Genomic DNA, 144,179 nt, shown 5'->3' on the forward strand with positions numbered 1-144,179 from the left:
TATTGTAACCGAGTTACTGACTCCAGCTACCTTACAAGTGTAGTCTTTTGACAGGCTAGTTCTGAAGTTTTAAATTTCTGACTAAAATTTTCACATTTATTTCTAGTAATAGCACTCTATTCGGGCGTAACTGTATCAATTTATAGATTACTTACAAATATTCTTATTTTATTGTACCACGAGGAAGCACGTAGCTCTACACAATAATCCCGTATCGGTACTGTAATCTGCAGCTTATAATACAAACATCGAGAACATTACATAGTCACTACGTTATAACCTCATGGACTAGGTTTTCTAACATTTTATCTTTCTCGAATCCACTAATATCCTAAACCGATTATGATTACAATATCCCTTGACAATTACTAACAGTAACATCTTTGCCCTCATCTAGAACAATTCTATTACTGTAACTTACTTTTAAGTCCTCTTGCCTCACATTAAGTAGGCTCGCCAATTAGCTTTATAATTTATGGTGTGTTAGAAAATACTTTTAGCTAATAATTCTTCCAAAATTAATGTTAATCATACTTGTTATTATAGTTTTTATCCTAAAGGACTAGTCACTAATACTTCAAAATTCATTCCCATGTAAAGGAATAGCAACAGAACATGTAGTTCTAACACTAGCACACAACTAAGTAATGCTGGGATAAAATAATAACTATTGTTTCTTTCAAAAATGAAGAACTTACCAATAGCTACATCCGAAGTTTCTGTTCTTTCCCCTTGGTGCATAGTGGACGCTCTGACTGGTGCGCTACTATATTCGTGTTGATTCATTGTGTTATGGTGGTGAGGAGTACCAACTCTATTTCTATCTCAACTCTGATTGACTGTCTGTGAACTCTGGAGAGTAGATCGAGGTGCTCTAATATAATCTCTAACAAAGTGTCCAAGCTTTCCACAATTGTAGCAGGCTCCAGAGGCCTTACGACAAATACCTAGATGATGCTTACCACAAACATGGCAGAAACGGACAGAATAGGAACTTCTGGTTGTTCGACGACTAGATTTTGGTGTTCTCTGCCCTGATGATCCGCCTCTGTCATATCCCTGAGCTCGGGGTTCCTCAAATTCTTTTCTCTTCCCTAAATTACTACTCGAGCTCTGACCCATATGTTTCTCCCTCTTCTCCATTTCACACTGCCTTTGTGGGGGTTAAGTTTATGCTTGAGCTTGAGCTGATAGAGTATCAGATATTTGTTGAAAGAAAGTGGCCATTTGCTTGGCCATTTGTGTAGTAATTTGTACTGGTAAAATTGGTACAGTCGAGCCTTTGACACTTTGTGGGGCTGGGGCCTCAACTTGTACTTCTACCATCACAGACTGTTCTATTGTCTCATTCTTCTATTCCATATCTTTTCACAGGATTTTCTATTCCTGTACAACCAACACAAGGAGATTCCTCTCCATTAGTTCATATTTGTTGTGTAAATGTACTATATGTATCAAACATTTGAGCAGTTGTAGTTACCGACAAAAGGATTTCAAATTCATAGTTCGAAATTTACTTTAAAACCATTGCTCTGATACCACAAAATATGTCACATCCTACTCCCACGTAAGATATAACATGATCCTGTAGTACACCTAATGAATTACCGTACTTCGCCTACCGATAACCCATTAGATATACTACAAGGGATTTTAAAATAATTTTCGTGAAATTTAAATCATCGATTAAAATCTGGTGTTATAAAATTCTTTTCAAAATTTCGACAAAGTGCCGGCTGTGTTTTGAGAAAACAGTTCTTCAACCTGAAAAGGAAAAACACTCCCAATATGTTTTCTCAAATACAACTCCAAGAAATTTCATTTCATCTCACAATTCAATCTCAATAATCAATCATTTCATTTTCAAACCAACCTCATCATAAAAGAAACATTTCATTGATTACAAGACTCAAAAATTAATATTACAAAACTATTCAGGTAAATGAAACCTCAAATTTACATTTACAATAATTTACATTTAATTACATACCAAAATATTTTACAAGAATTTTTATACAACTGCTCAAATAATTTACATACATATTATTACATGCATACATCAAAACCTTTGTACATGGGTATACCTGGAGCTGATCTGAATGTCTCTTCAAAGAAACTTACTCAATTGCTCTATGCTCTTTTCACCTGCGACAGCATACAAAGCTATCGTTGAGTGGTGGACTCAGTGGTGCACAACTATAATTTAAAACATAGTACAATATACCTTAACAAAAATTACAGCAATTAATTTGGAAATCTGGATACTCATCAAATTCAAAAACTCAAAATATTCATTGCCAATAATATAAATCATTTGTATAAAATGACTTTGATCACGAAATTCAATTTATCAAATCATAACTAACCATTTAAGGTAATTCCAACAAAATTAATTATACATAAATCATAATTGAAATCATAATCTTTACTATTCAAAAACCATTCTTTATCTCAAAAACCATTCTTTATCTCAAAAGCCATTCTTTATCTCAAAAACCATTCTTTATCTTACTAACTATGCAAGACTAATCCGAAAGGGCCATTGGACACTCGGTGCCTGCTAATGGTATCTAGGCATGAAGCCATGAACAATACTATAAATCTCGCCACTTCTTGGCATGCCCATCCATCTAGTCCTTACACTACTGTCTAGGTATACTCGGCTAATTTATTATCCTTAGTAACTCAATATCCTCCATTTTTCATCATTTCACATCATTCTTTCATAATTTTTATCATAATCTCATTCATCATGGGAATATTGGTCCTACACACAATTTCTCATGTCATTCATGCTCAACATGCTATTGACATTAATCACAATTCACATTATAAACAATTATGTTCACATTTCACAATTTTCAAGTACCTCAATTTTATTAGTAAATTTGGCTAAGGTATAGCAGGAATTTAGTCATACCTCCTTAATAAGATTTGTAGATCTATGTCTTAGGTTTATTTTGGCTTTGGAATCATTTAATTTGCATTTGTGTAGCTTGAGTTATAGTCATTTTGCCAAAACTGTTTAGGTGACCAATTCTTAGGTTTCATGTCTGTTCTATAATCAGGACAGATTTCTGGACGCATTTTATCAAGCAAATTTGGATGGGTTGCAGTCATAATTTAGCATCATGGTCTTCATATGAATTGTTTCCCTGTGTCTCAGAATCACACAGGTTTAAGAATCACACAATTTGGAGTTTTTTAGAGTGAGTTATGCTTAATTGAATATATACTATTCATTTGGTCAGTTTGCAGGGTTTCAATTTTGCATTGCCGGATTACAGCCCTAATTCAGGTATCATCCGGCCATTTTCAGGGCAAATGTTCTTCATGAAAGTTTTAGTATATTGTCTTAGCTTTAATTTCCCGTTAGTTTCACATCAATTGGAATTATGTATCTCAAATTATAAACATTTGAACTCACTAGACTCAAACTGTCCAAATTCAGCAATAATTGCACAATATCAATCTCCTCAATTTTTTCACCAAATCACTAATGTTTCTCAATAAATATTCATCAAATGCTCATAATATAAGCATAATAACATTAAATAGCCTTCATAAAATGAAAACCCCAATATAGAAAACCCTAGCTAAAGTAGAAGAGTTTTCAAAATTAATGAAATTTCTTAGCACTAACCTTGATTTCAAGTCCTACTCAACTCCAATCACCCTTCAATCACTACAACAAAAATAGTCTTTAATGACATTCAACAAATGTCATTGCAAGCCAAAAAAATGTTACAATAGCCCTATACCGACATTTATTGCTTATGTTGCTCAAATGTCTCTTAAGTGAGTGTGGCTATGTGTTAATTCTACGTTTACTACAAATGTTTGTATAAATAAACAGTAACATTTTTTTATCAATTTATTGTGATATTTTTCAATCGTCATTCTAAATCGTTTAAACTCATGTTTTAAAAAATGTCACGATAAGCTTCTAATAAATTGTTAACAACAATATTATTGTGACATATATATATATATATATATATATATATATATATATATATATTATATATATATATATATATATATATATATATATATATATATATATATATATATATATATATGTCACAATAATATTGTTGTATATATATATATATATATATTATTGTTTTATAGTAATATTATAATATTTATTAAATGATACTTAAGAATTTAAATAATTATTGTTGGAGGTTTTGTTATAACGCTTGATATATATTAATTAAATTCTCTAAAATTTCATAATAACATAGTTATTTTCCATTTTAAAAATACGTTATTGCTACATTTATATAATATCATTTAAAAATTGTTTTAATGGCACTACGAGGCACTAGCACAATATTTTATAAATATCATTAAATATTTGCTAAAATGATATATCCTAAATGTGGCAACAAGAACTTATCATATTATTTAAAAATCATCACTACAAAAATTTTTGACATTAATAAATGTCATCTAAAATACATTAAAGCCATATATATTAAATATTGTTAAAAGGTTTTATTGCAACAACTATAACATCTCTAGAAAATATATATTTTGATAGTTTTAAACTTATAGTTGTAAAGCATTGCATATAGAGGAAAAAAAATTTGATATATCATGACATTTAGCAAAAATCACTATTAATATTATTTTTAATAATTTATTATTATAAATTTCACTTTTTATATTATGATTAACATTAATATATTTATATATTTTTCAAATATAAGATCATAAAAAAAATATTATTAATGAATTCAAATATCCAAAAATAAATAGCCTTCTAAATATCCAAAGAAATAATAAAATAATATCATCAAAGCATGTAGCTTGAACATTTATTAAAATTATCTAATTTAGAATTAAAATCCTAGCCCTAAACATCATAAAAAGAGGCCAACTTCACTTGAAATGCATCCGCCAATATTTATGCCCTGCATAAAAATATCAACAAAAATATCAATTATTTACTTAAAAATTATATAAATATTATTTTACAAATAATTAATAATAAGTACATATTTTTTGTTAAAATAAATATAATATTACTTTTTAGATCTTGTGATGCGACGTAAGTTAGCATTACTAGAATAAGGTGAAGCAGTGGATGGAACCTATGAAATAAATAATGAACATAATTCTATACTAACATATGAAAGGAAATGAAAAACGAATGAAATTAAATAAATTAGTTATAATCTCTTTATATATATATATATATATATATCAATTATTTTTTATATTCAATTAACTGAATTTAAAAAAAAAATTGTATAATAAAAATAACTACAATACTGCATGCTTTGTTGGGTATTAGGAACTTGAGTAAGTTGAGCAATTATCTCTTTTAATTCTGAAACTTCATTCTTTAAGCTAACATACTGTTCTTTAAGTTGATTATTCTCCTCACGTAATATAGCAAAATTTTCTTTTGGTTGCATGTTCTCATTATTGACTTCTTGCAGTTGTTGTATCACATTGATGTTGTCCTTTTTTAACATTCTTGATGATACTCCAAAACCCATTCCATGAACTCGTCCATTTTTTTCTGATCCAAGCACTTGTGATAAAATATCTCCTTTAATAGGAGCATTGTCTTCAAATTCTACATTATTTGCTTCATTTTCAGCTTGAATCTCATTAATATTTTGCTGTATAATTAAAGTTAACGTATAATAGCAAAAATGGACATCAACATTATATAATTATTAATTTAAACAATATATATATATATATACTCATGCAACAAGATAGGAGGAAAAGTTACAATGATTGTCGCTGCCTCCGATGATACTGGTGTTCCATCCTTATGCTTGTGATACTTTATGAAAAGTTGTGTTCTTGATGGTAGTTTTCCATTCATTTTGTGTTAGAATATAATTTACAATTAGTAACCTATGCACATATTTTTTAAAAAAATTAAATTATTTCAATAGCTAGAAAACTCTTAAATTTCAAACAATGGATGTATATACCTCTATCTCAGCTCGTCGAGCTAGAGATATAGTACCAGAAGTATGTGGCAACTTCATTTGTGCTCGACTTTTCTTTCCATTTTCAGATTTTGTCTTTAAACAAAAAAAAATTAAAATAATTGTAATATAAATTATTAAATAAAATCATGTCAGAAAAAAAAATGCGGCATACACATAATAAATTAAAATGAAAACTTGCTCAAAGTTAATTATTTTAAATGGCAAGACATGTAGCATAATCAACTAAAAATGGTATTGTTATATAAATTAAATACAAAAATTTCTTAAATATAATTCTTTAAAAAGTCCATTTATTTTTTAATCAATTGAAATGATAAATTTACCCAAAGAGATTTTTAATGTTAAAAAATAAATTATAAACAACCCACTAAATCAATGCAAAATGAGGTGCTCTTATCTAAACATACTCCCACTTTGACAACAATTAATTAAAAAGGCTCATTAAATAGATGAATGATATTACCTGCCACTCTTCTGAATATTATTGACCAACAAGTTTTTCCCATTGTTTTGGGTCAGTTCTAGGAGGCGGATTGTCCTTCAACTCAGCAAGTGATTTGTATTTATGAAAATTTTTCTCATACAGTGTGTGCTTATAAGTCCTTAAGCACTTGCCAACTTGTTGGATTACCATTTTTCTCTAGATAGCCCTAACTTAAATTTGGTCTAAAATTAAAAAAAAAATTAAATTAGTAAAAGCCTAATGTAAATTAAATTAAATTTACATGAATATAAAAACTTTTCTAAATTTAAATAATCTTTTAAAAATAAATCATACCTGAACAACTTTCCATATCATTTCTTTTTTATCTTTAGGAACTTTTCTCCAGTTTGCATATTCAAGTGGTGTCAAATCTGAATTTCTTGCTATTGTGCCACAGAAATACTCAAGCTCACCATCATCAATACATTGATTTTTTTCATTGAACTTTTTTGGCAACTCCTCTCCTTTGCCCACATTGATTTTTTTCATTGAACTTTTTTGGCAACTCCTCTCCTTTGCCCAGATTCCATATATCTGCAAGTAAAGTAGGACCTCGAACTTTTCGTGGTTCAATAGAACTACCTATAAAACAATGAAATGAAAAATCAAAATGCAATTTTACCGTAAAAATGAGTGTTAACAAGAAAATAAATAAATATTCTAAAATATTTAGTAAAACTCACCCTCAATATCAGAACTGTCATTCAATTCTGGATCTTCTTGAGCATTATTAGAAAATGGTGATTGCAAATTATTGTGGAACTCTAAATTCTCTTGAATAGTCTCAACCTCATTTATAAGCCCATTTGGACATTGTTGAGTATTCCAGGAATTTGTTATACTTGACTTCCTCTTTTGAGGTTGCACATGAGTTGTCTTTGCATTTGTTTTCGAATCCTTTTTAGCATTGTGTTGCCTACAATAAATTCAAAAATTAATTATAATAATCAGTAAGAGATTTAACATAAATGTAAAATGCCATAAACATATATAAATACAGGGGTGAGTTATAAGATTTTCTATTAGCAAGTTTATAGATAGATGTGGTTATGCATGACAAAAATAAATCAATACGTCAATTTTAATTTGAAGGATAGAAAGAGTAAAATTTAAATATTTCATACAATCTGTAAATGCATGGGAAGTCTAGCATATAGTTAAAAAACAAAAAAAAAAAAAAAGATTTGAAACAATGTAAAAGAACAAACATAAAACAACTCATAAAACCACAAAGGCAGACAAAGAATCCTACAACACTATTAAATTAATCATGCTTATATAACCAAAATTATAATAACATTAAACAATATAATAGTTTAAGGCTGAATTCATATGCAGCAAAACGCCAAACAATAGAATAAGAAAAACCAAAATTTATTGGTATTCAATAACATCTTTTTTCTATATGCACGAGTTGAATATAAATGACTCACTAAACATACTATCGTAGCAATCAAAATTACTAGAGAGTTATATATTAAGTTGAGATTAGAAAAAAAAAAAAGGTTAAAAAAAGTGGTTTATGTACTCAACTTAAATGAAAAATTGAATCTCATTATAAAGAAAATATTGGTATAAGATCAACAAACTAATAAAAAAAGAAGACAGCTCTCAAGAAAATATTTACAAGTCAAAATATAAAAAAATAAGCATACCTGAAATTTATAATCAAGACTTGAAGTACTAATTAATCGGAGAACCTACACTGCAAAATTAAAGTTATATCAATTTGGAAGGAAAGAAAAATTGTATTACGGGAGGTTTAGGTTTAGTATATACCAATTATGAAAGAGAGGGGAAAGAAAGAAAGCTAAAGAGAGATTATAAAGGTAGAACAATTAATAAAGTAGAGAAAAAATCAATAGATTAATGGAAAAAAAAACAAGCAAAAGCAATACGATGGAGATAATGAATTTGGCGCTATTATCCTTTTATATAAAAATGGAGCGAAAATTGAGTTTTAGATAGAGTTAACAACTTTGATGTTATCTCTTATCATGCAACGTATTAATCTTATTTCAGCAGGTTTATTAAGAAGTGATGCATACATTTTGCATAGTCATTTAGGTCTAATTTCATAGCTATTTTATTCTATTATTAGTTATTTTTAGCTAATTTCATTAGTTAATTAGTTAGTTTTCCATAATTGTCGATTTTGGATTAATTTGTATCTTTTACTTTGTTTTGTAGGAAAAATGGTGTTTTTGAAGGACTGAAGAGAAATTTTGCCATTGAGGAGTGACTTCTACAGCCAAAGATGTCAAAAACAAGTTTTCAAGCTGAAATATGCATTGATCAAATTGTGCATAACTTGCCGCATAAGCTATGCAGATCTGCATAAGGAGAAAAATCACTGTTCCAGAACCAACCGAAATGTGCATAAGGAGACTGCATAGCTTATGCACATTCTCGCCTCCCTTATGCACCTTCACGGAATTGTGCATAGCCTATGCACCAAGTCATGCAGTTTCGCATAAGTGAACCAGAATCGCTGAAATCGCATAAGGGATCGCATAACTTATGCAGTCCACTTATGCAGTCCCATAAAGAGTTCATTAATGAGCTGGCAGAAGATTCCCTCAGATAATTCCTCCTAGAACACACCATTTTAGGGCTCCATGTCAGAAAAATGCTATAAATAGTCTCATTTTCCCATTTTAAAGAAGAGGAAGAAAGAAAGGAAGGAGAGGAGCAGGAGCAAGGGCAGCTGAAGAGTCACATTTAGTTTTCCACACCATTTCCAACCAGATTTGGGATTTCTTTCTCTTCTTACCTTTTCCTACATTTCTAGTGTTGAGTTTTTTTATTTCTTAGCTTAGATTAGAGCTTTATTTCCATTTAAATTCAGAATATCTTGTAGACATTATGGGTAGTGAGTAGTTTCACTTTGATTCTGGAGTAAGGGATGTAATATTTTAGTTATTTTTGTGGATTTGAACTGGGTTAGTCCCAATTTAATGAATTTATGAGGTTTAATCCATTTCTTGTGTGCTTATTCACATGCTTAATGAAGGGCCCCTTTAAGTTATGTTCTTAATCCTTGGTTGAAGCACCGAAAGGAGAAAACCAAGTGATAGTTAATCAAGAAATTGGACTTAATTAACTTAGATCTAGAAATAGACTAAGGGTTAAGAGGGTTTTAATAGATTGATTAAAGAACCTAATGGGTCTTGGTTAATTTTAACTCCACGAAAGTAGGATTAAGTTAATTAAGGCACTCTTTGTCTCACTCGAAAGAGTTTTCAAAGGATTTTAGAATTAATCTCCTTTAAACCCATAAATTTCATGGATTGGGCTAGCTAGGAAAAATCCCAAAATGACTTAAATATGAACCCTTAACTCCAGAATCGTCTTTCATCAATTATTGGTTGGAATTTTACTTTTGAGTGTTTAGTTTAATCTTATTTTATTAATTTTCGTTATTATCAACTTCTTTATTTTGCGAATTATTAAATTAGTCATTATTTGAATTTAGTTTTGCATTTTCATACCTTCTGCTTCAAATTCCTAAATTTCTTTTATTAATTTGATTAAAATACAATTTTAACATATTTTATTTTACATCAAAAATTCAATCATTAACACAACTCCTCGTGGGAACGATATCTTTTTCTATACTACTTGAACGACCCGTGCACTTGCGGTAGGGACACATCAAGTTTTTGGCGCCGTTGCCGGGGAGTTGTTTGTTTAAGATTGAATTCTTGATTATTTTAGTCGTTTATAGTTTTATTTTTGTTATCTTTTCATTTTGTGTTTGTTTGTTCTTTTTCAGGTACTTTTAATCTTTTATGAGAAGAGCTAGAAGCACAAGTGACACATCCTTATTATTTAATCCTGAAATTGAGAAGTTTTGTAGAGACAACAAGAAAGAAACTAGAAGAAGAAAAGAAGCATTGAGAGCAGCTGAAATTGAAACAGAAATGGCTGAAGAAAGAGTTGGAATCAGTTGTGATAATGGTGAAAATGATCGAAACAATGAAAATGCAGCTCATGGTGAAGAAGTTGTAAATGCTAATGTGCCTAAGGGAAGTATGATGGATCACGCATTTCCTCATTTTGATGATTTAAGAGAGAGTATAGCAAGACCAAGAATTGATGCAAATAGTTATAAGATGGATTTTGGAGTACTACAAATGATTCAGAATTCTCAATTCGGAGGTCATCCTTCAGAAAATCCTCATACTCATCTTAAGAAGTTTGTTATGATCTGTGACATGCAAAAGCAACCAGGAGTATCTGATGATGCAGCAAGGCTAAAATTGTTTCCATTCTCTTTGAAAGATAGAGCATTGGATTGGCTTGATTCTTTACCTCACAACTCAATTACAAATTGGGAGCAGCTCACTGATGCATTTCTTGCCCAATACTTTCCACCTGGAAAAACTCAAGAGTTGAGGAATCAAATGATTGCTTTTAGACCAAGAGAAGATGAGACTCTTTATGAGTCATGGATGAGATGGAAGGAGTTGGAGAGACAATGTCCACATCATGCCATTCCTAAATGGATGATAAACCAGAATTTTTACACAAATGTCACTCCTGCTATCAGAGGAATCATTGATGCTCAAACTGGAGGGGAATTCATCATTAAGCATGAAGATGAAGCTTATGAGTTATTAGAGAAAATAGCAAAGAACAGTCATCTATGGAGTAGTCCAAGAGGGTCAACTCCAACTCAAAAAAGGCAAGTTGTTGGAATGTATGAGCTTGATCCATTCAACATGATCAATGCCAAATTTGATGCACTCACTAATGTCCTTGCTAAGAAAATGGAGGATTTAAGTATGCTAGTCAGTTCATCATCATGCTTTAGAAGTTCTCAACAAGTTACTTATGCAGAAGGAACAATGAGCTGTGGAGTAGATTATCCTTCATATGCTTGGAGGAATCATCCCAATTTTTCATGGGAGAATCAGCAAAATCAAGCTTCAACTCAGAACTTTCCATCACAACAACAAGAGCATCAATACCAACAGCCTAGGCAACCACCACCTAGTTTTCAGCAAAAGAATGCAAATCGCACCTTTACCAAGACAAAGAAGAACAAAGTTCCACCACAGAGGCTTTATTACAACAAATTCTTGCTAATCAAATTAAGCGTGATGAAGAGTTGAGAGAGATGAAAGCAAGGTGGAACAAATGCAAACACACAATAGGATCTTTGGAAAATCAGATTGCACAACAAGCATGCTCATCAAGTACCAATTCTATGGGAAACTTCCTAGTCAAACAGAAAATCCAAGGAGCAATGTCATGCCATCACACCGAGGAGTGGTAAAATAGTGCATAATGAGAAGAGTGAAAAAGTTGAAAAGAGAGAAAATGAGGAAGATTTTGAGGAGATGAAAAACAAAAGAGTGAAAAAGGGAGTGCAAGAAAAGGTAAAGAGGAGGTTAGAGAGAAGGAAGAGAAATATATACCTCCAGAGCCTTACAAGCCACAGCTTCCCTTTCCACAGAGATTTCAAAAAGCCAAGCTTGATAAGCAATTTGGGAAGTTCTTAGAGGTTTTGAAGAAGCTATATATAAATGTGCCCTTTATCGATGCTCTTTCCCAAATGCCTTCTTATGCTAAGTTTTTGAAAGAAATTCTCTCAAACAAAAGAAGACTTAAAGATTATGAGACTGTAGCCTTAACTGAGGAATGCAGTGCTATCCTCCAAAGGAAACTTCCTCCAAAGCTCAAGGATCCAGGGAATTTTTCAATTCCATGCCACATTGGGGAATCATGTTCTGTAAAAGCTTTATGTGATTTAGGGGCTAGTGTTAGCCTTATGCCCCTCTCCATTTATGAGAAGCTCAATATGGGAGATCTTAAGCCAACCCACATTTCTCTTCAGTTAGCTGACAGATCAATTAAGTATCTTGAAGGGATTTTGGAGAATGTGCCTCTCAAGGTTGGGAAATTCTATATACCTATTGACTTTGTCATCTTGGACATGGAAGAGGATTCTAATATCCCAATCATTTTGGGGAGGCCTTTCCTAGCTACAGCTGGTGCTTTGATTGACGTGAAAGGTGAAAAGCTTACTCTCAGAGTCGAAGAGGATCATTTAGTCTTCAACATTGGCAATGATAAGAAGAAGCAGCATGAAGATGTAGACTCTTGTTTGAGAATTGATATAGTTGATGAGTTAGTAAAAGAGCACTTTAGAAAGAGCTATCCGAAGGCTTCTCTTGAAAGTTGTCTTATCCATGAAGGGAGTATCAATGATGAAAATCCAAAAGAGGTTGCATTTGCACAAGATTTGAATAGTAATCCACCTTGTCCTATGGCACCAATCTTTCAAGTTGAGCAAGTGGAGAAAAGTGAAGTAAAGCAACCATCTCTCAAAGAAAAAGATGCACCAAAGGTTGTCAAGAAAGAAATGGTCGGATTTTTAGACAAAGCAACAAGGATCTTCTCATGTGATGGAAAGAAAATGAAGTATAGATTCATTGAAGCACCTATTGGAAACAGAGGCAATAAATTCCAATTTCAGCCACCATGAAACATGAAAAGAGTCTAGCTAAGGACTATAAATTAGCGCTCTTGGGAGGCACCCCAAGTTCTTTTATTTTGCTTTTGTTGATTTACTTTTATTTGCATTACCTTTGTTTTTATCTTAAATCTCCCCAAATTCAATTTTTGACATTGTTGAATCTTATCCCTTGTAGATATATTTTAATGGAGGAAGGTTGGTGAACTGCTGGGGAGTGACCCTTAACTTGAAAATTTTGTCCTTCAAACTCTCCCACAAACTGATTAGTTCTTACTGCATAACCTGTGCAGGGAGTACATTATCTGGTTTATGCAGGAGGAAAAATGGAATCTGCGACAAAAAGGGTATCTGCAGCAGATGGCTTGTGTTTTTGGTGAGGTTGGGTGTGTAACTTTTAAGTATATGTGCTTTTAATGTTAATATGGTGGTAAGTTGGTCATCTTTGTAGTTTTGAGATTATTTGGGTTGTGGAATTCAAGGTGGACAATATTGCATTCTCTTGGCATAACTTGGAGAGTTCATTTCATCATTTGTAGATAAATGCAACTTTATGCAGATTTTATTGAGTTTTAATGTGCTAAATGTTGATTTGTAGATTTTGAGTCAAAATGGCATGGGTCACAAATGCCTTTTATGCAGGATCCATCTTCTACAAGCTTGTGTGATGCATTTTTTATGAACTTTGTATATATTGATGTGTTTTTGGTGAAAATTTCTCATGGTTTATGCTTCATAGAATTATATTTCTTCATTTTAGGGTATTTTTCACACTTGCAAATCATGTTCCATTGCAATCTTAATTTTGTTGAATTGTGCATAAGCAACTGCATAGCTTATGCAATTCTGCATAACCACAATTCTTGCCATTTTCATCCCTGTTGCAAACTGCATAAGAAGAGTGCATAGCTTATGCAACTCTGCATAGCTTAATTTTGTCAAATTTCATATCTTTCGAAACCTGCATAAGCAGAGTGCATGACTTATGCACATTTGCATAACTTCAAATTCTTCATTTTCTCTCTCTGCCGAAGTCTGCATAAGGAGGGTGCATAAGTTATGCACTTCCGCATGACCAAAAACTCTTAATCTCCAAACCTGCCGAGGGGTGCATAAGCAGAGTGCATGACTTATGCACTTCTGCATAACCAGAAACCCAAAAACTCCAAACCTGCCGAGGGGTGCATAAGCAGAGTGCATGACTTATGCACTTCTGCATAACCAGAAACCCAAAAATTCCAAACCTGCCGAGGGGTGCATAAGGAGAGTGCATAGCTTATGCACTTCCGCATGACCACCAACCCAAAATCCCAAAACCTACCGAGAGTTGCATAAGCAGGGTGCATAACTTATGCACTTCCGCATAACCACCAACTCTGAATTCCAAGACCAACCGAAATGTGCATAAGGAGAGTGCATAGCTTATGCACTTCCGCATAACCACCAACTCTGAATTCCAAGACCTGCCGAGACTTGCATAAGGAGAGTGCATAACTTATGCACTTCCGCATGACCAAAAAAAAAAAAAAAAAAAATATTTATGCAAATATTTTACATAGCCTATGCAACCCTTATTGCCACTCATGCAGAACCGCACGGCTTATGCATCCTACTTATGCACATGTTCTGGAAAAGTTAAGACCTGCCGAGACTTGCATAAGGAGAGTGCATAACTTATGCACTTCCGCATGACCAAAAAAAAAAAAAAAATTTATGCAAATATTTTACATAGCCTATGCAGCCCTTATAGCCACTCATGCAGAACCGCACGGCTTATGCACCTGATCTGGACAGCACTTTATTCTGCATAACCTGTGCAGCTTCTTATGCATTCCCATTATCTCTTAAATTCTCATTTGCTCTATACCAGGTAACCTTTTCTTTTTGCTCTTAACATTTCACAATTCCTGGTAGTTACTATTTGCTTTAAGTTTTGATAATGCATTGCTTGAGACATTGAGGACAATGTCCAATTTTGAGTTTGGGGGTGCACATTTTGATTTTTGCTTCAGTTTTCACATTTTGAGTATAAGAGCATCTCATCCCATTCCATTTACATATATTGTAAATATTTTACATATACATCCATACATACATATACATTACACATTTACACACACATTATACATCACTTAGAAATTATACACTTTGCACACAAATAGATTTCTTCCATTTAGTTAATGCATTGCTCATTTTTAGGAATCATGCATCATGCATTAAAATCTTTTGCCAAATCCCTTGAGTTTTGAAAATTTGCCTATGAGAGTGATTTGACTCACCCTTTAGTTGGGTTTGTGGATTGAAAGTTTCCTAAGAGGTGCAAGGTTTCGAAGTGTCTATCTCTTGCCTATATCTTCTTAGCCAAAAAGCCACCCAACTAGTCATTTGGAGATGGAAGTGTTTAGAGGGAGTTATTGGATATAAGGTAGTCAAATGATGTCTCACCAATCCTAGAACAAATTTTCTAAACCTTTCAAGGCGAAATACCAGCTTGTACTTAAAAAGAGAGATGATTAGGCATTCTTTGAATTAAACCTTCTCATTTTAAACCTTTGGCCCTTTTTCCTAATTAAAATTGACCTTTGAAAACCCCTTTGAGCCTTTTTATCCCTAATTTTTCTTGAAATCCTTATTGCTACCTAGCCAATGAACCAAACACTCCAACCCTTTTCATGAGAATAATATTGAATATTAGGTACACTTTCTAAAAAAAATAAAAATAAAAATAAAAAAAAAGAAAAAATATACAATAAAAGGGAGAAGAAGTGCTTGTCATCTTGTAAAAGTGCTAGTATATGTGCTTTTCACTATTGCCATTCAAAATGAAAAAAATCCACCCAAAGTATTAAAAGAAATGAGTTTGGGGGTGGCATTTTTAGGGACAATCATCAAAAGAAAATGCAAAATACAAGTCTAAAGTATCAAAATGTCCCTCCATTTTTATGTGTTTTGTAAACTATGCTAGCACTTGACAATTCTCATTGTGTACTTCTCTCCTCCATATATACAAAAAAAAAAAAAAAAGAAGAAAAAGAAAAAAAAATTATAATAAAATAAGAAGTGTACCTTATGTTTAAAAATTGAAAATATTCTCATGCTTTGAATACTTTTTACCCATCTTTCTTCTTAGCCTCATTTTGAACCCCATGGCCCCATTACATCCCTAAAAAGACCTTTGATCTCTTGATAGTACTTGCTACATTAGTGGAGATAGGAGTAGGGAATTTGCCTATGGGATTGGAAAATCATCCATTCATTCATTTAATTCCATCATTCTATATAGAGACACTTTGACTATTGATTGTTCTAGAATTCCTTTTTAGCATAACTCTCTCTTTTGATTGGTTGGTTTGGGGATTTTGAATGATAATTGACTTGATGGCTAAGCGGTGAAAGCTTGGATAAGCATTAGATTCTTTGCATTTTGAAGGATGGGTATATGGATTGTTGGTATGGCTAAAGGTGTGTTTAGTTACTTTAATAGGTGATTTTCATAGCTCTTTGGATAAGGCACCCCTAAAAATTTTGCATCATATTTTAAAGTTTGCTTGAGGACAAGCAAAAGCTTGAGTTTGGGGGTATTTGATGCATACATTTTGCATAGTCATTTAGGTCTAATTTCATAGCTATTTTATTCTATTATTAGTTATTTTTAGCTAATTTCATTAGTTAATTAGTTAGTTTTCCATAATTGTCGATTTTGGATTAATTTGTATCTTTTACTTTGTTTTGTAGGAAAAATGGTGTTTTTGAAGGACTGAAGAGAAATTTTGCCATTGAGGAGTGACTTCTACAGCCAAAGATGTCAAAAACAAGTTTTCAAGCTGAAATATGCATTGATCAAATTGTGCATAACTTGCCGCATAAGCTATGCAGATCTGCATAAGGAGAAAAATCACTGTTCCAGAACCAACCGAAATGTGCATAAGGAGACTGCATAGCTTATGCACATTCTCGCCTCCCTTATGCACCTTCACGGAATTGTGCATAGCCTATGCACCAAGTCATGCAGTTTCGCATAAGTGAACCAGAATCAGTAGCGCATAAGGGTGCATAACTTATGCGATCCACTTATCGATCCCATAAAGAGTTCATTAATGAGCTGGCAGAAGATTCCCTCAGATAATTCCTCCTAGAACACACCATTTTAGGGCTCCATGTCAGAAAAATGCTATAAATAGTCTCATTTTCCCATTTTAAAGAAGAGGAAGAAAGAAAGGAAGGAGAGGAGCAGGAGCAAGGGCAGCTGAAGAGTCACATTTAGTTTTCCACACCATTTCCAACCAGATTTGGGATTTCTTTCTCTTCTTACCTTTTCCTACATTTCTAGTGTTGAGTTTTTTTTATTTCTTAGCTTAGATTAGAGCTTTATTTCCATTTAAATTCAGAATATCTTGTAGACATTATGGGTAGTGAGTAGTTTCACTTTGATTCTGGAGTAAGGGATGTAATATTTTAGTTATTTTTGTAGATTTGAACTGGGTTAGTCCCAATTTAATGAATTTATGAGGTTTAATCCATTTCTTGTGTGCTTATTCACATGCTTAATGAAGGGCCTCTTTAAGTTATGTTCTTAATCCTTGGTTGAAGCACCGAAAGGAGAAAACCAAGTGATAGTTAATCAAGAAATTGGACTTAATTAACTTAGATCTAGAAATAGACTAAGGGTTAAGAGGGTTTTAATAGATTGATTAAAGAACCTAATGGGTCTTGGTTAATTTTAACTCCACGAAAGTAGGATTAAGTTAATTAAGGCACTCTTTGTCTCACTCGAAAGAGTTTTCAAAGGATTTTAGAATTAATCTCCTTTAAACCCATAAATTTCATGGATTGGGCTAGCTAGGAAAAATCCCAAAATGACTTAAATATGAACCCTTAACTCCAGAATCGTCTTTCATCAATTATTGGTTGGAATTTTACTTTTGAGTATTTAGTTTAATCTTATTTTATTAATTTTCGTTATTATCAACTTCTTTATTTTGCGAATTATTAAATTAGTCATTATTTGAATTTAGTTTTGCATTTTCATACCTTCTGCTTCAAATTCTTAAATTTCTTTTATTAATTTGATTAAAATACAATTTTAACATATTTTATTTTACATCAAAAATTCAATCATTAACACAACTCCTCGTGGGAACGATATCTTTTTCTATACTACTTGAACGACCCGTGCACTTGCGGTAGGGACACATCAAGAAGCCTATGGGACATAATGAGTATACGAGGATTAATTTAATACAAAAATTTAATGTTGGAAGTTGTACTTAATATATATTTTAAATAAACAATTTGAGACCAAGTATAATTTTATAAGCATATAAGTATAAATATATTTATAAGTATATAAGTATATTTAGTTTATAGTCATATGGTTTTTAACCTTTAATATAACTAGACATCTATAAGTAAATAAATATGATAATATTATATTATTTTGAATATTAATAATTCAATCAAAATAATAACAATAGAATTAACCTACACGTAATTATAAGTGTTTAAAAATTTTGAATGAATGGAGAAGTCACTTTTTGGTTAGAATTAAGATTTTATTTGAATTATTTAATGTACTTTTAGTTAATTCATAGGATTAATTAGAAATTAAGTTTCAATGATGAATTTTTTTTTAAATAGAAAATTTTAAATTTTATAAAATACAACATTATTAATTTATGTGTTTTTAAAGACTGGTAACTTATATTACCAATACTTTAATTGATATGAATTTTTATAATAAATTATTTAAAATACAATTAAAACAAGTATTAAGAATTCCATAAGAATATGTGACATCTCATTAGATTAATATTTTAATAATTAAGTGTCTACCGCATAGCACAAGATGCAAACTCTAGCAATCCCATCTCATTTAAGAATTTCCAAATCAAAAATAAAATGAGCATCCATTCCACCAATCTTGCTAATACAATAAAAAAGCTCCACAATTAAATAAAAATAAGGTTCAATTATATATTTATTTATAACTAGGTTTTTTTTATCATGCATTTAGTGTTTTCAAATATTTGATTTGACTGAACCTGATATGAGAATTTAGATAGTACATAATAAAATTTGTAATGGATTTAGATTTAAGAAATAATACTCGTGCTAGGTTTGATTTAAGTTCAGGTTTTACATATTGTGTATTCATTACCTGAATCTGTTTATATAAATAATTAATTAAATATAAAATATATATTTTTTTTACAATAATATTTATAAATTTTTATATATTATATTTAAATTTTTATAGAATTTAAATATTTTATAGAATTATTAAATTTTAAAATATAAATTATTAATAAAAATATTATTTTATGTAAAATGTTAACTATAAAATATATAAAATTAAACGAGTTGTAGTAATTTTTGAATCATAAAAATCGAATTTGAAATGAGTTTGAGTAATTTTACATAAATTTAAAAAATTAATTGGGTTCAAGTCTCAACAGGATATCCTCCTCATTGACATCTCTACATGCATTGTACGTCATTTATACTCATTGCCATACTTGTGATTTAATTTTTATATATAGTTTTCTCTTAATTTTTGGCATATGATATAGTAATAATATATTGATTTTTAATAGTTAATTAAATTTAATGTGCTTTGTATATTTTATTTTTTCATATGTTTAATTTGTTAATCTTAAATAAAGTTAGAATTTATTTTTAATCTTGCTTTTCTATATAGTTTAGAATTAAATCATCTTCTTATACTACTTTTAGCAATGTACATATTATGTTGTTTTTATTAATAATATTAACAATGTATTAGTTTAGGATTTTTTTTAAAATTTAAAATATTCCTACTTTACTTACACGTATTATGTTACCCTTATAAATAGTATTAATGATTCAATATTAATGAAATTTTCACATTTCTATCATTGGAAATTTTATAATTTTTTATTATTTTGTGAAATTCACAATAATATTTTATTACATATTCTTATAATATTAAAATTTTATATTTTATTTTTGGAATATTATTTTTATTAATATAATATGTATTTTTATGAAATAAATTACTTTATATAAATTTAAAAGATAAAATATTAAAATTTTGTAATGCTTGAATTTTTCTTATTTTATATATAAAGATATAATTAAAGAGAAAGAGAAGAATACACACTGTTGCATGTAGAATTCAGGACAATAAATGATATTTATTATTTTTTTTAACTATACGATAAATGATAGTTACGTATATGAGCTTTTTCTTGACATCCTTGCACAGGCTTGTTAATATGGTTTTGAAGTTTACTATTTTTTTTTTTAATTTTTCTTTTTTTTTTATGAAGACGACGAGGAATGAAAATTTCTAATTATGCTAAAAGTTAGAAAAAGGATTTTCCTTTCATAAAAATATTATTATGAAAATTTTTAAAATTTTGAAAAAATAATTAATCTTATATTATTATATAGTTGTTTTGATGAAAGGATTTCGCACTCATTGACTTTAACTAATTATGGTTATCTATAAGGAGAATCACTTTTAACATACAATCCAAATTTATATATTATTTATATTAAAGTTCTCCACTTAAATTTTATGGATACAAACTCTTTGAAAATTTTTCTAATAGAACTTCATATTTAATAGAAAATAATAAAATACCTTCCTATTTTTAAAATAATTTATTTAATAAAAAATAATAAAATACTTTTTTATTTTTATAAATAATATAAATCATGAAAATATTTTTATAAAATTTTATTTTAAATTATATTATAATAAAAATTTAATTAAGCAGACTTTAAATACAAGTAAGACAATAAATTTTAGATTTATATAAAATCTAAAATTATATAAACAATGAAATTTTAAAATTTAAGAATTTTAAATTTATATAAAATTTATATAAACACTAAAATTAAAGTAAATATTAAAAAATATAATTTTGAATACTATAAATAATGAAGCCAATTTGATTAAAATCGGTGTTCCCTTCATAAATAGACATAGATGAATGTATTGTCAATTTAATGATGAGAAAACATTATTAATTATTATTTTTAATTCAGTTCCAATTGAATTCAAATTTGAAACCACAAAAATTTAAAATTATAATAGATTAATTAATTATTTTTATCAGTTAATCAAAAATATCAATGAACGAAAAAAGATTGCATGTTTCTTTCAAAAAGTTTTGAGTTGTTTTGTTAAAAGTCAATTTGATGGGTTCCATGGAGAAAGTGGACCATATGAATGGATGTAATAATAATAATAATAACAAGCCAAAACCCATTGTTTTTTGTCAGTAGTGATATTTTATTAAATAAAAATCAGATCGCTAGCTAAAACCAGGCCGATAGGCCTCACCCGTATGCCTAATCCTAGGCAACAACTAGCTAAGTGAAAAAAACCTATAGAATATTAGATAACAACTATAGCAAAGTGAAAACAGACATATAAAGTTGGACATTACAAAGATCCAAAAACCCATGAGACAAAGCCAAAATATTAATATAGCTATGTGCATGAGGCAAGAGAAGCAAAAAACTAAAAACCAAAGCGAGTAGCGGAACTCTGCACCAGATTTTGTAGAAAAGAACATGCAGAAACAATGAAGACCAAACTTGGACCTGACAAAAATTTGCAAATTTAAGACAGCAACATGTCCAAGCAATAGAAAATTAAAATTCTACAAACAGCGATACAATTAAGGGCCAAAACCAAAAGAAACTTTCTTTATCTCTACCTTTTTAATACTTTACACAACAAACTCACAAAGAAAGAATTCAAAATTTATCATATAATTAGATCTTTATCTGAGTTCTTGAGAAATCATCATTTTTTCCTTGACTAGATGTCATAAATCTGAAACTTATAAAATCAGTAGATCATCAATCATCATGGGAATCAATAACTATTGTAACACCCTTACTGTAGCAAAATTACGTACATTCTACTGTTCCAGTGACCAGTGTTGGTCCGGACAGCTAGAACGTTTAGAAAAATATTTAAACTAAAGTGAGGAACCATAATTAACTCAAATATTAATGAGAAAAATTTAGAAAAAATTTTAGAAATAAAATACAACCAAGTTAAATGAGCCGGTGCCCTAGCTATGGGTAACCTAGTAGGAAGTTGCGGTTCTCGCAACTAGGTGCCCTAGACTCGGGAGAAAATTCATAAAATAATTTTTGAGACTCCAGAGAAGAGTCATTGAGGTTTCTATAACATTAGAATGCCAAGAAAATGTTTAGAAAAATTTTTCAATCGATACAGACAATTTTAGTCTATTAAGCCAAACGGAGGGCATTTTGGTCATTTCGTCTTCAGAGATGATTTTTGACCGACTTGTCCAGTTAAGTAAATAATTATTATAACCTAAAATATGAATAAATATTGCTAAAAATTGAATTGGAAATGAGTAGAAAAGAAAAGGAAAGAAAAATGAAAGAAATTAGGAATTATGACATCATATGATGTCATTAAACACTCTCCACCCAATCACAAATTGACAAGCCTCTTAAAAGGGATAAAAACTAAATAAAAAAGAGACAAAATGAAAAGCCAATCTGCACTTGTCTTCCCCAATCACTCGTAACAAAGGAAAAAAGAGAGAAAGAGAAGAAAGAAACCACCATTAAAGCTCCACCAAGCTTGAGTTCACCCACCATTTCACCTTAAAAACCCTAGATCACTTCAATAAAAATTGATCCCACACCTTGAGGAAGATAGTGGCAGCCAAGAAATGAAAGGAAATTGAAGTTTAGGCAAGGGCAAGTTGGACACAAATGAGGTTAGTGCCATATCTCTCCATTTTTTTTTCTTTAAATTTGAAGTTAGGTATATGGATTTAGTTAGAAATTCATGAAATTAAAAGAACATATCCATGTATGGACCAATTAAAATTTTTGGAAGCCTTAGTGATGGAAGTATTGATGATTTTTGAATGAATTTAAGTTGTATATGGGTGGTCTTGAACATGAGTATGAGACTTAAACATCATTAAGTATGTTGAATTGATGTATGTGCATGAATGGATATTTGAAATTTTGGGTTTTGAGCTATATTAGGGTTTGGCCATATTGATGGTAAATGGAAGTTCTAATGGTCAATTAGTGACTATTTGATGAATTTTGACCTTAAATTGGAGACCATTGTGGTATTGGAATTGAAATGGTATGCTGCCTTGAGTGGCCCTGCAGGTCTGGATGTGAGTCCAGTATGTTTGGGCAGCTATAAATGGAGTTGTATAGGTTCAATTGCTACAAGGCCAATTGGACATGAAACTAGACACATAATGGCACAACTTTGGTGAAGAAACCATGCCCAGAAAACCAAACCAAGTAGACCAAAAGTTTGCCCTAATCTGGGTGACCTGCAGTCTACCTGGGCAAAATGACCAAATGAACAGTATTTGGTCATTTGGCCATAACTCAGTGTAGAAAGGTCCAATTGACCTGAAATTTTACCAGCTATAAGCTGAGATATAGACCAACAACTTTCATGAAGAACACAAATCCAAATTCTGACCATAACTTAGTCAAATTGCCAACCAAACTTAGGTCACCAAATCTAGCAGAACCAAATTGCCCAGAAAATCTGGGTACAGGTCACTCCGGCCAGTTATGGTAAAATGACCATAACTTGAGCTAAAAAACTCCAAATAGAGTGATTCAAAAAAAGAAATTCAACTATACAAAATAAGGAACAACTTTCATGTTGATCATTTTGCCAAATTCTCACTGAAAAAATGACCAATGGAACAGTAAAAATAAAGCATGAAAACTGAAAATTTTACCCAATTAACATTAAGCTTAGAAATGGTATTGGCAACCAATATCAATAAAATTTGAATGCACAATGTGGTATCTTGGAGAACTTAGGTTCAATAAATTTATTATGTATTAAAAAGTCAACAATTTGAGTGAATAGTAATGTGAATAGTAATACAAAGACACAAAGTATAATAACTAAATTGGTAGAGGAAATTAAGGTATGAAATTTGGAATCCATGAAACATTCATGGATTATTTGGAATAGAAATAGTAATTCACCTAAATGGCTTAATGAACATTTAACTTATGTGAGTAAATAGTTAAGATTTATTTCCATTACTAGTAGGTCTAATAAAACATAAGTAATACCACTTGAATATGAAATGACATTAACCTAGATGGATTGTTGAGTATAAATGGGATGAGGTTTACATTAGGATTTATGTTTCCATTACAAATAAGATAATAACACCTTGTATGAGTTATGAATTCATATAAATATTGTAATGAATAAATGAATCACATGAAAATATGAATAGAACATTAGTTTTCTTTATAAGAGAAAGGAAAAATGTTTTTAGTACAATGGTATATGAACACCATTGTTGTGAATTGTAATCAATATGAATGATGTAAGGAATGTATGAATATTATGATGAATGTATAAATTATGAAATTTATCATGAAATAATAAAGTCATAAAACATAATATATTAATATTTAATGATATTATGTGCCCTTGTATTGCCTAGATATGTGTGTCAGATTGGATAGTTTGGCATGCCCAATAGGGTATTGTTTTAGCAGTACTGCGAAAGGATTTATACTTGTATTCATGGCTTTATGCCCGCATTCATGGCTTTATGCCCGCACTCATGGCTTAATGCCCAATTATGTGTTATCATGGCTTTTTAGCCATACTGACTACATACGTGGTTGACGTTCTGCGTCCCATGGTATGACGGCCCGAGGCATCGCGGTGTCCAGTGCCAATGACCCGTTATCCAGTTTAGTTAGCCTATCATAGGTTACTTGGGCAGTGAAATTTAATGAAATAAGTTAAGAATATTAGTAATTAAAAATATTAGAAATTAAATAAAAGAGTAAGATGACCTAAAATAAATTAGAATAGTTATTTATTAGAAAGAATCGAAATGAACTAGACTGAAATTAAAATTTACTTATTATGAAATAATCTGAGACAACCTAGAAAGTATTGAGAAAATGCTAAAAGATTAGCAAAGAAAATTATAACATACATAAATATTGCAAATGTGACTTACATAATAATATAAGCATAAATTTATTATTTATAGATCACTTTTTTCTATGTACATTATTACTGTACATTGGCAAAATAAACACTTTCAAAGAAGACTAAATTAGGATAAAACATATTAAATTTTAGAAACCATATGTGAAGTATAAATAAATCTTAATTATTTGAATTATGTTTTATTTCTATCTTTATTTGTATATTATTTCCTTGTTATATTATTGCACCACTAAGCAGCAATGCTTAGCACGATGGAATTGTTTCCTCGCGCAGGTACTGAAGGTAAATACCAGATAAAAATATTAAACAGAGATTTTGAAGTTCTGATCTGCAGAAGTGTTTGAAGTATTCAAGGTTGTCACCTCCTCAGCAATGCATGTAGATAGGGCCCATATAGATTATATTTTATATTTTATATAAAATACTTAGATATTATATTGTAATGTATATTGTGAACAGGTAATTAATAGGAATGCAATGTAAATTAATTAATTAGCTTTTTCATATGTAATTAATTTATATGTCATGTAAATTATGAAATTTTATAATTATTTTGTAAATTATGTAAATTAAGGAAATTTGAAAATTTTACTTATGTAATTTGAGAATGTTTACATATGAATTGAGTATGAATGGAAATGTATGGAAATGATTATGAAATTAAAATGTATGGATGAGATAATTATATTTAGGATGGATAAGATTTTATTTTGGAAATATTATTGAATTTCAAACAGGTGAATATTGAAATACGCCAAACGATAATAAAATAGGGGAAACTCTACTGGTTTCTCCGTCGAAAAATAATTGATATTAAATCAAACGAATTCAAAATTATTAAAAAAAAAATAAAGCAAGTTAGGGTGCTTCGGCACCGATTGTAGCACGCCTTGCTCGGCTACACTGCAGTTGGGTGAGGGGTGTTACAACTATAAATAAAACCAATTTACAAAACTCCAAATCATAACAGAATATTAGCAAAAAAGAAAAAAAAAATCATCTTGATGTACCTTATTTAGTCAAAATTGATGCCATTATTATCCTCATTGATAAAACAATTACAAGTAGCAAGAATGTCATTCAGACCCTCAATGAGCACACATCTATAGCACATTAAGATTAAAATTAGTCTGCATGTTTATAATCTATTTAACAATAAAATATCTAAAAAAACTTCACTTTTAAAACTAATATAAAAACAACTTACTAGAAAGTGATGCATTATTCTTCTTCTAATGCATCATCAACTTTTTTAGCTCCCTCCTCTATATCAACAATTATGTCATCAATATCATTCCTGGTCCAATTATCTTCTTCAAATTCTGCATTGCTAGATCCAATGATATCACCACCATTTATAGAAAGCCCAAAATTTGACTCTAATGAAAGCTCCTCTCCCATTTCATACAAGTCATGAGATTTTGTTCTAACAACAACATTCCAATCAGATTGTAATGCATCTTGAACATAAAAAACTTTTTGCATTTGTGATACAAAAACAAATGGTTCATCATGTAAATGCACTCTAGTATGGATTAGCTTTGATAAGTTCACAAGTGTGAAACCAAGTTCATCTTTTCTTATCCCTTTTCCCCACTCTACATCAACCCAATCACATTTAAATAACACAACTTTAAACATTTCATAATAATTCAGCTCAATTATATCATTTATCACACCATAATAAACAATCTCTTCTTCAGAACTTGATGCTTTTGCCATGACCATAACACCACTATTTTGTGTCTTCCTCTTACCCTCCCTTTCTTTAGTGTGGAACCTTATCCCGTTGATGATGTACCCTTTATATCTTTTTGCAACAAAATTTGGTCCTTGACTTAACCATTTAACATGGTTAGTGACTTGTGGACTATTTAACTCTGATAATCTATCAACCTGTAAGCAATTAATTTATTCATACCATAAATATAATTGCCATCACTTCTTATCGATTAAAAAGTAAGATTCAACAATATACTTACATGAGAGCAGAACCAACTAATAAATGTTGAATTATGAAGTATTTCTAACTCTGTTTCAGAAGCTCCACGATTACGATTTTTACTACAATTTTGTCTTTTAATTATGTTTTGATGCTCCCTGTTAAGAAAATTTACCATAATATATCAAAATGTTATTAAAAATATATCACAAATCAAATATAAATAAACAAATCAAAGTTTTTAATGCATACTCAATGAATGGAGTGATGGAATCACAATTGTATAGAACATATCGATGTGCTTGCATACGTGTTTGGTCATCAAGAATTGCATCAAATACTTTTCCAATTGGACGACCTGGTACAATAAGCAAAGGAGCATTTTGTGGTGGGGGCAGATCAATTTCATCATCATTCCTTAATGATTGATTAAAATTTGTTTCAACACCTCCAAAGTATCTAGAATAATATGTTATAGATTCATTTGCTATATACCACTCAGCAATTGAACCTTCAGGATGGGCTCTATTCCTCACATTTGACTTCAGTATGAACAAGTACCTGCATGTCATTAATGAAGATTAAGCAAAAGTTTCACAAAATAGTAAAAAATTAAGGAAGACAAATGATATCAAGGGGAAAAAAAAAGAAAAGAAAAAACCTCTCTATCGGATACATCCATCGATAATGCACTGGTCCTGCTAATCTTGCTTCAGTGGCTAAATGAATAACTAAATGTACCATAATAGTAAAGAATGATGGTGGGAAAATCTTTTCAAGCTGACACAATGTCAAGCATATTTGTGATTCTAATTCATCAAGCCGACTTGTTATGAGAACTTTAGAACATAATTCTCGAAAATAATAACACAAATCAATTATTGGTTGACATACTTTCTTTGGTAAAGTTCCCCTCAAGGCTATAGGCAACAAATCCTGCATTAAAACATGACAATCATGACTTTTAAGCCCTATTATTTTGCACTTTTTTACTTTTACACATCTTGAAATGTTTGAGGAATAACTATCTGGCACTTTAAGTTCTTTCAACACTTTAAGCACATGATCCTTCTCCATAAGGGACATTGAGTAACAGGCAGGAGGTAAATATGTCTTCCCATTGTCAAGTTCCACTGGGTGAAGCTCTTTTCTTATACGCATGTTCATGAGGTCTTGACGTGCCATCAAATTATCCTTTGTTTTCCCATCTAAGTTCAACAAGGTTCCCAATATATTATCACACACATTCTTCTCAATGTGCATGACATCAAGATTATGTCAAACCAAATTAAACTCCCAATATGGCAAAGTGAAAAATATGTTTTTTTTGTTCCATGCCTCTTCCTTCTTAACAACTTCACCATTTGCATTCTTTATAACCACTTTACCATCTAATTGTTTCAAACCAATAGATCCTGTTGTTCGAATTGGTGTTTTTCTCCATTCATCTTTACCATCAAAATTGCGCTTGTCATGTCTAAATGGATGATTAGGAGGCAAAAATCGATGATGACCCATAAAGCAATATTTCCCCCCTTTATCCAACCACTTTGAACAAGTGTCAAAGCCACAAGAAGGACAAGCAAATTTGCTTTTAGTATTCCAACCTGATAACATTCCACAAGCAGGAAAATCATTAATGGTCCACATTAGAGCAACACGCATTTGAAACTTATTGTGGCCATGGGCATCATAAGTATCTAGACCATTAGTCCATAAATCATTCAACTCATCAATCAAATGCTGCATGAATACATCAATTTTGTCTCCAGGTGACTCCAGACTAGGAATAAGTAAAGATAATATGAAAGAAGATTGCTTCATACATAACCATGGAGGCAAATTATAAATAGTTAAGATGACTGGCCATGTACTATGCACAATGCTCATATTTTGAAATGGATTAAAACCATCACTTGCTAAACCAAGTCGAACATTACATGGATCTTTAGAAAATTCCTTGTATCAATTATCAAATTCTTTCCAAGCAATGGAATCAGTTGGATGTCTTAAATACCCATCATCATTACGCACATCAGAATGCCATCGCATCAAAGAAGCAGTTTTGGAACACATGAACAATCTTTGGAGTCTTGGTTTTAAAGGAAACCACCTTAACACTTTTTTTGCCTTTTTTTTCTTCTTTCTCATCATTGTAGATGACCCAACATCGAAATCCATTGCATTTGTAACCCATCTAGAAGCACCACAAATGGAACATATTTGATCATTCACATTTTGCTTCAAAAATAACATACAATTATTATGACAAGCATGAATCTTATCATAACCAAGACCCAACTCACCAATGAGTTTTTTAACCTCATAACTTGACTTTGGTAATTTTTCCCCGTTTAGTAATGTTTCTCTCAAAGTACCAAGCAAATCTTTGAAAGATTTATTACTCCACCCATTCAAGCATTTCTTGTGAAACAAGTCTAGAATAAATGAGAGTTTGCTATGTTTTTTGCTACCCTCAAAAAGCACTTCATTAGTTTTTTTCAAAAATCCATAAAACTTTTGAGCTTCCTTATTCAACTCTTTTCCATCGATTTCAATGTTTTGATCATTACCACAGTCAAAGTGCTCTACCATTTCACTATTGAAACCTTTATCTCCAATGTTTGCATGACCAATTACCATATCTTCTATAAATTGTTGAATCCCGACTTGTACACCTGAGCTAGATTGTCCATAATTTAAGTTGAGATTATTAAAATGATCACCTTCTATGGTAGTTGATAAGGACTCACCATGACAATACCAGTGCATGTAGCTCATGCAGAACCCATGCTTTATTAAGTGATCCATAACAACATCTTGGCCAAATCGGAGTGCATTGACACACTTTATACATGGACATGGTAGCTTCCCATCTTTAGAAGATTTAAGGGAAATTGTAGGAAATTTAGTATTCCTTGCAAGTAGTTAGTACTTAATCTATTCAACTCGTGTATCCATGACTTATCCATTTGAGCAAGCTTGTATCACATAAAACAAAAAATAATGCGATTTTATTACTAGATAGACTAAATGGAGTCAATATAAATCAATCATAACTTCTATTGAATGATCATATGGCTTTAGCAAGAAAGCAATAAAAATGAGGATTTAAGAACTTGCAAGTTTTAGGATGTACAGTTAAAATAATAATGAGTGCTAATTTGATTCCAATTATATGAGTTCGAGTTTCAATTTGATACAAATAAATTAGAGAATATATCAATTTAATAACAATAATAATAATAATAATAATAATAATAATAATAAATTAATAGATAATATGAATATCTTTAAAACATGATCAATAGGAGCATAACAATTTCAATGGGTTGATATGGAAAGAAAATGCAAGAGTCCATGTGATTAACTAATTATGCACCAAATCACATCAAATGTGTTGCAGATTCATAACATCAAGCGCTGGGCTGACTCAATTTTATAGTTTGCTCACAGACATTTATCATTGCATTTTGAAATTGGTATTAGCCTCTTATTTTGAGATAAGCCAAGGTCTAGGGGATGTGAAAATTCAATAGTTTGTAACTAAAAAGTGCAATACATATTAAAAAAAAATGAAAATCCTATAGAATTTTAATTTGTCTTGTTCCACCAGAATCTAATAGTTACACCAGTTTAGTAGCTTTTTACAGAGTTTTCTATCACTGACTTTATTATGTGCAACACCACATGATTTAACCTTAACTTTCAAAAGTGAATAATGTTTCTATACGTCGATTGAACCTTACAAAAACAATCATTAGACAAAATTGTACACAACCTACCCACTCAAAATTAATTACAACCCTCTCACAAAATGAATGGCTGATTCCTCAAGCTTAGTGATGGGTTACAAATTGTCAAACAACTAAAAATATTTTGACCCACAAATTCAACAAATGGATAGATATTAGAGGATTTGATCTGTTGTTTTAAACTTTTCTGCTAAAAACTTTTCTGCTAAGCTTAACTGCGTCCTTCTGATGCTTGACAAATACAGAGAGTAAATGGTCCTCATTTGATGTGTCCCAAAAATTTCTTGCCATTATGCATTTCCCTAATCTCCACCTTTACATTCTTTTAATGTAAAAAGAATGAGGCTAATATAGACATATCTATGGAAAGCCTCTTTTCCATCTTTGAACAACTCAAACTATTTATAGCCCATTAATTATACTGTAAAATCTAAATCAAAACTACACAGCGCATGCCCACTTAATAAAACATAATTAAACATGTAGAATTATTCAGATGATGGTGGCTTTAGCTATAATTCTTAACTCCAAAATCCCATAATATTATTTCCTTTACATGCATGCCTTTAGTTCCTTGATGTAAAGGAAAAGTATGAAAAACAAAGTTTAAGGAATGAATTTTTGTTAAGTATTACTTGTTGTTATATGCAAATTTCTTAGATCAGATTAAAAGCTGGGTTTGAAAAAATTAATAGTATAAAATAAAATAAAAAAATTAGAGAAGACAACTACAAAAAGAGTTGATTGATTAAAAAATATAAAAGGAAAAAGTAACTTACAGGTGATAAACGATCACTCTATTATCTCTTTAGCTTGAATCTTGTTTTTTGATTTTGTGATTTCGCTTGGAGAGCACGCAGAAGAAACTTTTTTGCAAGGAAAAAGTTTGATGAAAAGTAAAGTAACCCAGCCAGCGGTTTTACGTCCACAGGTAGGATAATATCATTTTAATATAAATTTGACTTTTGGTAGGTTCAGGTTTCTATAGTATATATATATTTTTTTTCTTTAAAAGCTATACTATATTTAATTAAAATTAATATGCCCTTCTTCTCAGTTTTTATTTTATTCCTCCTTTTTATATTTATATTTAATTTTTTTATTTTCAAAAAAAATTCATAATTGAAAAAAAATAAAATGCAAACAGTGATTTACTTATAAACTTATTTTAATGCAAGAAAAATAAAAATTAACGTTGCACTTTAGTGTAAAATATTCAATAAAATAAAAAATTAAGAAATAAAGTTAAAATTCAATTGAATTCAAATAACTGTACCTAATTATTTTAGGTATTCTAATTAACTCGAATTTCCATTCGAGTATTAAATTAATAAAATTTAATTTTTAATAAAAATTAATCTTTTTTCTTCAAATACTTTCAAATCCTCATATTTAATCTAAATATAACTCTAAATTTTCGTGATAATAAAATTTATTTTATTTAACCTAGTCTCATTTAGTCCAATAGTTAAAAGAATATTACTAAAAATGAATAATTCTAGTATTTATGGATATCCAGTTTGACCGAATCCTAATATGAAGGAGTTAGAGTTTGATGAATAATACTAATGAGGATTCATGTTTATATATTGAATATCTATTATCAAAGTTGTTTATATAAATAATTAATAAATAATATTTTTTATATATATTATTAATTAAAATATATAAAATTAGATGGACTCTAATATTTTTCGATTAAAAATAATTAGATTTATGATAGATTCGAGTAAGATAATTGTGGATATCTTTCTCATTGTCATTCCTATATATCACTTACTTAATAAATTCATATTTGAGTTCCTACTTATCCAATTCCCTAAATTAAAAAAAAAATTATTATATTTAAATTAAATAAAAGAAATAAAATTACACATGACTTAAAATAATTGGAATTCAAATGACCCAAATTCAAATTCATTCAAGCCGATCCGTTTACCATCTCTAATACTAATTAAAAAAAATCATTCTTAATATATACAATTTTCCGTATTTAGTTACCATACTTGAATATTACCTGAATATGTATCTGTTAATTTAATTTTAATATATTCAATTAATTTCTAATTTATATAATCTTTTTGTGAAAAAATTATATTATTTTAAATTCAATGATTTATTAAAATAATAAAATATATAATATCAATTGATAATTTAAAATGATTTATTTTATACTTAATTAATGTTTAATATAAACAGGTCATGTTTAAGTGATAGTATACAATATTTTAAATTCATACCTTTTTAAAATTTTTAATAATTGAATGCATATCTCGTGATATGAGAGGTTATAAATTTAAACTTTAATATTTTTTATCTTCTTTAAAAAATTTTAAACTACCAAAAGAAAAAAAAATTAAAACTTTTATTCAAACTTAAGATGTGTAAAAGTAATAATAAAAAAAAGCCTACTTTCTTGATTACATTTTCTTTTTATTTTTTAAAACTTTTATACAGATAGACGTAACAAGAAGTAAACTATAATAATATTTACAAGTGTTGCATCTTTTTCCTCTTTTATTGATATTTATTAATATGTCATAATATGTAAAGCTTTAGTAACATTTCATATAAATGTGTTAGGTGGAGTACACTATTTTATATCTGAATTTTATTAAGAAAACATCGTGGCATCCTAAACTTTTAAAATATTACATAACACATCTCAACTTCTTTAAAAATCCCATAATACTCTTGAACTCTTATAAAATGGAATTAAGATTCCTTTTGGATCCTAGTCAGCAGACCATCATGTCAATATAATGAAAAGTATCTTAATTTCACTTTACAATAGCTAAGATGTATCATTGAATATTTATAGGAGTTGAGGTATGTCATGAGACACTTTAAAAGTTCAAGTTTTCAAGATATTTTTTTTATAAAATTTAGGAGTGAACTCATGTGTTTCACTAATGTGTCAAATAACATATGATGACAATTTCACAAATGATACTATAAATAGTAATTTAGTAATATTTTTCATAAATGTCACAAAAAATGTTAGAAAAAATTACACTATAGTCATATAACATAAAAACATTACTATACTCTAAATACATGTTGTAACAGGTAAAATATTTAATAACATTTATTGCAAATGTTATTTAAATGTTACTTTTAAAATTTTAAAGGACATTTGCAAAAAATATTATTATAAAAATGTTACTATAAATCATTTTTGTTGTAGTGAATTCACCAAGAACTTGGTTTTCTTCTTCTTGGTCTCCCAACCGAATTTCCTTCCATCTTTAATCTTCCAAATTTTCTTGAATGCTTGCTTGCTTTCTCCAAATCAGGACTTAATATAAGATTTTCTATCAATTTCCTAAGACAATTGTGTGGAAATTCTTGGATTTGGAAGCTTGGGGTCAAGCTTCAATGGTGGATTGGGAAAGAATGGTGGATGGCAAGGGATGGAAAATGGTAAGAAGATGACTTTTTCTCTTTTTAATTGATATTTATATTATTTTATCCCATAATGGCAAACTTGTAAATAATTGGTAACGGCAAACTTGTAAATATTTTTAAATCTATAATCATTAGGTTTGACTATTTATATAATTATGTTTAATTTTCATAATCTTGATTAATTAAATAAATCCACTTTATTAACTTCATAAATTTCATTTTTTGTCAATGTTGGACCTTTAAATTTAATGGTCCAAATTTTACTCTTACCGGGTTTCTATTTATCTTTGCCATAATACCCGATAAGTCCCTAGCTTTGGTTTTTAATCTACTTATTTGAACTTGTTTCTATTCATTTCCTTGACTTATTAACTCACAATAATACTTCAATTAGGGCTTAATTTAAAAATCTTACAAGGTCCTATGGGAACTGGAGTAGCAACCAGACCCATAGTTAATTCCCAGTGGTGTCACCCATCGCCAGGATTTGTGCACGCTTAAATGATTTATACTCTACTTCTTTTGTTTTTCTACAACCTTACTTGATTTTTATTATTTTAAATTATGACTTCTTATTTTAATTTAAGTGTGGTTTCAGACATTTAATTCGTCCTACAGACATTAGTCACCGAAACAGTATAATATATGAGACTACCTAAAGGAAGGGTGTTACATGAAAGCGTTTACAAAATGCAAGACTTATTTCAACATCCATGTAGTTTGTAGAATTTAAATAGTTGCATATTAAAGGATTACATTTCATAACATAATTGCCTAATACAATGTAATTTCCTAATGTGTACAAAATAATATAGTGTCTTCTCAAGTCTTGAACATGACGTCATCCATTCGTCTTCACTCTCGTGCCAACTCTTTATCCTTACTTCTATTACCTACGAAAAGTTCAAACAACCCTCCGCTAAGCAAATTTGCTTAGTGGTGCTATAACTTAATAATATTATGTCATGCAACATGTATGTGAGAAAATCATGCATAATCTCATGAAACATATTTCTAACAATTTTATTTCATTAGTACAATGTGCAATCCAACACAATTTTAACATGACATGACATAGCTTTTAATTAAATAAATTTTTGCAATGTTCAAATTAATAACAATTATAATTAAGGTGCGTAGCATTTCATGAATAACTTTTTTCACATACCCCTTTTTCATTTATTTCCTTAGGCCAATTATAATGTTTAGATAACTCAAGTGACAAGTATCTTCATCATGGCATAAGTCAAGTATCCTTATCATGGCATAAGCCAAGCATTCTCATCATGGCATAAGCCAAGTTATTGTGTACAATTTTAGTTATTGACTAGTCACTTTCCTCATGTCACCTATTTTTAGACTTGTAATGGACATACGCACTATCAATATTATATATAATTTATTCAATCAAGACATAGTTACCAATTTCTCCTTTTTTACCAACTCATTCCTAAACAATATCATTAATATCACACAATTGCATTTTTCAGCCAATTCGGGTAAACAGGTGCAGTAAATTTAAAATTCTATAAAAAATCATAGAAAAAGAGTTTTATTGCCATATTTTCTAGAATTCAACTTTCATATATCTATTTAAATCTCTAATTTAAATCACATCAAAATCAAGTCTACATTTCAAGTTATGAACAAAAGTGTAACCTGTTCCAGTCTTCAATCACATTCAGAGCAGTAATAATGTCACACTTTACCCCTCTATAAGGCATAACATGATTCCGTAGAATACTTAATGAACTACCGAACTTCACCTACCAATAACTTATTAAGTATCCTACAAGGGATTTTAAAATCATTTTCTTATTTTTTATAAGTGGTGAGCTTTTTTTTTATAGGTATTAAAACATTTAATTAAAGTTAAAAACTAGTTAAAATTTTTGGCCCATTTTATTTTTTCGCAAATTTTATAAAAATTTTGACAGAGTGCCGTCTGTATTTTGAGAAAACAGTTCTTTAAATACCTGTAAAAAGCACTTCCAATAATTTATCTCAACAACTTCATCAATTTCACAACCATCTCAACCAATTTCTACACCATTTATCAATCTCCAAAAATTCAAATCCACAATTTTCAATATTCAATAATCATCAAAATACCATAAATCAATTTCATTCAATTTAAAACAAAATACTTCCATTCATATTTCATTTAAGATAAAACAATTTATAAACATCATTACAAAAATTTATATTAAAAGAAATTCAAATTAAAATTTATTACAAACTTTATACAAGCTGCTCAAGACCAATTTTACATGTCCATACCTTTACATACATTACATACATCAAAATAAATTTTTACAATCAAGGTATAAAATATACCCGATAACTTCAAGCAGGTAGCTCCTCAATCCTCAGTAGCTCAATCTACTACTCCTCTAGTCTCTATATCTGCGATAGCAATAATAGCCATCACTGAGTACTAGGACTCAGTGGTGCACAACATACTAAAATAATCTTTATGCAGAATTTAAATCATATTTATTCAAAAAATTAAACTGAACATGAAATATAAATTCAAAACATGATTTATAAGATTTTAATCCAAACAATTTCATTTCAAAAATCTCAAAAAAAATTTCATAAAAACACACAGTTATATCATGCCATTCGAAACAAATATCATCTCAATAGCCAGAGGCTAAGGAGAAGTCACATCACAAGGCTAGCTAGCTCAAATATATGGGAACCCATTCTTTTTCTTCTTCTACTAGCACACACCTCAACACTTCAGCCAGAGAAGGAATTAAAATTCGAAACTGATTACCCCCACTAGTCATGCTAGTGAGGTGTTCAAATATATGGTCATGACACTGTGGTTTCAAAACTTATCTTAACAATTTACTAAACATTTATGCCATCTAAAATATACACAAATAATTTTCAACAATTTAAATCAAAAGTATAATAAATATTTCATTACAATGATGTCACAATTCAATATTTCAAATTATTCAAAACAATATGTAGAAGAAAATTTACAGAAATTCTACGTTGTGCACAAACCTTATATGAGTCACATTTTGGCCTTGACTCGACACTTTGGGTTCCTTCCCAGTATTCTTTTCCACTGAAATACACAGTTTCATAGTATTTCAGTATTATAACTTAGCATAAATCCAAAAATAAATTTAAATTCACTTTTATCTAGCTTTAATATGCTAAACTTGACGTTCTTTAAAATTTGTGTTTCAGGGTTACTATTCACGACACTATTCAAGTCAATTTGTTGACTTTCTAAGGCTTAATAGGTATGAGAATTCCAACTTCACCCACATACTACATTTTGGTTACTAAATTTGTTGGTTTTGGTTATTTACTCAAATTCTAAGTCTTTTAGGCAAATTTGCAAATTTTCAGTTTTGGTATCTTAAGTTGCATTGTTCCATTGGTCATTTTTCTATTAGAATTTGGCAAAACTTTCTGCATAGAAAATGTTTCCTATTGTCTTAACTTTATTCTCCTTTTTGAATCACTCCATTTGGAGTTTTGTAGCTCAAGTTATAGCCATTTGAATCATGACTGCCGGATTGGACTTAACCCAGATTTCTGGGCACCAAACTGGTTCTGGCAGTTTTAGGTTACCAATTTTGGGTGGCCAAATGACTTGATTAAGGGTATAATTTGAGTTTGTATTCTTCATGAAAGTTTTAGGTCTATATCTCAGCTATCCACTGGTAAAATTTCAAGTCATTTAGACTTACCTAGCCCAAGTTATGGCCAAATGAACAAACATTATTCATTTGGTCATTTTTGTACAGGTCAGATTGCATAAATCCGGATTTGGTCAATTTGTTCACTAGGTTTTGGTCACTTTTTGGGCATGATTCCCACACAAAAAATGTTCCATTTTGTGTCTATTTTCATTCTCAATTGGTCTCATTCCAATTGGACTTGTAAATTTTTAGTTTTGGTCCCTCAAAGGGACCTTAGTCCTGCTGGCTGCAGCATGGCCATTTTTAGTCCGAATTTAAACTCACTTCTAACACTTCCAACACATCTCAATTAGTCACAAATGACCATTTTTCATCTCAAACAAGGTCAAACACACCATTTGACCAATTCTTACATTTTTGCCTCCCAAACCCTAGGTGCCCAAAACCCTAATTCATGCCATTTGTTGTATTTAGCTAGTTAAACACCTATAAACATGCTTCCTTAACCCATTCAAGCTTACCTACTCTACTAATTCAATCAAAACACATGTATACACCATCAAACCCTAGATGACTGAAATTCAACTTTGGTCCCTCAAAAAAAATTTTCTTTTCATTTAAGCATATTTCCAAGTTCATTCAATCATAAACACATGTATTAAACTCAAAATTCCAAAGTAAATAGCTTACCTCAACTTTGAAGTTCAATAGCCCAATTTCTTCTTTCTTTTCTTTTTTCTTTCTTGCTCAATCTCCTCTTTTAATTGTCAAAACAAGTTTTAATTAAGGGGTTTGCCATTTCTATGGCTAAAGTTTGATTTCTTCATGCTCAAAAATGAGCTTTCATGGAGTATTTTGTGAGGGAGAGGGTGAGAGAGAGAGAGAGACGGAAGTTAAGGAAGAAGATGATTTTTTGTTTGTTTTTTTCTTCTTTTCTTTATGCTTTTAATCTTATGGAAGACAAAAAAATCAAATTAATTAAATTTATTAATTATATATTTATTGCATCATGCATGAGGTCATGCATGATGTCATCACCTTTTTCACTTTTTTTTTTTTTCTATTTATTTTTCAATTAGTTCTTTAATTTAATTCTTGATTCTGAAATTTTCTTTTCTTCGATTTTATTTGACAGTTAGGTCAGGAGTCAACTCTCGGGGTCAATTGACCAGATTGCCCATCGTCGGTTCGCAATAGTCCTAAGGACCGCAGAGTCATATTTTATGGTTCAAAATTTGAGTTTAAATTGACTTCGTAATCCTTCCCGAGAAGGTCACCCATCGCTGTGACTCTCGGCTCATTTAACTTCTTATGTTCTGTTTTTCTTATTCATACTTAACTAATTAGCAATTACTAATTATTTGTGTTTATGGCTTCTCTAGTTGTCTTAAGTGTGGTTCTAATTCTCTTAATTGTTCGGACCGACACCGGTCACCGGAATAGTGAAATATACCAGGCCATGCAAATAGGGATGTTACAAATAAGAAATGTAAAAATATCACTATGCAGTCTGCAAAATCAATTCTCGGCCATAAATATAAAGTTTTAGGACATTCATTAAGCTTTCAAAAGTATCACCCTATTTCAAGTTTTGTAGCACAAGATATACATTTTTAAAATTAGTTGTCCTACTTTTGGAAATTATCAAGTCAGTTTCCAGATTTAAGCAGTAAAAAGTTTTGCCTTCAAATACTATCTTAACAAGGGAATTAGGTCTAGCACTAAACTACGAAGCTTTAGGGCATTTATTAAAGTTTACATAGACATAAAGACCATAGCAATCCAACATTCTTAGCTCAAGTTATGAATTTTTAAATGTGACTAATCCTGTAGCCCATTGGCAGTTCCAAACTTTCAATACACACACAAGCTATCATTTTCATTACTTTGTATTTCTTTCTTATCCTTAGTGGAGTCCCTACTCAAACATGATTAAAAATATAGGTTATAGCACTAACCTTATTTGAGTAACTGCTGCCCCTCTTCCTCCAAGTCTCCACTAGACCCTTAAAGAAATTTGATTTCTTAAAGCTTGAAGCTTGAATCACCAAGTCTTCTTGCTCCCTTTGCTTAGGTTTTTAGAGTGATATGTTCTAGGGTTTTTGCTTGGTGTCTCTTCTTCTAATTTGAGAGAAATTGGCTATTGAAAGGCAAAAAAGAAAGGAGGAAGAAATGGGATGAATGGCTGGCTATCATGGAGGGGAAGATAAAGTGTTTTTGTGTTAGTTTTTGCCCATTGGTCCCTTAACCTATGCCCATTGGTCCATGATGTGTTGTTGATTCCTATTAGTTATTATGATTATTTTTATATATTATTATTATTATTATTTCTAATTTGTCCCTTGAACTTAGTAGTAAATTCAAGTTAGCCATTCAATCTCTTGTTTACTCCTTAATTAATTAATTAATTTAATTTGGTCCTCTAACCCCTGGTGGCCAAATTTCTAGATATGAATAGAGGCAATTTCACACACAATTAATTTTGTAATTTATATGAATACATTTTAGAGTAAATTTGAGGATATTACAAAAACAAAAATTAAAATAAATTAATTTTTTTAAAAAGAGTTAAATGACACAAATTATGAATTAAATTAAAACAAATCAAATAAATATATTAATATTGTTTATTTGAGTTGTTCTTTCCTTGAGCCTCCACTAATATCTCTATTTCTTTTTCTAACTGAATCATTAATACATTTACTACTTGATTTATAATTCAATCATTCACTCATTAGTGGCTAATTAAATCATAATTTTAAAAATATACTGTTACATCTCATAATAAATTTATTTTATAGTTTAATTTATTATTATTATTTCTTATTTTACTTTTCTCACTCTATTAAACACAACATAATTAAAATAAATTAATTTTCACTTGTAAGAAAAGAGTTAAACTCATACAAATTATGAATTAAATTAAAATAAATCAAAGCAAATTAATATTATATTGTAGTCAATTAATATAAAGTCAACCTACATTATCCATATAAAGTCACCTAAACCTTTTATAAAGTTAATGTATTTTTTTCCTAAAAAGTTGAAAGTTATCTTTCAAGTTTTCACTATAAGGGATTAGTAGTTGCTTTTCCCATTTCCTTTTTATTTGCTTTTTTGTATTAGATTATTTTTGTATTTTAGTTAAATAACTATTTTTTTGTAGTAAAAAAATATCAAAGATACATAAAAATAGAATTATAACGAAAATTTAAATGCAAGTAAGAATAATTGGAAATATTAGTTAAAGCCAATTCAAAAAACAAAATGTATATAATAATTTGATGAATGAATTAAATGTTAAAATAATTTAAGTTTGTAATCTTATTAGATTAGATAATAATTTAGTGCCACCTAATTTATTTGACCAGTATCATCAATAAGTTTTAAATTTTTTTATGAATAAAATAATTTAACTATATTTTAAATAAAATAAATACATAAACTACCATTAATTTATGTATAAAAAAATTAAAGAATGTTTTTTTAAATAATTATGTCATAAATTAATTTAAAAAATTATTATTAACACAAAAATTTATTATTATTAGCATGGACATTCCTTAGTTTATATTATATATTTGATAGAGATAGGTTTATTTTCTTGACTTTTTATTTAAATTGTTTAATTATATATTATTTAGAAAAAAGATATTTAATAATTATAAAAATTAAAAATAAGAGACATAATAAATAAAAATAAAAAATTAAATTAATAACTTTTTTAAAATTAGAATGTGAGTAATAAAAATTAAAATAAAAAAATGAGTAAAATAAATTTTTTCTAAATAATTCAACTAATTTATATGTTAAAAAAAGAAAAAAAAAGGCTTCTGATTTTATGCAGCAACCATAAAAAAGACATCGATTTTATATGACATCATCTTAACTCGCAGATAACGCCCCCTTAAATGATTTTGTTTGCAACGTAAAATCATCAACTGATGATAATTTGAAAAACGCAAAGGAAATACATTTTATGAACGGAAAACAAGGACCGGTTTCTTCAAAAAAATCCAGATTTTTCATCCGAATCTCTAATCTTCCACAATTAACCCAAAAAAAAAAAAAATATAACTACAGAAAATCACTAAATCAATAGAAAAAACAAGGACATGTCTGGTAAAAGGAGGCCGTGGTCGGATACCACACCATTGCTTGACCCACAACAACGTTCTTCTCCTCTCTACGATTCTTCTCATCGCTCTTCCACCTCCGCTTCTTTTTCCGTCGAGATGTCCGCCACCGTCACTGCCACCGCCACTGCCCCTCGTCGCTCTGTTTTCCTCGGCGTCGATGTTGGCACCGGCAGCGCCCGCGCTGGTTCATTCCTTTCTCCCTGCTTTAGGGTGTAGTTGTTGTGTTAGATAAGCGCATGTTGTAGCTTAGGTGTTTGATGTTTGTTTCAGGTCTGTTTGATGAGAATGGGAAACTTCTTGGGTCCGCTAGTAGTCCAATTCAGATATGGAAAGAACGTGACTGCGTTGAGGTAAATTATTGCTGATGGCTTGTGTGGTTGCCAGGGAATTCTTATGCGTAGTTTATGTTCTCCCTTCAGAACATTAAATTCTGAATTGTTTGGCTTTACCTTATACCAGCAATCGTCCACAGATATTTGGCATGCCATCTGTGCGGCTGTGAAGTCAGCATGTTCCCTTGCAAATGTTGCTGGGGAAGAAGTGATTGGCATGGGGTTTGCTGCTACCTGTTCTCTTGGTTTGTGATATTTACACTAATGGAAATGCTTTTTTTAAGGAGAATTTTGTGTTTATGGTAATGATTTCATGGTTGTATGGTATCTGTCTTGTAGTTGCTGTGGATGCTGATGGAGCTCCAGTATCAGTTTCTTGGAGCGGGGATTCAAGAAGAAACATTATAGTTTGGATGGACCATAGAGCTGTAAAACAAGCTGAGAAGATCAATTCCTCTAACTCTCCAGTATTACAATATTGTGGTGGTGCTCTCTCCCCTGAAATGGAGCCACCGAAGGTACTTGGGGAGAATGCGGTTGATGTAGTATAACGTTCCCATAAATAAGGCCGAATTTACACCTCTTTTATTTTAAATTTTATAAAACACAAATGCTCTCATCAATGCTAAGTTCCGATCAAATCCATCTGCATAACAAAAATGCAACTAATTGTGCAGCTTGAGTTGCATAAGCAAATGGTAGTTTGAATGATCTCTATGATTTGTGCATGCTCTAAGTGCATTTAGTAGTTAATATATTGCAGCTTTTGTGGGTGAAAGAAAATTTGCAAGAATCATGGTCAATGGTGTTCAGGTGGATGGACTTGAGTGATTGGTTATCATATAGGTAATTTCTTTATCTTGGAACATTCTTAATGCATATACATTAGTCTCTTGTAACAGTCTTCCTTTGTTGAGCTTCAGCTGGTCTCAATTTTTTTTTCTTTTTCTTTTTCTCAATATTTTCAGAGCAACGGGAGATGATACTCGTAGTCTATGTACAATAGTATGCAAATGGACGTATCTTGGCCATGCACATATGCAACAAATAAGTGAAAAAGATTCCCGAGACATGGAAGCTTGCGGTTGGGATGATGACTTTTGGGAAGAGATTGGCTTGGGAGATCTTGTAGATGGGCATCATGCTAAGATTGGTATGCTTATTGGAGTTCTATGAATCTTATTATTAGGGTAATTTAGCATTTATATATTATACATTTCATGTGATGTTTGATTTGTTGTAAATATTAAACTTACTATTAGGAAACCGAGAACAAGTGGCTTTCTTTAGGCTTATTCAATTGTCATCCTTATTAGTTTTAATATCTAAGGTGCCATTATAGCAATTCTTAGTTTGGGGAGGTGGCTTTTAAAAGCCTAAGTGATGCAGCGTGTAGCGTGTAGAGATTGTCACAAGAAGAAATCTCCAAAGAACAATAAAGGTTTAATCCAAAACCTTAAGAAGAAAGAGATAAAAGTAAAGTAAAGAAACTTTATTGAAAATTCAAGAAATAAACAAAATTCTAAAATCTGAATTTTTTTTTTTTTTGGGGGGGGGGGGGGTGTTATTTATAGGGTTTGATAGACTTAAACTAATTAGAATAAGGTAACTATTATCTAGGAGTTTAGATAAACATAAGTACAATAGGAAATCTAGATAGAATAGGAAAATAACTAATTCTAATTGAAATTGGATAACTAACAAATATTTCTATTAAAATAAAATAAATTCAAATGCTCCGTATCATTCACCCTCACTTTCGAGAAAATTAAACCTTAAATTTTAATTTTTGGACCGAATAATAATAGAATAACTATCTCCCACACCATTCTCCTCCACTTGAAAAAAATTCGGCCTCGAATTTTAAAGTGTTGATGAATTAAAATTTCCATAGGAAGATCACACTATATCTTCTTCTTAAATGATATCAATAAGATTGGCTTGAACAAAATTGATTTGAAGAATTTAGAATCTTCCTTGGCATGCTTAGACTCACCTAGACAAATAAAATCAATAAAAAAAATAGGAAAATTATTAGAGAAAATTTCAATTTTCATTGAAATCTACTTGGCTTGATGTTTTTCTTTTCCCATAACACTCTGTTCAAACTCTTCATCATTCACCATAGTAAAAGGCCTTGCAAAAGTATCAAATTCAAATTTAAGATGATTCCTTTATTTTATAAAATCGTTTAATGGCTTGTCTTCAATATTTTGTATGGACATTGACCTCCTCATCAAGCATGCCAATTCATCTTGTTCACAATCTTCCTCTTCATCCTCTTCACCAGGTTCACAGTAGATTTTATCATGATCATCATCATGTTTTTCAACAATGTTGACAGATTTCCTCTTTGGACATTCATTAGACCTGTGCCTCATCTTATTGCACCTATAGCATTTGAGTGGAACAGGCTTAGCATAGAGATTATTGGTGTTTTGAGAGTTAGAACTGCTGGCTTTATTATTGACACTTGCAGGATTCTTAGCTATCTCCACACCACCACCCAAAGAAACATCTTATGAGTTTTTCTCCTTTTCAGTTCTAGTTTGGTGGTCATCTTTATCATATGTGGGATAATAAATTTAACGAGTTTTCTCCCATAATATCATCTCAGCTTTCAAGAACAAGTTCCTTGCCTCTAGCATGCTTATAACCATCTGTATTCTAATTTTATCTCGAATTGAAGGTTTTAATCCCCTCAAATATCGCGCTGCTTGTTGAATATCACTTTTGGACAAGTGATTTTTTGCTGCTAATCTTAAGAATTCAGCGGTATATTCATTGACACTCCTATTTCCTTGCAAGCAATTTTGGTAAGCTTCAAATAAATATTATTCATAATCTGGAGGTAAAAATTTGTCCCTTAATAATTGTTGCATTCTCCCTTAATAATTGTTGCATTCTCCTCCATGTGGTAACTAGATTGTGCCCTTCTCGCCTTCTTGTCTCTTTCAATCGATCCCACCATATGGAAGCTCCTCCCTTTAATCCATAAGCCACCAATTTTGCCTTTCGTTCCTCTGGAATTTTAGCGTACTTGAAGAAACGGTCCACCTCTGTCAACCAATCAAGAAAACCTTCAATGTCTAGATCCTCACTAAAGGTAGGGATTCCATCTTCAATTTGAACTCATCATCTATCCTACGGTGTTGATGAAAATTTTGGCCACCTCTTGTGCAACATACTTGAAGTTTATCTCCTCATCGTTGCTTGTATCATCCTCCATCATAGATCTTCTTCTAGGGTTGAAGAGAACAGGATAAAGTTTAGCTCTACCGGGGTTAGCTCCACCGGCTTGAATAGGTACTTGATTTCTATTTTCTCCAACATTAACCCTGGTGCACAATTGCTCTTGGATCTCTTGCAATTGTCACATAATTTTTGTCGTAGAGTTTCGCTGCTCTTCGTCTGCTCTCCAAACCGCTGGTAACTCTTGATCACCATCACGAGTTTGATTGCTACCACCACCACCCCCAGTATTGATACCACCTAATGTAGCGTGTAGCATGTAGAGATTATCACAAGAACAAATATCCAAAGAACAACAAAGGTTTAGTCCAAAACCTTAAGAAGAAAGAGATAAAAGTAAAGTAAAGAAACTTTATTGAAAATTAAAGAAATAAATAAAGTTATAAAATCTGAATATAGTGAGGGGTATTTATAGGATTTGATAGTCTTAAACTAATTAGAATAAGATAACTATTATCTAGGAGTTTTAGATAAACATAAATACAATTGGAAATCTAGATAGAATAAAAAATAACTAATCTTAATTGATATTGGATAACTAATAAATATTCCTATTAAAATAAATAAAATAAAATAAATTTAAATGCTCCGCATCACAAAGATTCAGAATTTCTACAGTTTTTTTTTTTTGAATATCTGAAAGACTTAAGACATATCGAACTGTGGGATATTAGTCCTTTGGATAAGCTGGAATTCTTATTCCTTTGTGGACAATGATGATTACAAATCAATGGGTATGAGCGTCAAAATGGGTTAAACCCACTGTAGCATTGCCATTTTTATCATTGCACCAGTAATTCATGAAGTGAATGAGTACCACCATCACTGCCTGTGCTGCTATTCTGCTACCAAGGAACCACCAATGCTGCAATATATTTTTTTTACTGTTATCGTTTCTACAATCATTCCTATCATTGCCATTTGCAAACCACTGCTCATAACTGGTGCTGCCAATGTAACTACTATCATTATCAGCACTAATAGTGAAATGTTATTACTGCCACAATTCAACTAGTTGTATTGCATTTATTACCATTGGCTCTGTCACACTTATTGATCAACCACTGCTACTGTTACCATTGGCATAATGGTCATCATTGAACCAAGCCACTAATTCATAGAGAATTAATGAATAACATTTTATAATCTTTATACGCTTTAAGACTATGATTTAAAAGGAATGAAGATCACACCACACTCGTATATTCCTTTGATTTGAAAGCCACAGCAACAGCGCAGGCATCAAGTCTCAATAGGAATGGAAATGAAGTCATGATGGATTCACATGCTTTGTGATTTACAATGTTATACATTTGCAAAATTTTCATCTTTTGCGATGTGTATGAATGAAGTCTATTTGTTATATTATTTGAAACATACCAATGAACTTAGAATATACAAAATCATTATGTGTTTCTTATTATGCTATCATATGACAGCATTTACCAATGTTTCCCACTTTTCAATTGCAGTGGGTAACTTGACATTATATAATGTAAACAGGACGGAGTGTAGCTTTTCCTGGCCACCCCTTGGGTTCTGGACTAACTCCTACAGCTGCAAAGGCAAGAAATTTTGTACTGACGAATTCACATTAATTTCAAGTGGCGCTCCCTTGAGGTCCATGACCAGGAAAACATGTTTGATTAGACGCAAGAATATTAACTTATTGCCCTTGTTTGGGCTCTAAAGGGTGTATTTATTTATTATTGGCTTTAAAATTACCAGCAACTTCTTTCTTTTTTTTTTTTTTTAATAAATATCAGCCTATATTTTCAGGAACTGGGTCTTGAAGCAGGAACTCCTGTGGGGACTTCACTGATTGATGCTCATGCTGGTGGTGTGGGGATCTTGGAGAGTGTTCCTGAGGCAGATTCTGATGCTAATGGTGTTAATGGCATTTAAAATAAACTATATTATTTTCCTTTATTATATGATAAGTCATGTAACTGAAAATAATAAGTTTATCTAATTATGAATTGTTTTCCTTTTTCAGAGTATGATAAGGAAGCAATATGCCATCGCATGGCATTAGTATGCGGTACTTCTACTTGTCATATGGTTGTGTCACAGGGCAAGTTGTTCATTCCAGGGGTTTGGGGGCCATTTTGGTCAGGTAACATCTGAAAATCTTGTTCATAAGGTTGGGCTGTCTGTAAATTAGTATAGGATGCATGAGTGTGGGGCAGGTTATCACGTTCGCTATGTTTGGAAGCAAGTTGAGGGGCCAAAAAAATAGGAGGAATGAAAATTAACGAGGGGAAATTTCTCTTTTTCTTTGTTTAAAAGGAAGGGAAATAGAAGGAATGATAATGGGATATGATGTTGAATTTACAATTTTTGCCTTGGTTTTTAAAGTTAAATATGTTATATGGGCAAATTTGTAATTTCAATCATTTCTACCCATTTTCTTTCCAAGTTTGGGATGAAATTTTTTGGTGGGCCCCATGTGTATTTTTCATCCCATTTTCTTTTCTGCCCTCTTTCCTCTCTCTCCCAGGCAAGGTAAAAATGGAATGTTTTCAAAATTTTCCTCTTTCTTTTTCTTTCCTGCCATCTTCCACCCTTTCCCAAACATAGCCTTTGGAGTACTATGAATAAACTTGTTAAAATTAAACAGTTGAGTTTTTTCACGCAGGGAAAGCATGCACACACACATATACACTTGTATGCTACTATGCTTTATCCAGAAACTGCTTTTATGTTTTTGTCAACGACAAGCATTTTACTGTCTTCATCTCAAGCCTCTTTGCTTCTTGATTTTTTATAGCAATGGTCCCTGAGTACTGGCTTACAGAGGGTGGGCAGAGTGCTACTGGTGCGTTACTAGATTACATCATAGAAAACCATGTTGCTTCTACTCGCCTTGCAAATTGTGCTGCTTCTCAAAGTAAGATATCAGTTTGTGGCATATACAGTTTTAAAATTTGTTTAAGCTTTTCATTTAGTTGATCCTCTACGATATTTTCTGCCTTCCAGATATATCGCTGTTTGAATTACTGAACAATATATTAAGGACAATGATGGATGATCAAAAGGCTCCATTCCTTGCTGCTTTGACAGAAGATGTACATGTTCTTCCTGACTTTCATGGGAATAGGTAAATAGTTAATGATGATTGAGCACTTTTTTCTTTTGGTGGGGAGATATTTGTTAAAAATTGAGCTGTTAAAACTGTGATGCTGCAGATCTCCCATTGCAGATCCAAAAGCAAAAGGAATTATTTATGGTATGACTCTTGATACAAGTGACAGACAGCTGGCTCTTTTATACCTTGCTGCAATACAGGGTATTGCATATGGTACACGCCACATTGTGGAACACTGCAATGCTCATGGTCACAAAGTGAGAAAGCATACTTGTTATTCATGCATTCATTTGTAATGACAAGTTTTTGTTTGACGAAAGAAAACCCTCCTCAAAAACAAAAGAAAGAACAAAACAGACAAACATGAAAAAGCAGAAGCTAACAAAGAAAACATTGATATTCCATTATCATTTGCATATTCACTTGTAGAATAAACTGTGATAAAACAGCATGAAAATCATATAGTTGTGAATTTTATGAGGGGAGCACTTAGCACACTTGTAATTCTATTTCTCTTGGGTAAGTGAACGCATTTTTTATTTTATGGCTGTTCATATGAGCATAGGCCAAAATGGATGTGTTGTTTGTCTTCAAGTGTGTCCAACAATGGTGCCTTCAAATGAGACTGCCATACTACTGCTCTCAATCAATATGATAAAATGACCAACACCAGAGTGCTATAAGCCTGCTAGAGGCTCTTTGATCATGATGACAATTGGCATATGGAGAATGATTAAGTTGCAATGACATCCTTCTGGAAGGCTACTGGAGTTCACTTAGAAACTGAGATTAGAATAAGAATGAAACCAGTATATCTACCTACACTGATGCAGCTACCATCTGTTACTTAAACCTTATGAATTTGAAGTTATTGAGCCTGAAGTGGCTGGGAGACAGTCAAATAAGCTATAAGGTTGTGAGTTGTGACAAGGAAAACAGTGGAACTGACTGTATAAAGCTTCCTTCATAATCCAACAACATAAGAGCAGTATTTTTTCTATACTACATGAAGTTGTCTAGCTTGATGTTGCACGGCACAAGTGAGGATTGAACAATGCCTTTTATTTTAATTTCTTTTCTTAGAGTAAAGATTACACAAGAACTTGCACATTGCCAAGCGAGAAAATCTGATGTAGTTTGAGGAGGAAGAGTAGACCCTAACTTTAACCATTGATGTGGAATAATAGTCAATTTAACAGTCACTTAAACTAAAATCTTTTCTATGTATATGTTTGAGACATATCTATATGTTTGACACATATATATTGTTATGGAAAGTCAATCACTTATTCTGTATTCTATATTCCTATTTAGGATTTCTTATTTAGGATTTCTTCTTAATTAGTAAAACACAATTATAGGAATCAATTGTATGTATATACCTATGTACAGATTAATTGAAATTAAGGAGAATCATCTCTTTCTACATGGTGTCAGAGCAAGTTCATTAAGGAATCTAAATCTGTAATTTCTTTCCCGTCTGTTTCTGGACTGAAACCCACTGTTACCCTAGGTCATCTATTTAGTGTGACTATTTGTTCTCACCACCTAGCTCAGGAGAGACCTTGGCCGCCGATCGGCCATCCCCCTCTGATTCGATCGCCGGAATTGAAGCGCGTGAGGCTCACGCACCCAACTCAGGTTCTTGCCGTTTCTTCACTCCTCGGCACGTGGAGGTGCGTCTGCCGGCCGTTTCGACTTCGATTAGCATCGCCGGTGTCGCCTCAACCCCCTCATTCCACCACTGTGTGCTGTTGCCTGATCCAGTACACCATTAAAGGACTTCTGAGGTTTGACTCTCAGATCTTATTTCGGTATTTGCTTGATTTGTGATTTTGAGTTATTTTGCGGCTGTAAGCACCTTGGATTAGTGTTTCGGTTAGTTTTCTTTGTCTCAACAAATGGCAGACAATAAGAATGTTATTTCTGATGTAATTCCGGTGATGACTAAGATCACGGAACACAAACTTGATGGTTCGAATTACCTGGAGTGGAGTAAGACTGTTAGGGTCTATTTGCGTAGCATTGATAAGGATGATCGCCTTACTAAAGACCTACCTACTGATGATACACGGCAAACTTGATTAAGGGAGGATGCTCGGTTGTTTTTGCGGTTTCGGAACTCGATTCATAGTGAGGTAATTAGTTTAATTAATCACTGTGAATTTGTTAAGGAATTGATGGATTACTTAGATTTTCTGTATTCTGGTAAAGGGAATATCTCCTGTATTTATGATGTTTGTAAGGCATTCTACGTGCTGAGAAAGAGGATAAGTTTCTCACGGCTTATTTTATGAATTTTAAACGGGTATATGAGGAACTTAATGTATTGTTGCCTTTTAGTCCTGATGTGAAAGTTCAGCAGCCCCAACGGGAGCAACTGGCTATTATGAGTTTTCTTGCAGGCCTTCCTTCAGAGTATGAGACTGCTAAATCTCAAATTCTCTCCATTTCTGAGATTTCCTCTTTGCATGAAAAGTTCACACGGGTCCTTCGTATAGAGAGTACTCAATCTTCAGAGCCTGCCAGTAGTGCTCTTATTATCCGTAATCCAAATGGACAACAGGGTAATGGAAGAGGAAGTAGAGGAGGAATTACAGGCAACAGAGGTAATCAGCGTAATGGGGAGGCTAGTTCTAATTAGGACTCAAGAGGAGTCGTTTGTTATTATTGCTATGAGCCTGGCCATACAAAATATAATTGTCTGCAACTTCAGAGGAAAAATCAGCGATCACAGATGACAAATATATCAGCAGAGGATTCTACAGTATCTTCCTCTGAGAAAACTGTTTTGGTATCTGCAGAGGATTTTGCACAGTTTTTCTAGTAGCAGGCATCTCTAAAGCCTACCAGTTCCTCTGTCACTGCGATCGCTGAGTCAGGTAAATCCACTACATGCTTTGTGTCTTCCTCATCCAAATGGGTTATTGATTCTGGTGCGACAGATCACATGACAGGTAATTCTAGTCTTTTATCTGCTTTTTAGTCTAATATCACTTCTCTACTGTTACTTTAGCTGATGGTTTTACTTCTTGTGTCATGGGTTTTGGAACTGCGAACTCGACTTTATCAATTTCTTTATCATCTGTTTTGTGTCTACCAAAATTCTCTTTTAATCTACTTTCTATTAGTAAACTTACTCGTACCTTAAATTGTTCTGTTTCCTTTTTTCCTAATCAGTGTTTGTTTCAGGATCTTACGTCGAAGCAGATTATTGGTAGAGGACGTGAGTCAGGTGGTCTCTACATTTTGAAAAATCATGTACTATGGTCGCTTGTTTGCTCTAGTACCTTAAAATCTCTTGCAGCTCATTGTAGATTCGGCTATCCTTCTTTGTCTACCATGAAGAAGTTGTGTCCTCAGTTTCAGTCTTTATCAGTACTAGAATGTGAGTCGTGTTAGTTTGCAAAACATTATCGTTTGCCTTCTGTGTTTAGAGTCAATAAATGGGCTTCTTCCCCTTTTGAGTTAGTTCATTATGATGTTTGGGGTCCTTGTTCTGTTACTTCTAAAACTGAATTTCGTTATTTTGTTACTTTTGTTGATGATTACTCTCGTGTTACATGGTTATATTTAATGAAGAATCGTTCTGAGTTGTTTTCTATCTTTTGTGCCATTTGTAATGAAATCAAAACTCAATTTAATATTTTTGTGCACATATTAAGAAGTGACAATGCCAAAGAATATCTTTTAGCACAATTTCAGTCTTATATGACACAAAATGACATTCTTCATCAGTCTTCCTGTGTTGATACCCCATCCCAAAATGACGTGGCCGAAAGAAAAAATTGGCATCTTCTTGAGGTAACTCGTGCTCTTCTTTTTCATATGAAAGTTTCTAAACACTTTTGGGCGGATGCAATTTCTACAACATATTTTTTGATCAATCGTATGCCGTCTTCTGTCCTTAATGGAGATATTCCTTATACTGCTTTGTTTCCTACAAAATCTTTGTTCCCTTTTGAATCCCGTATTTTTGGTTGTACCTATTTTGTGCGTGATGTTCGTCCATAGGTTACTAAATTGGATCCGAAGTCTCTCAAATGTGTCTTCCTTGGGTACTCCCGGCTCCAAAAAGGGTACTGCTGTTTCTCTCCTACTCTTAATTATTATCTTGTTTTTGCAGATGTCACATTTTTTGAGTCCACTCAATTCTTTCCTCAATCATCTGTGTATGAGAGTCAGGGGGAGGAGGATGATCTCTTAATATATATTGTCCAACAAATGTCTAGTCCTCTCCCACAGCCTATTTCTTCTGTCTCTAGACCTACTCGACCTCCTGTTGTTCATGTTTATTCCAGGAGATTGGAGATTCCTGATTCAGATCCTCCACCAGCTACTTCGTTGGGAGATCCTGTACCTCATACTGATCATGATTTTGATCTAGATTTACTCATTGCTCTTCGTAAAGGTAAGCTTTCATGCACTTACCCTATCTTTTCTTTTGTTTTTTATAATCAATTGTCTTCTTGTTCTCGGTGTTTTGTTACTTTTTTAGACTCTGTTCCTATCCCTAATACTGTTGGTGAGGCACTATCTCATCCTGGCTGGTGTGCTGCTATGAAAGAGGAAATTGAGGCTTTAGATGCTAATGGTACATGGAAACTGTTGTCTTTGCCCATTGGTAAGAAAGCTATTGGTTACAAATGGGTATTTACAGTAAAGGTAAATCCTGATAGTTCTGTGGCTAGGTTAAAAGCACGCCTTGTGGCAAAAGGATATGCTCATACATATGGGTTGATTACTCTGACGCTTTTTCTCTTGTAGCTAAACTTACTTTTATTCGCTTGTTTATCTTTTTAACAGCTACATATGATTGGCCCCTGCACCAATTGGATATCAAGAATGCTTTCATTCATGGTGATCTTCAGGAGGAGATGTATACGGAGCAACCACCTGGGTTTGTTGCTCAGGGGGAGTTGGGTAAAGTTTGTAGGCTTCGGAAGTCTCTTTATGCTTGAAACAAAGTTCTAGGGCCTGGTTTGGGAGATTTAGTGAAGCAGTACAGGAATTTGGTATGCAAAAGAGTAAGTGTGATCACTCAGTATTTTATAGGCAATCTGAGGCTGATTTAATTCTCCTGGTAGTCTATGTGGATGACATTGTCATCACTGGAGTGACTCTGCAGGTATTTCATCTCTTAAAACCTTCCTTCAAACCCAGTTTCAGACCAAAGACTTGGGATTGTCAAAGTATTTCTTGGGTATTGAAGTTATGAGAAGTAAGAAGGGTATTTTCTTGTCTCAAAGAAAATATGTCCTCAATCTATTGAGAGAGACAGGAAAATGAGATACTAAGCCTTGCAGTGCACCAATGACTCCAAATTTACAACTGTTAGCAGGGGATAGTGAGTTGTTGGAAGATCCAGAGAGATATAGGAGATTGGTAGGAAAATTGAACTACCTTACAGTCACTCGTCCTGACATTTTTTATGCCGTTAGTGTGATAAGTCAGTTTATGTCTTCCTCAACTGTTGCTCATTGGGAAGCTTTGGGACAAATATTGTGTTATCTGAAAGGCGCTCTGGGAAGAGGTTTGTTATATGGTAATTATGGACATTTGAATGTTGAATGTTTTTCAGATGCCGATTGGGCTGGATCTAAGGTTGACAAGAGGTCAACTACTGGATATTGCGTTTTTGTTGGAGGAAATTTGGTGTCTTGGAGAAGCAAGAAGCAGAGTGTAGTTTCTCGATCTAGTGCTGAATCGGAATACAGAGCCATGACACAATCAGTATGTGAGGTAATATGGATACTTCAATTACCAGATGAGATAAGTTTTAAGACCTCCCTGCCTGCGAAATTATAGTGTAATAATCAAGCTGCTCTCCATATTGCTTCTAATCCGGTGTTTCATGAGCAGACCAAACATATTGAAATTGATTGTCACTTTGTTCGTGAAAAGATTTAACAACAGATCATCTCAACAGGACACATCAAAACTGGAGAGCCGTTAGGAGATATTTTCACAAAAGCTCTGAATGGAGCTAGGATTGACTACATTTGTAACAAGTTGGGCATGGTTAACATCTATGATCCAACTTGAGGGGGAGTGTTGTGGAAAGTCAATCACTATATTATTTCTCTGTATATTCTGTATTCGTATTTATGATTTCTTATTTAGGATTTCTTCCTAAGTAGTAGAACACAATTATAGGAATCAATTGTATATATATACCCATGTACAGATTAATTTAAATTAAGGAGACTCATCTCTTTCTACATATATCAAGTGACTTGTTTAATTAAAACTTTTTATATTTTCAGTTGAAATATGTCTAATATGAGGTTTGTTTTCTATGTATTGTCTATAGTTATTTTAATGTTTTCTGTTCTTATATGTATTTATTCCTTGCAGATTGACACATTGCTTGCATGTGGTGGCCTTTCAAAAAATCCTGTGTTTGTTCAAGAACATGCAGATATCATTGGTACTTTCCTCCAGTCTCATTCTTAGATTGCATCCCTGCCACACCACCCCAAGGCACATGTGCACTCATGTCTCTTGCTCTCTACTGTGCTTGAACATGTTTTTTGGGCATATGTACTCAAGCTTTCATCTCATGCTGTCATCCAGCATGATGATGTGCACAAATAGGATTGATCCAGGTTAAAATTGGTCAACTGTTTCATGTGCTCAAAATTTTAAATCCAACAGTTGGATGAAGAAACACATTAAAATTTAGGAATTGGTTAAGAGAAGATATTCTTGAACCTTCTATAGCTACATCATAGCTTGGGTGGTTCAGTCAATTACATATCAAAATTGTTGATACATGTGCATTCTACTGCAGTAATTCTACTGTTTTTCGCTATTTCTTTTCCCAGTTTGATGTAGTAATATGTATGGGTGGATTAATTCAACGTTTTTCTGGTTGATTGATTATTATGTATATACATTGCTAGGATTTCTTCTTCTTCTTCTTCTTCTTCTTATTATTATTATTATTATAAATGGATGGTTTTACTATTGTTCTAGGTTTTTTTTTCAAATGATGTATGAAAGCTTATCAAACCGATCTTTGCAGTTTACTCATACCACTAGCTTGGTAGTTTCATTATTAGAAGTACTGTGTAGGCTGTGTGCAATCCAATTTATCTTGCGGCACATGTTGGACAAAAGTTTAACATGTTCATTGTATTCAGTATAAAAGTACTATGAGGTCTTGCTAAAACTAATATGTGAAAATAGTGGCATGCCTTTTATGTAATGCTGTATGCATGTTAACAAATTTGTTGCTTGTTCATGACTGGTTCAGGTTGCCCTATTGTACTTCCTCGAGAAAGTGAGTCAGTGTTACTGGGTGCTGCTATTCTTGGTGCAGTTGCTGCAAAGAAATACACCAGTCTAAGTGAGGCCATGAAGGCATTGAATGCGGCTGGCCAGGTATGCATGCCTGTTCTTGTCAATCTTCAGTAAATTTATAACTTTGACAAAGTCTTCAAGGTCAGGAGAACACAATGCAGCTCTTTTGTTTGTCATTGACATCGATGGTGAAGCATTTTTTTTTCTTTTTTTAATTTCTTTTCTGGAATAACCAACTATTCCTGTTGCTCCATCCCACCCAAAAAGAAAAAAAAAAGGAAAAAAGAACAGAAAAAGAGAAGGGACTTTTGAGGGCACTTTTACTTTAATAAGCATGATATAAATTTTTGTAAACCAATAGTGCATGTTACAAATAAAAATAAAGGCCCTCATAAAATAAGGGTTTGAAGCTGGTAATGTCTAGAATTGGGTCACGCGTAAGGGTGTATATGGTTCCTAGGAGTCCTGAATTGAATTGAAAAAATGGATTAAATCTAAATAGCAAAGAACTATTACTGTAAGAACTAAACCGAACTTATTTTACCATTTTGGTTCGATTTTAGTTTTTCATCAAGAGCCGAACTAGAATCGTACTGAATTAAAAATTAATTTTATACACATGTTTTAAATATATATTATATAATTTCAATCAAATATGCAATTAAGGTCGTAATGTGTGTATGCGTATATTTAACCTAATTTGTCTTTAATTATAAGTGTTTATACATTGCTTAATATTGTCTTTTATTCCTCATGTTTTTCTCAACAATTTTAATCATACATGGATTAAAACATCTTATAATTGTTAATTTATGGTTTAATCATCTTTTAATCATATAATATACTTTTTTTATTTTTAATTATATGTCTTCTAGTTAAAGACTATATAATTAAAAAATGGGTAAAGGATATAAAATATGCTTGTGAATGACTATATATATAATATATTTTTTATATTTATATTGTTATTTATATGTTGTATTATTACTTTTATTAGTGTTCTAATATTAGAAATTTATAATTGTTTTTATTTTTCAAAATAGAACACAAAAATGTTGTAATTTTGATGCAAAATTGTCCAAATTGGAAACGGACCTAGAATCAAACCCAAACTGAAATTACTTAAAATTGAGCTAGAATTAAATCAAGATTTTGAATCTGATTCTAATTCCCTAGAAAAAAAGGAATTCTGGTTCAAGAATGGAATAGAAACCACATACCCCTAATGCATATGAGTAAATGAAACCTAGAACTTTGGTATACACAATAGAGCTTAGCTACTAGGGCTTTGACTTAGTTTTTTTCATATGAACTATTGAGTGTCAAAGACATTGCTATATCATTAATGGGCATTTAATTTATTTTTTTGTTATTTATTTACATTTTTGTGCTTCAATTCAACTAGCAGGTCATATGTTTTTGGCATTTCAAGACTGTAGAAAGAGATGATTCTCCTTAATTTCAATTAATCTGTACATGGGTATATATATACAATTGATTCCTATAATTGTGTTCTACTAATTAGGAAGAAATCCTAAATAAGAAATCCTAAATAGGAATATAGAATACAGGATATACAAAGAAATAATATAGTGATTGACTTTCCATAACACTCCCCCTCAAGTTGGAGCATAGATGTTAATCATGCCCAACTTGTTACAAATGTAGTCAATCCTAGCTCCATTCAGAGCTTTTGTAAAAATATCTCCTAACTGCTCTCCAGTTTTGATGTGTCCTGTTGAGATGATCTGTTGTTGAATCTTTTCACGAACAAAGTGATAATCAATCTCAATATGTTTGGTCCGCTCATGAAACACTGGATTAGAAGCAATATGGAGAATAACTTGATTATCACACCACAATTTTTTAGGCAGGGAGGTCTTAAAACTTGTCTCATCTAGTAATTGAAGTATCCACATTACCTCACATATTGATTGTGCCATGGCTCTGTATTCGGATTCAGCACTAGATCGAGAAACTACACTCTGTTTCTTGCTTCTCCAAGACACTAAATTTCCTCCAACAAAAACGCAATATCCAGTAGTTGACTTCCTATCAACTTTAGATCCTGTCCAGTTGGCATTTGAAACTGGATTTGGAGGAAGGTTTTAAGAGATGAAATACCTGCAGAGTCACTCCCAGTGATGACAATGTCATCCACATAGACTACCAAGAGAATTAGACCAGCCTCAGATTGCTTATAAAATACTGAGTGATTACACTTACTCTTTTGTATACCAAATTCCTGTACTGCTTCACTGAATCTTCCAAATCAGGCCCTCGGACTTTGTTTCAAGCCGTAAAGAGACTTTCGAAGCCTACAAACTTTACCCAACTCCCCCTGAGCAACAAGCCCAGGTGGTTGCTCCATATACACCTCATTTTGAAGATCACCATGAAGGAAAGCATTCTTGATATCCAATTGGTGCAGGGGCCAATCATATGTAACTGCTAAAGAGATAAACAAGAGAACAGAAGTAAGTTTAGCTACAGTAGAAAAAGTGTCAGAGTAGTCAACCCCATATGTCTGAGTATATCCTTTTGCTGCAAGCCGTGTTTTTAACCTAGCCACAGAACCATCAGGATTTACCTTTGCTGTAAATACCCATTTGCAACCAATAGCTTTCTTACCAGTGGGCAAAGGCAACAGTTCCCATATACCATTAGCATCTAAAGCCTCCATTTCCTCTTTCATAGTAGCACACCAGTCAGGATGAGACAGTGCCTCACCAACAGTATTAGGGATAGGAACAGAGTCTAAAGAAGTAACAAAACACCGAGAACAAGAAGACAATTGATTATAAGAAACAAAAGAAGATATAGGGTAAGTACATGAACGTTTACCTTTACGAAGAGCAATGGGTAAGTCTAGATCTGAATTATGATCAGTATGAGGTACAGGATCTCCCAACGAAGTAGCTGGTGGAGGATCTGAGTTAGGAATCTACAATCTTCTGGAATGAACATGAACAACGGGAGGTCGAGTAGGTCTAAAAACAGAAGGATCAGGCTGTGGGAGAGGACTAGACATTGGTTGGACAGTATACACAGATGATGGAGGAAAAATGGAGTGGACTAAAAAAATGTGACATCTGTCGAAACAAGATAACGATTAAGAGTAGGAGAGAAACAGCGGTACCCTTTTTGGAGCCGGGAGTACCCAAGGAAGACATATTTGAGAGACTTTGGATTCAATTTAGTAATCTGTGGACTAACATCACGCACAAAACAGGTACAGCAAAAAATACGGGGTTCAGCAGGGAACAAAGATTTTGTAGGAAACAAAACAGTATAAGGAATATCCCCATTAAGGACAGAAGACGGCATACGATTGATAAAAAAACATGCCGTAGAAACTGCATCCGCCTAAAAGTGTTTAGGAACTTTCATCTGAAAAAGAAGAGCACGAGTTACCTCAAGAAGATGCCAATTTTTTCTTTCGGCTACGCCATTTTGGGATGGGGTAGCCACACAGGAAGATTGATGAAAAATGCCATTTTGTGTCATATAAGACTGAAATTGTGCTGAAAAGTATTTTTTGGCATTGTCACTTCTTAATATGCGCACAGAAATATTAAATTGAGTTTTGATTTCATTACAAAAGGCACAAAAGATAGAAAATAACTCAGAACGATTCTTCATTAAATATAATCAAGTAACACTAGAGTAATCATCAACAAAAGTAACAAAATAACGAAATCTAGTTTTAGAAGTAACAGAACAAGGACCCCAAACATCAGAATGAACTAACTCAAAAGGGGATGAAACCCGTTTATTGACTCTAGACACAGAAAGCAAACGATGATGTTTTGCAAACTGACACGACTCACATTCTAGTACTGATAAAGACTGAAACTGAGGACACAGCTTCTTTATGGTAGACAAAGAAGGATGGCCCAATCTACAATGAGCTTCAAGAGGTGTTAAGATACTGGAGCAAACAAGCGACCACGGTACATGATTTTCCAGAATGTAGAGACCACCTGACTCACGTCCTCTATCAATAATCTGCTTCGTCGTAAGATCCTGAAACAAACACTGGTCAGGAAAAAAGGAAACAGAACAATTTAAGGTACATTAAAAGAGAAAGTAGATTAAAAGAGAATTTTGATAGACATAAAACAGATGACAAAGAAATTGACGAAGTCGGGTTCGCAGTTCCAAAATCCATGACACAAGAAGTAGAATCATTAGCTAAAGTAACCGTAGAGGAAGTGAGATTAGACTGAAAAGCGGATAAAAGACTAGAATTACCTGTCATGTGATCTGTCGCACCAGAATCAATAACCTATTTGGATGAGGAAGACACAAGGCATGTAGTGGATTTACCTGACTCAGCGATCGCAGTGACAAGGGAACTGGTAGGCTTTAGAGATGCCTGATACTGGGAAAACTGTGCAAAATCCTCTACAGATACCAAAATAGTTTTCTCAGAGGAAGATACTATAGAATCCTCTGCTGCCATATTTGCCATCTGTGATCGCTGATTTTTCCCCTGAAGTTGCGGACAATTATATTTTGTATGGCCAGGCTCATGGCAATAATAACAAATGACTCCTCTTGAGTCCTTATTAGAACTAGCCTCTCCATTACGCTGATTACTTCTGTTGCTTGTAATTCCTCCTCTACTTCCTCTTCTATTATCTTATTGTCCATTTGGATTATGGCTAATAAGAGCGCTACTGGCAGGTTGTGAAGATTGGGTACTTTCTGTACGAAGGAACCGTGTGAACGTTTCATGCAAAAAGAAAATCTCAGAACTGGAGAGAATCTAAGATTTAGCAGTCTCATACTATGAAGGAAGGCCTGCAAGAGAACTCATAACAGCTAGTTGCTCCCGTTGGGCCTATTGAACTTTCACATCAGGACTAAAAGGCAACAATACATTAAGTTCCTCATATACCCGTTTAAAATCCATAAAATAAGCCGTGAGAGACTTATCCTCTTTCTTAGCACGGTAGAATGCCTTATAAACATCATAAATACGTGAGATATTCCCTTTACCAGAATACAAAAAATTTAAGTAATCCATCAATTCCTTAACAAATTCATAGTGATTAATTAAACTAATTACCTCACTGTGAATCGAGTTCCGAGGCTGCAAAAACAACCGAGCATCCTCTCTTAGCCAAGTTTGTTGTGTATCATCAGTAGATGGATCTTTAGTAAGGTGATCATCCTTATCAATGCTACGCAAATAGACCCTAACAGTCTTACTCTACTCCAGATAATTCGAACCATTAAGTTTGTGTTCCGTGATCTTAGTCATTACCGGAATCACATCAGAAATAATATTCTTATTGTCTGCCATTTGTTGAGACAAAGAAAACTAACCGAAACGCTAATCCAAAGTGTTTACAGCAGCAAAATAACCTAAAATCACAAATCAAGCAAATACCGAAATAGAATCTGAGAGCCAGACCTAACAAGTCCTTTAATGGTGTACTGGATCAGGCAACAGCACACAGTGGTGGAATGAGGGGGGTTGAGGTGACGCCGGCGATGTTGATCGGAGTCGAAACAGTCGATGGTCATGCCAAGGTCTCTCCCGAAATGGGGTGGTGAGAACAAATAGTCACCCTAGATAGATGACCTGCTCTGATACCATGTAGAAAGAGATGAATCTCCTTAATTTCAATTAATCTGTACATGGGTATATATATACAATTGATTCCTATAATTGTATTCTACTAATTAGGAAGAAATCCTAAATAAGAAATCCTAAATAAGAAATCCTAAATAGGAATACAGAATACAGAATATACAAAGAAATAATATAGTGATTGACTTTCCATAACAAAGACGCTAACGTGCATTTTAGATTGACTCCTAGCTTGCTAGAATTAGCTCACTAGTGGATTTTGGTGTTCACGGTAATCATCTAAAAAAGCATTCACCTTGATTTTATGTATAGTCTGGGCTAGTAAACATGATTAATGCTAGGGTTGTGCATGGTTCTTGAACTCAAGAACAAAAGTAAAATCGAAAAAGAACGAACATTATAGGAACTGAATCAAACTTACGTTATTGTTTTGGTTCTTTGTCAAAATTTGAATTGAACAAAACTCAAACCAATGCGCCAAAAGAACACAGAGAAAGACGATGGTTTTGGTAGGAAAGACAAAACAAGGACTAAACGGAATATGAATAGACAAACTCTTAAAGTAAGGAATAAACACACTAGATAGGAGGATTAAACTAGAACAAATTTGCTTTGAAGAAGGAACAAAACACTCCACTTTGAGAGAAAACTAGCTCACGCCAAGAAGACAAGAAACTAACTAATTGAAATTGAAAATGATGTAAACTTAATGAAACAAGCAATAAACACGCCAAAATAAAGGAACACTCGTTTTATGATTTTTATGGTTTTATGAACATAAACACAAAAACAATGATAGAAATGTAGAAAAGAGAGATAGCTAAGGTGATGTAAGCTCCTTTGATAAGATGGAATCGCTACAAAGAAGAAACCCACCAAGTAAAGACGCCACAATCCTAGCTAGGGAGTGTGATAAGTCAAACAAGATGCCACAATCAAGGTTATTGCCAAGTTTAAAATCTTCACTACTCTTAAGAGTGATCAGAGAAAAAAAAAAAAAAACTTCATTAATGAAAATAATAGAAACTTTGAAAATTACGTAGGGGAGGCCTTTATATAGGCACTCAAACTAAAAGCATAATCTAACTAGGAAAATGAAAAAAGTGTTACACGAACTTGTAATAGAGTAAACAAAGAACTAGTAGAAAATTAAAAACAAGTAGGAAACTAAAAAGAAATTCAACACTCCAACCAATCAAATGCAAAACTTCACTTTTAGAGGGAGTAAATATCTTGGACTTCTTTTCTAAGATTAGGATTTTCATTTGAATGGATAGGCCTTAGATGGATAAGATGAGTGTCTCCTTACTTTAAGCCTAAATCTTAGATAATCCCAAAAATAAGGCCTAATTTATAGGAAAGGATAATCATCACTTCTTTTGGATGGAATTTTCTTCATTAAAGGATAAAAATCCTATCTTTCTTAGGGCTCTTTGCACATGTCACCTATGCCCTATTGGGCTTAGTTTTGTGTCTTCTAGGCCCATTTTTCAAGCCCAATACTTGCCTCCAATTTGGACTTTTGTTGGGCCTTGTTTTCCCAACTCTAAATAGGCTTAGCTATTCATCATAAATCCATCCCAAATCCTTGTTTATCTTGCATTCCCATGTGTCTTCATGATGCCTTGATCTTGTGCTTGGTGTTCATGGAAGCAGTTTAGGTATGCACTATGATGTTGCACATCATACCCCCCTTTTTTGAATAGGATTTATCCTCAAATTCAATACCTTGCAATGAATTACAACAATTTGTGCATCTAGAGTTTGCCCCTTTCTCAAACCTTGTCCATCATAAAGTTCTCCTTTTCCATCTTCTCAAAGGCCAAATGGTCTCTTTGCACTTGCTATGGACTTAGAGGCGCTAGTACAATCTTTTTGCCATTCTTGATTGGTTCCATGTCATGTTCCCACTGTAGCTTGTAAGGTTTAGGATGCTTCAAGATGGGCAAATTCAACTTCTCCATCAAGGTTGATGAAGCCACAACATATACTTCTTTACCCATGTAGGCCTACAAATTGGAAAGTAAAATCCAATTCCATGGCAAATGGTTAGAAAGAAAGGAGATATAATTTTATGATGCTTCTTACCAACTTGAGTCTTTGTGCTCATGGTAGGATGACTATCTCCTCCATGGTTTCCTCTTTTTTGCTCGTGCATGGACTCAAAGCAAACATCTTGCCCTTATTAGCATGTATAATGCACTCTTCCACTAGACATTCTTGCTCATGCTCTTCCTTTTCAAGGGTACTTCTGGTTCGTCCTTAACTTCAACATATGAAGTTTGCAAGCTCTCTTCCTTCTTTGGATGGAACTTTGGTGGCTCCTCCTCCATTGGATGGGACTTGGTTGATGTAGAAGTTGCTTCCACCTTATATGAAAGTTGAATTAGTTCGTCCAAAGTCACCCGTGTTGCAACTTGATGAGTTGTTTATTCCTTCTAACTATATGGCTTTTGATACTTGCTTTAATGTTTAATTTGAAGAAAAATCTCAAGAAAATGCTGAGAAGTGCTTGGATAGGATCGAAGCAAAGTTGGAAGCAGTATCAAGAGTTTTTGAATATGCAATTATACATCAAATGCATGCAATGATAGAACTTCATAATATAGAACAAGAAGTGCCGTTTTAAGAAATAAAATTTTTGGTTGTTGAGATTACACCTTTTGAAACCTAAGATGATAGGATTGAGTTGAAAAATTTTAAAGAACCTATTCTAAAGGAAGAACCTAAGGAAACCGACCAAGAAAAGTTTGAGGAATCTATCCTAGGGAAAGAAGAAACTCAAGCCAGGGAAAAGACAATGGAAATTGAAAATTTATCAAATTCTCTTATTCATGATGAATTGAAGAGCCTTTCATTGATTTTATATGTTCTGACATTTCTAGGAAAGTGAAGGAAAGAATGAAGTTCATCCTTAAGTCTTATTGCTAACATCCAACTCCGAATTCAATTCTTGATTCTTAAACACTACAAATCTAAATAAGGTAGTATTGTAGCAAAGGATCAAGCGGAAAAAAAATTAGGAATTATTTTGGTTTAAATTTTCATTATAATATTTAGATTTTAGTACAATTTCTATTAGAAAGTTTATTTCTATTATTAAGGGATTCTATTATTATTTAGGAATATTTAAAAAGTTCTATTAGGTTTAGTGTGTTCCTAGTTAATGTTGGTTATTGCTTTCCTATTTTAGAATTCTTAATCCTTGTAATAGTAGGATTAATTGTTAGTATTTAAATACCTATATCATCTAGGTATTTTAGGAGAAATTATTATTTATATTGACAATTGAGAATTAATAGAATTTGAGAATTTATTTCCTTTTCTTTTTATTGTTCTTTATGGTTCTAAATCAATGGTCCTTTGTGCTTTTTGAAAAAAGCATCACATGCATGCTTGTTCAACCCAAATTGAGAAAACCTATTATTGGTGGAAACTATGTGATAAAAGTATTGGTCATCGCTGGGGTGGGTTGGCGACTGCGTAAATTAATCTAGGTATGCATTCTGTTTCTTAAGCCACAGTTAAGCACTTGCCGGGCCAACTAGCCAGATCAAAGTTTTATGAAAATTAAACAAACAACAACTGTGTTAAATCCCATCAATCACTTCACTATTTTGAATAGTTACAGAAACCTCTTTCATTTTGCTGTTCTGCTTGGTGAAAGTAATAGTAGCAGTTTCAATCATATTTATTAAACCCGGATCGAACTGACTAGTTGAACCAGTGAACCTGTCCTCAAATTGATCCGGGTTTGTAATTGAACCAGACAAAGAAGCGACTCAGTGTGACCCGATCGAGCCAGTGGTTGAATCGGTGCACCAGTATAACCTGGTTGAACCAGCCAATTCAATTATTCAATATATATAACACCCTCTTAACCAATCTACAGTGAAAACGAGAAGGAGCTATTACATTCGGTGCACATTATCCTTCAATTTGTTAAATGGAGAAACTGCAAGAGTCTCCTAAATTTTAACAATTCATTTGTTAAAATATTATTCATAATCTATTAAATCCTCAATTTCCTTATCATTTCCATTACATAATAATCATCAAATTCACCAACATCAATTCTTTACTCAAGCTGCATATACACAAGAAATATCTTTAATTTACAATTTTAGTAACCAACTCATGTGGCTAAATTAAACTTACATACTTATGATTACAATCGCCAAAATAAATTTTACATAATATTTATTACAACATAATGTACACATACATATGAGTAAAAATATATAGTGAGGATGATGATGATGCATTTACCCAAAAGTTTGCAGATCCAATCTATCTCATGTTAGTCAAAATCTAATATTTATCTACTCTACCTGCCTGAGAAAATAAGTCTTCGCGCTAAGCTAAATAACTTAGTGGTATACTTTTAATTTAAAACAAAATAATTCCCTTTATGCTCATTAATATATAATATGCTTATAATATTTATACAAGAGTATTTAAAAATTTAAAAGCAATCATATAATATTGTGACATAAATATAGGCCAATAAATTCATACTTGTTAATCGTACCATTTTATGAAGTTAAATGCACTTTATTAACTCAACAGTCCTTTATGTTCACCAGTCAGCCTTCATCATATTTTATTTGAAATTTGTCTTTATGATCACAATTGAAAGCTCTACTTCAATGCCCATAGTAACCTATGACAGACGGTATATAGACGGATAATGGGATTCGAGACGCTGATCACTCGGTGGTTCTGGTAGGTATAACACCGGCTTACATTCTTGGTACTGATCACTCGATAGTTCTGGCCGGTATAACACTGGCTTTCATTCTCGGTAATGATCACTCGGTGGCTCTGATCGGTAGCATGCTTACCTATCCAATCCTATACTCATTGTCTAGGCTTACTTGGGCTCAACTTTCATATTTAACATTAATTCAACATTTTTTGTTCCCATAATTGTCAAGATATGTGTGCCAACATCCTCATGCCATTTTTATATTTGCATAGCCTTTGCATTCAAGCATGCTAAATACATGTACAACTTGCATTAATGAAGAATATGGCAAAATTTTGCAAATTCCTGAATATATATACTGTTTTTCATCAGAAATCAGACCAGGTAAATGTAAGAATTAGCTTATACTTTCTTCATAAGATTTTTAGATTTATGTCTTAACTTGCATTTGGTTTTTGAATCACTTGATGCTGGTTTATAGATCTCAAGTTATGACCAAATAAGCAGGATCTGGTCATATCTACCTTTTTCTTCTAGAATACAGGGCAGATTTTGGATAAGTTTTAAAACTCACTTTTAATCAAGTTTCAGTCATGATTTATCAAATTAGTTCTTATGAAAGTTGTTTCTCTGTGTCTTAGCTTTCCAACAAAATAGGATTCACCTCATTTGGAATTTTATACAGTGAGTTATGTCCAAATAAGCAGGATATGTTTAGATGCACTTTATCTAGATTTTAGGTTTTGTGACCAAACTTCTAGCAATTATTCAAGGTATTTACACACAGAATTAAAGCAACTTGTCTTCATGAAAGTTTTAGTATTATGCCTTGCCTTTCATTTAAATAAAGAATTACTTAATTTGGAGGCCTAAATCATGAGTTATAGCTAAATTACCACCTACTGTTCACGGATACAGAGTCCTAAGAATTCTAGGGTTTCAGATTTCCACCTTATATTTGCACTCGACATTCAAATAATTTACATTCATAATTTGTATAGGGTCTCTAAAGCAAAGTTTTAGGCCTATGTTTTAAGTTTCTAAATCATCTTGTATAATCTCAATTGGAGTTGTACAGAGGAAGATATGCCCTATTTACTGCATGGAGGTCATAAGACTGATTGCTGGAATTCTAGGAATTCCAGTTTTGCAACTCCATCTTACTCTAAAATTTCAACTGTTTTGCCCCAAGAATTAGGTCCGGGTCAAAATATAGAATTTGTAGGTCTATGTCTTAAGAAAATTTTGGTATAAATTACATCTCAATTGAAGCTCTATAACTCAACTTATAACCAAATTAACACGGACTGCTCATTGGATATACTATCCTGGCAGCCACTAACCAATGACTCATAAAGTAACAATTTTTGCTACTAAGCTTAGACAAGCACTTACCTCAACTTAATTTCAGAAATTTGCTCCCAATTGCAAGTACTTTTCACAAAAAATCCTCAAGCCAAATCAGTGTATGGACCTTGATCAGCCACACCAAAATTCTACCTCACCAATCTTGCACTCTTTCTTCACTTTCACTTTGTTTTCATGCTTTGATCATCATATCCTTCAATTCCCATACAAAACATTATCTTAGATAGTTGAGTTAGGGTTTGTATGTGAGCTTAGGTGAAAGAAAATGGAGGAATGAGAGAAAGAGATGGCCGGCTAAATGAAGGAAGGAAGAAGACCACAAATTTATTTTATATGCCCTTGATTTTTATCATTTCTAACTATATGTCACCTCACCGTTGGTCCTCTCTTTGACTTATTTAATTAGTGATTAATTAACTTAATATATCATACTTAATGATTCTAATTAAACTCAATTATGTGCTAAGTTGGGAAATTTTAATCCCCCCCTTCCAAACTTCATTAATTTTGCAACAAAGTCCATAGGTGTCTTTTGTAAATTTTTACTTTAACTCTCATTTAATCTAATTTACATATCATATTCAATATTTGAATTTCTTACCTAAATGTACTGTATACGGTCTGTAAATTTTGGGTATTACAATAGAATCTCTCTCTCTCTCTCCTTTTTTCTTTTAATTTTTGATATAGAAAATTGAACTCAAAACCTCATAAAAAGTCTTTAAAATCAAAATCAATTGAGTTAGCTTGGTAGCTATGTGTTTTTCATTTCAATATATTTATTTTTTAATATATACTTAATATTTCATAAATATTAAAAAGAGAATTATACATGTATGCATTATATTACTTGAATATTTTTATATAAAATTTAAGAACGCTATCAAAATTTATTAAATATAACTTAATAAATGTTAAAATTTAATTAATTATATTTATTTATATTAATAGGTATTATATTTAATTAATTTTAATTAATTTATATATTTAATTAATTTTTAGTGACACATTGATTGAATCACTAACCCATTCACTCGGTCCCTTCACCGGGTCAACTCCGTGCCTGATTTAATAATACTGGTTTTAATGGTAAATAGATTCGTGTTTAATCATTTGAGGAATTTGTGTTATTATTCAAAACAGATGATTTGTGGAGTTTGAGGAATTTAGTAGTAGGTTGCTGTAGTTTGAATTGGTGAGAGTATACAAGTGAGTATTCCTTGGTGCATGATGTTTGTGGATGATATAGTTCTAATGGATGAGATGTGAGAATGAGTCAATAGAAAGCTAGAGCTTTGGAGAAGTACTCTAGAGTCAAAGGGCTTTAAGTTAAGTAGAACGAAGACAGAATACATTGCAAGTTCAGTGAAAGCTGAACTGGTGATAGGGAATGAGTTAGTTTGGATGGAGTGGTATTGTCCTAAAGTAATCATTTTAAATATCTCGGCTCAATCCTTCAAGTAGATGGGGATGTGAGAAGAATGTTAGTCATAGGATTAAAGCTAGATAGTTGAAGTGGAGACGTGCCACGGGAGTTTTATGTGATCGCAAGAGTCCCAATAAGTTGAAAGAAAAATTTTACCGTACAGCTATACGACTGGCAATGTTATATGGTAGTGAGTGTTGGGTAATGAAGGAGTCGTATGTGTCTAAGATAAGAGTTGCGGAGATGAGAATGTTAAGGTGGATGAGTGGGCGTACTAGACTAGATAAAGTCCGTAATGAGAGTATTAGAGAAAAGGTAGTAGTGGTGCTAATTGAGGATAAGTTGAGAGAAGGAAAATTGGAGTGGTTTGGTTATGTGAAGCGTAGACATACGGAGTCTCCAGTTAGACAAGTAGAGCACATTGGGTTAGAGGATAGAAAGAAAAGAAGGGGTAGATCTAAACTGACTTGGAGGAGAGTAGTACAACATGACCTAAAAGCATTATACATTTTTGAGGATATAATCCAAAATCGCTGAGAGTGTAGAAAGAGAATCTATATAGCTGATCCCAATAAATTTTTGAGATAAAAGTTAGTTGAGTTGTTGCTGTAGTTTGAACTGATTAAATTGTTGAATTGACATTGTAAAGATTAAATGAGCTGCTTGGAGGACCTAAAAGTCCTCATGTGTCCACTTAAGCCTAGGATGAAGATTGTGCAAGCTGTTGTTACCCCTCTTGCAACATGTTTGAAGAATGTTGTGTCTTTGCATTTCCACTTGTGATTTATACTTAGACTTTTTGCAGGTAATTCATCCATCAAAAAACTCAAAAGTGAAGAAGTATCATGATGCCAAATACCATATTTTTCGCCAGCTCTATGAGCAGCAACTATCTCAACGTTCAATAATAGCCGAAGCTTTGGAGTAGGTTGTGCTGTTGCGCCACTTTTCAGAACTTGTGGAAGATTGTGCTCATCATTCCCATCCGTTGTCATCCAAAAAAGAGGGGGGGTGGCGGGGGTGTGGGCTGTGGGGTTGGGGAGAAGAGGGGAATGGGTTGAGGGTTGGTGAGACTCCAAAGAATTGTAAAATTGATTTTTCATATGCTTGTTACATGGCGGAGATAGTGGAAAATTACAAAGCTCTGAAAATAAATATGTAAAATTTGCACTTTTCTTGCAAATTTACTAATAAATTCCCCTCGCTCGATTGCTCATGTTTCTTTGGCTTGAAGTTTGAAGCAATCTTTTGCATGCAAGGGAATTTCATTATTTTGGGGACTTTTTTTTTTTTTTTTGGGATTAACAGGAGAGATTACACAATTTTGGTTTTTGCCATATGATAAAAGAAATGTTGATAATATATTTTTTTAATTTAGGATATTTTCTTTATTTTCTAATTAGGGCTATGAATGAGTTTCTAATTAAGGTTATAAAATCAACATTTACAGTATATTTTAATATCCTAATTTAGAATATTCTTATTTTAGAATTATTGTACAAATAAGCTTCCTTATAAATTTCAAAATTAAGAATTATTCAGTCCAGTGTTTTATATTCTTTGTTAACATGGTATCAGACCCTCCAATTCGATAGGGTTTGATATCGTTCACGGGGAAATATTGTTACATGAATATTATTCACTGGTATTATTCCCAACCAAAAATGTTGAAAGAAAAAAAAAAAGTAATACTTGGGCATTTAAATTGGTGAAATTAGAATGGAAAACTCGGATGACAATCCTTCTCTTTAAATTTGTCCGCTAAAATTAGAAGGAACAAATTATCATTCTTGCTCAAGCAAAGTTTACTATTCATTTAAGCTTGTGGGTTATATCTTGGGATGGAAACCTAAACCAGCCATTCCTGATTCAAATTTTAGCCAATGGAATTCTGAAAATTATCTAGTTTTGTCATGACTTATCAACTCGATGCAACTTAAGCATGTTCAAGGGTATCTTTTTCTTGATATGGTTAAGAAAACTTATTCTCTACTAACATAATACCTATTTTATGCAGGGATAATTTATAATTTTTATTTTTGAATTTAATTTTTAATTATATTCTAAATAAGGATAAATTATTGTTATTTAATTAATTTTCAACTTAAATTTTTATTTTATTTAATTTAATTTTAATAAATTTTTAACTTTTATAATAATAAAATTTTAATTAATTTATGACATAATTAATTAAAATGCTTATTCAATTCTTTATATATATATATATATATATATATATATATATATATATATATATATATATATATATATATATATATATAGTAGTTTCCATGATTACTTAGTTTAAAATGGAATAAAAATACTTTATTCAAAAAATAATTTAATTTTCATGAAATTTTTATATTTTAAAAAATCTATATCTTTAATTTTTTGTAAAGTGAATTTATTAATCTGATATATTTTTATAAAATAATTTTATATTTTTATAAAATAATTTCTTTCACAAAAATGGTTATCGTTTTGCATAAATTTATGGTATAAAATAAAAACATTTCATAAATTTTTTTTTAAAATAACATTTTTTATTAATATAATAAATGCTAAAAATACATATTATTTTTTAAAAGACAGATTTCATAATCTTGATGTTGTAACTTTAATTTTTTAATCATCTTTACTTGTAGCCAAATTTTCAATGTAATCACATTTGCAATCTATTTTTGAAATTCTATTTTTATATAAAATATAGTTGAGAGATAATTTATACATAAAAATTTAGATATTTAATTAAAATATGAAAATAATTCTGTTGAAAATAAATGATAATAAAATATAAATAATTAAAATATTAGTTATAATTGCATTTGTTATATAATTATAATGAAATAAAACATTAAAAAATATAAGAAATTTTAAAAAATAATAATTAAATACATATTAATTAAATATATTCAAATATATAAACTTTGAAAATAATAATTAATAACTTTGAAAGAAATAATAAAAAAATAGAGTAAATTAAAAAAAAAAATTAAAAGCTCTTAGGTGAAATGAAAATATTTAGTAGAGGAAAGTGCTTGATACATATCAAGTGTCTTATTTGATATACTATATATAAATAAATAAATAAAACCATTTAAATAAAAATTTAATTCTATAATTAAATATTATTTAATTGAAAAACATTAGCAAAAACATTCAAATTTAATTTTTATAACAGTAAAATATTTTTCATTTACTTTGTCATTTCAATTCAATGACTATGAGTTAGCTATAATGATAATAACAATAAGAACTAATTAATTTTAGGAAAGTAAAATAAAAAATATTAAATTATTAACATAAAAAATAATGAATACCAATTATAAATAAGTCAAATATCTATATTTTATTTTTATAATTTTTTATATAGACTGTACTTTTTATCTCTAAAAAATTTTAACAAGAAATTCATAATAAAAATAATAGAAAATATATAAAATAATTTAAGGTTGATTAAATTATATGTTAGTTGATTATGAGATCACAAATAATGACTAATTCTATTTAAATTAATGGCCATCAGTGACCTTTTATTATTATTGTTATTATTGCTATTATCTTTTAAATTATTATTATTATTATTATTATTATTATTATTATTATTATTATTATTATTATTATTATTATGAGTGATATGCGAAAAATAATATTTTTGTATAAATAAATTTATAAAAAAATACAAATAATTTTTAAATATTGCATTTAATCTCAAAACAAAACGTCTTGATTTTTAAAAATTAAATTTTAAAGAAAATAATAATTTATTTGTAACACCCCTATTTGCATAGCCTTGTATATTTTACTGTTCCGGTGACCAGTATCGGTCCGGACAATTAAGGGGATTAGAACCACACTTAAGATAACTAGATAAGCCATAAACACAAATAATTAGTAATTGCCAATTAGTTAAGTATAAATAAGAAAAACAGATCATAAGAAGTTAAACGAGCTGAGAGTCATAGCGATGGGTGACCTTCTCAAGAACGATTGCGAAGTCGATTTAAACTCAAATTTCGAACCGTAAAATGTAACGCTGCGGTCCTTGGGACCATTGCGAACACAGTGGAAAAGAGAAAATCGCGAAAAAGAATTGTTAAGTTAGTCAAATAATTAGGTCAGGGATCCGGAAGAAATATCGAATTATTTGCAAACCGGGTTGAACTGGCGAGGGGCAATTTGGTCAATTGACCCCGAGAGCTGACTCCTGACCTAACTGTCAAATAAAATCAGAGAAAATTTCGGAGTCGGGAATTAAATTAAAGAACTAATAGAAAAATAAATAAAAAAAAGAAGAAAATGAAAAAGTGAAGGGAGATGACATCATGCATGATGCCAAAAATATGATAATTAATAAATTTAAGTAAATGGATTTATGGTCTTCCTAAGACATAAAAAAAGAAAACAAAAGAAAAGAAAAAAAAAAGTAAAAGTCTTCTTCCTCATCCAAAGTGCCGCCCTCACTCTCCCTCACCTCTCAATTGTTAAACCTCCATTGAAACTTGTACTCAAGCTCAAATTTCCTCACTTAACCTTAAGATTTTCCATAAACACTTCATCAAAGCTTGTTACCTCAACCTAATAAGAAGATTGAAAGAGCAAAGAAAAAGAAAAAGGAAGAGAATTGAAGAATTGGACATCAAAAATTGAGGTTAGTGATAGTTGCAAAATTAGTTTATTAGTTGTGTTTATAGCTTGATTAACTTAGAAATAAATTTAAAATGAAATGAAATAAATTGTTGAGGGACCATGAGTGAATTTCGGCCAACATGTGTATGGGGGGTATATTTGCATGGTTTGATAGATTTAAAAGTATATGTGATCTTGTCTGAGATGAAGAAACATGTATATAGGCATTGAATCAATCAAATGCAAAGAATTAGTAAACTAGGGTTTGGATACTTAGGGTTTAGAGACAAAAATGTGAGAAATTGGTAAATGATATATTTGACATAGTTAGAAGTGGGAAATGGTCAATGGTGACCAAATGAAGAGTGTTGGAAGTGTTGGAGTTGAGATCAAATTCGGATTGAGTGTGGTCATGCTGCTGGTAGCATGACCAAGGTCCCTTTGAGGGACCAAAAATGAAAATTTACGAGTCCAATTGGTATGAGACCAATTGGGAATGAAAATAGACACTAAATGACACAATTTTCATTTAGGAAGCATGCCCAAAAAGTGACCAAAACCTAGTGAACAAATTGATCAAACTCGGAAAATCTCAGTCTTCCCTGTACAAACTGACCAAATGAATAGTATTTGTTCATTTTGCTATAACTTGAGCTAGGCAGGTCTAAATGACCTGAAATTTTACCAGTGGACAGATGAAATATAGACCTAAAATTTTTATGAAGAACACAAACCTAAATTATGCCATTAACCAAGTCATTTGGCCACCCCAAGTTGGCGACCTAAAATTGCCAGATCCAAAATTTGCCCATAATTCTGGGTTAAATCTAATCCGGCAGCCATGGTTCAAATGGCTATAACTTGAGCTAAAAAACTCCAATTGGAGTGATTCAAAAAGGAGAATAAACTTAAAACAATAGGGAACATTTTCTATGAAGGAAGTTTTGCCAAATTTTAACAGAAAAATGACCAATGGAACAGTGCAACTTTAGACACCAAAATTGAAAATTTGCAAAATTGCCTAAAAGACTTAGAATTTGAATAAACAACCAAAACCAACAAATTTAGTGACCAAAATGTGATATGTGGGTGAAGTTGGAATTCTCATACCTATTAAGCCTTAGAAAGTCAACAAATTTACTTGAATAGTATAGTGAATAGTAACCCCGAAACACAAAATTTAAAGAACGTCAAGTTTAGCACATTAGAGCTAGGTATAAGTGAATGTAAATTTATTTTTGGATTTATACTAAGTTATGATATTGAAACACTGTGAAACTGTGTGTTTCAGTGGAAAAGAATACCGGAAAGGAACCTGAGACATCGAGTCAAGGCCAATAGGCGACTCGCTTAAGGTTTGTGCACAACTAACTTTTTTGTTACTTTTCATTTCTAAATTGATTTGAACAAGTTATTTTATGATTTTTAATTTTGTTGTATTGAGGATTTTAATTTGTTGAATGAATTTGTATAAATTAAATGTAAATTTTTTTATGCATTTAAGGATTTATTGCATGGTTTTGAGGATTGTAAATTTTAAGTTTGATGTGTTGCCAACCTTGAGCATGAATTTATGATGATTAAATATGTTGATTTGTAAACACTTTGTGATTAGAAATTGTTTTGAATATGATTTGAAACCACAGTTGACATGGCAAAATTTATTGTGAATTCTCATTAGCTTGTCTAGTGAGATATCTCCTCCACTTGATGGGGCGAGTTCCTTCCTCTCTGGCTTGCCAGTTGGGGAAGAATTTGAATGAGTACTCATATATACTAGCTAGTCTTTGTTTCTCCCTTTTAGCCTCGGTTATTGGGAGAATGTGAAATGTCGTGGTGTACAACTGTGACACCCCTTACCCGTGTACAGTATACCCGAGTAAGTAATGCCACACGGTGTATCGGCACACTTTAATATACCTTAATTAATTTATATCATGCTTTTGAATATAATTTATGAAACATACTTTATTTAAGCCATTTATCAAAATATTATTTATTTGAGGTTCCGAAAATTTTAAAGAAAATCCGGAGGAGTACCGGCTAAAAATGGAGAAAACAGTTCTTCAGAACCTGTTAAAAACACTTCCAAATAATTTTCCAAACAATCCCAACTTTAATTCATCAACAGAGTCTCAATATCAAAATCTCACATTGTTCAGTTTCAGTTCTCAATCATCATTTCTCAGGGTTCTCATATATAAACAACAATTAAATGCTCAAATTACTTCCATACATAACCATAAATCTTTATTATTTACATGAACCTCCAAATACATTACACAAGTTTAATTACATATGAGAAAATCAAAATTAAGTTACAAAATGTCAAAATGACACCTAGTGTCCTACCAATGCACTGCAGAAGTTGAGGTGACACGGACATCGTGCGAATCGCAGGATGGACTCACCCAGTCTGTGGTTTACTGGGCTCACGATCTGTATCTCCAGTACCTACGCGTGGCAAAAGCAACGCGCTAAGCAATAATGCTTAGTGGTGCAATAATATAATAAAAGCAAATAGCAGAAAGTAAGTATGTATAGAGTGTGTATGCTTTCTTTGTTTGGTATTGGTATATCCATTATTTCATTAACTTTGTTCACTTTTATTCATTTGGTTGCCCAAGTAACCTACACTAGACGACTGGACTGGATAACGGGTAAACTGGCACTGGGTATCTAGTACCTCGGGCCGTCACACCATCGGTCACATAAGCATCTCCTGGTGTGCAATAGAACAGCTACCAAGCTGTAAATAATCTCAGGCACAAGGCCAAGTCTCAATGCAAAGTCAGAATGGCTAAAAGCCATGAAATCACAGAATGGCATATTGCCATGTGCAGTACTGCTAACTGAACCCTATTGGCATGCCAACCTATCCAAACCAATCATGTTAGGTATACTAGGGCATTTGAAACTTTTAAATTCTTCAATTTGTGCATTTCAAGTTTTGGTGTCACTATTCACCTCTTTGATCAACAAAAATGTTGACTTTTGGATAGAAAATATGTACATTGACTTTGGCACTCCCAACATACCACATTTTACATTTAAAACTTGTTAGAATTGGTCACCATTACCATTTCTAACTTAAAACCAAGAGGGCAGAAAATTTCAGTTTTTGAAGCATATGTTTACTGTTCCATTAAACACTGTTACAGTGGAAATTTGAAGAAATGGCAAACATGAAAGTTGTTCCTTATTTTGTCTAGTTGAATTTCTTTTTTTGAATCACTCCATTTGGAGTTTTTTAGCTCCAGATATGGTCCAAAAACCACAGCTGGCCGGATTGCCAATCTGCAGAATTGACCATATCTACAGTAACATGAACAGTGACTGTGACTGCATATTTGAATAGGTTCTGGCCATAATTTGGGGTAGGTTCCTTCGTGAAAGTTGTTTGTCTATGTCTTAAATTGTTTCTATAAAAATTTCAGGTCAATTGACCAAATCTACAGTGAGTTATGGCCAAATGAACAGTTGTTCATTTGGTCATTTCTGCAGGTGCTGTTGCAGGGTGTCCGGATTGGGGCCAACTTTTGGTCCACTTGCTTTGGTCTTTTGGGCATGGTTTCTTCAGCAAAAATGTGCCATTATAAGCCTAGTTTCATGTCCAATTGGCCAAACACCAATTGGACCAACACAGCCAAAGTTATGGCTGTGTAATTGGACTGGAATCTCAGTCACCATTGCTGCTGTCCCTAGGCAGCATAGTCATTCTCTTTGCCATGCTATTTTTCAGTCCAAATTATGGTTAAATTTCCTCAAATGGTCATTAATTGACCATTAGAATGTCCTTTAACAATTTCATAAGCCAAGTCCACATTTTCACCCTCAAAACCCTAGTTTCCATTTCAATTTACCCATACACCTTAGTTAAGCACACTAATTCATTATCTATGTAGATATATAGCTTAAACATAATCTCCAATTCATTCTAAGTCCATTAAAACCATCAAAACACTCCATTATTGTTCCTTCCTTAGGGCTGCCAAAATTCAAGGCATGCATAAACATAAATTTCATTCATTTAAGTTACAAATTCTTGCTCACTTTAAGGCTTTAACATGGAATAAAGGAGATTTAAGTATATATGTGCACTAACCTTGAATGGGGCAGAATTTCCAGCCACCCAAACTCCTTTCTTTCTTCCTCTTTTGGCTGCCTAGAGGTTGCTCAAGTTGCTAGGTTAATTTTTTGTGAAGCTAGGTTATGATTTTGTTGAGTAGAAATGGGTGAATCAAGCTTGAAAATGAAGAAAATGGAGGTTTAGGGCAAGGCTTGGTTTCGGCTGCAATTGGGGAGGATGATGGCTGCTGGATTTTTAATTATTTTGGTCTTTATTTTGTCTCTTTTAAGTATTTAAGAAAGCTTATTAGCTTGTGATTGGTTATAGTTTTCTTAATGACATCACCATGATGTCATAAATAAGCTTTTTCCTCATTTTCTTTTCTTTCCTCCACTACTCATCTTCAATTTAATTTCTAGTAATGTTTATTCATATTTTATGTCATATTAATTATTTACTTAACTGGACAAGTTGGCCAAAAATCACCTCTGAAGGCGAAATGACCAAAATGCCCTCCGTTTGGCTTAACGGGTCAAAATTGTCTGTGTTAGTAGTATGCCCTAGAGCATATCATTTAGTATGTATCTTGTACATATTTTAATAATAAAAGGCATTTCCACTTTTCCGTTTACATAATATATTTATGTGTAATAGAAAAGGTCCATTGATATTTTGTTAGAAATATTATTCTTAAGTTGTTAAGAATATGAGTGACAATATTTCTAGCACAAAGTATCATAAATAGGTTCACAATCGAGGATACTTCATAATAAGGACATGACTTATCCAGAAAGATTGTATTCATGTTTGTTCCCAAGTTATTTATATGAGATATAAATAAGATGGAATGGTGAGTCTCATGCCATATAACAAACATGATAGGCACTTATAAATGATAAGTAGGCCGAATCAGTGACACTTATGACAAGCACATGGAGTTTACTCTTGTCAATGTTTTGTCATAAATCATATCAGTGCATATAATCTTTAGACCTGAGATAGCATAGTTATCTTGTATATAGGTAGTTTGAGTTTGATACTGCTTTCATACTTGTACTATGTATGGGTATATGGGCATGTGTTGGCTTCTGCTAGTTATATATGGAGGTAGGTGTTGATCAAGATGGAATCTGTTCCTCTAAGTAAATAGAGATAAAATCCTATGTTCATTTAATTGTTCTTGATGTTTCAAGTTCTGGCCAGACAGATAGATTTATTGTAAAAGAGTTTCTGATGAGAAAAATCTTTTAATCAAGAACTGGAATTAAAAGAGAACATAATATTCATAGCAAATGGAGTTTGACATAAACCATGACTCCAGCTTGAGTTGGGATTTTGTAACAGAGAGATTCTAGTGCATGGTAACATATGATTATAGGTTCATTTAAGGTAAATCTTATTACTAATTGGGTGGCCATGGCATGCTATGCTAGGTGTTAACCATGGTCTATGAGGTTCATAAAATGATTTAGAGAAATCATTTATGGTAAGAAAGAGTTCTGATGATATTAAGAGTTGATATCATGTCTCATTGCCAATTAGTGATGAGCCTAGTAAGTCACACACATACACAAGTTATCACCTATTTAAATATGATTTAATTAATTAATTAAAGAGTTTAATTGATTAATTAAATAGATTTGGTTTGTAATTAAATTGCAAAGTCCCTAGCATGACTTGAAACCAAATCTAGATTATTGGATGTGTAGTATAAATTAAATTTATATTTAAAGTGTTTAAATATGAATTTAATTGATGAGAAATTAATTAATAGAGATTAATTAATTAATTTATATTTGATATAAATTAATTAGAAGAAGAAAATAATTATTTTGGGTTAAGAACTCAAAATTAAGACACGAGGGCATTTTGGTCATTTCATGGTGTGACACGTGGCACCATGAGATGGTGACACATGGCATAACACATAAGCTTGCCAAATTTTTTTAATCATGTAAGATGATTAAAATCAAGATTAAATATAGGTTTGACACTTGGCACAATGTGATTGGGTCACTTAAACCTAGAGCTAATCAAAAGGTGACATGTGGCTAGGGTTTAATGTGTTAACCTAGCTATTTAAGTGTGGTTATGAAAAGAAAACATAACCAGCAGCCTCTCCTCTCAATTGTCACGCCACTTTGAGCCTCTCCAGCTATTTCTCTTCATCTCTCATCAATTCAAAGAGATTAGCCATCAATCTCTTGAATTAAGAACACTAGAAATTGTTTCTAGTGTCCTGTTTACATCTCTAATCTCTTAAAAGGCAGAACTTGAATTTCTAATTAATAGAAAAGGCTTTAGAAGCTGTTCAAGGGCTGCCATAGGTGTTCTTGGTGTGGACAAGCTAGAGGGACAACATCCGGTGTCCTCAAACGAATCTCAAAGGCGCAGACACGCTGCATCAAATCAAGAGGTTAGTGTAATCGTTCTTGATTTAATCTAGGGTTCTAAAATTAATCTGATTAATTTTAAAATCTTAAATGGCAAATACAGATCCAAAAACATATTAAAAGAGTTTTAATATGTTGTTTATCATTGAAATCAAATAGATAAAAATAAATCTTGCATGGTGCATGTGACCCTAGGTGAAAATTTTTGAATTCAATGGTATAATCTTGTGTTTTTCACGCTTCTGTTCCTTCAATTGGTATCAGAGCCACTATATTTGCCATTTAGATTGTTGATTATATAATTTAATTGTGTGTTTGATCATGAGATCAAGAGATTCATTGCTGGTTGGATCATGAGGTGTGGCGGCACACATGGTGAAGCCACCATTGGTGGCGGCAACAATGGTTCCATGGGTGGTTCAAGGTTTGGCTTTTAATTCTGCAATTGTTGTATGATCTAAGGCCTATTCTTTGACTAATTAAAGTGTTTAATTAGTTGTTTTAATCACACAATTAAATTATGATTCAAATAAGAATTTTAAAAATTGTTTGAATGTGATTCAAATCTGAATTTTAAAAGTTGTTTGAATGTGATTCAAATCTGAATTTTTAAAGTTGTTTGAATCATATTTAAATCTGATTTTTTAAAATTGATTCAATAAAATTCAGATCTGATTTTTAAAAAATATTTGAATGTGATTCAAATCTGATTTTTTAAAAAATGTTTGAATGTGATTCAAATCTGAATTTTTGAAGTTGTTTGAATGTGATTCAAATCTGAATTTTTAAATTTGTTTGAATGAGATTCAAATCTGAATTTTTAAATTTATTTGAATCATATTCAATTTAATTTAAGTATGTATGTTTTATTTAATTGTTAAATAGTGATATGCATGATGGATGATCATGGACTATAAAAGACCAATGTGATTGGATTTATTTCTTTTATGTTTCTTTGGGATTGTAAATTAATTAATTTATTTTAATTTATTTTGGGCATGTATTATTAAGTTTGTAATATTTTTGGGTTGTAATTTCATTTATTTAAGTTCTTGTAAATTCGCCTTGGTATGCCAAGGATTACTATGTAATATTGGATTGCAAGAAGTTCAAGGAGGTCAAGAGCATTGGTGGGACCAGTGGGAGGAATTCAAGATCAAGTGTTGATTATGTACTCCTTCAGCAACTCTTGTAAAATGAATGAATGAATGAAATGCACCTAGGAATGCCCTGATTCAATTCTTGGTGGCTCAGAATTGAATCCCTTAGAAAGTCCATGATCATACCATATTTACTGCTTATCCATGAATGCATGAGATGTATGGGAATTTATGCAATTATATGATATATGCATGCTAAATGGATAATGTGCAAAGTGAGACCTTAATAGTAATTAGGATGGCTATAAAATCTTCCAAACAAATGATTAAGTTGGAAATGCTATAATTAAAGTAATTATAACATAAGCCCTCCATTGGGGCAATTATTTTAAGAAATTTTAAATAGTTGCATGAGATGCAATTAATTTAAGAGATTTTCTTAAGAATAATTGTTAAGCATAAGATGTTGTAAATATGTAAATGGTTTGGTGGCCAATATTGGATGTACCTGAGGACATTAAAATTATTTGCATAATTACTGGCTCAATGGGATCAACTTAACTAATGCAAGATAAGTCAATAATGGATGTACCTGAGATTTTGAGCATTAGGGGCTAGGTAAAGGATTGAACCTCACATGAGATGTGATGGGCAAGGAGTTGCTCACTTATAGTTTATTGTAATTCCAATAATGGATGTACCTGAGGATGATCAATAGAATTATAAGAATTCAATCACCCACTAGAAATCCATCCAACTAGGATTTCCGTTTTCTACTTTGGAAGTGTAGGATTCGCTAAGTTAGTGGGAGGACCAATTTGATTAAAAGACCATAATCATTTTGGTTAAATACATGATACATTTACTAATTAATCTGGTTATTTTCTGCAGTTAATTTTCTGATAAAAATGAGCACAAAACAACCACCACCATCCAATATCCTTACAAGCATACTTGATCACAACAGGTTGACAGGACCTAATCTGTCTGATTGGCTGAAAATATTTGAAACTTGTCTTGAACCTTGAACATATAGGATATGTTCTAGATTCAAATGTTCCTGGTCCCTTACCTCCAGAGGCCACACAAGAGGAACATGAAACTTTGGACTAGTGGAAGGAGCATGATATGAGAGCTAAGTGTTACATGCTTGCTTCCATGAGTAATGAGTTACAGAAGCAACATGAGAACATGCAGAGTGCGAGTGAGATCCTCCTTCACCTACAAGAGTTGTATGGTGAGCACAGTAGGAATGCTAGGTATGAGATATCTAGACAGCTATTCCGTATGAGGATGTCTGAGGGACAGAATGTTGGGGATCATGTCCACAAGATGATTCGGCTGATTGAGCAGTTGGAACATCTTGACTTCAACATGGATTTCCAACTACAAACGGATTTGATCCTTGATCCCTTCCCGAGTCTTTTGGGAATTTTGTGACAAATTTCCATATGACTAAACAGAATGCACCTTAGTGAATTACTCAACATCTGGTTATTGCCCAAAAGAATATGCTAGGCAATAAAGGAAAAGAGGTAGCTTTGGTTGCATCTTCTTCTGGAAAGTCCAATAAGAAGAAGGGCAATAAGAAAAAGAAACCTCGATTCTGGTCCTTCCAAGAAAATAGCTAAGCAGAAAGGAAGACTAAAGGCGATGGAGGCAAAGGAAAGTGTTTCCATTGCCAAAGGATGGGCACCTTTGGAAAAGGAACCGCCAGAGTATCTTGCTTCTCTGAAGGACAAGAAGGATACACCTTGAAGGTATGTCCATATCTTGTTATTTAGATTCGATGATACTTATAGTTCATCTGACTTGGGTTTTAGATCTTGGTGCCGGTTCTCACATTTCTAATGATATGCGGGAACTAGCAAACGATGGCGACTTGCGTTCTCAAGATATTAGAGTCCGGATTGGCAATGGCTCAACTGTTGAAGCTTTAGCCATAGGATCTAAATCTTTTTACATGTTTGGACATGTTTTGTGTTTGGATAATATTTTATATGTACCTGATGCTTTTAAGAACATCATTTCTATATCTAGTTTGACTAGAAATGGCTATGAATTTCAGTTCACAAATGATGTTTGCAATATTTATTTTGGAAATAAATATGTTGGTTCGGGTTATATGAATGATGGTCTTTATTATTTGGATAATAATGACAAACACAAATTGAATGCAAGTGATCTAAAAGAATACAATGCCATGGTGAAAACCAACTCAAGTTCAAAATATATTTGGCACTTAAGGTTATGTCATGTTGCAGAAGATAGGATTACAAAATTGGAGAAAATGGGGATTCTATCCTCATTGGGCTCTGAGCCTACTCCAACTTGTGAATCTTGCCTTCAAGGCAAAATGACTAGATCACCCTTTGTTGGACAAGGGCTAAGAGCTGAAAATATTTTGGAACTAATACATAGTGATGTATGTGGTCCGTTTAAAGAAATGGCTAGAGGGGGCTTTCATTATTTTATTACCTTTACTGATGATAAATCAAGGTTTGGGTATTTGTATTTGATGAAATACAAACATGAATCCTTTGAAAAGTTCAAAGAATTTAAATCTGAAGTAGAAAATCAAACAGGAAAAATATTAAAGCTCTTCGATCAGATCGTGGAGGTGAATATTTGAGTACTGAATTTGATGAATACTTGAGAGAGCATGGCATTGTTTCTCAGCTGACTCCTCCAGGAACGCCACAGCTGAATGGTGTATCTGAAAGGAGAAATCGTACCCTATTGGATATGGTACGTAGTATGATGAGCTATACTGATATGCCAATCTCCTTTTGGGGATTTGCATTAGAATCAGCTTTATATATTCTGAATAGGATTCCATCAAAATCAGTTTCTTCCACACCTTATGAGATATGGCATGGAAGAAAACCAAGTCTTAAGCATGTTAAGATTTGGGGTTGTCCAGCTTATATCAAAAAGCTGAACACTGATAAATTGGAGACCAGATCAGAAAAAGGTCGATTTGTTGGATATCCAAAAGATAGTTTTGGATATTATTTTTATTTGCCTACTTCACAAAAGGTTGTGATAAGTAGAGATGCCACATTTCTTGAACAACAGTTTGTTCAAGAAGGAGGCAAAGGAAGGCAAATAGAGTTAGAATTGGAGAATTCTGACCAACCAACAGATCAGATGGATATAGATCCATCTAGTCAACCTATACCCATTGATGAAACATCTACACTGTTCCTCGTAGAACAACTGAGGTATCTCACCCACGGTGAGATATGGTTTTCTTCATGAAGAAGAACAAGAGTTGTCTACTCATGAAGAAGTAGATCATGGAGATGATCCACTTACCTATGAAGAAGCTATATCAGATATAGACTCTTCAAAATGGATTGATGCTATGAAATCCGAGATTGATTCCATGTATAAGAATCAAGTTTGGGATCTTGTTGACCCACTGAAGGTATTGTACCTATAGGGAACAAATGGGTTTTCAATAAAAAAATTGTTTCTGATGGAAAGGTAGAGACCTATATGGCAAGGCTAGTAGTGAAAGGGTTTCGCCAAAGGCAAGGAATAGACTATGAGGAAGACTTTCTACTTTGTTGCCATGCTTAAATCAATTAGGATTTTATTAGCAATAGCTGCATACTATGATTATGAGATTTGGCGGATGGATGTCAAAGCGACTTTTCTCAATGGATACATTGAAGAAAACATTTTCATGGAACAACCTAAGGGATTTGAATCCCAAGATGGTTCCAAGGTATGCAAGCTAAAGCGATCCATTTATGGGTTGAAACAAGCTTCGAGGAGTTGGAACATCCGTTTTGATGAAGCCATTAAATCTTTTGGTTTTATAAAAATGAGGATGAGCCATGTGTATATAAGAAGGTTAGTGACAGTGCTATCACTTTCCTTGTCTTATATGTGGATGACATACGTTGATGGGTAATGATACGGTATGTTGACGACTATAAAGGTATGGTTGTCAAATACATTCTCCATGAAAGACTTAGGGAGGCAACCTATATTCTTGGGATTCGCATCTATAGAGATAGAGCGAAAGAATAATTGGTTTATCCCAAAGTCTGTACTTGGAAAAGGTGTTAAAGAGGTTTAACATGCTTGATTCCAAGAGAGGATTGTTACCAGTGAGACATGGTATCCACCTTTCTAAAGAGATGTCTCCAAAGACATCTGAAGAAAGAGATAAGATGGCCAGGATTCCATATGCTTGGCTATTGGAAGTTTAATGTATGCAATGTTGTGTACTAGGCGGATATCGCATATCTTGTTAGTTTGACTAGCGGTATCAATCCAATCCAGGTTTGGAACATCGGATAGTATCAAGAATATCCTTAAGTACTTAAGAAGAACTAAGGATTTATTCTTGATTTATGGAGTGGAGACTTGCAATTGGATGGTTATACCGATTCGATTTCCAATCGGATATCGATGATAGAAAGTCTACCTCTGGATATGTGTTCATTTGTAATGGAGGTGCGATCGGTTGGAAGAGTTCCAAGCGAGCATTGCAGATTCCACTCTTGAGGTGAGTATATTCTTTGCATCGAGATCTTTGCAAAGGAAGTATTTGGATAAAGAAATTCGTGAGAACTTACGATAGTTCCTTCCATTGAGTCGCGGTTCCATTACCTGTGACAACAATGGAGCGATCATCTGAGCTAAGGAAGCAAGGTCTCACCAGAAATCCAAACACATAGAAAGGCGCTACCACATTATCAGAGAAATAGTTGGGCGAGGCGATGTAGCCATGCAGAAAATAGCGTCAGCTGAAAATCCAGCTGATCCATTCACTAAGCCTATGTCACAGACTCAGTTAGACCAACATCTTGAGAAGATAGGTCTAAGATATTGTAATGAATGGCTCTAGTGCTAGTGGGAGATTGTTAGTAGTATGCCCTAGAGCATATCATTTAGTATGTATCTTGTACATATTTTAATAATAAAAGGCATTTCCACTTTTCCGTTTACATAATATATTTATGTGTAATAGAAAAGGTCCATTGATATTTTGTTAGAAATATTATTCTTAAGTTGTTAAGAATATGAGTGACAATATTTCTAGCACAAAGTATCATAAATAGGTTCACAATCGAGGATACTTCATAATAAGGACATGACTTATCCAGAAAGATTGTATTCATGTTTGTTCTCAAGTTATTTATATGAGATATAAATAAGATGGAATGGTGAGTCTCATGCCATATAACAAACATGATAGGCACTTATAAATGATAAGTAGGCCGAATCAGTGACACTTATGACAAGCACATGGAGTTTACTCTTGTCAATGTTTTGTCATAAATCATATCAGTGCATATAATCTTTAGACCTGAGATAGCATAGTTATCTTGTATATAGGTAGTTTGAGTTTGATACTGCTTTCATACTTGTACTATGTATGGGTATATGGGCATGTGTTGGCTTCTGCTAGTTATATATGGAGGTAGGTGTTGATCAAGATGGAATCTGTTCCTCTAAGTAAATAGAGATAAAATCCTATGTTCATTTAATTGTTCTTGATGTTTCAAGTTCTGGCCAGACAGATAGATTTATTCGTAAAAGAGTTTACGATGAGAAAAATCTTTTAATCAAGAACTGGAATTAAAAGAGAACATAATATTCATAGCAAATGGAGTTTGACATAAACCATGACTCAAATTGAGTTGGGATTTTGTAACAGAGAGATTCTAGTGCATGGTAACATATGATTATAGGTTCATTTAAGGTAAATCTTATTACTAATTGGGTGGCCATGGCATGCTATGCTAGGTGTTAACCATGGTCTATGAGGTTCATAAAATGATTTAGAGAAATCATTTATGGTAAGAAAGAGTTCGATGATATTAAGAGTTGATATCATGTCTCATTGCCAATTAGTGATGAGCCTAGTAAGTCACACACATACACAAGTTATCACCTATTTAAATATGATTTAATTAATTAATTAAAGAGTTTAATTGATTAATTAAATAGATTTGGTTTGTAATTAAATTGCAAAGTCCCTAGCATGACTTGAAACCAAATCTAGATTATTGGATGTGTAGTATAAATTAAATTTATATTTAAAGTGTTTAAATATGAATTTAATTGATGAGAAATTAATTAATAGAGATTAATTAATTAATTTATATTTGATATAAATTAATTAGAAGAAGAAAATAATTATTTTGGGTTAAGAACTCAAAATTAAGACACAGGGGCATTTTGGTCATTTCACAGAGTGACACGTGGCACCATGAGATGGTGACACATGGCATAACACATAAGCTTGCCAAATTTTTTTAATCATGTAAGATGATTAAAATCAAGATTAAATATAGGTTTGACACTTGGCACAATGTGATTGGGTCACTTAAACCTAGAGCTAATCAAAAGGTGACATGTGGCTAGGGTTTAATGTGTTAACCTAGCTATTTAAGTGTGGTTATGAAAAGAAAACATAACCAGCAGCCTCTCCTCTCAATTGTCACGCCACTTTGAGCCTCTCCAGCTATTTCTCTTCATCTCTCATCAATTCAAAGAGATTAGCCATCAATCTCTTGAATTAAGAACACTAGAAATTGTTTCTAGTGTCCTGTTTACATCTCTAATCTCTTAAAAGGCAGAACTTGAATTTCTAATTAATAGAAAAGGCTTTAGAAGCTGTTCAAGGGCTGCCATAGGTGTTCTTGGTGTGGAAAAGCTAGAGGGACAACATCTGGTGTCCTGAAGACGAATCTCAAAGGCGCACATACGCGAAGCACATCAAGAGGTTAGTGTAATCGTTCTTGATTTAATCTAGGGTTCTAAAATTAATCTGATTAATTTTAAAATCTTAAATGGCAAATACAGATCCAAAAACATATTAAAAGAGTTTTAATATGTTGTTTATCATTGAAATCAAATAGATAAAAATAAATCTTGCATGGTGCATGTGACCCTAGGTGAAAATTTTTGAATTCAATGGTATAATCTTGTGTTTTTCACGCTTCCGTTCCTTCAGTCTGTACCGATTGAAAAATTTTCCTAGGTATTTTCTTGGCATTCTAATGCCATAGGAACCTCAATGACCCTTCTCTGGAGTCCCAAAAATTATTTTATAATTTTTCCCCCGGGTCTAGGGCTCCTCGTTGCGAGAACCGCAACTTCCCTCTGGTTTACCCCTCGCTAGGGCACCGGCTCATTTAACTTGGTTGTATTTTATTTCCAAAATTTTTACTAAATTTTTCTTATTAATATTTGAGTTAATTATGGTTCCTGACTTTAGTTTAAATATTTTTCCGGACGTTCTAGCTGTCCGGACCGACACCGGTCACCGGAACAGTAGAATGTACGGAGTTGCTACCGGGAGGGTGTTACAACAACACGACATCTATTTGAATTTTGGGTCACGGGATCAACTATGTGAATTGTTGGCAACGCCCTTTAAATTATGCATAATTTGATAAATTGTGATTGAAATAAATAATTTGTTAGTGATTCAAAATATTTTTGTATTGTTTCGGAATGTAAAAGAAATGTAAATAAATAGTTATTAATTGATCAAAATATTATTTAAATGAATAATTTACATGAATGAAAATAATGATTTTTGTATGTCATGGATTTTGAAGAATTTAGAAATTTTAAATTTTTATTCATTATGAATTGTTAAGAATAATTTGTATTAAGTTTTAAATTATTAGTTTGTGCACCACTGAGTTCACCACTCAGCGATAGCTTTGTATGCTGTCGCAGATATAGAGACTAAAGGAGCAGCAGATTGAGCTGCTGAGGACAGGGGAGCTACTTCCTTGAAATTATCGGGTATAATTTATACACTGACTGTAAATATTCATTTTGATGTATGTATTGTACGTAATTGTATGGACATGTAAAATCGGTCTTGAGCAGCTTGTACAAAGTTTGTATAAAGTTGTAATAAATTTTAATTTGGATTTTCTTAATGTAAATTTCTAGTATGATGTATATATAAATTATTTTGTCATTAATGAAATATGATTGGTAGTATTTTATTTTAAATTGAATGAAATTTATTAATGGTATTTTGATAATTGTTGGATATTGGAAATGGTGAATTTGAATTTTGGAAGTTGAAAAATGTGTTGAAATTGATTGAGATGATTGTGACTTTTGAAGAAGTTGTTGAGAAAAATTATTGGAAGTGCTTTTTTACAGGAATTTGAAGAACTGTTTTCTCAAAATATAGACTGCACTCAGCCGAAATTTTTATAAAATTTGCGGAAAAATAAAATGGGCCAAAAATTTTAACTAGTTTTCAACTTTAATTAAATGTTTTATTACCTATTAGAAAATGCTCACCACTTATCAAAAGTAAGAAAATTGTTTTAAAATCCTTTGTAGGGTACTTAATGAGTTATCGGTAGGTGAAGTTCGGTAATTCATTAGGTATTCTACGGGATCATGTTATGCCTTACAGAGGGGTAAGTTGTGACATGTTTTAGTGGTATCAGAGCAAAATTTTTGAAGTATGTTTTAACTTGAGAATTTGTGTCTTTCCTTGTTAAGTACAACTGCTCAAAGTCCATATTTGTTACATACAGTATATTTACATCATAAATATGAACTAACGGGGAGAAATCTCCTTGTGTTGGGTGTACAGGAAATAGAAAAAAAAAATCCTACGAATAGATATAGACAAGGGGGATAAAATGGTAGAGCAGTCTGATACAGCTAATGTACAAGGAGAGGCCCCAATTTCACAGAGCGTTGGAGGTCCAACTGCACCAGTCCCTCCTATACAAATTACTGCACAAACGGCCCAGCAGATGACCATGTTCTTTCAGCAAATGGCTGATAATCTGTCAGCCCAGGCCCAAGTAAAAACCCAACCTCCTTAAGGGCAGCATGAAAAAGAGAAAAGTGGGAAACTCATCGGTCAAAGTTCGAGTATTAACTTGGGAAAGAGAAAAGATTTTGAGGGATCCCGAGCTCCCAAGTATGACAGAGGCGGATCTTCAGGGCAGAAGCAATCAAGAACCATTCGTCAAAGAACCAGAAGTTCCTACCCTATCCGTATCTGTGACGTTTATGGAAAATTTCATCGAGGCATTTGTCATAGGGTCACTGGAGCCTGCTTCAATTGTGGTGGAATTGGACATTTCGCTCGAGATTGTACTAGCACACGTCGATTTATGCCACATACTACACCAAAGGAATCAGTCCAAGGTTCTAATTTTAGAGGCTCATTAATAGTCAGTAGGGGCAGAGGCAGAAGTAGAGACAACACTTCAGGTAATCCTCGCACAATGGACCAACCCGAGCAGAGGAATACATTAGAAAGAGGGAACGCCATGCATCGAGGGGAAGAAACAGAGACTTCAGATGTAGTTGCCGGTATGTTCTTCACTTGTGAAAGGAATAATTATGTACTATTTGATTTCGGCTCTACTTGTTTATATGCTAATGCTAAAATTATATGTTCTACTGCTATTCCCTTGCATGGAGATAAATTTTAATGCGTTAGTAATTAATCTTTTAGGATAAGAATTGCGATAATAAGCGTGATTGAAATTAATTTTGGAAAAAGTTTCTAGTGAGAGACATCTCCTAGACTATGATGAATTATAAAGTTAATTAGTAAGCCTAATTAGATAAGGCAAGAGGACCAAAAAGTAAGTTATAGCAATATATCTGCCTTAGATGGAAGTAAAGGTACAACTGTTGATAGATGTCAGTAAGTACCATAATCAAAATAAGTTTAAGATATTAGTGGATTTGAAAGAAATATGACATAGGGAAGTTTGATCTATTGGGATGTATCGTAGTAACTATGCAATATTCTTGATGTTTGTGCTGTAAGCTGCAAATTACAGTACTGACTTGAGATTTATTGTGTAGAGCTACGTACTACCCAATAGTACATAAGGATAAGAATAGTTATAAATGACTTTTGCTCTGGTACAAATATACCAGAATAGAGTTTTATTACTAGAACTGAGTTTGAAAATCCTAATTCGGGATTTAAAACTCTATAATTAGAATATCAAAAGTTCATGGTGCCAGGTAGTGAGAGTTAACGACTCCGTTACCTGGCATGAATTACTATATATCAGGAATTGTTATGGGACTAGAGATTTTAGCATGGTAAAAATTTAAAAATAACACCTATAGGGCTAAGTCATCCAGTCTCCGATATGGGGTTTATAGTTGTTTTGGTATTGCAATGGATCTTTTGCTCAAAGTTTAGTAAGGAACATTATTCTATTTGTGTAGCAGTAAGACACAAAATATAATTTTATTCCTCTAGAAGAGACAGGATGCTATGGATGACAATTATAACTTATAAAATAGTTAAGAAATGATATTCTACTGATAACAGTAATTCGATAGGAACTAGTTGGCCAGGTATTCTTTAGGAAGAGCACAATTTATTGTGCGGATCATAAGGATTAGATTAGAATTCAAGCGAAACTTTTGAATAGCATGGGAAACAGGAGAGTCCGGTAGACTCCCTTCTTAAGATTACATGAAAAAAAAAGGTAATGATCACAAACCAGCGGAAAATAAGCTATAGAATATTGATAGATAAAAGAGTTGTGGAAGTAAAAAATTAGAATAGATGGTGCGAATGTAATAAAGAAACGTTATGAATATTAGTTAAAGTGTTGACTAGAATGGTCAGAGGACCAAATCAAAGTAATATTGAAGTATAGTGGATTTATTAGGGATGATAAGAGGTGCTAAATCATGATTCGACAGTAAAGTTAAGGAAGAAGATAAGATTGAGGAATAAAATAATTAAAGTTAAGTTGTGGAATGAAAGAAGGAAACAAATAGAACATTAAGAAATGAGAAAAACACTAGATGAGGAATTGCCACCAGGGCAAACAACCTACCTAAGACGTGTAAGGATATCCCAAACTAATTTATCAAGAAGGAAATAAGTTAAACAAAAGCAAACAAGATAGTGCAAAATGGCACATAGGCCTTGTTCATAAATGGAGATGGTAAGATAATGGTTATAAACCTATGGCCAAGAAAGAGATAAGCAGTTTATATATGACCAACAAGGTCATTTAAAAAAAAAGAGACTACAAAGGAAAATAATTGCTAAAACAACAACAAGAAAAGACTAAAATATTCTAAACTAAACTGAAGGTTGCATCAAATGATCAAGAGATTTGATAAGAAAAGAGTAAAACTAAGTTCTCACCCATAAGGATCATACGAGGTCCTAAAAAGAGTGGATCCACTAGCACACAGATTTTCTTACCTCTAAAATTGAAATGAAATTGAATCTAACTTATGACAGAGGCTCATAAGAAACTTGGCACACGAGGTGAGCAATCGATAGGTAAATAGTATTGGTTAAAGTGCTAAGGAACCATCATTCAGGCCAGGAAGCTACTTGGGAGCGTGAATAGGACATGAGGAGACAGCACCCACAACTGTTCAGAGACTGATACCAGGCAAAATTTTGAGGACGAAATTATTTTAAGGGGGGGAGAATTGTAACACCCCTATTTGCATAGCCTGGTATATTTTACTGTTCCGGTGACCGGTGTCGGTCCGGACAATTAAGGGGATTAGAACCACACTTAAGACAACTAGATAAGCCATAAACACAAATAATTAGTAATTGCCAATTAGTTAAGTATAAATAAGAAAAACAGAACATAAGAAGTTAAACGAGCCGAGAGTCACAGCGATGGGTGACCTTCTCGGGAACGACTGTAAAGTCGATTTAAACTCAAATTTCGAATCGTAAAATGTGACGCCGCAGTCCTTAGGACCATTGCGAACACATTGGAAAAGAGAAAATCATGAAAAAGAATTGTTAAGTCAGTCAAATAATTAGGTCAGGGATCCAAAAGAAATATTGAATTATTTGCAAACCGGGTTGAACCGGCGAGGGGCAATTTGGTCAATTGACCCCGAGAGCTGACTCCTGACCTAACTGTCAAATAAAATCAGAGAAAAGAAAATTTCGGAGTCGGGAATTAAATTAAAGAACTAATAGAAAAATAAATAAAAAGAAGAAGAAAATGAAAAAGTGAAGGGGGATGACATCATGCATGACATCATGCTTGATGCCACAAATATGATAATTAATAAATTTAAGTAAATGGATTTATGGTCTTCCTAAGACATAAAAAAAGAAAAGAAAAGAAAAAAAAAGTAAAAGTCTTCTTCCTCATCCAAAGTGCCGCCCTCACTCTCCCTCACCTCTCCATTGTTAAACCTCCATTGAAGCTTGCACTCAAGCTCAAATTTCCTCACTTAACCTGAAGATTTTCCATAAACACTTCATCAAAGCTTGTTACCTCAACCTAAGAAGAAGATTGAAAGAGCAAAGAAAAAGAAAACGGAAGAGAATTGAAGAATTGGACATCAAAGATTGAGGTTAGTGATTTAAGTTGTAAAATTAGTTTATTAGTTGTGTTTATAGCTTGATTAACTTAGAAATAAACTTAAAATGAAATGAAATAAATTGTTGAGGGACCATGAGTGAATTTCGGCCAGCATGTGTATGGGGGGTATATTTGCATGGTTTGATAGATTTAAAAGTATATGTGATCTTGTTTGAGATGAAGAAACATGTATATAGGCATTGAATCAATCAAATGCAAAGATTAGTAAACTAATGTTTGGACACTTAGGGTTTAGAGACAAAAATGTGAGAAATTGGTAAATGATATATTTGACCTAGTTTGAAGGGGGAAATGGTCAATGGTGACCAAATGAAGTGTGTTGGAAGTGTTGGAGTTGAGATCAAATTCGGATTGAGTGTGGTCATGCTGCTGGTAGCATGACCAAGGTCCCTTTGAGGGACCAAACATGAAAATTTAGAAGTCCAATTGGTATGAGACCAATTGGGAATGAAAATAGACACTAAATGACACAATTTTCATTTAGGAAGCATGCCCAAAAAGTGACCAAAACCTAGTGAACAAATTGACCAAACTCGAAAAATCTTAGTCTGCCCTGTACAAACTGACCAAATGAATAGTATTTGTTCATTTGGCCATAACTTGAGCTAGGCAGATCTAAATGACCTGAAATTTTACCAATGGACAGATGAAATATAGACCTAAAACTTTCATGAAGAAGACAAACCAAATTATGCCATTAACTAAGTCATTTGGCCACCCCAAGTTGGTGACCTAAAACTGCCAGAACCAAAATTTGCCTAGAATTCTGGGTTAAGTCCAATCCGGTAGCCATGGTTCAAATGGCTATAACTTGAGCTAAAAAACTCCAATTGGAGTGATTCAAAAAGGAGAATAAACTTAAGACAATTAGGAACATTTTCTATGAAGGAAGTTTTGCCAAATTCTAACAGAAAAATGACCAATGAAACAGTGCAACTTTAGATACCAAAACTGAAAATTTGCAAAATTGCCTAAAAGACTTAGAATTTGAATAAACAACCAAAACCAACAAATTTAATGACCAAAATGTGGTATGTGGGTGAAGTTGGAATTTCCATACCTATTAAGCCTTAGAAAATCAACAAATTGACTTGAATAGTGTAGTGAATAGTAATCCCGAAACACAAAATTTAAAGAACGTCAAGTTTAGCACATTAAAGCTAGGTATAAGTGAATGCAAATTTATTTTTTGATTTATGCTAAGTTATGATACTGAAACACTGTGAAACTGTGTGTTTCAGTGGAAAAGAATACCGGGAAGGAACCCGAGACATCGAGTCAAGGCCAAGAGGTGACTCGCTTAAGGTTTGTGCACAACTAACTATTTTGTTACTTTTCATTTCTAAATAAATTTGAACAAGTTATTTTATGATTTATAATTTTGTTGTATTGAAGATTTTAATTTGTTGAATGAATTTGTATAAATTAAATGTAAATTTTCTTATGCATTTAAGGATTTATTGCATGGTTTTGAGGATTGTAAATTTTAAGTTTGATGTGTTGCCAACCTTGATCATGAATTTATGATGATTAAATATGTTGATTTGTAAACACTTTGTGATTAGAAATTGTTTTGAATATGATTTGAAACCATAGTTGACATGGCAAAATTTATTGTAAATTCTCATTAGCTTGTCTAGTGAGATATCTCCTCCACTTGATGGGGCGAGTTCCTTCCTCTCTGGCTTGCCAGTTGGGGAAGAATTTGAATGAGTACTCATATATACTAGCTAATCTTTGTTTCTCCCTTTTAGCCTCGGTTATTGGGAGAATGTGAAATGTCGTGGTGTACAACACGGTATCTATTTGAATTTTGGGTCATGGGATCAACTGTGTGAATTGTTGGCAACGCCCTTTAAATTATGCATAATTTGATAAATTGTGATTGAAATGAATAATTTGTTAGTGATTCAAAATATTTTTGTATTGTTTCGGAATTTAAAAGAAATGTAAATAAATACTTATTAATTGATCAAAATGTTATTCAAATAAATAATTTGCATGAATGAAAATAATGATTTTTGCATGTCATGGATTTTGAAGAATTTAGAAATTTTAAATTTTTATTCATTATGAATTGTTAAGAATAATTTGTATTAAGTTTTAAATTATTAGTTTGTGCATCACTGAGTTCACCACTCAGCGATAGTTTTATATGCTTCGCAGATATAGAGACTAGAGGAGCAGCAGATTGAGCTGCTGAGGGTAGGGGAGCTACCTGCTTGAAGTTATCGGGTATAATTTATACCCTGACTGTAAATATTCATTTTGATGTATGTATTGCACGTAATTGTATGGACATGTAAAATCGGTCTTGAGCAGCTTGTACAAAGTTTGTATAAAGCTGTAATAAATTTTAGTTTGGATTTTCTTAATGTAAATTTCTAGTATGTTGTATATATAAATTATTTTGTCATTAATGAAATATGATTGGTAGTATTTTATTTTAAATTGAATGAAATGCATTAATGGTATTTTGATAATTGTTGGATATTGGAAATGGTGAATTTGAATTTTGGAAGTTGATAAATGTGTTGAAATTGATTGAGATGATTGTGACTTTTGAAGAAGTTGTTGAGAAAAATTATTGGAAGTGCTTTTTTACAGGAATTTGAAGAACTGTTTTCTCAAAATATAGACGACACTCTGCCGAAATTTTTATAAAATTTGCGGAAAAATAAAATGGGCAAAAAATTTTAACTAGTTTTCAACTTTAATTAAATGTTTTATTACCTATTAGAAAATGCTCACCACTTATCGAAAGTAAGAAAATTGTTTTAAAATCCTTTGTAGGGTACTTAATGAGTTATCGGTAGGTGAAGTTTGGTAGTTCATTAGGTATTCTACGGGATCATGTTATGCCTTACAGAGAGGTAATGTGTGACATTATTTCATAAATGTTAAGGTAATATTATAAACAATAATAATAATTAAAAGAAAAATAAAAAAGAATTTAATAATAGTAGTGTAAAAGGAAGTTATTTATGGAATGTGACATGTAACAAGTTCTTTAAAGAAAGTGCCATGTGGCATTCTCTTGAGAATACCTTCCTGTTTTGTATCGATATATAGATTGGGCAATAATGCTCAAATATACGAGCTTTAGAATAAGATCAATGAAATGAAGCGAGATGAGATAATTATATCACAATATTTTGAGAAAGCTTATGACAAGAACTATATTATTACCAAGACTTCTAAGCGTTATGTGTGTTATGTCCTGAAGATGCAACTCAATTTTAGGAGTTGATGGAGAAATAACATGTGTGACTTTCGCATACAATTGAATATTGAGTATGATCAAACACAAGTTCACGTACTTAGGAAAGATCCTTTTTTATCTTTAAGGCAAATTTATTGTTTTGTAGGATAAATTTTAACAACAGTCTCTGAACTTATATAATTATAACACTACAGTCCTTTAACTTTAAAATGTAACATAAAACCCCCTAAACTTTTAAATTTTGCATAGTAAAATCACTTTGACTTTCAATTACTGATTTTTTAGTTAGAAACTGATATGAATAGCTCCCGCATGGCGCTTAGTCAACATCTCTCTCTCTCTTCTCTTATGGAAAGTGTAAAATTATTCTCTTTATGCATAAAAAATTATTCTGTCTATAAAGAGAAGAATGATTCAATTTACACATGACTTGAGAGAGAAAAGAGAAGTACTGACCAAGATCTATGCTGAAACTGTTTAGGTTAGCGTCAAATTGAAAAACTGGTAATCAAAGATTAGAGGGATTTTACTGTGCAAAATTTGAAAGTTGATGGGATTTTATATTACATTTTTAAGTTGAGGGACTGTAATGTTAAAATTAGATAAGTTCATGGATAGTTGTTAAAATTTATCCTTATTTTGTATAATAAGAGGAGAATCGATATGTTGCATACTATTTCTATAAGCTTGTTGAAGTATGCTTCAGTAATACAAGGAAAAGGTTTATGGCAAATTTATTGTTTTGTGCAATAAGAGGAAAAAAAAAAAATTAAACTCATTGAAGTGTGCTTAGTAAGTTGCAAACTAAGGTAAATTTATTGTTTTCTACAATAAACGATTTATTTGCTTATTTTTTCTTTATTGGTTTTTTTTTTAATGGTAGTTAGAGGCAACCAGAGTTAAAAACCAGCAAATAAGCCTTCTAGATACTATAGAAATCTTATTTTTATTTCATTAATGTGAGATGTACTTAAATACATGAAACTTAACAGTAATGGAAGGAAATCATGCAAATCCTCCTAAAATTTAGCAACTAAACATAACAACTAAAAAAAATAAAAACAAAAACTATTGAAGACTAGGTCAATTAATAGTACATTTTACATTTTTTTTTTAAAATCATTCAGCAACTAACTTGCAATTATTGAGGCACACTTCAACACCCCTCCTTGCATTAGGAGTTGCAAACTCTGGTTGTCATTAAATAGCTCCTCCACCTCCTCCTCTTGATGTTGATCCACTTTAACTTTAACTTCTCTTAGTTGTTGTTATGCGTTGCATCTGATCTCCAAGTGTTCTAGTTAGTCACATTTTTTACATTGTGCATTTGGTCTCCATAAACATTTTTCTTGTGGGTGATTTTTCTTTTCACATAAGGGATAAGGTGGGCAATTTTATTTTATTTCTTTTATTGTTATATTTGTTTGTTTTGCTTTTGCCTTTATCTTGGTTATGTACTTGTGCTAAGAGTGCTTCCTCTACCAATACGTTCTTCCCTCACTGATCTTCTTTGATCATGCATTTGCAAAACATGAATTAACTCAGTCAAGGTAATATTTGACAGGCCTTTAGCATTCTCTAGTGAGGAGAATGTGTGTGACTGTTTGCCTGGTTTTACAACCCCGCAAGTGCACGGATCGCTAACAAGTAATAAAGCGATAAGTACAGTATCATTCCCACGAGGACCTTTGTTTAGCAAGTACCAATCTACACAGTAATTTTGACTGTCTAGGCTATCGAATATTTAGCGAATGAAGTTTGTTAACTTTAAACACTAGAATAGTAAACTTAAAATGAAGTAATCTATTTTTGGAACAATCCTGGAGTTAAGATTTCACACTTGAATCTTATTAAGGATGTTATCTCATTTATTTACTGAATTGAGGTTTGTTTTCCTTGATGGAAAATAGCCCTAAGTTATCCTAAATCCTCTCTCAAGTTATCTAGGGTGTATTTTAATTAACTCAAACCCTACTTTCGTGGTGATCAAATTAATTAAAATACTTTAAGACCTTTGACCAATTTTTAGGTTCCACAAAGGTATCAGCCAATGTCTAGGTCAGAATTCCTAGGTTCAAGATCTTGATTTTCTAATGTTAATCTTCACCTTTCAGTCCTTTAATCAACATCTACAATAATGTCTAAGTGGGTACCATCACATAGCATGCATTAGGATCACAAGAAATTAAATCAAGAAACGAATCTCAAATCCAGTAAATAAAACTTAATGTTCATCCATAATAATAATTACAAGCATTACTCTCCCAAATCTAGAATAAGGAAACTACTCACTCATGGTGAGTTCAGCAAACATGATGATAAAAGGAAAAAACAATAAAAAGAAAATCATGTAAAAGAAATAAAGCAATAGAAATCTGTCTAGGGAGATGAAATGAAGAAACCGAAGATAGTTTGCAGCTTTGATCTTGTGGAACTTCAACTGGAGAGCTTCTTTTGGTAATGATGTAGAGCCCGATAGCAGTAGCCTTCAGCAGCACTCCCCGTGACAGTCGTCTTTTCCAACCACCCCCCTCTTCTGATGTTTTCTTTTCTATTTATATTGGTTGCTCTAGGGTTAGGTCACTTTGAATCCAAAAGGCCTTAAGAGTCTCGTTTTTATCCGAAAACAGGAGGGTAATTCGAGTTATAAAACTGGTTGCAACATAGTACACGGCCCATGTGTCACTACACGGATCCCGTAATGTAGGGTCATGAAACTTGCTGGAGGAGAATTGTGAAATCTTGTTTTGGCACAGAAAGTTACACGGGTCTGTGCCAACTACACAGGCCTGGTTACAGGGGTCGTGTATTGTTGTTCCCATAAGGTTCTTCAAGCTTGTGCCATGCAGAGACTTACACGGGTCCCTGCAGATTACACGGGTCTACTTACACGACCCGTGTACTTGTGTTTCTCATCGATTCTCTTGGCTTTCTTCTGGCAGAGAGTTACACGGGTCTGGGGCTTGGTTTATAAGACCCGTGTACTTTGTATCAGTAGTAATTCTCTGTCTCTTGACTCCTCCAAGCTTTCCTTTGTACTCCTATACTTCTGGGGCTTCACCCAAACACCTGAAATGATGTAGAAAACATGGAATTAAGGGCTTTACAATAGAAATTACAAAAACTAATGAAATCAACTATTATGCATGAAAATACTTGCCTAAATGCTATAAAATAGTATGCAAATGTGCTTAAAAACATCTATATAATTCAAGTGTATCAAATACTCCCAAACTAAAACTTTTGCTTATCCTCAAGCAAAACCAAACTCTGTTTTAAAACACATTTCAGGGGATACTTAGGAATATAACCATCAATTTACTAAGCATAGAATTGAACTCCTCCAACCTTCATTCCAATTTCCCTCTTTCAAGGCATAAGGGTTCTAATAGCTGCCCGTTTAGAACTTTACCTCCTTTCATGTATCTTCAACTAATTATTCCTCTGTACAAGACTATTAATAAGCCACAAATACCTGTTTTATCGAGAAAGATTTGAGAAACACTAACTCCCCCAAATTTGCCTCTTTTATGAGTAATTGTGAAGAAGTAATTCAATTTCAACTCCATAGGCATATCTCAATTTTCTATCTCCACTAATATAGCATGCACTTTTTAAAAGATCAAAAGGTCTTTAAAAGGGTTGTAATGGGGCTAAAGGGATAATGACTTGGTTGCCAATGAAAGGTTTTTAGGGAATGCAAATATGAGGGTAGCATGTATGCATAAAATTCAAGTATACTAAGTTCGTTTCTACATATTTTGCATGGAGAAGAGGGGCTTTTGGCTTTTTATAGTGCCAAGCATGCTTCCATGATACTTGTCTTGGGACTTCTTCTCTTTTTTTTTTTTTTTTTTTTGTCCTCTCCCCCAAACTCATTGCTTTTGCTGGGTTGGAAGGGCAAATTTTCCTTTGATTTCAATTGCACACTTACATTCTCTCTTGGGTTCTACATTCTCTCTTCATTTTCTTTATGCATTTTGCTTCCTCAAAAGGGTATAGTAGGTGTTTAGGCTAGGGGCTAGCTAAATAATATGGGTAAGCAATAAATTCTAAGGGACAAACATAGGCTTTAAGTTAGCTATAAGGGATATTCATTTTAATTAGGGGTGGCTAAGGCTTAGTGAGGTTATATCAAAGAATGCCTTAATCATTTCTTCATCAAGCATATGCTAGGATTTCGCCTTAATAGGTCCAAGAGATATGTTCTAGTGCTAGTGAGGCAATTTTTAGGTTTTCTTGTATTTCAAAAATTGTTCTCCTAATTTTACAAGTTCAATGTGATAGATTAATAGTTATGAAGAGGTTTAACTAGTCTAGTTCCATTAAAGAGATTAGTTTCTTCACAAAAAACATGTTAGAATCCCTTTTTGCCTATCTAGATATGTTCATTCCTCTATCCCATGGAGTTCAATTATTAGCTTACTAAAAATTTGGTTATAGTGTTAAGTTTCACAATTTAAAATCCAAAAATTTTCAAAAATTCTCAAAAATTTTGATACACAAGAATAATGTAGTTGAATTTAAACAATGCAATGATCTGCATATAATGATATGCAAATGCAATTGTATCCCCCCCAAACTCAAACCAGACATTGTCCTCAATGTTAACATAATGTGCAAAATCAGAGCAAACGTACAAAAATTTTAAGGAAGTATTTTATTTATTAATCATAGAAAATTTTTCAACATAAAGTAAATAAAAGAGACCTATGATTATAGTATAGGACTAAGGCATGTAAGATATTACAATAAAGATCCTATCCTATAGTCCTAGCTCTAAAAGGCCTCTGATGATGATGATGGTGATGCTGGTGATCCTGACTCCTCATCCTCCTCATCCTCCTCATCTAGTTTGTCCATTAGCATGTCCAGCTTGTTGTGTGCTTCCTAGAGGTTGTCCTTTGTAACACCCCAAAGTTCGGTAGTGCGTTCTGCTGCTCCGGTGACTAGTGTTGTCCGGACAGCTAGGATGCCTAGAACCGTACTTCGATATGAGTGAGGAGACATAAAATAATGAAATACAAGAAAAGAAAACACAAGAAAAACAAAGGAAAAATCATAGCAAAGAAATGTAACCAAGTTAAGCGAGCCGGGAACCCTAGCGATGGGTGACCGCACTGGGAAGTCACGGCGTGGACCGTTGACTAGCCCTGGACTGCGGGGAACCCTAGAAAACATTTTTAGGACTTAAATAGACCCTTATAGAAGAATAAATATCATTAGAAAGATCAAAGAAAAATTAAATAATTAGTACAAAGAAAAGTGAGAAATCGAAAAACAGACAAAACTCGGTATTACCGAAAAATCGGGAATGCAACCCGAACAGGGGCATTATGGTCATTTGACATTCCGAAGTGTCTTTTGACCTAAATTTCCATTAAAAATAAATAATATTACACTTAGAAAATGAAATGAAAAATTAAAAGAGGGGTACCTAATACAAATAGCCAAAAGTGGGGTGAAAAATGTGTAAATAACACATTTAAACTTATTTTATGATATAATTTAAATGAGTGGACCACTAAGGGAATAAAATAAAACAAAGAGGGGCAGCTGTACTTCCACTAAACCAACAGAAACTTCATCTTCCTCATTTGGATTCAAAGTTGCCGAATTGAAGAAAATGGAAACCACCATGGCCATTTTTCATGCAAGCTCATCTAACCACTCATTTCACTTATAATCTCTTAGGTTCCTTCACGAAACTTTGTCTACTCATCACAAGGAAGAGTTTGATACTAAATTTGAGAAGTTTAAGCAAGGTTTAACAAGCTCCAAGCATAAGGTAAGTTCATAATTTTGAAGATAGCTTTGTTAAGTTTTGTGTGCATGTTATGGGTGTTGGTTTTGTGAAGGAAAATTTTGAGTTTGAAGAGTTATTGTTATTTTCATTTTGGACAGCCATGGAGTCATGTTTTTGATGAGATATTTGTGCATATAATTGATGAGAAATGGTGTTGATCATGATGATTTAATAACCTAGTGAATTACTTCATGTTTATATGGTGATTTTGGCACTTGGATGAGAATTGATGAATTGTAGGGCAATGTGGTGTTGAAGAAGGTTTTCGGCAGCTTGGGAACCCTTGAATAATTGTATGTATTCATGGAAGTGTTGGCAGAATGTTGACATAGAAGAATTGATGAATGTATATGTAAATTAGTAGTGGAGATTATATGTAATGATTAGGTGTATTTATGTACATATATTGCTAAATTTGGACTTTGTGGTTTAGGGTTGTATTTGATGTATTGAGAATGTTTGTATTCTGTCCAAATTGACCATAGTAAGAAGTGATAAATGAATATGGAATGGTATAAAATCAGAATTAGGTATGGGGATTTAAAGTAGAGCAAGTTAAATGTGTGTTTGAATTGGGGTTTGAAAGACATATAGAGGGCAGTGTGCAAATAGACCTATAACTTTAAATGTGTAACCTCAATTGGTATGAGACCAATTGGAGGTGAAACTAGGCACAAAATGTGCCAACTTTCATTGAGAAAACATACCAAAATTCTGCTTGCAAGGTGACCTAAGAAAATGACCAATTCGGATTAGGTACAATTAGGACCTGAAAAATGACCAATTGGGCAGCAGTGAGTGTTTAGACCGTAACTCACTCAAAACAGGTCCAATTGACCTGAAATTTTAACCATGAATAGTTAAGACCCATACCTACAAGTATTATGAAGACACCAAAGCCCAGAAATGACTATAAGCAAGTCAAAAAGCTTGCACAAGTTCGGGTCCAAAAACTGGCCGAACCAAAGTTGACCAAATTAACTTAAAATTGACCTAATTTGATACCAATTGACCAGCAATAGTATAATGACCATAACTTGGTCTACTTAACTCGGATTGACCTAAAATTTTGCACCGCGGTCCATAAGACATAGATCTACAAGTTTGTAGTTTTGACCGAAACCCGAAAACCGAGGGAACTAGGCCGTCCGGCTAGGTCAAACTAGTATCCCGGAATCCAGCAAGTTGCATTAAAATGCACTAAACAAGGAAACGAGTTTGGCAAAACGTACCAAACCTAAAACCCTATCGAGTGTGACATATTAATGACACTAAAACCTAATTTACCTAGAAAACATCGAGGGTCGGTATATTAGGTGATTTAGCAAATAAAGGTATTCAGTGAATTGTTTATCGAACATTATCGTTAGAGGCAAATTAATTTAGCACTGAAACACTTCAAATTGTGTTTCTCAGTTAACAAGGACTCAGCAAAAGGGAAAGAAATACTGAGTCAGGACCAGGAGACAAATATCAGAGGTTTGTGCACAACAACTGTTTCTTTTGAATTATTTTCAATTGAAATAAATATTGACTATTTATATATTATTGTTTCAAATTGTGGAAATGTGTTTGATAGACACTTATTGATTGAAAAATATTGTGAATGGTTTGAAACTGTGAAAAATTTGTTTGAATGACATTGATGGATACTTATTGATTTAAAAGCATTGGAAATGGTTTGAAACCACAGCTATCATGTATATTGATTGTATTCCTCATTAGCTTGTCTAGTGGGACGAATTGAATTCCCTCTCTGGCTGAAATGTTGAGGTGTGTGCCTGTTGAGGACAAATTGGATGAGTACTCATATTTTTGCTAGCTAGCCATGTTATTCCTCATTAGTCATTGACTTTTGGGACGAATTGAATACCTCATTAGCCATTGGCTTTTGGGACGAATTGAACTATGGATCATGATTAAGCTGTGTGTGATTTATTGATGTGTAATTTGAGATTGTGAAATGGATTTAAACTCTCATTGACATATACTGTCTTTTGAATTCAAACATGATCTGACTTATGGAAATCTATTGTGATATTGAGAAATGGAGTTTAAATTCTTATTGACCTTTATTGTCTTGAATTTGACTATGGTTTTAAGTATCCACTATTTACATGATTTATGAATTGTGATTTAAAATTGTATTTGGTTAATGTTGTGCACCACTGAGACATTGTCTCAGCGATAGCTTTATTCTTTGTCGCAGTAGAGACAGGCAGAGGCAGACTAGGTGCATATACATCAATGAGGATTACAGTATAATGAGTATACCAATATTTTGCATTTTGTACTGTAATGTATGACACTGTATGTACATTTTGTTTTTGGTTTTGAGCAGTTGTAAATTCAAATTGTACCTTGAAGTTGTAAATTAATTATGAGTTATTTGACTTGTGAAAATTGTATTATGTTTCCTTATCTCAGACTTTGAAAAATTTCTATGGAATTGAGTTGATAAATGGTTGTGTCGAGAAATGTATTGGAGTTGAGATTTGGAAAATTATTGAAGTGCTTTTTTCAGGTTTTCTGAAGAACTGTTTTGTCTAAAATGCAGATGGCACTCTGCCAAAATTTTTACAGAAATTCCAAATAAACCAAATGAGTTAGTTGTTTCACTTCAGATCACCAAAGTTTTTAATACCTGTAAATAGTGCTCACCACTGTAAAAGAAGTAAGAAAAGTTTTTAAAATCCCTTGTAGTGTATTTAATGAGTTATCAGTAGACGGAGTTGGTAATTCATTAGGTATACTACGGGATCATGTTATGCCTTACAGAGGGGTAGGGTGTGACATCCTTGATAGCTCGCATCCTGCAGTATATTGTGGTCTCCATGCGCTGTAGGTATGCAAGGACCGGATTTGTCGGTGGTGGTGTGTATGGAGGCATTCGGACGGGGCACTCTTCGAATATCCGCCCTTGCCCTTCTTCTTGAGGCTGCGAAGTTTCGTCGGGTCCTTCTATTCCTTCATCTCTCCGAGGGATGGTGTTTCCATCGGCATCCACCAAGTATCATGTGTTGCCCACCTTTTTACATATCCCTATGGATATGCAGATAGTTTGATCAATTCTCGACATTCCAGTAACAAAGCACAGTCTGTGATGTCCTGAAACGAAGCTGAAGTGGAGGGCAATGGTTGTGACAAGGCCTCCAAGCACAATGTGCCCGGTAGACTATTGACAGAGGCGTTGGAGGTGGTTTCACAAAAAGAAGCCGGTGCTACACCGCTGTCCGGTGACCATGCACCACAAAAAGAATAGGTCGTTGGCGTTGAAAACGCTAAGGCTATCGCCACAGCCCATGATGGTGTGAGCAGCGAATCGATGCATATATTGCAGTGCTGGACAAGTGATGCCCATGGATTTAGATTTGCTGGAGTTGTACGGCTCTGTGTTTGGGACAATGGAACTCTAGAAGTTAATGTTGTTGTACAGCATGCGGTTCCTTGGAATCTTTTAGTGGCCGGTGCTGTCAAAGCGAAAGATGGGATTGAACTCGTCCATGTTCATTACCCGATCGATACCAAGTAGGCGAAACTCAATCCTGCCCCTGTCCTCCCTGTCGGTAGGCCATAAGGTGGCTTTGAAGCTACCAAAAAATTCCAGCGTGGTGTCTTTGTAGGTTGGAAATTGGAGTTGGGTGAACCTTGTCCACCCAATGCTGTCAAGTAGCCTATTGATTTCATCTTGCAACCCGATTTGCTCCAAAAGCAGAAAATCCATATACTTGGTGGAGGATATTTTTTGAGCGTGAAGTCTGGTGCACATTGCTTTGTGGGTATCATCATGAAATCCCCAAGGAATGGAGATTTCGGGTTGTGGAGCGGGTTGTAGCTGTGGTTGTGGTTGTGGTGGAGGATGGGCTTGTTGAGATGGTTGGGGAGTGGCTACCCTCGTTCTTGGGCGTTGGGTTGGACGCTAGGGTAGAGAAGATGAGGATTCTCCTCTTTGCCTTGAAGAAGAGCCGACCCTTCTTACAGATCTCTTCGCAGGAGCCATGGATGAGTTTTTGGGAAGGAGAAGAGTAGGATTTTGATGAAGGGAGATGAGATTTGAGAGGTTTTTATAGGATAGGAAGGGAGGATATGAAGGGTTTTATGTTTATGAAGGGTTTTAATGTTAGGGGTGCATTTAAAGAGTCGTTAGGACTCTTCATTTTTGGCATTTCATGCCCCAGGAGTCACGTCTGTGACGAAGTACACGGGTCCCGACATGTAGGGCCGTGTAAATTTCTGCCCGAAATTTTCAAAATCTGTTATGGTACATGGCCGTGTAAATGAGCTCTGGGACCCGTGTAACTTTCTGTCTCTCTGGTTGCTTTACTGAATATGTTACACGGCCTGTGTAAAATTCAAGAAGCCCTGTGTACTTCTTGTCTCTAAGTTATTCTGCTAGAGACATTACACGGTCCGTGTAAATTAGGATGTGGACCCGTGTAACTTTCTGTCTCTCGAAGAGTTAAAATTGCATGAAATTTATGGACTTTCAGAAAGTTACACGGGGTGTGTAAAACTAGTACACGACCCATGTAATTTTCTGATTTTTCAAATCTTTAGCAAATAAAAAATTTTATCATCACAACACATGAAATTGATGCAAAGATTAATAATAGAGTTACTTCCCCGGTTTTGTTCAATTTTCCCTTTTGTGGTTTTGACTTGGTGATTCCCTTCCTCTCTTGATCTCTATTCCCCTTTTCAAAAATCCTACAAAATGAAATGCTAATGAGTATGAAACAAAGAATCAATATTAAAGAAAAAGAAAAGAAGAAAAGTTTAGAAAAATTTGGGTTGCCTCCCAAAACGTGCTTATTTATAGTCTTTAGCTGGACTTTGCTTGTTTATAGTCTGTCAGTAGGAGGATCGAGGGTGCAATTGACTCCCATTTCTATGGGTTCTCCTTGAAAGTAAGGCTTCAGCCTCTGCCCGTTGACCATAAATGCACTTGAGGTTTCGCTCCATACTTCTACTGCTCCATGTGGGAAGACTTGGGTGACCTTGAAAGGTCCAGACCATCTTGATTTCAGCTTCCCCAGAAAGAGTTTCAATCTAGAGTTGAATAAAAGGATAAGATCTCCTTCTTTTATCTCTTTCCTTGCTATGCGCCTGTCATGCCATCTCTTGGTTTTATCCTTGAAGATTTTGGCATTTTCGTATGCATCCTGTCAGATTTCTTCCAACTCATTCAGTTGTAAGAGCCTTTTCTCACCAGCAGCTTTGAGGTCGAAATTTAGGATCTGAATTGCCTAGTAGGCTTTATGCTCAAGTTCAATAGGTAGATGGCATGATTTTCCATAAACTAGTCGGAAGGGTGTTGTGCCAATTGGGGTTTTATATGCAGTGCGGTATGCTCATAGTGCATAATCTAACTTCATACACCAGTCCTTCCTGGATCTGTTTACAGTTTTCTCCAGAATCTGCTTTTGTTCCCTGTTTGATATTTCTACTTGACCACTGGTTTGAGGATGATAAGGTGTCGCCACCTTGTGAGTCACTCCATACTTTTTCAGTAGTGTTTCGAATTGTTGGTTGTAGAAGTGACTTCCTCTATCACTGATTATCGCTCGTGGTGTGCCAAATCTTGTGAAGATGTTCTTCTTAAGGAATCTTGTGACCACTCTAGCATCATTGGTCAGTGTTGCAATTGCTTCTACCCATTTTGACACATAATCATCTCCAACCAGAATATACTTGTTTCCATGGGAGGAGGGAAATGGCCCCATGAAGTCTATTCCCCATACATCGAACAATTCTATCTCAAGTATACCATGCAGTGGCATTTCATTCCTTCTTGAACTATTACCTGTTCTTTGGCATTGATCACAACCTAGCACAAAGGATCTTACACCCTTAAATAAATGTGGCCAGTAAAACCTTACTTGCAAAATATTTACTGCTATTTTTGAGGTGCTGAAATGTCCTCCATATAGTGATGAATGGCAGTGATAAATGATACTTTCCATATCTTCCTCTGGTGTGCACCTTCTTATCAGCCAATCATTACATCTCTTATACAGTAGAGGTTCCTCCCATAAGTAATATCTCACATCATGTAGGAATTTCTTCCTTTGGTGATAAGTCATGTTTGGAGGCAGTATCCTGCATACAAGAAAATTAACAAAGTCAGCGTACCATGGAGCCTTGGAGAATGCAAGTAATTGTTCATCAAGAAATGAATCATCAATTGGAAAATCTTCGAAGTCCTCCGTATACTCCAATTTTAGTATGGAAAGATGGTCAGCTACTACATTTTCAGATCCTTTTTTATCCTTGATTTCAAGGTCAAATTCTTGTAGGAGTAGAATCCATCGAATCAGCCTTGGTTTTGCTTCCTTCTTGTTCAAAAGGTACCAGATTGCAGCATGATCTGTGAATACAATGACTTTTGACCCAATGAGGTAAGATTTGAACTTGTCCATTGCCAAAACCACTGCTAGGAATTCCTTCTCTGTGGTGGCATAGTTGATTTGCGCATCATCTAATATCTTGCTAGCATAATAAATAGCATGGAGCTTTTTATCCTTTCTTTGCTCGAGCACTGCTGCAACTACATAGTCACTCACGTTGCACATTACCTCGAATGGTAGCTCCCAATCTGGTGGCTGCATTATTGGTGCTGATATCAGGGCTTCTTTGATTTTGCTAAAGGAAACAAGGCAATTTTCATTAAAATCAAAAGGAACGTCTTGACTTAACAAGTTAGTAAGTAGCTTAGCTATTTTGGAAAAGTCCTTGATGAATCTCCTGTAGAATCCTGCATGTCCCAAAAAGCTTCGAACTCCCTTGATTGATGTTGGGGGTGGCATGTTTTCGATGATCTCAAATTTTACCTTATCAACTTCAATTCCTCTTTCTGATATCAAATGTCCCAGAACTATGCCTTCCCTTACCATGAAGTGGCATTTTTCCCAATTTAGGACCATGTTTGATTCTTCACATCTTTGCAACACCTTAGATAAATTAGCTAGGCAATAATCAAAAGTAGTTCCATAGACAGAAAAATCATCCATAAAAACTTCCATGATATCTTCAATATAATAAGAAAAGATAGCCATCATACATCTCTGAAAGGTAGCAGGGGCATTACAAAGACCAAAAGGCATTCTCCTATATGCAAATGTTCCATAGGGGCAAGTGAATGTTGTCTTTTTTTGGTTTTCTAGGTGAATAGGAATTTGAAAGAATCCCGAATACCCATCTAGATAACAGAAATAATAGTGCTTCGCTAATCTTTCTAACATTTGGTCAATGAAGGGGAGAGGGAAATGGTCTTTTCTGGTGGCACTGTTCAATTTCCTATAGTCTATGCACATTCACCAACCAGTGACTACTCTAGTAGGGATCAGTTCATTGTTTGCATTTTGGATAACAGTTGTCCTACCTTTCTTAGAAACTACATGCACAGGACTAACCCATTTACTATCAGAAATTGGGTATATGATACCTGCATCTAATTTTTTTAAGATTTCTTTCTTGACCACTTCTTTCATGTTTGGGTTAAGTCTTCTTTGGTGTTCGATTGTGGGTTTATTGTTTTCTTCCATAGGTATCCTATGCATGCAAATCGAAGGGTTGATTCCCTTCAGGTCTTCTATCTTATATCCTATGACTTTGCTATGGATCCTAAGTTCTCTTAGCAATTTTTCCTCTTCTAACTTAGACAGGCCAGCATTGATTATAACAGGATATTTAGAATTTGAGTCTAGAAATGCATACCTTAGAGAGGACGGGAGAGGTTTAAGCTCTACCTATTTGGTGTTTTCTTGGAGCTTACCTTGGGTTTGTTCCTCCTTCAACTTCTCCATCTCGAAGGCCTTAGCTAAGGGTAGGGCTGGATGAGCTGCTAATTATTGTGCATAGGCTGCTATTTCTGTATTTTCATCATCCACTGTGTGGCTGTGCATAATACATGCTTCAAGAGGATCTTTAGGATGGGTCTTATGAAATTCCTTTTCAACATATTCGTCAATTGTGTCAACTTTGAAGCATTCATCAGGTTCAAATTTATGTTTCATCGTGTCTAACAAGTTGAACTCTACCTCTTCTTCTCCTACCTTGAGAGTTAGTCACCCATTTTTGACATTATGATAGCTCTGGCAGTTGCCAAGAATGGTCTTCCCAAGATGATAGGAATTTTAACATCTCTTTCCATCTCAAGGACAACAAAGTCCACTAGAATGAAGAATTTTCCCACTTTGATTGGAATGTTCTCCAGTATTCCTACAGGATATTTAACAGATCGATTAGCCAATTACAATGAGATTGTTGTGGGTTTCAATTCCCTGATCTCCAGTCTTTTGCATATTGATAGATGCATTAAACTGACGCTTGCTCCAAGATCACGGAGGGCCTTGTCTATTTTCTTATCTCCAATGAGGCAAGGTATGGAGAAGCTTCCTGGATCTTTCAACTTTGGAGGCATTTTGTTTTGTATTATGGCACTGCACTCCTCTGTTAGAGCTACTGTTCCATAGTCTTCTAGCTTTCTTTCCTTTGACAGAATTTCCTTAAGAAATTTTACATAGGATGGCATTTGTGAAAGTGCTTCAGTGAAGGGGATGTTGATGTAAAGTTTCTGTAAAACTTCCAAAAACTTCCCAAACTACTTGTCTAATTTGGCTTTCTGAAATCTCTGAGGAAAAGGTAGGGGAGGCTGGTGTGGCTCTGGTAGTTTCTTTGCCTTCCTCGCTTCCTCTTCCTGATCTTTCTTAGCTTCTTCCTCCTTTTGCTCTGCTTGGTCTTTAGATTTTTCTATGGTTTTCTCTGTCGGTTCTACCTCTGGTTGTAGTAGAGTTGTCCCTATAACACTCCTATATTCAATAGTGCGTTCTACTGTTCCGGTGACCAGTGTCTGTTTGGACAGCTAGAATGCCAGGAACTACACTTAAATGTTAGTGAGGAGACATGAAATGATGAAATAAATAAAAAAAAATACAAAAAAAATTAAGAAAAAATAAAAGATAAAAAATGAAACTAAGTTAAACGAGCCAGCACCGCAGCGATAGGTGACCGCACGGGGAAGTTACCGCGCAGGCAATAGCCGACCCCAGGACTGCGGGGAACCCTCGAAATTAAATTTCGAGACATAAATAAAGGCTTATTGAGGTATAATTGACATTAGAAATGTCAAAAAAAAAATTAATAAATTAATACAAAGAAAAACGAAAAATCAAGAAAACGACAAAAATCGGTGTTATCGAAAAATCGGGAATACAAATCGAATAGGGGCATTTTGGTCAATTGACACCTAGAGTTGACTTGTAACCTAAATGTCCATTAAAAATAAGTGATATTAAACTTTGAAAATGTCATAAAAAAATAAGAATTGGGTACATAATATAAATAGTAGAAGTTTGGGGACATAATTGCAAATTATGGAACTTAGGATTAATTAACTCATTAATCCAAAGTTAGTGCTCCACTAACCATGAATTATGGGACCTATATAAGCCTTGTGGACAGATTTCTCCACTAAAAATCATCTCATTTCCTCAATTTGTTATCCATGGCTGAAACCAAACTTGGGAGAACTCTACCATGGCCGCCCACCTTATGAGCTCAAAATCCCCATGATCAAGCCACCATTTCCCTAACTTGACTTCAATAAAGTTGGAGTACACATCATGGGCAACATAAAGACAGCAAAAAAGGAGAGGAAATTCCATGGATTTGTGAAGTACAAGTTGAGGTAAGTGCCAATTTTCTTCCCTTATTTAACTAAAGTTTGTGTTAGTGTTGAGATGAATTGATTTGTTGAAGAAATTGAAGGATTTGATGAGTTATGGGGATATTCCGTTCGGGCAGCCATGATTGTTGAAGAAACTCGATGTATTTTCACTTGTATTTGATGGCTAATGAGGTTAATTAAAGTGCTTAAATGTATAAGAGCTTGATTACCATGTGCATGTGCAAATTGTACATTGAAAGTGAGGTTAGAAAGTCAATATGAGAGATTGAAGTATATGTGTAAATTGGGCAACCTTGTGATGCATGGTAGAGTGTTTAAATTCATGAAATAGTTTAGTGAATTATGATACCAAGGATGGCAGAATGTATATGTAATTATTGGTGGGAAATTAGATGTGTTAATGAGAGGTATTCATGTGTAGGTATTGTTAAAATTGAACTTTAAAATTCTGAGTTGTAATTGATGTATTGTGAATTATTATATTCTACCCAAGTTGACCTAAATGTGATGTGTTAAGTGGTTATGGTTTAGTACTAATTCAGAATTTGGTAGAGAAGTGGACTTATAACAAGGTTAATGTGTATGTGGATTGGTGTTTGAGAGACATGTAAAAGGGCAGTATGTGTTTTAGGCTATAAATGGACTTGTGTGACTCTAATTGGTATGAGGCTAATTGGAGGTGAAACTAGGCACAAAATGTGCCAACTTTTATGTTGGAAGTCCACCTAAATTCTGTCCAGAAAGTGACATGAAAATTGACCAAATCCGGATTGATGACATTGCAAACCTGAAAATTGACAATTTGAACAGCAATCAGTATTTTGGCCATAACTCATTCAAAACAGGTCCAAATGACCTAAAATTTATATGGTTGGAAAGCTTAGACATAAGGCTACATCTTTTATAGAGATCACAAAATCCAGAAATGAACATAAGTAAGTCAAAATGCTTGCACAAGTTCGGGTATAAAGACTGCCAGAATCGGAAAGGACCTAAAAATGACCTAAGTTTGCCATTTTAGTGCAACCTGTCCAATATTGGTAAAATGACCATAACTTGGTCTAGTGAACTCCAAATGACCTGAAATTTGTGGCAAAAGTTCAATGAGACATAGACCTACAAGTTTGTAATTCTAACCAAAACCCAAAAATTAAGGGAACTAGGTCAATTAACTTTATTAAATTGGCACACTAAATATGGAATTAGCACATTTGACCATAAAATCTAGAAAATTCAAATAATCATATCTCCCATCAGAAGTGTCCAATTTAAATGAGCCATACCAATATGGAAAGCTAAGAAAGAGACCTAAAATATTGTTTCAGACAACTTCCTCAAATTATAAATGCATCAGGTCAGAATTTAAGGTCAAGCCATTGACCTAATTGAGGACCATGCCAATATAGAACCTTTGAGTTCAAGTTAATAATTTGTCTATAAAGAATTCTATAAGACTTGAAAAATGATAAGAAAAATTTCTGGTTGTCCCTAAGACATAGGGCAACAATACTTATAAAGAATGCTAGACCTCAATGTGATTACAAATAGTCCAATTAAATTAGTAAATTCAGAACAAAAAATGCCTAAAAAGGAAACTAAAAATTAGATTTGACCTAGTTATGGTTAATTAACCATAACTTGAGCTATACAACTCCAAATGGAGTGATTCAAAAAGGAAATTAAGGAAGACACAATGAGAAACAATTTAATGAAGAGAAATCTGTTAAATTTACACTGTAGCTTGGTCCAATAGACAGTAAACATTGGCCATGAAATCTAAAAAATGGCAATAAAATGCAATAAACTTTAAAATGAAATTGGTAACATATACCAACACTTTGAGACTATAAAGTGTGAAAAATTGGAAACATTAAAATTAATTCACCTAGTGTGTATTAATAGTCAATATTATAGGTTGACTAATAAAATGAATTGAAGGGAATAGTACCAAGAAAATTTAGATATTGGATTTTATTGTTAGAAACAATTTAACTAAGTACTGAAACACTTTAAATTGTGTGTTTCAGTTAAAAAGGATATTGAAGAGCATAAGGAACATTGAGTCAAGGCCTGGGGGCGACTCAAATCAGGTCTGTGCACAATACTTTTTATATTCACTGCTTTTACTTGAAAATTTATTTTGAGAAATGAGTTGTGAATTTATGACTTGGGAAAATTTGTTTGAGAAAAGTTTATTGCCTATTTTAGAAATGGAAATTTGAAAATGAGGTTTGTTTGATTGTTGCCCGAATTAAAATTGAATATTATAGTTTTAAATTGTGTTTGTGCACAATAACTTTAAATTATCGTTTTCCCATTGAAAACTTGATTAGTATGCATTGTGTTAATTATGGGTTTCGATAACTACTGTGTTGCCACTTTGTAAATGGAAAATTGACTTTGGAAATTGATTGTGTTTTACATGAAATATTTGAATAACTTGTTTTAAATTGATTTTGGATTCACACTTGGCATGGCAATAGTAATATGTTCCACCTCCACTTGTGGGGTTGAGTTTGATATTTGATCACTTTCCTCCCTCTCTGGCTTACCAGTCTGAGGTGAGTTTGGATGAGTACTTATTAGCTAGCTAGCCACCTCCCTCAATGATTTCAATTAGTGGGGTGAGTTTGCCTTGTCATGGTGTACAACACGGCATGTTTGAAAAATTTGTTTCATGACCTAAGTTGTGTTATTAATTGACAACATTGTATTATTAAATTGTTTGATAAAATTGTGTTATATGAGTTTTGAAAATTGTAATACGAAATTGTGAATCATTTGAATTGTGAATTGTCAATAAATGTTTTATATACTGCATTTTAAATTTTTATTATGCGCTACTGAGTAAATTTTACTCAGCGATAGCTTTTTCATTACTGTCACAGGTAGACAGACAGATAAAGCAGCAGAGTAGGCTACTGGGATTTTGCCTGGTATATTGAGTATACCAGTTCCTTGTAAATATTATTGTAATATATGTGAACTGTATGTATATATTGTACTTGGTCTTGAGCAGTTGTAAAATAAAGTTGTAAATTATTTTGGCTTATAAAAATGTTGTACTATAATTTTCTTATCTCAGCTTTGAAATATTTAGTCATTTTGCATTCTGTTTTTGAAACTACTGAAAGTGATGTTGAATTGAGTTTGACTTATGTTTGAGAAAATTGATTTGTGTTAAGCCATATTGGAGTTTGGGACTGAAACAAATATATTGGAAGTGTTTTCTACAGGTTTTTGAAGAACTGTTTTACTCAAAATGCGAACGGCACTCTACCGAAATTTTTATAAAATTTATGGCTATTTCAGACCTAATGTGTGATTTAACTTCGATTAAAAAGTTTTAACACCTGCCAAAGGTGCTCACCACTTTAAAAAGAAGTAAGAAATTGTTTAAAATCCCTTGTAGTGTATTTAATGGGTTACCGGTAGGTGAAGTACGATAATTCATTAGGTGTACTACGGGATCATGTTACATCTTACGGAGGCGTAGGGTGTGACATGTTTAGTGGTATCAGAGTAATTTTTTAAGTTCTGTTTTGACTTGTAATTTGAATATTTTTCCTTCATAGTACAACTGCTCAATGTCATGGTTTGATACGTACAGTACATTACATCATAAATATGATCTAATAGAGAGAAATCTTCTTGTGTTGGTTGTATAAGAAGTAGAAAATCCTGTGAAAAGATATAGAAGAGAAAAATAAGACAATAGAACTGTCTGCGACGGTGAAGTACAAGGTGAGGCCCCAGCCCCTTAGAGAGTCAGAAGTCTGACTTTACTAGCCCCACCTGTACAAATTACAGCACAAATGGCCCAGCAAATGGCCACTTTCTTTCAACAAATGGCTAATAATCTGTCGGCCCAAGACCAAGTACAAACCCAACCCCATAAGGGCAACGTGAAATAGAGAAGAGGGAGAAACCTATGAGTCAGAGCTCGAATAGTCATTTGGGAAATAAAGACAAGACATAAAAGAACAATTTCCTTTTAGGAAATGGGGTCAAACTGTAACACCCCTCACTTGACTACAGTGTAACCGAGCAAGGCGTGCTACATTCGGTGCCGGAGCACCCTAACTTACCTTACTTTATTTATTTAAAAATTTTGTTCTCGTTATATTTAATATTGATTATTTTTTGACGGAGAAACTAACAGAGTTTCCCCTATTTTATTATCGTTTAACGTGTTTTACTATTCACCTGTTTGAAAATTTCAAGCAATAAATGAAATCTCATCAATTATTCTCATTATTCACATCTCATTCATATATCTCAATTTCATATTTATTCCCATGCATTTCCATTCATGCACAATTTATATATATAAGTTCTCAAGTTTCATTAATTTATATGATTTACAAACTGATTACATAAATTCATAATTTACATGATCTACAAATTAATTGCAGTTCCATGATCTATATTTCAACATACAATTCATAGTTTACATTACAAATAATAACTAATTATAATGTAAAAAATACATAATATAATCTATATGGGCCCTATCTACATGCATTGCTGAGGAGGTGACAACCTTGAGCACTCTGCAGATCAGAACTCCAAAATCTTTGTTTGGTATTCACTGGGCTTTACTTCAGTACCTGCGTAAGGAAACAAATCCATCGCGCTAAGCATTGCTGCTTAGTGGTGCAATAATATAACAAGGAAATAATATAACAAGTAAAAATAATTGGAGCATATTTTCTATACTCAAGAATTTTACTGGGTTCATATGAAATTTTCCATACAATATATCTTTCATCATTTATGTTGCTCTTTAGAATCACTTCTTTCATAAGTTTACAATAATCATTTATATAATGTATAAATAAATCTAAAATTTATACTTATACTTATATTCTTATGAAAATCACATTTGTAATGTTATTTAAGTTATAATTCTTCTACTAGTCTTTTTATCACTTCCTTAATACTTTCTAAGTTGTTTACAATCATTTCATAATATTTAAAATTTTTAGAACTAGTTTAATTTACTTCAAATCATTCTAAGGAACAAATTTTTGGAGCTAATATAATTTATTTCAGAACTTCTTCTCATTTATTTATTTTCTAGCATTTTTAATTGCTAATATTCATAACTTATTTTAATAAATTAGACTGCCCAAGTAACCTAGGTCAGGCTGACTAAACTGGATAACGGGTCGTTGGCACTGGACACCGCGGTGCCTCGGGCCGTCATACCATGGGACGCAAAACGTCAACCACGTATGTAGTCAGTATGGCTAAAAAGCCATGATAACATATAATCAAGCATAAAAGCTATGAGTGCGGGCATAAAGCCATGAATACGGGCATAAAGCCATGAATACGGGCATAAAGCCTTTCGCAGTACTACTATAATAATACCCTATTAGCATGCCAATCTATCCAATCTGACACACGTGTCTAAGCAATACATGGGCATATAGTACCATTAAGAGTTTATATGTTTCATCATTTCATTATATTTTTCGTTTATATTTTTATAGCATTCTAATTTTTGTTTATAATGGAAACATAATTTCTAAATTCACATTTCTAGGTAATTTATGCATTCATCGTAATATTCATACTAATTACAATTCACATTCATTTAATCTCATGTACCATTCACATTCAAAACATCTTTCCTTTCTCTCTTGATGGGAACCTAAATCCCAAATGACACTTTTATCACATTTATTCATTCAACAATCTATTCATGTAAGGTACATTTCATATTTCAAGTTGTATTGCTAATATATTTTGAATTCCATTAGTGTTGGGAGTATAAGTCTCAACAATCCATCTAGATTAATTTCATTTCATATTCAAGTGGTATCACTCATGTTTTATTAGACCTACTAGTAATGGGAATACAAATCTTAATTATATATTTACATAACTTAAATGTTCATTAAGCCATTTAGGTAAATTACTATTTCTATTCCAAGTAATCCATGAACATTTTATGGATTCCAAATTTATGGCCTTAATTTCCCTTTAACAATATAGTTCTTACACTTTGTGTCTTTATATTACTATTTACCTTACTATTCACTCAAATTGTTGACTTTTTAATACATAATAAATTTATTGAACCTAAGTTCACAAAGATACCACATTTTGCATTCTAAAGTTATTGGTATTGGTTGCCAATACCATTTCAAAGCTTAGTGTTAGTTATTCAAAATTTTCAGATATCAAGCACTAAGTTTACTGTTCCATTGGTCATTTTTACAGTAGGAATTTGGCAAACTTGTCCTCATAAAAGTTGTTCCTTATTGTGTCTAGTTAAATTTCATTTTTTGAATCAGTCCATTTGGAGTTTTGTAACTTAAGTTATGATCATTTTACCATAACTGGCCGGATTGACCTGTACCCAGAATTTCTGGGCAATTTGGTTCTGCCAGATTTGGTGACCTAAGTTTGGTTGGCAATTTGACTAGGTTATGATAAGAATTTGGATTTGTGTTCTTCATGAAAGTTGTAGGGCTATGTCTCAAATTTTCTCTGGTAAAATTTCAGATCAATTGAACTTTTCTAAACTGAGTTATGACCATTTGAACAAACACTGCTCATTTGGTCATTTTCCAGGGACAGCATGTTGGTCATCGGGATTAGGGTAATTTTTAGGTCAACTTGATTTGGTTTTCTGGGCAGGATTTCTTCACCAAAGTTGTTCCATTATGTGTCTAGTTTCATGTCCAATTAGCCTTGCACTAATTGTACCTACACAACTCAAGTTATAGCTGTCTAAACATGCTGGACTCACATCTAGACCAGCAGGGCCACTCAAGGCAGCATACCATTTCAATTCCAATACCACAATGGTCTCCAATTTAAGGTCGAAATTCATCAAATGGTCAATAATTGACCATTAAAATTTAATTTAAACATCTAAGCATTAAACCCTCAATTAAATCTCTAAACCCTTACCCTAACAATCCATCACTTTATCTAACATACACAAATCAACATCTAACTCTAATATAATTATCAAACACCATCCCCAAGCAATTTAATTCAGTCAAATAACCCATTCACAACCTTCCCCCATGGCTGCCAAAAATTAGAATGTTCCTAACATGCATATTTTCTTCAAAATTTCTCCATTTTCTAACTTAACTCAAAGTTCAAATGAAAAATATAAGAAGAGAAGTAAGAGATTTAGCACTAACCTTGAATGGAGTCACTTCTAAGACTTCAAAACTTCACTTTCTTCCTTTCTTTTTGCTGTCCAAAGCTTGCTCTAGGTGTGAGGATAAATTTTTTTGAAGGGAAGCTAGGGTTTTGAGGTGGTTTTGGGGGTAGAACACAAGCTTGAAGTGTGCTCCAATGGAGGTTTCTCTCTTCTCTCTTTCTCTTTTTCTCTTGTTACGGCTGATTGGGGAAGACAAGTGCAGATTGATTTTTCATTTTGTCTCTTTTTTATTTCATTTTTATCCCTTTTAAGAGGCTTGTCAATTTATGATTGGGTGGAGAGTGTTTAATGACATCATATGATGTCATAATTCTTAATTTCTTTCATTTTTCTTTCCTTTTCTTTTCTACTCATTTCCAATTCAATTTTTAGCAATATTTATTCACATTTTATGTCATAATAATTATTTACTTAACTGGACAAGTCGGCCAAAAATCATCTCTGAAGACAAAATGACTAAAATGCCCTCCGTTTGGTTTAACAGACTAAAATTGTCTGTACCGATTGAAAAATATTTCTAAACTTTTTCTTGGCATTCTAATGCCATAGAAATCTCAATGACTTTTCTCTGGAGTCCCAAAAATTATTTTATGAATTTTTACCCCGGTCTAGGGCTCCTAGTTGTGAGGACTGCAACTTCCCACTGGGTTACCCATCGCTAGAGCACCGGCTCATTTAACTTGTATTTTATTTCTAAAATTTTTCCTAAATTTTTCTTATTAATATTTGAGTTAATTATGGTTCTTCACTTTAGTTTAAATATTTTTCCAGACGTTCTAGCTATCCAGACCGACACCGGTCACCAGAACAGTAGAATGTACGGAATTGCTACAGTGAGGGTGTTACACAAACAGTGGCCACGAACTGTCCAAAGTGATATGCAAAGTTAAAATCTCGAAATTGAACCTAAAGAAAGGTTCTTGAAAAACATTATTGGCTTATCCCTACTAAGTCACTATATACTAAATTACTTGAAACAGGTATGTGGACCCACTTTTCCACTGTACATTGATATGGAAATTTCGTTATCACTACATGCTAAATCACATGAAATAGTGATGTGGGACCCATCTTTCCCACAATACATGGACATGAAGATTTTGATAAACAATTAATAATGCTTAATTGCCCAAAGTAAACCTAGACTTATGTATATTGTATGGATCGATTGGTATACCAATTAGGGATTACAGATAGCAGTACTGCCTACATGAAAAGTTATGGATTGACAATATATGGTGGATATGATTTTAAAAAGACAATGAATATCGGTATCAGGGGGCTTGCAGGGATGGCGATACGTAACGCCTGCAAGTGCTTTGATAGGTACCCTTAATTGTCACCAAAGACAGAGAAGGGGCTTACAGGGACGACGATACGTAACGCCTGCAAGTGTTTTGATAGGTTACTTAGGCATAAATATAAGTAATGAGTTTTAAATTTAAATAATTAGATGAAGAGCCCACTGATATGACTTTAAAAGACAGAGAAGCAAATAAGTGTACAGATAAGATGTTAGAAAATCTAGTCCATGAGGTTATAACGTAGTGACTATGTAATGTTCTCGATGTTTGTATTGTAAACTGTAGATTATAGTACTAACATGGGATTATTGTGTAGAGCTATGTGCTTCCTCGTGGTATACCAAGATAAGGATGTTTGTAAGTAGTCTTTGATTTGGTACAGAAGAGTACTATTACGGGAAATAAATATGAAAGTTTTAGTTGGAAATTGAAAACTTTAAAACTAGCATATAAAAAGGTCACTATTAGTCAGTCACTCAGTTACACTAATGTGAGCTACCAATACGACAGGAATTACTATAAAATTTGAGATTTTAGTATGGCTATAAATTAAAAAGAATACCTTGAGGACGTAGATATCTAAACCTCGATATGGAGTCTTATAGTTATTTTGATATTTTGTCAGAAAGAAATGATTTAGGCATTTGAGACATTTGTGTGAGATAAATGTAAAATACCTAGATGAGGGCAAGTTAACAGGATTGGAGTAAGTAAAGGAGATGAAAGGACTAGTAAGGATTCTAGCATGAGAAATCAAGGAACTAATGAATAAGAGAATTTCATGAGTGGAAACATGAAAGGCAAAGGACACAATGATGGGAAAGTGAGTAAAATTATGAGATAACGATATCAGTTATATGAATCCGATAAATTATTGAAAATCAATAGATAAAAGAGTTGTGGAAGTAAAAATTTGAACAATTGGTTCAGATGTAACAAAGAAATGTTACGAATATGAGTAAGATTATTGACTAGAATGGTCAGATGACCAATGATTAGATAAATAATTCTAACATGACCTCAATGATCATTCAATAAGGAAACATAAACCGAAATATTAGACACAACGATAGTAAGAAAAGATTGGTGTTATACAAATAAATTAAATGTTATATTAGATTGTTAAAAGTCTTACACAAAAGGAAAGAAGATTATACGATTCTATAGAAAGGAGAAAAACTAAGTTCTCACTCCATGGGATCACACAAGGTCCTAGAAAGAATGGATTCATTAGTACACAGAATTGCTTACCTCTAAAATGTGAAATGAATTTAAATTCAACGTATGATGAAAAAACTCATAAAGATCATAGCACATGAGGTGAAGCAGCTGAGAAATAAATGTATACATTTAGTTAAGGTGTTATGGACCATCATTCAGGCCAAAAAGCTACTTAGGAACGAGAGGAGGATATGAGGAGGCAGCACCAATAATTGTTCAGAGACTAAAATCAAGCAAAATTTTGAGATGAAATTTATTTTAAGGGGGGAGAATTGTAACACCCCTATATTCGGTAGTGCGTTCTACTATTCCGATGATCAGTGTCTGTCCGGACTGCTAGAATGCCTAAAACTGCACTTAAATGTTAGTGAGGAGACATGAAATGATGAAATAAATAAAAAAAAAACAAGAAAAATTAAGGAAAAATAAAAGATAGAAAATGAAACTAAGTTAAATGAGCCAGCACCGCAGCGAAGGGTGACCGCATGGGGAAGTTACGGCGTAGGCAATAGCCGACCCTAGGACTGTGAGAAACCCTCAGAATTAAATTTCGAGACATAAATAAAGGATTATTGAGGTATAATTGACATTATAAATGTCAAAGAAAAATTAATAAATTAATACAAATAAAAACGAAAAATCAAGAAAACGACAAAAATCGGTGTTATCGAAATATCGGGAATACAAACCGAATAGGGGCATTTTGGTCAATTGACAACCTAGAGTTGGCTTTTGACCTAAATTTCCATTAAAAATAAGTGACATTAAACTTTGAAAAAGTCATAAAAAAATAAGAATTGGTTACATAATATAAATAGTAGAAGTTTGGTGGCATAATTGCAAATTATGGAACTTAGGATTAATTAACTCATTAATCCAAAGTTAGTGCTCCACTAACCATGAATTTGTTAGTAGTATGCCCTAGAGCATATCATTTAGTATGTATCTTGTACATATTTTTATTAATAAAGGCATTTCCACTTTTCCGTTTACATAATATATTTATGTGTAATAGAAAAGGTCCATTGATATTTTGTTAGAAATATTATTCTTAAGTTGTTAAGAATATGAGTGACAATATTTCTAGTACGAAGTATCATAAATAGGTTCACAATCGAGGATACTTCATAATAAGGACATGACTTATCCAGAAAGATTGTATTCATGTTTGTTCCCAAGTTATTTATATGAGATATAAATAAGATGGAATGGTGAGTCTCATGCCATATGACAAACATGATAGGCACTTATAAATGATAAGTAGGCCAAACCAGTGACACTTATGACAAGCACATGGAGTTTACTCTTGTCAATATTTTGTCATAAATCATATCAGTACATATAATCTTTAGACCTGAGATAGCACAGTTATCTTGTATATAGGTAGTTTGAGTTTGATACTGCTTTCATACTTGTACTGTGTATGGGTATATGGGCATGTGTTGGCTCCTACTAGTTATATATGGAGGTAGGTGTTGATCAAGATGGAATCTGTTCCTCTAAGTAAATAGAGATAAAATCCTATGTTCATTTAATTGTTCTTGATGTTTCAAGTTCCTGGCCAGGACAGATAGATTTATTCAGAAAAGAGTTTCTGATGAGAAAAAATCTTTTAATCAAGAACTGGAATTAAAAGAGAACATAATATTCATAGCAAATGGAGTTTGACATAAACCATGACTCCAGCTTGAGTTGGGATTTTGTAACAGAGAGATTCTAGTGCATGGTAACATATGATTATAGGTTCATTTAAGGTAAATCTTATTACTAATTGGGTGGCCATGGCATGCTATGCTAGGTGTTAACCATGGTCTATGAGGTTCATAAAATGATTTAGAGAAATCATTTATGGTAAGAAAGAGTTCTGATGATATTAAGAGTTGATATCATGTCTCATTGCCAATTAGTGATGAGCCTAGTAAGTCACACACATACACAAGTTATCACCTATTTAAATATGATTTAATTAATTAATTAAAGAGTTTAATTGATTAATTAAATAGGTTTGGTTTGCAATTAAATTGCAAAGTCCCTAGCATGACTTGAAACCAAATCTAGATTATTGGATGTGTAGTATAAATTAAATTTATATTTAAAGTGTTTAAATATGAATTTAATTGATGAGAAATTAATTAATAGAGATTAATTAATTAATTTATATTTGATATAAATTAATTAGAAGAAGAAAAATAATTATTTTGGGTTGAGAACTCAAAATTAAGACACAGGGGCATTTTGGTCATTTCACAGTGTGACACGTGGCACCATGAGATGGTGACACATGGGATTACACATAAGCTTGCCAAATGTTTTTTTTAATCATGTAAGATGATTAAAATCAAGATTAAATATAGGTTTGACACTTGGCACAATGTGATTGGGTCACTTAAACCTAGAGCTAATCAAAAGGTGACATGTGGCTAGGGTTTAATGTGTTAACCTAGCTATTTAAGTGTGGTTATGAAAAGAAAAAATAACCAGCAGCCTCTCCTCTCATTTGTCACGCCACTTTGAGCCTCTCCAGCTATTTCTCTTCATCTCTCATCAATTCAAAGAGATTAGCCATCAATCTCTTGAATTAAGAACACTAGAAATTGTTTCTAGTGTCCTGTTTACATCTTTAATCTCTTAAAAGGCATAACTTGAATTTCTAATTAATAGAAAAAGCTTTAGAGGCTGTTCAAGGGCTGCCATAGGTGTTCTTGGTGTGGACAAGCTAGAGGGACAACATCTGGTGTCCTGAAGACGAATCTCAAAGCGCAGAATCTGCTGCGATTGCATCAAGAGGTTAGTGTAATCGTTCTTGATTTAATCTAGGGTTCTAAAATTAATCTGATTAATTTTAAAATCTTAAATGGCAAATACAGATCCAAAAACATATTAAAAGAGTTTTAATATGTTGTTTATCATTGAAATCAAATAGATAAAAATAAATCTTGCATGATGCATGTGACCCTAGGTGAAAATTTTTGAATTCAATGGTATAAACTTGTATTTTTCACGCTTCCGTTCCTTCAATTGGTATCAGAGCCACTATATTTGCCATTTAGATTGTTGATTATATGATTTAATTGTGTGATTTGATCATGAGATGATTGATTCATTGCTGGTTGGATCAAAAGGTGTGGCGGCACACATGGTGAAGCCACCATTGGTGGCGGCAACAATGGTTCCATGGGTGGTTCAAGGTTTGGCTTTTAATTCTGCAATTGTTGTATGATCTAAGGCCTATTCTTTGACTAATTAAAGTGTTTAATTAGTTGTTTTAATCACACAATTAAATTATGATTCAAATCAGAATTTTAAAAATTGTTTGAATGTGATTCAAATCTGAATTTTAAAAGTTGTTTGAATGTGATTCAAATATGAATTATTAAAGTTGTTTGAATCATATTTAAATCTGATTTTTTAAAATTGATTCAATAAAATTCAGATCTGATTTTTTAAAAAATATTTGAATGTGATTCAAATCTGATTTTTTAAAAAATGTTTGAATGTGATTCACATCTGAATTTTTGAAGTTGTTTGAATGTGATTCAAATCTGAATTTTTAAATTTGTTTGAATGAGATTCAAATCTGAATTTTTAAATTTATTTGAATCATATTCAAATCTGGTTTTTTAAGTTGAATATGAGATATTCAATTTAATTTAAGTATGTATGTTTTATTTAATTGTTAAATAGTGATATGCATGATGGATGATCATGGACTATAAAAGACCAATGTGATTGGATTTATTTCTTTTATGTTTCTTTGGGATTGTAAATTAATTAATTTATTTTAATTTATTTTGGGCATGTATTATTAAGTTTGTAATAATTTTTGGGTTGTAATTTCATTTATTTAAGTTCTTGTAAATTCGCCTTGGTATGCCAAGGATTACTATGTAATATTGGATTGCAAGAAGTTCAAGGAGGTCAAGAGCATTGGTGGGACCAGTGGGAGGAATTCAAGATCAAGTGTTGATTATGTACTCCTTCAGCAACTCTTGTAAAATGAATGAATGAATGAAATGCACCTAGGAATGCCCTGATTCAATTCTTGGTGGCTCAGAATTGAATCCCTTAGAAAGTCCATGATCATACCATATTTACTGCTTATCCATGAATGCATGAGATGTATGGGAATTTATGCAATTATATGATATATGCATGCTAAATGGATAATGTGCAAAGTGAGACCTTAATAGTAAATAGAATGACCATAAAATCTTCCAAACAAATGATTAAGTTGGAAATGCTATAATTAAAGTAATTATAACATAGGCCCTCCATTGGGGCAATTATTTTAAGAAATTTTAAATAGTTGCATAAGATGCAATTTATTTAAGAGATTTTCTTAAGAATAATTGTTAAGTATGAGATGTTGTAAATATGTAAATGGTTTAGTGGCCAATATTGGATGTACCTGAGGACATTAAAATTATTTGCATAATTACTGGCTCAATGGGATCAACTTAACTAATGCAAGATAAGTCAATAATGGATGTACCTGAGATTTTGAGCATTAGGGGCTAGGTAAAGGATTGAACCTCACATGAGATGTGATGGGCAAAGAGTTGCTCACTTATAGTTTATTGTAATTCCAATAATGGATGTACCTGAGGATGATCAATAGAATTATAAGAATTCAATCACCCACTAGAAATCCATCCAACTAGGATTTCCGTTTTCTACTCTGGAAGTGTAGGATTCGCTAAGTTAGTGGGAGGACCAATTTGATTAAAAGACCATAATCATTTTGGTTAATTACATGATACATTTACTAATTAATCTGGTTATTTTCTGCAGCTTAATTTTCTCGATAAAAATGAGCACAAAACAACCACCACCATCCAATATCCTTGCAAGCATACTTGATCACAACAGTTGACAGGACCTAATCATGCGATTGGCTAAGAAATTTGAAACTTGTCTCGAACCTTGAACATATAGGATATGTTCTAGATTCAAATGTCCTGGTCCCTTACCTCCAGAGGCCACACAAGAGGAACATGAAACTTTGGACAAGTGGAAGGAGCATGATATGAGAGCTAAGTGTTACATGCTTGCTTCCATGAGTAATGAGTTACAGAAGCAACATGAGAACATGCAGAGTGCGAGTGAGATCCTCCTTCACCTACAAGAGTTGTATGGTGAGCACAGCAGGAATGCTAGGTATGAGATATCTAGACAGCTATTCCGTATGAGGATGTCTGAGGGACAGAATGTTGGGGATCATGTCCATAAGATGATTCGGCTGATTGAGCAGTTGGAACATCTTGACTTCAACATGGATTTCCAACTACAGACGGATTTGATCCTTCAGTCCCTTCCTGAGTCTTTTGGGAATTTTGTGACAAATTTCCATATGACTAAACAGGAATGCACCTTAGCTAGTTTACTCAACATGCTGGTTATTGCCCAAAAGATATGCCAGGCAATAAAGGAAAAGAGGTAGCTTTGGTTGCATCTTCTTTTGCTGGAAAGTCCAACAAGAAGAAGGGCAATAAGAAAAAGAAACCTCAGATTCCTGGTCCTTCCAAGAAAATAGCTAAACAGAAAAGGAAGACTAAAGCTGATAAAGGCAAAGGAAAGTGTCTCCACTGCCAACAGGAAAGTGTTTCCATTACCAACAGGAAAGTGTTTCCATTGCCAATAAGAAAATGTTTCCACTGGCCAGAGTATAGCAATCTAAAAGAATGTAATGCCGTGGTGAAAACCAACTCAAGTTCAAAATATATTTGGCACTTAAGGTTATGTCATGTTGCAGAAGATAGGATTACAAAATTGGAGAAAATGGGGATTCTATCCTTATTGGACTCTGAGCCTACTCCAACTTGTGAATCTTGCCTTCAGGGCAAAATGACTAGATCACCCTTTGTTGGACAAGGGCTAAGAGCTGAAAATATTTTGGAGCTAATACATAGTGATGTATGTGGTCCATTTAAAGAAATGGCTAGAGGGGGCTTTCATTATTACTTTTACTGATGATAAATCAAGGTTTGGGTATTTGTATTTGATGAAATACAAACATGAATCCTTTGAAAAGTTCAAAGAATTTAAATGTGAAGTAGAAAATCAAACAGGAAAGAGTATTAAAGCTCTTCGATCAGATCATGGAGGTGAATATTTGAGTACTGAATTTGATGAATACTTGAGAGAGCATGGCATTGTTTCTCAGCTGACTCCTCCAGGAATGCCACAGTTGAATGGTGTATCTGAAAGGAGAAATCGTACCCTATTGGATATGGTACGTAGTATGATGAGCTATACTGATATGTCAATCTCCTTTTGGGGATTTGCATTAGAATCAGCTTTATATATTCTGAATAGGATTCCATCAAAATCAGTTTCTTCCACACCTTATGAGATATGGCATGGAAGAAAACCAAGTCTTAAGCATGTTAAGATTTGGGGTTGTCCAGCTTATATCAAAAAGCTGAACACTGATAAATTGGAGACCAGATCAGAAAGAGGTCGATTTGTTGGATATCCAAAAGATAGATTTGGATATTATTTTTATTTGCCTACTTCACAAAAGGTTGTGATAAGTAGAGATGCCACATTTCTTGAACAACAGTTTATTCAAGAAGGAGGCAAAGGAAGGCAAATAGAGTTAGAATTGGAGAATTCTGACCAACCAACAGATCAGATGGATATAGATCCATCTAGTCAAACTATACCCATTGATGAAACATCTACAGCTGTTCCTCGTAGAACAACCAGGGTATCTCACCCACCAGTGAGATATGGTTTTCTTCATGAAGAAGAACAAGAGTTGTCTACTCATGAAGAAGTAGATCATGGAGATGATCCACTTACCTATGAAGAAGCTATATCAGATATAGACTCTTCAAAATGGATTGATGCTATGAAATCCGAGATTGATTCCATGTATAAGAATCAAGTTTGGGATCTTGTTGACCCACCTGAAGGTATTGTACCTATAGGGAACAAATGGGTTTTCAAGAAGAAAATTGGTTCTGATGGAAAGGTAGAGACCTATAAAGCAAGGCTAGTAGCGAAAGGGTTTCGCCAAAGGCAAGGAATAGACTATGAGGAGACTTTCTCACCTGTTGCCATGCTTAAATCAATTAGGATTTTATTAGCAATAGCTGCATACTATGATTATGAGATTTGGCAGATGGATGTCAAAATGCCTTTTCTCAATGGATACATTGAAGAAAACATTTTCATGGAACAACCTAGGGGATTTGAATCCCAAGATGGTTCCAAGGTATGCAAGCTAAAGCGATCCACTTATGGGTTGAAACAAGCTTCGAGGAGTTGGAACATCCGTTTTGATGAAGCCATTAAATCTTTTGGTTTTATCAAAAATGAGGATGAGCCATGTGTATATAAGAAGGTTAGTGACAGTGCTATCACTTTTCTTGTCTTATATGTGGATGACATACTGTTGATGGGTAATGATACAGGTATGTTGACGACTATAAAGGTATGGTTGTCAAATACATTCTCCATGAAAGACTTAGGGGAGGCAACCTATATTCTTGGGATTCGCATCTATAGAGATAGAGCGAAAAGAATAATTGGTTTATCCCAAAGTCTATACTTGGAAAAAGTGTTAAAGAGGTTTAACATGCTTGATTCCAAGAGAGGATTGTTACCAGTAAGACATGGTATCCATCTTTCTAAAGAGATGTCTCCAAAGACACCTGAAGAAAGAGATAAGATGGCCAGGATTCCATATGCTTCGGCTATTGGAAGTTTAATGTATGCAATGTTGTGTACTAGGCCGAATATCGCATATGCTGTTAGTTTGACTAGCAGGTATCAATCCAATCCAGGTTTGGAACACTGGATAGTCACCAAGAATATCCTTAAATACTTGAGAAGAACTAAGGATTTATTCTTGATTTATGGAGGTGGAGACTTGCAATTGGATGGTTATACTGATTCTGATTTCCAATCAGATATCGATGATAGAAAGTCTACCTCTGGATATGTGTTCATTTGTAATGGAGGTGTAGTCAGTTGGAAGAGTTCCAAACAGAGCACGACTGCAGATTCCACTATAGAGGCTGAGTATATTCTCGCATCGATGTCGCAAAGGAAGCATCGCTTGGATAAAGAAGTTCGTGACAGAACTTACAGTAGTTCCTTCCATTGAGTCAGCAGTTCCACTACACTGAGACAACAATGGAGCAGTCATACAGGCTAAGGAACTAAGGTCTAACCCAAAATCCAAACACATAGAAAGGCACTACCACATTATCAGAGATATAGTTGGGCGAGGCGATATAGCCATGCAGAAAATAGCATCAGCTGAAAATCTAGCTGATCCATTCACTAAGCCTATGTCACAGACTCAGTTAGACCGACATCTTGAGAAGATAGGTCTAAGATATTGTAATGAATGGCTCTAGTGCTAGTGGGAGATTGTTAGTAGTATGCCCTAGAGCATATCATTTAGTATGTATCTTGTACATATTTTTATTAATAAAGGCATTTCCACTTTTCCGTTTACATAATATATTTATGTGTAATAGAAAAGGTCCATTGATATTTTGTTAGAAATATTATTCTTAAGTTGTTAAGAATATGAGTGACAATATTTCTAGCACGAAGTATCATAAATAGGTTCACAATCGAGGATACTTCATAATAAGGACATGACTTATCCAGAAAGATTGTATTCATGTTTGTTCCCAAGTTATTTATATGAGATATAAATAAGATGGAATGGTGAGTCTCATGCCATATGACAAACATGATAGGCACTTATAAATGATAAGTAGGCGAACAGTGACACTTATGACAAGCACATGGAGTTTGCTCTTGTCAATGTTTTGTCATAAATCATATCAGTGCATATAATCTTTAGACCTGAGATAGCACAGTTATCTTGTATATAGGTAGTTTGAGTTTGATACTGCTTTCATACTTGTACTGTGTATGGGTATATGGGCATGTGTTGGCTCCTACTAGTTATATATGGAGGTAGGTGTTGATCAAGATGGAATCTGTTCCTCTAAGTAAATAGAGATAAAATCCTATGTTCATTTAATTGTTCTTGATGTTTCAAGTTCTGCCAGATAGATAGATTTATTCGAAAAGAGTTTCGATGAGAAAAAATCTTTTAATCAAGAACTGAATTAAAAGAGAACATAATATTCATAGCAAATGGAGTTTGACATAAACCATGACTCAAGCTTGAGTTGGGATTTTGTAACAGAGAGATTCTAGTGCATGGTAACATATGATTATAGGTTCATTTAAGGTAAATCTTATTACTAATTGGGTGGCCATGGCATGCTATGATAGGTGTTAACCATGGTCTATGAGGTTCATAAAATGATTTAGAGAAATCATTTATGGTAAGAAAGAGTTCTGATGATATTAAGAGTTGATATCATGTCTCATTGCCAATTAGTGATGAGCCTAGTAAGTCACACACATACACAAGTTATCACCTATTTAAATATGATTTAATTAATTAATTAAAGAGTTTAATTGATTAATTAAATAGGTTTGGTTTGCAATTAAATTGCAAAGTCCCTAGCATGACTTGAAACCAAATCTAGATTATTGGATGTGTAGTATAAATTAAATTTATATTTAAAGTGTTTAAATATGAATTTAATTGATGAGAAATTAATTAATAGAGATTAATTAATTAATTTATATTTGATATAAATTAATTAGAAGAAGAAAAATAATTATTTTGGGTTGAGAACTCAAAATTAAGACACAGGGGCATTTTGGTCATTTCACAGTGTGACACGTGGCACCATGAGATGGTGACACATGGGATTACACATAAGCTTGCCAAATGTTTTTTTAATCATGTAAGATGATTAAAATCAAGATTAAATATAGGTTTGACACTTGGCACAATGTGATTGGGTCACTTAAACCTAGAGCTAATCAAAAGGTGACATGTGGCTAGGGTTTAATGTGTTAACCTAGCTATTTAAGTGTGGTTATGAAAAGAAAAAATAACCAGCAGCCTCTCCTCTCATTTGTCACGCCACTTTGAGCCTCTCCAGCTATTTCTCTTCATCTCTCATCAATTCAAAGAGATTAGCCATCAATCTCTTGAATTAAGAACACTAGAAATTGTTTCTAGTGTCCTGTTTACATCTTTAATCTCTTAAAAGGCATAACTTGAATTTCTAATTAATAGAAAAAGCTTTAGAGGCTGTTCAAGGGCTGCCATAGGTGTTCTTGGTGTGGACAAGCTAGAGGGACAACATCTGGTGTCCTGAAGACGAATCTCAAAGGCGCAGATACGCTGCAGTGCATCAAGAGGTTAGTGTAATCGTTCTTGATTTAATCTAGGGTTCTAAAATTAATCTGATTAATTTTAAAATCTTAAATGGCAAATACAGATCCAAAAACATATTAAAAGAGTTTTAATATGTTGTTTATCATTGAAATCAAATAGATAAAAATAAATCTTGCATGATGCATGTGACCCTAGGTGAAAATTTTTGAATTCAATGGTATAAACTTGTGTTTTTCACGCTTCCGTTCCTTCAGAATTATGGGACCTATATAAGCCTTGTGGACATATTTCTCCACTAAAAATCATCTCATTTCTTCAATTTGTTATCCATGGCCAAAACCTGTCACACCCTACCCCTCTGTAAGGCATGACATGATCCCGTAGTATACCTAATGAATTACAAACTTCGTCTACTGATAACTCATTAAATACACTATAAGGGATTTTAAAACTTTTCTTACTTCTTTTTACAGTGGTGAGCACTATTTATAAGTGTTAAAAAATTTTTGAACTGAAGTGAAACAGCTAACACATTTGAAGAAATAATAATTTCTGTAAAAATTTTGACAGAGTGCCATTTGTATTTTGAATAAAGCAGTTCTTCAAAAACTTGTAATAAGCACTTCAAATATATTTCTCAATCTCAAACTTCAACCTTTAATCAACACAATATGTTTCTCAACTCAAATCTACAATAATTTTTTAGTATTTTTAAAGGTTGAAATAAAAGAAATATATCACAATATTTACAAATCAAAATAATTTACAAATATAATTTACAACTTCAATGTACAATTTTAATTTACAACTGCTCAAAACCAAGAACATTATATACATACAGTGAACATACATTACAATACAAAATACAAAATATGGTATACTCAATATATCTGATGATCTCTCAATATAGCATTAGCAGCCTAGTCTGTTGCCCTGTCAGTCTGTCTACCTACGACAGCAATGAAAAGCTATCGCTGAGTAAAATTTACTCAGTGGTGCACAATAACAATTTGAAATGAGATATATAAATCTTTTATTAATAATTCACAAATCAAATAATTCCCAGTTCCATTTCACAATTTACAAAGTTCATATAACACAAATTTGATCAAATAACTGAATAATACAGTTTTGCCAATCAATAACACAATTTGATTAAATAACTGAATAATACAGTTTTACCAATCAATAGCACAATTTGATCAAATAATTGAATAATACAGTTTTTCCAATCAATAACACAATTTAGGCCATGACACAATTTTTCCACACTTGCCATGTTGTACACCACGACAAGACACACTCACCCCAATAATTAAAATCAGTGAGGGAGGAAGCTAGGTAAATAATGAGTACTCATCCACACTCACCTCAGACTGGCAAGTCAAAGAGGGAGGAACATAATCATACTCATCCCATAAATGGAGGAGGAACATAGTAACAGTGTCATTCCAAGTGTGAATCAAAACAATTCCAAATCACAATATTTCATACAATTCCCAAATCACATTTTATCTCAAAATTTCCATTTGCAAAGTAGGCAATACAGTAATTTCCAAATAAGATTCTCAAAGCCAAAATAATAAAAAATTATTCATAACTCATTTCTCCAAATAAATTTTAAGTGAAAAATAACATACAAATAATCATAATTTATTTCAATTGAAAAATTCAAAAGAAATAACTATTGTGCACAAACACAATTTAAAACAATAACATACAAATAATAATAATTTATTTCAATTGAAAAATTCAAAAGAAATAACTATTGTGTACAAACCTCTAATATATGCCTCTTGGCTCTGACTCAGTGTTTCCTTCTCTTTCCCTGAGTCTTTGCTAGCTGAGAAACACAATTTGAAGTGTTTCAGTACTCATTTAAACTGTCTCTAAGAATAAAGCTTAATACTTAATTCATTGAATTCTATTATTTCCTTAGTCAACCTAAGATGTTGACCCTCGATGTAGTCTAAGTGAATTAGGTTTTAATGTTACCAATATGTCACATTTTATAGCCTTTTAGAGTTGGTGCATGTTAGCCAATTCATTTCCATGTATAGTGCATTTTATTGTTATTTGTCAGATTTCGGTATACTAATTTGACCTAGTCGGATGACCTAGTTCCCTCTGTTTTCGGGTTTCGGTCAAAACTAAAAACTTGTAGATCTATTTCTTATTGCATGTGGGGCAAAATTTCAGGTCATTCTGAGTTTACTAGACCAAGTTATTGTGACACCCCTTACCCGACTACAGTGTAGCCGAGCAAGTTATGCCACTTAGTGTGCCGAGCACTCTATTTTATCTTAATTCATTTTTATTCTTCCTTTTGAATATAACTTGTGAAATATAATTTATTTAAGCCATTTATCGAAATTATAATTTATTTGAGGTTCTGAAAATTTTATAGAAAATCCGGCAGAGTACCGGCTAAAAAATGGAGAAAACCGTTCTTCGGAACCTGTGAAAAACACTTTCTATATTCATATTCAATCATCTCAACTCCATTTGTCAAAATCTCAACATTTTCAACCATTCATTTCTCAATCATTCATCTCATTTGATCCATTTGCATCACATCAATTTACAACAATTTCTTAACAATTCCTCTATTTGTCCTTCATTCATTTCACATCATCATTAGACTCAAATCATAAATAAATTCTCATATGTCATTTATAATCACAAATTACAAGTACTTACATTAATACAAAATTATATTACATTTGTTTCAATTACACATGATAAAATAAGAGTTTAATTGCAAAATTTACAAAAATCATAAAATACAAAATGGGACCTAGTGTCCTACCAATGCACTGTGGATGGTGAGGTGACACGGACACTATGCAGAACTGTGAACTGCCTTACAGAATCTGTGGTCTACTGAGCCCTCTGTCCAAATCTTCAGTACCTACGCGTTGCAAAAGCGACGCGCTAAGCATAAAGCTTAGTGGTGCCAATAATACAAGAAAATATAATATGCAAATAAAAATAATAATTTCCTTGTTATTGTGTTCATAAGAAATGAATAATCACTAACTTATTGTTTAGTCGAGGGCTAATCATGTTTTATGATATTAACTTCTTCATGCATTTCGTTAATTATTTTCTTCATGATCTTCAGCTTCTTTGTATTTTTGTAATCATTCCTGATACTTAATTTTCTTATTTTCTTTAATAATCAGTTCACAGTTATACTTTTCCATTCATTTGGTTGCCCAAGTAACCTATACTGGATGACTAGATTGGATAACGGGTCGTTGGCACTGGACACCGCGGTGCCTCGGGCCGTCATACCATGGGACGCAGAACGTCAACCATGTATGCAGTCAGTATGGCTAAAAAGCCATGATATCACATAATCGGGCATAAAAGCCATGCATACGGGCATAAAAGCCATGAATACGGGCATAAAAGCCATGAATACAGGCATAAAGCCTTTCGCAGTACTGCTAAAACAATACCCTATTGGCATGCCAAACTATCCAAACCAATCTTGTTAGGTATACTAGGGCATTTGATACTTTAAAATTTTTCAATATTTGAATTTCAACTTTTGGTGTCACTATTCATTTCATTGGTCAACAAGAAAGTTGACTTTTGCATAGAAAGTAGGTACATTGACTTTGGCACTTCAAACATACCATATTTTTCATTTAAAACTTGTTGGCATTAAGCATTAATACCATTTCTAGGCTTAAACCAAGGGAAACAAAATTTTCAGTTTTTGAAGCTTAACTTCACTATTCCATTAAGCACTGTTATAGTGGGAATTTGAGGAAATGGTAAACATGAAAGTTGTTCCTTATTTTGTCTAGTTGAATTTCTTTTTTTGAATCACTCCATTTGGAGTTTTGTAGCTCAAGTTATGGCCAAAATAAGTTTACTGTTCACGTGCACTGTTCATGCTGATATTTTGGGTCTGGCAGATTTTTGGTCCAACTTTGGTCAGTAATTTGATCAAGTTAAGTTCATAATTTGGTCTAACTTTCTTCATATGAAATGTTCTACCATACCTAAGGTTTCCATCAGTTCAAGAATCGCCTAAATCCGAGTTTTCTAGAGGGAGTTATAGTCATCCAAACATTACTGCTCAAATGAAAATCTGCAGAGTTGCAGGTTTGATAACTTAACTTTGCTCAATAATTTGAATGGGTTAATGGCATAATTTGGGGTGATGTTCTTCATGAAAGTTGTTTGTCTATATCATATCTTGTTACAGTAAAAATTTCAGGTCAATTGACCATTTCTACAGTGAGTTATGGCCAAATGAACAGTTACTGTTCATTTGGTCATTTCTGCAGGTGCTGTTGCAGGGTATCCGGATTGGGGCCAACTTTTGGTCCTCTTGCTTTGGTCTTTTGGGCATGGTTTCTTCAGCAAAAATGTGCCATTATAAGCCTAGTTTCATGTCCAATTGGCCAAACACCAATTGGACCTACACAGCCAAAGTTATGGCTGTCCAATTTGACTGAAATCTCAGCCACCATGCTGCTGTCTTTAGGCAGCCTACCATTCCACTTTGCCATGCCATTTTTCAGTCCAATTTATGGTCAACATACCTCAAATGGTCACTAATTGACCATTAGAATGTTCTTTAACCATTTCATAAGCCAAGTCAAATTTTCATTCCTAAACCCTAGCTAAATTTCAAAGTTTTCACAATTTCCCTAATTTACTCTTTCATTCTCTATATATATATATATGTATACACTTTAAACCTAAGCTCTAGTTCACTCTAAGTCCATCAAACACTCCATTTCTATTCCTTCAATAGGGCTGCCGAAAATGCATGGGATCCATATACATAGATTCCATTCATTTAATTCACAAAACCTTACTCACTTTAAGTCTTTAACATGAATTAAAAGAGATTTAATTGTAAATAGGCACTAACCTTTTTGAAACCAACATTGAGCTTGTTATTCTTCAAGATTTCCCCTAGAATCATAATAATCATAATCAATTATAACTTCACTTTCCTAAATTAAATATCCAATAAAAATTCAACAGCATTTCCCCTTAAATTGGACTAAACTCCTATCATAAATCTTAAATCCACAACCACCCATTAATACCCAATCTGGCAGCTTGTGCATTCAAATTTATATATAATGATCTAACCGTTAGATAAATCCCAAATTTTAACCATATATTCAAGACATCCCTATACAATATCAGTAAAAATTTTAGCATCAAATAATCTCTATATCATGAGATATCAAAACATTCATTCAACCCTTCAAAATATGAATTGTTGCAGAAATCAGTCTTACTCAGACAGCTCATGCAAAACAATTTATATCTCATAAACCACAAGTCTAAAATTCACCAAATTTTAACCCAGCAGCCTCAACATCCCAAATATCATTTGTACCAAATTTCATAATTTTATAAGCATCCTAACTATTTATTTTTCTCAAATTTCAGTAGCCAAAATTCAGAATTCAACCTACAGACAGCCTGTGTTCAACAATATATTTCTCCAAATCCAATGGTTGAACAATCACCAAATTTTAACCATAACTTCCACACATACATACCTCAAACATATCCAAAAATCAGCCATAGATGTTGACCCAAACTCACCTGGACGGAAGAGAAACATGCTGCCCTGCTAACCCCTTTTTCTGCTACTGTTCATCTCCTTCTCCTTCTTCCTTTCTTTCTTTCTTTTCCTTTTCTCTCTCTTTCTCTGTTATTCCAGCCCGTATGAAGAAGGAAACTGCTGGTTTCCTTTGTTTTTTTATCTCATTTTAAGTCATTTTTATCTCTTTTTATTGGTTTGTCAAATGGTGATTGGAGGGGGCTTTTAAATGACATCATCATATGTCATAATTAAGCATTTTCCTTCATTTTCTTTTCTTCTTTTCTCTACTCATTTTCAATTCAATTTTTAGCAATATTTATTCATATTTTAGATCATTATAATTATTTACTTAACTGGACAAGTCGGCCAAAAATCACCTCTGAAGGCGAAATGACCAAAATGCCCTCCGTTTGGCTTAACGGGTCAAAATTGTCTGTACCGATTGAAAAATTTTTCTAATTATTTTCTTGGCATTCTAATGCCATAGGAACCTCAATGACCCTTCTCTGGAGTCCCAAAAATTATTTTATGAAATTTTTCCCGGGTCTAGGGCTCCTAGTTGCGAGAACCGCAACTTCCCTCTTTGGTTACCCATCGCTTGGGCACCGGCTCATTTGACTTGGTTGTATTTTATTTCTAAAATTTTTACTATATTTTTCTTATTAATATTTGAGTTAATTATGGTCCCTCACTTTAGTTTAAATATTTTTTCCGAACGTTCTAGCTGTCCGGACCGACACCGGTCACCGGAACAGTAGAATGTACGGAGTTGCTACAGTGAGGGTGTTACAGTTATGGTCATTTTACTATTGCTGGTCAGAATGTACCAAAATTGGTCACTTTAGGTCATTTTAGGTTCCACCAGTTTTTGGATCCGAACTTGTGCAAGCTATTTGACTTGCTTATAGTCATTTCTGGGCTTTGGTGACGTCATAAGACTCGTAGATATATGTCTAAACTATTTATGGTAAAAATTTCAGGTCAATTGGACCTGTTTTGAGTGAGTTATGGCCAAAATACTAACTGCTGCCCAAATGGTCAATTTTCAGGCCTTAAATGCACTAATCCGAATTTGGTCATTTTTCAAGTTACCTTCCAAGTAGAATTTTGGTAAGCTTCCTTCATGAAAGTTGGCATATTTTGTGCCTAGTTTCACCTCCAATTGGTCTCATACCAATTGGAGCCACACACTTAAGGTTCTAGGCCAAAATACACACTGCCCTATTGCAACACTCTTCATCACATACCAAATACACTTTTAACACTTACCAAGTTACACATTTATGCCATTTCTGTTTTGTACCATAACATAAACACATTTCACAACACATTTTTGGTCATTTTGGCAGCTTATAACCACACTCAATATGCACCTTATAGTACAGAATTTACCAAGTTCAAATTACAAACAATTCAATCACATAACCTAGCACATTTACATGTCCAAACTCAAATCTTTATACACATGTACAAGCTGCCATAACAAGTACCATAATTCAACAATAATATTCCATAAACCAAACTATGAAATAACATTTTTTTGGTTCACAATTCAAGCTGCCGATTCATACATCTCTCTCCATTAATTTCCAAGCTTCCAAATTCAAGTATACATTCACATATACTTAGTATACATCACCCAAATTAATTCCTACACACATAAGCACTTAATTAACCATTTAATCTACCATTTACAAGCAAGGATAAACTGTTCTTAAGGAGTTTCCATGGCTGCCAAAAATATACATCTCCCTTAAACATCAAACCTCAAAAATCTTTCCACAATTCAAGTACCCATAACATCCTCACAAACTTTAATGAAGCAAGCATCAAAAATACCTACTTACCACTTGAGAAACTCTTCAAAACTTCACCAAAACTTGATCTTCTTGCTGCCTATCTACTGTCCAAGGTGTATGGACAACTTTTAATGAAGGGAAGTGCAAGGAAGGAGGCTTAGATCAAGCTTGCATGAAGCTCCAAACCATGCGGCCATGGAGGTTTTCTCAAGAAAGTTTTCTGCTGAAATTTTGAGAGGTGAGGAAGAAGATGAAATCTATCCAAAATGAAGCGTAAGTGGTCCACTTAGGTGAGTTAGTGGAGCACTATGTTAAAATTAAATGTTAGTTTAATCTAAAGTTTCATTTTCCCATATTTAACTCCCAATTTTTATTATTTACATTAGGTACCACCAAATTAATTTTTCATGACATTTCCCAAGTGTAATATCATGTATTTTTAATGAACATTTAGGTCAAAAGACAACTCGGGGTGTCAAATGACCACAATGCCCCTGTTCGGGTTGCATTCCTGATTTTTCGGTAACACCGAGTTTTGTCCGTTTTTTGATTTCTCACTTTTTCTTTGTACTAATTAAATAATTTTTCTTTGATATTTCTAATGATATTTATACTTCAATAGGTGTCTATTTAAGTCTTAAAAATATTTTCCAAGGTTCCCTGTAGTCTAGGGCTAGTCAATGGTCCACGCTGCAACTTCTCGGTGCGGTCAACCATCGTTAGGGTTCTCGGCTCGTTTAACTTGGTTACATTTCATTGCTATTATTTTTGCTTTGTTTTTCTTGTATTTTCTTTTCTTGTATTTCATTATTTCATCTCTCCTCATCAATATTTAAGTGTAGTTCTAGGCATCCTAGCTGTCTGGACAACACTGGTCACCGGAACAGTAGAACGCACTACTGAACATAGGGGTGTTACAAAACCAAACTTGGGAGAACTCTCCCATGGCCGCCCACTTTATGAGCTCAAAATCCCCATGATCAAGCCTCCATTTCCCTAACTTGACTTCATTAAAGTTGGAGTACACATCATGGGCAACATAAAAACAGCAAAAAGGAGAGGAAATTCCATGGATTTATGAAGCACAAGTTGAAGTAAGTGCCCATTTTCTTCCCTTGTTTAACTAAAGTTTGTGTTAGTATTGAGATGAATTGATTTGTTGAAGAAATTAAAGGATTTGATGAGTTATGGGGATGTTTCGTTTTGGCAGCCATGATTGTTGATGAAACTTGATGTATTTTCACTTGTATTTGATGGCTAATGAGGTTAATTAAAGTGCTTAAATGTATAAGAGCTTGATTACCATGTGTATGTGTGAATTGTACATTAAAAGTGAGATTAGGAAGTCAATATGGGAGATTGAAGTATATGTGTAAATTGGGCAGCCTTGTGATGCATGGTAGAGTGTTTAAATTCATGAAATAGTTTAGTGAATTATGGTACAAGGATGGTAGAATGTATATGTAATCATTGGTGGGAAATTATATGTATTAATGAGAGGTATTCATGTGTAGGTATTGTTGAAATTGAACTTTAAAATTCTGAGTTGTAATTAATGTATTGTGAATTATTATATTTTGCCCAAGTTGACCTAAATGTGATGTGTTGAGTGGTTATAGTTTAGTACCAATTCAGAATTTGGTAGAGAAGTGAACTTATAACAAGGTTAATGTGTATGTGAATTGGTGTTTGAGAGACATATAAAAGGCCAGTATGTTTTTTAGGCTATAAATGGACTTGTGTGACTCCAATTGGTATGAGGCCAATTGGAGGTGAAACTAGGCACAAAATGTGCCAACTTTCATGTTGGAAGCCTACCTAAATTCTATCCAGAAAGTGACATGAAAATTGACCAAATCCGGATTGGTGACATTGCAAACCTGAAAATTGACCATTTGAATAGCAGTCAGTATTTTGGCCATAACTCATTCAAAATAGGTCCAAATGACATGAAATTTATATGGTTGGAAAGCTTAGACATAAGGCTACATCTTTTATAGAGATCACAAAACCCAAAAATGACCATAAGCAAGTCATAATGCTTGCACAAGTTCGGGTATAAAAACTGCCAGAATCAAAAATGACCTAAAAATGACATAAGTTTGCCATTTTAGTGCAACCTGTCCAGCATTGGTAAAATGACCATAACTTGGTCTAGTGAACTCCAAATGACCTGAAATTTGTGGCAAAAGTTCAATAAGACATAGATCTATAAGTTTGTAATTCTGATCACAACCCAAAAATCAAGGGAACTAGGTCAATTAACTTTATTAAGTTGGCACACTAAATCTGGAATTAGCATATTTGACCATAAAATCTAGAAAATTCAAATAAGCATATCTCCCACCAGAAGTGTCCAATTTAAATGAGCCATACCAATCTGGAAAGCTAAGAAAGAGACCTAAAATATTGTTTTAGACTACTTCCTCAAATAATAAATGTATCAGGTCAGAATTTAAGGTCAAGCCATTGACCTAATTGAGGACCATGCCAATATAGGACCTTTGAGTCTAAGTTAACAATTTGTCTATAAAGAATTCTATAAGACTTGAAAAATGGTAAGCAAAATTTTTGGTTGTCCCTAAGACATAGGGCAACAATACTTATGAAGAATGCTAGACCTCAATGTGATTACAAATAGTCCAATTAAATTAGTAAAGTCAGAATAAAAAATGCTTGAAAAGGAAACTAAAACTTAGATTTGACCTAGTTATGGTTAATTAACCATAACTTGAGCTATACAACTCCAAATGGAGTGATTCAAAAAGAAAATTAAGGAAGACACAATGAGAAACAATTAGAAATTTGTTAAATTTACACTGTAGCTTAGTCAAATAGACAGTAAACATTGACCATGAAATCTAAAAAATAGCAATAAGCTTTAAAATGAAATTGGTAACATATACCAACACTTAGAGATTATAAAGTGTGAAAAATTGGGAACATTAAAATTAATTCACCTAGTGTGTATTAGTGGTCAACATTATAGGTTGACTAATGAAATGAATTGAAGGGAATAGTACCAAGAAAATTTAGATATTGGATTTTATTGTTAGAAACAATTTAACTGAGTACTGAAACACTTTAAATTGTGTGTTTCAGTTAAAAGGATATTGAAGAGCATAAGGAACGTTGAGTCAAGGCCTAGGGGCAACTCAAATTAGGTTTGTGCACAATACTTTTTATATTCACTGCTTTTACTAGAAAATTTATTTTGAGAAAAGTTTATTGCCTATTTTAGAAATGGAAATTTGAAAATGAGGTTTGTTTGATTGTTGCCTGAATTACAATTGAACATTATAGTTTTAAATTGTGTTTGTGCACAATAACTTTAACTTATCATTTTCCCATTGAAAACTTGATTAGTATGCATTGTGTTAATTATGGGTTTTGATAACTACTGTGTTGCCACTTTGTGAATGGAAAATTGACTTTGGAAATTGATTGTGTTTTGCATGAAATATTTGAATAACTTGTTTTAAATTGATTTTGGATTCACACTTGGCATGGCAATATTAATATGTTTCTCCTCCACTTGTGGGATTGAGTTTTATATTTAATCACTTTCCTCCCTCTCTGGCTTGCCAGTCTGAGGTGAGTTTGGATGAGTACTCATGAGCTAGCTAGCCACCTCCCTCATTGATTTCGATTAGTGGAGTGAGTTTGCCTTGTCGTGGTGTACAATACGGCATGTTTGAAAATTTTGTGTTATGACCTAAGTTGTGTTATTGATTGGCAACACTGTGTTATTAAATTGTTTGATCAAATTGTGTTATATGAGCTTTGAAAATTGTGACACAAAATTATGAATAATTTGAATTGTGAATTGTCAATAAATATTTAATATACCACATTTTAAATTTTTATTGTGCACCACTGAGTATATTTTACTCAGCGATAGCTTTTTCATTGCTGTCGCAAGTAGACAGACAGATAAAGCAGTAGAATAGGCTGCTTGTAACTTCGCTTTGGGATTTTGTCGGGTATATTGAGTATACCACTTCCTTGTAAATATTATTGTATGTATGTGAATTGTATGTATATATTGTACTTGGTCTTGAGCAGTTGTGAAATAAAGTTATAAATTATTTTGGCCTATAAAAATGTTGTACTATAATTTTCTTATCTCAGCTTTGAAATACTTAGTCATTTTGCATTCTATTTTTGAAACTACTGAAAGTGATGTTGAATTGAGTTTGACTTATGTTTAAGAAAATTGATTTGTATTGAGCCATATTGGAGTTTGGGACTAAAACAAACATATTGAAAGTGTTTTGTGTAGGTTTTTGAAGAACTGTTTTGCTCAAAATACAGATGGCACTCTGTTGAAATTTTTATAAAATTTGTGGCTATTTCAGACTTAATGTGTGATTTAAATTCAATTAAAATGTTTTAACACCTGTCAAAGGTGCTCACCACTTTAAAATGAAGTAGGAAATTTTTTAAAATCTCTTGTAGTGTATTTAATGGGTTACCGGTAGGCGAAGTATGGTAATTCATTAGGTGTACTACGGGATCATGTTACATCTTGCGGAGGCGTAGGGTGTGACACTCCCACTCCTCAGTGTAACTACCTTACAATGCTCCCTTAGGTTCATTTCTGGT

The 144,179-nt window shown here is 32.9% G+C and overlaps 3 protein-coding genes and 1 non-coding gene across 7 annotated transcripts; 1 reads left to right on the forward strand and 3 right to left on the reverse strand.

Annotated features, from left to right (window-relative positions):
- Positions 1-10,858: 10,858 nt before the first annotated feature.
- Positions 10,859-10,966, reverse strand: LOC131172363 (small nucleolar RNA R71). The gene has a single exon (XR_009142843.1). It is a non-coding gene; the product is annotated as a small nucleolar RNA R71 (small nucleolar RNA).
- Positions 10,967-26,175: 15,209 nt separating this feature from the next.
- LOC110642155 (uncharacterized) lies at positions 26,176-27,459 on the reverse strand. The gene is made up of 2 exons (XM_058133011.1): positions 26,945-27,459; positions 26,176-26,858 (listed from the first exon to the last, which is right to left on the reverse strand). The coding sequence occupies exons 1-2, from the start codon at positions 27,080-27,082 to the stop codon at positions 26,184-26,186; spliced, it is 813 nt and encodes a 270-aa protein (XP_057988994.1). The 5' UTR covers positions 27,083-27,459; the 3' UTR covers positions 26,176-26,183.
- On the reverse strand, positions 27,111-29,547 carry LOC131172125 (uncharacterized). Its single transcript, XM_058133078.1, has 6 exons — positions 28,922-29,547; positions 28,243-28,687; positions 27,904-28,152; positions 27,799-27,840; positions 27,566-27,684; positions 27,111-27,465 (listed from the first exon to the last, which is right to left on the reverse strand). The coding sequence occupies exons 1-6, from the start codon at positions 29,545-29,547 to the stop codon at positions 27,111-27,113; spliced, it is 1,836 nt and encodes a 611-aa protein (XP_057989061.1).
- Positions 29,548-41,663: 12,116 nt separating this feature from the next.
- Positions 41,664-95,971, forward strand: LOC110642073 (uncharacterized). 4 transcript variants are annotated; one of them, XM_058131976.1, is made up of 16 exons: positions 41,664-42,061; positions 42,148-42,227; positions 42,337-42,454; positions 42,549-42,727; positions 42,973-43,055; positions 43,178-43,362; positions 46,965-47,026; positions 47,241-47,349; positions 47,458-47,577; positions 48,232-48,351; positions 48,441-48,561; positions 48,650-48,806; positions 54,907-54,979; positions 55,808-55,935; positions 74,879-74,942; positions 95,687-95,971. In XM_058131976.1, the coding sequence occupies exons 1-15, from the start codon at positions 41,854-41,856 to the stop codon at positions 74,939-74,941; spliced, it is 1,806 nt and encodes a 601-aa protein (XP_057987959.1). In that variant the 5' UTR covers positions 41,664-41,853; the 3' UTR covers position 74,942; positions 95,687-95,971. The 4 variants fall into 4 exon arrangements, with proteins under 4 accessions (XP_057987959.1, XP_057987958.1, XP_057987957.1 ...); XM_058131975.1 differs by lacking the exon at positions 95,687-95,971 and adding an exon at positions 88,863-89,147; XM_058131974.1 differs by lacking the exons at positions 74,879-74,942; positions 95,687-95,971 and adding an exon at positions 69,764-70,318.
- The last annotated feature ends 48,208 nt before the right edge of the window (positions 95,972-144,179 follow it).

The sequence above is a fragment of the Hevea brasiliensis genome, chromosome 13 (assembly GCF_030052815.1).
Source record: "Hevea brasiliensis isolate MT/VB/25A 57/8 chromosome 13, ASM3005281v1, whole genome shotgun sequence".
NCBI classification, from domain to species: Eukaryota; Viridiplantae; Streptophyta; class Magnoliopsida; order Malpighiales; family Euphorbiaceae; genus Hevea; species Hevea brasiliensis.

Excerpts from the sequence above, each read along its gene's own strand:
- LOC110642155 (XM_058133011.1), bottom strand. The coding sequence starts at position 27,082 with ATGGTAAATTTTCTTAACAGGGAGCATCAAAACATAATTAAAAGACAA. Across the intron at positions 26,859-26,944 it reads TTAGTTGGTTCTGCTCTCAT|GTTGATAGATTATCAGAGTT; the intron begins GTAAGTATATTG and ends AATTGCTTACAG.
- LOC131172125 (XM_058133078.1), bottom strand. The coding sequence starts at position 29,547 with ATGGTAATTGGTCATGCAAACATTGGAGATAAAGGTTTCAATAGTGAA. Across the intron at positions 27,841-27,903 it reads CCTCAAACATTTCAAGATGT|GATTTGTTGCCTATAGCCTT; the intron begins GTAAAAGTAAAA and ends GTTTTAATGCAG. Across the intron at positions 27,685-27,798 it reads GGGGAACTTTACCAAAGAAA|CTTGAAAAGATTTTCCCACC; the intron begins GTATGTCAACCA and ends ACATTGTGTCAG.
- LOC110642073 (XM_058131974.1), top strand. The coding sequence starts at position 41,854 with ATGTCTGGTAAAAGGAGGCCGTGGTCGGATACCACACCATTGCTTGAC. Across the intron at positions 48,807-54,906 it reads GCAATGCTCATGGTCACAAA|ATTGACACATTGCTTGCATG; the intron begins GTGAGAAAGCAT and ends TATTCCTTGCAG. Across the intron at positions 55,936-69,763 it reads CATTGAATGCGGCTGGCCAG|GTAATTCATCCATCAAAAAA; the intron begins GTATGCATGCCT and ends GACTTTTTGCAG.